The following is a 109,163-nucleotide window of genomic DNA, read 5'->3' on the forward strand; positions in this document are numbered from 1 at the left end:
CACTCAAAAAGTACTCAGAATGTCCTGTTCGGGATGAGGACGTTTTGACCATTTGAGGACGTCCTCAGGACGTTTGGTGTTGTCTGGGATCCTTGCAATATTATAATGACAGGCGAATACACAGTTCGTAGAAATAAATAAGCAATACGGAAATGTGTTGGACAAATTTAAAACAATATCTAAGAGTGGTGTTTCGTGGCCATACTTTCAAAAATTCCTTTAGGAAAGTCAAGGGCTGGTACCACGGGCGTGGCACCAGCGCGGTAGGAGAGCTACTCCCCTAGGCGGTAGGGAGGGGAAACTACTCCCCGGTATTTATAGCACCTCGCACACACAGCGGCATATTAAAGACTACGTACACCCCCCGTCAAAAGTATACGGCCCAAGTGGTTTGCTTGGGAAGCTTGTTGCATGCCTCGTTATGCATCCTCAGCGACCGTAACCTCTCAACAGAGGAATGGCATCGCATCCTCAATCCTGCTAAACTTTGGAGTGCTAGATATGCTAGGGAGCCCCGCTAAACAGCGTAGAAGCAAACCCCTTGGGCTGTATACTTTTGACGGGGGCTGTACAGAGGGCAAAACGCATGTCTAGAACACGCTCTGAGCGTGTTTCGGGCGCAACACGCGATAACTAGCGATAAGATTTCGTTAAAAATGGTCTGGATGTAAACATTTGCTGTTAAACTCATAGAATTTCATAATCATTTTTTGCTTTCTTGGTCTTAGCGGCTTTGAGAGCTCCGCAACACACAGTTTGGTTGTTCTAGGCATGCGTTTTGCCCTCTGTACCTGCGACGTAATGTGCATTGTAAATACAGTAATGTATACAAGTACGTATACACTTGTATTGCTGTTTGTGTTAGAATGCGGTTGCGCGCAAACGTGATACACCTGCCGAAAGCGCCATATGCCGTAAAATAAAAGCGGAAGGCCGCTGCCTTGCACACCGATTCTAATACAGCCGTTTCGTTTTAATCTTATCCTATTCGCATTCGTATGGACGCGCTGGCGCCATCTTGTGGCTTTCAGCTAGACCATTATACACGTATACAATGAATGAAAAACTGTTCAGAATTTCTAAAATATTTAAGACAGAGCTGTGCTGTTGCTTTTGTGGTGCAGCTTCCGCAAAAACGGAACGTTTTCGCTTACTTTCCACACCGTGTCCCGAATTCTTCTTAGAAGCAAACTCAATCGCGAACCGCATCCGTCCATGTCGAAGCGAGAGGCAAACAGCTGTGGTGATCGTTCTAGCGGTTGCAGCGCGCACCAGCGAGTCTGACAGCCATGGCGCTGCGAAGTGCCGCTCGTCGAAAATCTCCGGGCGCTGTGTCGTTGCCCGGGCTGGCCCGTCGTCGCGGCAGCGGTCCCGTCAGAGCTCACTGACCCCGCCGTCGGCACCATCAGCTGTGCGCCCGGCCCACTCGGGCGTGAACCGGACCAGCGATGCCATCCGCGCCCGTTGCGCCCGTGGGCGAAACCGACGGGACCGACGGGGTGACCGGTGCTTCGTCGTCGCTCGCCCTGCGCTGCCGTCGGCAGCTATGAAAGGCGCCGTGGACCCGCGGCGACCTCGCTGCTGCTGTACATACCGCGGACTGGAGTCGTGAGGAAACAAGAAAGAAAAAAAATTCTCCGGGGCGTTTATTTATCTCCACTGCCACGACGATGGTGTCCATCATAAAGAATCAAATTCTCAAGCACCTCTCCAAGTGAGTACAACGCAGCATGATCGCGCCTGTTGTTGTTCATTTCGACACCTCTCGTGTAGTACTTGCCCGTGTGCCGCGGGCGTGCTTCCGTGCGAAAGTGCGACTGATGTGTTTAGTCTCGCTCCGCTTGTCGCGGATGTGTGCCGCGCGTCACACAGAACTGGGTCCAAATCACGCCTGCGAGCGCTAAGCGCCTTTGGTGCCGTTGCTCGCGTGTTTCGTAACGGACCCGTTTGTTGCTGACGCTGCCGTATGTGTGGGAAACACAGCCCATGCCAAACATTAGCAGGTGCGCATGAATAGACAGGAAATTCGATGCTAATAACCCAGTCGCGATGGCCTTGCTTTGGCGACCGCTGTTCTGCGAACTGTTTTTCGAGCTACGTTTTGCGCCGTCGGGATGCGTACGAGACCTGCGGATTTGTGAACTGACGGTTTTGGCTTCACGCCCACACGGTGGCACGCAGCAGTATCCACCGCGACAGACTGTGTAGCCAGCGAGTCCGCAACGCTGTTGTCTATTGTTTCTCCCAAGCAACCATAACGTGTCCAGCTGCTACGCGTGTAGCGAAGTAGTCTGGGCCGCAAGACACATTGTTCCTTCAGAGATGAATCGACTCCGCTGTCGAGCGTCTCGTAGGCGATTTCGGCGCACGTTTTCAGCGCGCATCCCAGAGCGCGATCTTGCAGCCTCGTATTACGCATTCTGCCCAGCGGCAATTGAAGGGCACGTCATCCTATAAGCGCGGTGGACGTGCGTCAGAGAGTTTGCGGAAAATGGGTCATCGCTTAGACGGCAGCTTTTGAAAAAAAAGATAAAAATCAATAAGCGATCTGTGCTGCCCAATTGGCAAGAGTTCTGGTCTAGTCAAAATGCAAGTTTATTGACACTTCCCGCATGCATGATTGTTAGGTAGCTTAATTCCTGCCAGATATGTCATTTGGTGTCTTTCAGTAGTGCCCATGGGAAATGAAAACTTTGTGTACTAGATGCTCACTTAGCATTGGCAGGCAGTCTTCCACTACTTTCCACTATCTAATTTAGTGTCCTGTTGGTATTTCTGCCCGGCAATATTTGGCAAGCTCATTTCGGCTTTTAATAGAGGTCTAACTGTGCTGGTCAAAGTGCACATATGGAAGAGAACTTGTGTGAGCCCTTGGGTGTTTTTGTGTGACGTGGAACCTTTCTGTTTCTAGTCTCGAGTCCTCTGTTGGCTTTGCAAAAGAAATTAAAAATTTTGTATTATTGATGAGTTCACTGGAACATCAGAGTGCATATTGGGATGAGTTGCACAACACTTGTGCCATTTCTTAGATAATGCTTAACATTGCTTTAATGCATGCTTGTGATCTCGCAGACTAAGCTGGTGGGGTGTGCAAATGTTGGGCAAGACTATGACCGTCGTGCTCTCTAGGGGCAGTGAACATGAAACTGCATGAAGGATCTATGCATAGACTGCGTTCATAAACATAACAACAGTTCATTTTGCAATTAGTTCTTGTCTAATGTATATTGCACATGTCATCATTGACGAATTGGAAGGCTGCAGGTAGTCTGGGCTGTAAGATAAAGCCGCCATTCATTTACACTTGCAGGAATTATAACTGCCATGTTTATTCGCACGAAGGACAGAGTCAAGTGTCATATAAACTTGTCCTATATAATATCCTGCATGTAGATTGCATCTAGCAAATTTCTTTAAATTTTCTGCGAGCAAAGTGTGTTCATTATGCAGGTTTAATACAGTTGAACTGTAGAAGTACGGAGAGTTGAGCTAGTTGGTGCATGGCATCGTCCTTTGTGCGCTGTTCAGTCCTGCCTTTAATACAGTGGTCTCTTCACCATTTTATTGTTGGCAAATTTTGTACTTCGGCATGCGTCATCATTGGAAAAGTGTGTGTGTAAATTCAAGATGATGCTATTTTTATTTTTTAGTTGAAGATATCTTAATCAATGGTGGCTCCGGAGCCCTTCACTACAGTGTCCCTCATAGCCTGATTCGCTCTGGGACGTTAAACCCCCCATAAACCAAACTAAACCATCTGAAGAATTAATTTTCCTGTACGCTGGGGTCAAAAAGAATAGTCAAGCTAATGTCAGTCTAATATCTTTAATTACTCTAGAAGTGTTATAAAAATTCCAAGTACTGTAAAATACATTCAGGATTGACATGACAGGACTGTGAATGTCTAACTTAACTGGAACCCAGAATATCAGAGTAGGACATAAGTCTTTATTAGTAAACCAGCAATGAATTACACCAGAGCATCATACACCAGAAGAGGTTAACAAGGTGCCTGCACTGAATATTTGGAAGGAGAAATATTTTCAGAAAACCCACAAAGCACCTTCAATCGGCTTTTCAGTTGTTAGGACTTTTTAGCCCTTTCTTCAAGAGTTGCTGGTTTTCTGATGGGATAGCATGTGTCTGCCTGTTTGCTAAAGACTGCTCACAACCCTCATGCACTTGAAAAAGCTGCTATTGTGTTTAAAATGTACAGTGTGCCTGTTTCCATGTCACATGCGAGGTCACAAGTGGCTTGCATCGTGTCTTGTCGGGCAAAAATTGAATCTCTGCAGGCACAAACTAGTGCAGTCATGTTCTTGGCTTTTTAGATGGTTAGTCTCTTTGTTGTATTGACTTGCCTTACGCAGTACAGCACAGTGATGCCAACCAGTCAGCTGCTTAGTGCTGTTCAATGCAAGATGGTTTGTTTGCCCAACAAGACTTAGTGTGCACAAATTAATTGTTTGCACTGACCAGATTGTTTTCAGGTTGCATCTATGAGGAACTATACAAAGTTTCATGAATTGTTCAGATGACCAAATCAATTGGCTTGGCAGAGTTTCTCCTAGAAGAGGTGCACTGTATGTTAGCTCACATTATTGAAAGCTCATCGTAACAGAAATGTCCACTGTTCACAAGCATATACAAACAGTTAATAAGCCTTTAATGAGGCTAGTGTAAATGGCTATGAACTCTCCAGGAAATGCCTTAGCATTCCAAGAAGGTGCTCCAAGGAATCCCACACAGCCCTTGAAGTGACTCGTTCAGTCATGATGAAACCATTGCAGTATCGTCGCATATAAGGGATGGGTACTTGTGCAGCGTTTGCGAAAAATTGCAGTTACCTTTCAAGACAGATAAAATTGTTGATTTACTTGACGGGACACTGAGGACAGCTGCATTCAATTTTTGTTTGGGGCAAAGATCGATTCTGCTGCTCAATCTGGCTATCTTGATGCTTATCCGGCAGAAAATTATATTTTAAAATTTTCCTGCCCCTCAACTAACTCTCTTAGCGTCAAGGCCGGAAAGGACTCCGTGATTGCCGTTTGGTAGTGAATGACGGTGTAGCCTGTCCTCAGAGATCTCAGATCTGGGCAACAAATCTCTGAGGCCATTCACTTTCCGACCTTTTCTCACGCATGGAAGCTCTGTTTTCAGTGAATGGAGCCTGTCTCTCATTAGAACACAGTAACCTGTTGAAACAGGACAGCTTCACTTTGTCCTCTCCTTTGTCCATTGACTGCATAATAACCATCATGAGATTATTGTTGATGTGGCATTACCGGTGTTCATGCTAGCCAATGCACAAGAGTGAAATGGTTCACTTTAAGAGGTTCACAACACGACAGAAATGATGGGCGAGAATGAGAAACATGGGTGTTACTTTCTCTGTTCCACTGTTCGCATACCTCTAAATCATCATCTGCAGCAGCAGCAGCAGCCTGACTACGCCCACTGCAGGGCAAAGACATCTCCCATGTCTCTCCAATTAACCCTGTCCTCTGCCAGTTGCGGCCACCTTATCTCTGCCGACTTCTTAATCTCATCCGCCCACCTAACTTTCTGCCGCCCCATACTACGCTTCCCTTCCCTTGGAATCCACTCCGTTACTCTTAAGGGGGGAGCCTGGTCTTGAAAAGAAAATTTTATTATTCTGGTCATAGTTATGAAATTTTCAGGGCACGTGTATTTTTGTGCGCTGATTCTAGATATGGCATTTAATTTAATGTAAAGCAATTCCTTGACCACTTATGCAATTTTTATGCAAGTATTTTGCGAAGAGTTTTCAAGAACATTTGCTGCGGGAAACTCACCCAAATGTATGCCATTGGGTGCTCTTGGTACCAAGGTATGCAATAAGGGTACAATTATCACCCTCGCTATCATAGAACTTGAGTTATAGGGTGCTGAAGCTGCCACTTCAGAAACAGGAATACACACTTTTCTCCTCATGTCTGAAGCGATAACTTCAAAACCCTATAACTTAAGTTCTATGACAGGCAGGAAGACAATTTTACCTTTATTGCATTCCTGGGTGTCAAGAGAAGCAAATGGCATACATTTCAGCGAGTTTCCTGCAAGAAATTTTTTTCAATGTTCTTCACAAAATATGTGCATAAAAATTACATAAGTGCTCAAGGAATTGTTTTACATCAAATTAAATTATATAGTTAGGTTCGGCACACAAAAATCCATATTCCCTGAAGATTTCTTAACTGTGACTTCATTAATAAAGTTTTCTTTTTTTTCAAGACCAGGCTCCTTCCTTACGGACTGTATGCTTCACCAACCACCACTACTTCGGTGGAGTCTCCATTGACCAGGCTTTTTGTTGCATTGTGTGAATAGAAAGTGAGAGGAAGGCATACAGGCTGTTCAGGTTATGAGAGAATTTAGTGTAGCATAATGTCTTAAAAAGAGCAAGAAATGACACTGACCAGATGCCAATTTTATTTGCATGGGCATGTACGCTGTAAAAACGGAGCAACACACACTCTTGATGATTCTGCCTTGGAAAGCCCATCCAAAAAACTCACTTTTTCTGGGTGTGCAAGATGCATTGATCTGTCTGACTGCTGTCACCTGTTGAGATGAAAAGAACTGCGTCTAATTAAGTGCAGGTCTTATTGTTTGCATTGTGTGATAGGAAAGTCAGTTTTTTTGAGCAGGAAACAGCAACATTGCAGCATGGTTGCTCGAAAGCATTGCAAGTTTCTGATGGATGAAGTAATCGAAGCCTTTCTTGGAAGAAAACAATTCTGATACCAACGTGTATTGTCTTTGGGGTAGTGAGACATCCTCATACAATGTTGACATAGACGTCAGAGATTAGGCTGCGCCAGATAAGACCGTGTCTGCCTAGGTGCTAATGATGTGGCATTGAACCTTGCATGCACAGACATAAAAGTGCGTGTGCACTTTTGTGACATGAAGGCCAGTCGATGTGATATACAGCTGTGTCACAGACGGTCGTCGCGTAGCTGCCATCTGCCACTGTCATATTTCTTGTGGGCTTGGAGCATTTCGACTTGCAGGCGGTACTTTGGAACCGCACAGGAAAACGGCAGAGGCTTGGCAGCTCTGAGGGCAGCGTGCTGTGAATTATCACTGCTTTCAGTGGTCACTTGAGTGACATCGCAGATTCCATTACCTCCACGCGTATGCTGTTCTGAAGAGCAGTGCAAAACGGCACGGGGAATCATTATTTTGTGTTTTTGTTCAGAGAGGCTTCGTACTGACTAGCCCATCAGTACTTAGAGACCTTACATCACTAGCTAGTGAACATCAGATCCAGAGCTGGGAAACCGAAGCCCCTTAGGGGAAAACTCCTTTTATATAAACATCTGGAGTGTTTTTATAATTCACGGCATGCCTTGCAATTAAGAATAGCACCTTTACTACTTTAAATAAATAAAAAGATGGCTGAAATTTTATTTTATTTACTTCGCTATGCATAAGCAATATTCAGTGCTTGAAGACAATGTTTGAAGGAAGTTTTAAGGCTTATCCTGCCACCACCAAAGATTGAGCTCAGTTGTACATCTGATAAAAGGTGTTTTGGGCAACTGAACCTGTGTGCGACAAAGCATTGAAATCATCTTCCACTCTTAAGTTTGGTCTAGTAGGGTGGACATTGTTACTGTTTGCATGTTATCGTTGCTTGTTGGGAGACTGATGCAATATTCAAATCCCAATAACGTTTTGCCTATGTTTGCGGCCTTTCATGGCTTTGTAAGGTGATTTTTTTTTTTTTTTGCATTATGAGGAGCATGCGTTGCAGTCTCAGCAAGACATCTCCGCTGAGAAACTTAGTATGTCTCATTTAGCAATGTCTTGTGCTGAAGTTGGTGAAACTGTTGAGTATTTGTGAGGCATTCTGTTTATAGCTGCGCCTAGAAGGAAGAGGCACATTCCACCGGTTTCACCTGACTGTAACATTTGGCTGCCCCATATAGGCAACAGGCGAACGTAACTCCGGCGCCGACGGAGGCGCCTCTCGCGGCGAGCAGCGCAGCGGAGACAGGATACGCTCGCCGTCGCACGCATTGGCAGTCAGCTCCGTATGCCATCTGATCGCCGCGGCTGGGCTGCGTACTCTTTTTGCGAAGAATGCCGGGGTCAAATACGAATGATTCTCCTGCTGTTGTCAATCTGAAATAACAATGAGAGATGCGAGCCAGAAAAATACAAGCGATGAACAGACGTAGCTTACCTCGATCTCCACGCTCTTCGGCGGCGCGTTGATTATACCTGTTCTACACGGGTACTTTCGAATGACATCTGAGTCGAATGGCAGTCGAGACTTGGAATGGCATTCGAACTCGACGGACTCCCGCGGTGCTACACGGCACTTTCCAAACGCATTCGAAATTCTCAGCTCGTTTTCAGTGTACAACGACGACTACGGTCACGCTAGTCCGACAACGGCACTATCACGGTGAACAGCAGCATGTGATTATAGTGAACTATCTAGTTTATTATAATATTATTGTAGTGGCACAAGTTTTTTGGCTAAACGACACCGACGAGTTCGATCAGCGGACGGTCAGCTTTCATGCCCTCGGGAGTTCGGCGGCTGAGCGAAAACGCGCTGATGAGGTGACGGTGCGAATACTTGCGCGCTTATACGTTATGCGGATTGGAAATAAGCGAAACGAGCGCCTATATTTCACATGTGCACACATGGACACTCACTAGCGACAACCACTTGCCAAATTAATTTCAGTCGACGACGACTCCGTTCCCTTCAGCGACGACTGGCGAGCCCGCAGGGTTGGATCGGTGATTGTGAAGAACGAATTCACAAGTTTTAGCGAATGCAAATGGTCAACGAGTGTAGTTTTGACAAGAGTGACATGAAATCAACTATTGCTTACATCGCAGGACGCGCATACGGTGAACGGGAAGCGGCGGTGTGACTCGGGCTGCCGAGCAGTGCTTTACGGCCAGCAGCAGTCGTCGCCGTCGCTAGCTATTTCAGTTAACGCGAACGGTCACCAAACACGCTTCTGGATAAAGTAGTTTAAAATAAAGTACGGGGCATGTCGGAGGAAGCCGGGAAAATTAGCGAGAAGCGCCGGTCCTACGCGATGTCAACAACCCGGCTGTCAAGTGTTTCTCAGGCGAGCGATCGTGTCGGCGCTTCCCACAGATTGTCGCACTGCGTAAAGAGGCACGGGTACGACCGGTACAGAAGAGAGGAGATTATTTAATAGAACTAAAGCGCATATTTCGTTTTATGTCTTGCAAACCAGTACAAGCTGTTCATACGCAGCGATGTAAACAGCAGCATGAGTATACAGTCGTCCTCATCGTCGCACTCCTGGGGAAATTTCATGCACACGCGGTAAATGTTCGTTGGTGTACTATTATCTGCAAGCACTCACTTAGACGGAACATGAACTATTTGCTAAACAAACAGCAGAAAAAAGCGAGCAGCGGGTATCGAAATGAACAGCCACAGAGCCGAAAGCAGTCGCGCAGCTGTGGGCGGGGCGAAGCGACGGCGGCAGCGACGGCTATTGGTCGCTTCGGGCTGTGTTCGCGTTTCGAAGGCAAAAATCTGGAATGTCTCCGCGGAGCTCCGTCGACTTGAATGTCATCTGAACCGAATGCCGTTGAAAAACTTCGTGTAGCAGCGTTAGTTCGGCAGTCGAGTCGAATGACATTCGGTTGGAAGGCATTCGAAACGCCCGTGTAGCAGGGGTCTGCGCCATGCATTTCCCCCTTATTTCGGAGCCGCTTGAAAGCACGAGCTCTTTCACGTTGTGCACGTGACCGGCTTCAAGCAAAAGCTTGCCCTTTTTCAAGTTCGCTCCTCGGAAGAAGGAATTCAAATCGTCCAAATCGCGAAATGCCGCCGATATAACTATCGGCACGCTTTCCACCGCCATTCTACCAGCCTCGCGCAAGGCTGCCGTGCCGTCTGCTACGGCGGAGCAATCCTGCGATATGTTCCCCGCCTGCCCGCTAGATGGCGCTGGTTGTTCAGCGATCGTGGCGGCTCCTGACGACTGCCCGTTGCCTATTGGCAGCTTTCATTCTGCCGATACTTTTCTCCGTTATTTATGCATTTGTGCATGCATCCTTTTGAAAAAGTGCATACTAGAGGGAAGCTGGTGCAAAACTGATATCAGAATCAAAAGATGTACAGTGCAGACGGAAGTGAACCGGTCTAGTTATTGGTCAGCATAACATCAGCATGCACTGCACAGCGTGGTTTACTGATTTGTCAAAGAAAACATACACTCGCCAATGATGCAAAGAAAATAAAGAAGGAATTAACGTTTCGGCGCCCGTACGTGTGCCTTGATCACAATGAAGTGAAGGACAGGAAGGGAAGCTATATATGGGCGATTTTTCAAAGGGTGCACAGGTATAATATCTCTGGGAGATTTCCACGGGTCCGGTTGTTCGTGTGTGGCGTTGATTGAATGTACAGTGATTATATGAGAAGGCGTTTTGGTAATTATTTTATTATTTTGCCGAGTCCCAGTCGATGGTATGGCCGGTTTTCCGATGATGTTGTTCTAAAGCGTTTGAGTTAGTTTTTCCTTTGGCGACATCATTTTGGTGCTGCTTTAGCCTTGTCCTGAATTTTCCTGTTTCTCTGATAGAGGAAGCGTCACAATCACAACAGGGGATCTTGTAGATCATTCCTGGCTAGATATCGAGGTCAAGAGGGTCCTTGACTCGCAAGAGTCGTTGTCAAAGTTTGCATGACGGAACGTGGGCCGCTTGAATGTCATGATCTGAAAAGATCGACTGGGACGCAGCATCGACTTGGACGCAGCACGTGCGGTTGCAAAGGAAAAATCATTACCAAAACGCCTTCTCATAGAATCGTTGTGCATTCAGTCCACGCCACACACAATCAACCCGACCCGTGGCAATCTCCCAGAGATATACCTGCGCACCCTTCGAAAAATCACCCATATATAGCTCCCCTTCCCGTCCTTCGCTTCATTGTGATCAAGGCACCCGTACGGGTACCGAAACGTCAATCGCGTTTTTTATTTTCTTTGCATCATTGACAAGTGTATGTTTTCTTTGGCAAATCACTATGAATTTCCCTCACCAGACGGGATTCCGTCGAACCCTAGACTTCATAGTGTGGTTTAGTGAGTCAGCAACGTTGCACTATTTTTGTGACAGTCTGAAGTTGTAAATATTGATTATGAGGGTTGCTGCAGCAATTAGCTCGTTTTCAACTTCTGTCATAGCTGGTGATGCACTGGATCTTGGCTGGTCTCATTTACTGTTGCCCCTAGTTTCTTACTGTGCAGTTGGTATTTTGCATATGTTGCTTTCTCCTTCTCGTGTGCAATATGGTTCTTTTGCTTACGCACTACTACAACAGTGAAACCTGTCACAAGCCAGCTTGCAGAAACTGTTCAAAGCTGCCCAGCTCAGTTTTTGGTGGCTTCAACATGCCTAGCTCCCCATTTTGCTTTGGGTTCTCTGAAAGAAACTTCGTAGTAGGTGCTACCCACGAGCAGCAGCCTAAAACATTTGTTTCGCTAGATGTGTTGAAACTTTGAACATACTCGGCACCTCAGTTGATGTTGTGAGACCTGCAAGTGACATATCTGATTCGTACTTTTCTTTTTTTTTTTCCAGGTTCACCAAGAACCTGTCGCTCGACAAGATCCAGCTGAGCACACTGCGAGGCCACTGCGAGCTACGGCACTTGGAGCTGGATGAGCAGGTGCTGACGGAGCTCCTCGAGCTCCCCACCTGGCTCTGCCTGACTCGGGCTGTCTGCAACTATCTCACCCTCAAGGCAAGCTCGCTTCCCGTTTTTTTACGGGATGGCGTAAGGTTCCCGTTGTGCAGAAAATCTGGTGGCGGCTTGAGTGAAAACCTGAGATTGGTCAGAGGAGCAGTGGATTTGAAAAGTGGTTAAAACATTGTAAACCTGGGGATTAGAAGGCCGCAACATGGCTGAAATGTCATTAGGACATGTGAGTGTATAAAGTAAATGAATTGCACTGAAAAGAAAATTGGGGTGATTAGACAAGAGTCGCACTCCTGACCCTTGGGTTGCGAGTCAGACCCACTACCGCTAGGCCACGAAGGCACATTTGTTCCACTTGGTTAAAGTCATGTGGTCTTTCACATAATGATTGTGATCATGAAGCAAAGAAGAAACAGTGTCTGTGTCTGCTTGGACAAGAGGAACCACTGATGGGACCTCTTAACGCTGTTGCCCTTAAAGACTGAGCTTAAGTGTCCCCCAAATTTTTTTTCTGTCATCATGCCATGAGCTATGACGCCTGTGAAAATTGTTCTTAATATGCACCTATGGGCTTCTGCCATGCTTTCTGCATTTGATTTGGGACTAAACCTGGTTTTGGCTCGGCCTAATGCTCATTGCAGCAAATTATGAGCAGAAAATAACAAAGTTTCAGACTGAAGTAAAGCTGCCACAGAATAGCCACCAATCTTCCCTTTGTCATGTGTGTGTGCGTGCGTGTGTGTGGGGGGGGAGAAGGGGTCACAACTTTGAAATTACCTTCATTTAATACCGGCAGTTTCAAATGGAGGACCGTCCTTCCTCAGGGCGCGTGCGCGCGCACGCACACACACACACACACACTTGTAGTTGTATACACTTGAAGTTAATAGCAGGCCAGAGCCATGTTACCACCGGCCGACCTCTCCTCCTTTTGCTCTCATTACAATTTCTTTCTCTCTCTCACTTATAGTTGTGTGTACTTTGTTTATTTGCATCATCTTTATTTCATTGTTTTCGTTGTTGATGTTGAAATCTTACAGCTCCAGTGTGTATATACTGCTTGTGTATATATCGCCATTTCACCCATGCCTTGTGTTTTGTTCTGTGGCTGAAATCTCAGTGAAATTCAGATGCTTATTTTTTATGTTTATGCCTGTCTACAGTAATGTCCATCAGAGCCACCACAGTTGCTCAGTGGTTATGGCGCTCAGCTGCTGACACGAAAGATGCAGGTTCGATCCTGGCCACGGCGGTCGCATTTTGATGGAGGTGAAAATTCTAGAGGCCCGTGTACTCTGCGATGTCAGAGCATGATAAATAACCCCAGGTGGTTGAAATTATCCGGAGCCTTTCACTATGGCATCCCTCATGGCCTGAGTCGCTTTGGGATGTTAAACTCTCATAAAGCTAACCGTAAAGCATCACAGCAGTATCTAGGTATTTGAGTGAATGGGAGAAAATTGTGGAACAACATCCCTCCTGCCTGGGTCAAAGCTCTGGCCTGCAGTATGTACAGGTGGCAGAAAATATTTATGGAGGGAGTGTACTCAATAAAAAATTTATTACAGCTCTGCCTTGATGTCACCAGACAGAGCACGCACATCCTCTCACACTTGCAGGTGTGTCATGCAGTTGGCTTGCGTGGCTTTGCCCAAATAAACTATTTTCTACGCACCCTCATCCGGTGAACTTTTTCTGCTGACTTTACAAGCGCTGAAACAAACAAATAGAAGCGGTGAACACAATCAGGCTTGGTTCAGTGTTTTAGAGGAATTCCCCAGGGCGGAGTAGATTTGTAATAAAGGAATAATTACTCATTAGCATCCACCCAAACACAACCATCTTTCACAGAAACTTCGTAGCTGAAGAAAAAGTCATCGCGGGCCGGGGTTCGAACCCTGGACCACTGCCCCACCTTTGTAGCTGCAATGCTGCGCTTAGGTGGATTCTAATGAGTAATTGCTCTTTTATTATATATTGAGTCTGTTAGTGTCCAGTTCCCTGCAGAGTCATGTCCTTTGGTTTTGGTTCATGTGGGTTTAACGTCCCAAAGCGACTGAGGCTATGATAGACGCCGTAGTGGAGGGCTCCGGAAATTTCGACCACGGGGGGTTCTTCAACGTGCACTGACATCACACAGTACACGGGCCTCTAGCATTTTGGCTCCGTCGAAATGCGACCGCCGTGCCCGATATTGAACCTACATCTTTGGGGTCAGCAGCCGTGCACCGTAACCACTGAGCCACCGTGGCAGCTTTTCACCTTTTGAATGTTCCAGTGAACAAAGCTGAATGAGGTTCTAAAGCCTCAGATCTTTGGATATCCAGTCTCTGTATGATGGGTACAGATGTAATTTTCCTACAAAAAATGAAGGCTGAACTGTTGCAGGTCAATATAAAATCATAAGTTATACCATTCATGCATAAGCTTCTGTGTGATCTTGTTCAAGAAATGCTCTGGACAGGTATCACAAGCCTTCAGTTTTCTTTTTTTTTTTTTTCATTCAAACTCAGCTGTGCCTATGAAATTCCTCTCCCCTCAGGATGCTAGAATGTAAGCAACACTTGTAGACATGTAGATAGGACAGAGTAATTTCAATTCTATATGTAGGGATGAATACATGTGTGCATCTGCTCACACAGCAGCATAAACATGAATGTAAGGTGTTTGAAAAGGTAGAAATAGAGAGTTTTAGCTGAGCGGGTTTGTGCACTCGCTCCGCTCAGCGAGCTAGCGGAACGGCTCCACGGCCCCGCTCCTGCGCGAGCCAAGCGGAGTCCGGAGCGGCCCGACGAGCGGGCCTCGCGCAAAGCCTTCTGGGCTCGCGCTAGCCGAACCAAAACGTAAACATTCAACATGGCAGCCGCCAGCGCTACTTCTGTGATAGCAGGAAACGGGCCTTGCAGGATACTTTTTGGCATGGCAAACAGGTTGCAGGCAGTGAACTCGATCACAGTCGACGCTCGCACGCGTAGAGGATGAATGCACACGCTAGACAACGCTACAAATGCGTACACGTGCACGTTGCGAGGGGTGACTTGCGTGGTCTTTGCTTGGCTCTCACAGTGGCAGACATTTCAATTTTTTTTTTTTGTAATACGAAAGCTTCACTGCTAAAACCAAAGCACTGTTGTTACCAGAAAGCATACAGCAAACGTAGACAGCTATTATTTATTTCTTCCCGCATATATCAGAGAGGCTTAATTATAACCATTTTCTGGCAAGTCCAGTTACCACCACTAGGAGGCGCAACGAGTCGCCTCGCCTGAGCGGACGGGGAAGACACACCGCTAAAACTCTACTCTTGCGCGACGCTCCGCTGTGGCTCCGCTGGGAACTGCGAGCGGAGCGGGCAGTAAACCCGCTCTGCTAAAACTTTCTAATATTAAGGGGGAGTTGGGAGTTACAGCTTAGGAACTGTTGGGGGTTTATTGCCTGAACTGGAAAGAACTGCACTGCGAGAGTAACACGTCAGTCTGAAAAGGGAGGTCAATATCTTTGGTAGGTTTTCATGAAGCCGCAAGCGGTTGTTTTTATGTTGCTGTGTTTCGCAATGTGCTCTCCTAATGTTGCTCTGTTTCATAGTTTCGTAATGTGCACATCACTTTCTTTAGCCTCTGCACTTTGTGCATAATCATGCGACTTGTGTTTGGGAGCAAGGCCAGTTAAAAAAGGCCCTGGAAATAACTTTTGCCTGAGAAATGACTGCAGATCCGGATCATGAGAGGGAAATAACTAGAAGAATAACAATGGGGTGGAGCGCATATGGCAGGCTGTCTCAGATCATGAATGGAAGTTTCCAGTATCCCTCAAGAGAAAAGTCTACAACAGTTGTATCTTACTGTTGCTCACCTATGGGGCAGAAACGTGGAGGCTAACCAAGAGGGTTCAGCTTACGTTAAGGACAACGCAGCGAGCTATGGAAAGAGAAATGATAGGTTTAACATTAATACCCGTGCCACACGGACAGATTTAATGGCATTAAGTGCTTACTGCCTCAAGTTTTAATGGCATTCATGCGATGCCACACACATAAATTTAATGGCATTAGCCTTACTGCCATTCGTGACCTACTGAGTTTGCCACAACTCATTCGCCCGTGCAATGCGTACTCTCGTTTCCATTCCACACGCAGAAAAGCATGCAGCTTTGTTAGTAACAACTTCCTAACCAGTAGGAAATGGTTAATTCTTAACTTTCAGTCAAATGAGGCATCTATTACACCGCATTTTCGATGCGAAGAGCGCCATTTTAACCAGCCTTATTGACAGGTACTCTCGACTTGGGTGCTGACATGCGAGTTTATGGCTACTTTTTCAGCTTGCAAAGCAGGAACAGCCGTATTTTCTGGAAAATCATTTTATATTACATGTGAACAACATTCCCGATATATTGTGATCATTAGGAATGTTTATATTCAGATGAAACTTTTGACTGCCTTGGAAGCGTTATTGTCATTGCCACTTTCTATAATGGCATTAAATGTGGATGGGTAGCACCAACTCCGAAAATAATGGCATTAACAAACTTAAGGTCTTAAACATTTACTGCCATTTCTTGTGAGCATGTGGCACGGGTATAAGAGATCGGAAGCGGGCGGAGTGGGTGTGGGAACAAACGCGTGTTAATGACATCCTAGTCGAAATCAAGTGGAAGAAGTGGGCTCGGGCAGGGCATGTAATGCGAAGGCAGGATAACCGCTGGTCATTAAGGTAACAGAGTGGATTCCAAGAGAAGGCAAGCGTATCAGGGGACGGCAGAAAGTTAGGTGGGCAGATGAGATTAAGAAGTTTGTCGGGATACGGTGACCACAGCTGGCAAAGGACAGGGTTAATTGGAGAGACATGGGAGAGGCCTTTGCCCTGCAGTGGGCGTAGTCTGGCTGATGATGATGATAAGTTCTTGGGAATGGAGGTGCATGCAATTCTTTCTCTCGTTCGGTGTGTATTACACATGAAGGAGGAATCAAAGCAGTCAGGTTTTGAATCTGCCTGCATACCTTGAGAGCTTGATAAACTCTCTGTTCAGTGTGATATTATATATTGGTAACTTTCAATATAGGGCATAGTTTTCTTTATCCATCTTCATTATAAGCGATTTCATGAATATTACTGCAGAGCTCATAGCCATTTTGCTGTGACTGGGCTTCCATGGTATCACAGACAGGAAAACAACATAGCAGCTTCATGGAGTAGTTGCAAGCCTCACTTGTGCTATTGTTTGACCCGTATCTAGGCTGCACTCCTTTTTGAGATGATCGTCCTTGTAACAGGCATGTAATTTTAGACTTGTTTTGGATTATGGCATGTCAAAAAGTATGACATGAGCTCAACTTTGATCTTCTTTTACTTTAAGCACTCCCACAAGCGTTTTTCATATATCTAGACAAACACGCCTGCGAGCACAAGTTGGAGTCGAGTGCTGTAAATCTAAGCAAAAGGGCAAACAAAATTTTAAAAATATAAAGGGGTAATATAATAACTGTACAGACATGGGCAACATACAAGAACACAAAACAGGCACAGTTGTGCTGTTGTCTACATCTGCTGTGCTGTTATACAATCCCTTGAAGGTGAACTTGAAGAGACCATGAAAATTTGTCTTATCACATGTTCACCTTAAAGACATGTGAGCATACTCGGTGTGTAAAAATTTCTTACATTAAAAAAAAAATTAGGAAGATAACCTTCAGGAGAAAAAGGCAGTACAAAAAAGAATGGTCTAGCTTCTTTTTCTTTTTTACCACCTCATTTCTCTCTATTTTTTTTTAACAACTGCTATGCATTGATCTTATTTGTTTTCTTGCTTTTCCTCTGGCTCTCTGTTCTGCAAAGATGCCCAGCTGCCATGCAGTACAGGTTCTGAAATAACGATCGTCTCTTTTTTTTTTTTTTCTCTTGGTCTTCCCGCGGCACGAGCACAGGCATCACGCGTCTTTCTGTCCACTGCAGGAGACTCGCTCATTACACTGACATCTGGCCGAGTCAGATCTCTGTGCCGTGAAAACACACGTTGTGACACCGCGTTAGTTGAAAACTCAGTTCCCATCCAACTCTTTAAGCTTCGGTCAGGGAGCAGGCGCTCACCACACCAATGGTTTATTTTAGTCTGCCAAAGGCTCAGCGTGGCACTTGAGACGCGCACTGTGCTGTGGTTTCTCATGTCAGATCACTGTGCCTCGCTCAAGCAGGCGCGAGGGTTCCGTGCCTAGAAGGTGATGGCCATATAAGGGCAGTGGAAACGGTTCCAACCAGAGTTTTGGCTTGAAAATCGCAAGAAGAGCATTAGGCACTAGTGACATTAGAGAACATTAAACTAGTTGCTGTCACATTTTTTTCTTTAAGAATGTGGTTAAAAAGTTTTTGCTTGCCTTGACAGTGGTGCAGTGATGCTCTGTGAGTATCACTGCACACAGTCTCCTGGGTCTGGGGCTGCAGCAGAATTTCGTTTCGGCTGAAGGCACTGAGTTTTTAGGAAAGCAGACGTATTTCCTCACAGTGTTTGTCATCTCTGAGATTTGTCTTAACCAAGTTTTTCATAACGAGAGTTTACTGTATTAGTCATGCAGTTAGTTATGCCGACCACCCCAACTTACTATGGTAAAAGACACTAACCTGTTGCAACGTTAGAGCAGTAGTTGAGCTGACAAAAGTTTGGGAAGTGGGGACTCACCACAAATAAGAGAGGCCAGTAAGAACTGTTATCAAGGGAAGTAAATGAGAATTGCAGTATTTTGAGTCATGTGAAAATTGAGGTTTTATTATTGCAGTGAAAAGTTCATAGAAAAGAACTGGACAGAACTGCGCATTAGTTGTAATGGATTAACTCTGCAGGGGACAGGTTTGGCTCGAAGTTGTGGTCGTGGGAGCATGTCTGTTAGTGTTAGCTCTTGACAGAGCTGTTTCCTGTGCCTAGTTTTCATGGTGATCGTCTCTTAGTTAAAGTTGCACTGCTGCTGCTCATTGCCATTGGAAAACTGACACAAACATCGTAGTGTGTCAGTACTTCCCTCTTTCTTTTTGTTATGTGGCCATTGTGAAAGTTCATTATGCACTCCTCATTTCACTGTTGCTGTCTTTGTAGAGCCTGAAAGCAGAATTCAAGCTTACCTAGCTCTACAGAGTTATCATGCTGAGCATTAAAAAAAATTTATAAAGTGGCCACCTTATGCATTTTTTTCATGTAAATGGTGCTCTCTGTGAGAATGGGATTTAATGTGGGATAGTTCTATGACTGCAAGTGGTTCATACGATCGGTTTTCCACCTTGGATCGGTACTAGAGTTGACAGGCTTTCATGTCCAGGGCTATAAGTTATTTATTTATTTATTTACTTACCTTCAGGGCCCAAGGGAATTACAGAGGGGAGTAGGGGTGAAACAGAATAAAGTAAAACAAAATACAGCAAAAAGATAACACTTAACTAAATGGTCATTATACAATAAATGTCAATGACTGCGCTACAAGATAGCAAAATCAGCAGCAACACAACCAAGCAGTAGTTGTCAAAAACCAAAAGCATCGAAAAATGACAGCAAAAGTATGCTAAACATTGAGCAAAAAAAGGTTAGTAACAGCTGTACAAAAAGCAATGCCATCTGTAATTTCAGCAATGGCACGAGGAAGGCGATTTCAACTGATAGAAGTGCTTGGAATGAAGGAGTCATGGCAGTATTTGGTGCAACACGATGGAATTCCTACCTTGTGACGGTGATCAATGCGTAATGAAGTGTAGGACGGATGTGTTAGAAGTTGTTGAGGGAAAAACTGTGCGTACAGCATAGTTTGCCTTTTATCTGCTGGCGGCCGTACCAGTTTCCAGTTTTCTTTTAGTGTATACATGGTTTTTTTTATTGCATCTGAGCTTGTTGTTTTCTCCTGTGCATTGATTGCAGATTCACTGGACAAAGCTCAAGTATGTGCCGATCCACCTGGTGAGTATTTGTTTTATTCTGTGTCTTGTTAATGGGTTAGTGTGCTCTCTTGCGTAGTTAGCGGCGTTACATTATGTGAAGAATCATTTTGTTGCAAGAAAATTAAGCTTTTCTATGGCATTTCAAGGAGTCAGGTGGAATGGTAGCCATTGATGGGGGATGGTATTTAAAAGGCAGGTCATATGTGTGCAGCTTTATGAGCAGCTCTCCAGCCCTCTTTAGACACGCATCAATGGAAACAAACTCTTGCGATTGAATTTGATGAACAAGCATACTACCGTATTTACTCGCACAAGGATCACACTTTTTTTTTTTAAATTTGACACAAATTCAGGGGTGCAACCATTGCTTGGGGTAAATTTTCCACAAAAAATTTTTGAGCACCAAAAACGCAAACAAGTCGCAGGTCAGACTCCTTACAATAGCTATCACAAGTATAAGCTATCATGAATAAGAACGTGTCGGAACGCGTTTGCTGCGAGATGACAGCAGATCAACCAACAGGTGGCTGCCGCTGTAACAGTGCGGAACATCAAAACAAAAATGGCGGCTGGCAGAGCAAGATGATCATCTGCACGTGCCATCTGTCAGCACTTGCTGACAGATGGCAAGCACGATCATTGTCAGCCAGATTTGGCGCATGACAAATCACAGCAGCAAGTTCGGGGTACAATCATTACGACTTGGGGAATAAATAAAAATAGAATTTTGCCGACAAAATTCAGGAGTGTGATCATTAGGCAAGTGCAATCATTATGCGAGTAAATACGATAGTTCATTGTTTAGTCATTAATTTTTTTTTTTTTGCTGACAGATTTAGTATGATACCGAAAGGTTTGAATCTGCTGAACTATTTTTTTTTTTTTTTTTCGTTTTGTAACACCTTTTTCTTTGCTCTCTGCTCCCCCTTTGAAACATTGAGCCTTTTTAGATTTCTCTCAGTGTGTTATACATACTGTCTTAGCTGTTATGAGATTTATGAATGCTTTATGTTGTGCAGAATTTGGACAGAATGGGCATTTTAAAAGATAAATGAAAGGGGCCTCAACCCTGGTTGGAACATATGAGAAGATAATGGGATGCGAGGCAACTTTATTTTTTTTTTTTTTTTACCGTTGATTAGAGCACTGCATCATCAGGAAGTTGTGGGCTGGCTCCCCATGGGTGGCAGATTGTGTTTTATGTATTTATTTGAAATACCCTGAAGGCCCCGTAGGGCACTACATAGGGGGGGAGGGGAATGGGATAGCATTAATGGGGTCAAGCAGACCAACAGGGTAAGAGATATTTGTAGTTTCCAAGATAAGCCAGGATATAATGTAGGAGCTGAGCAAGTATAACATTAAAGAATGTAAGTAGACGAACAATGTTTCAGTTGGATATCAATACAACTACAATACAGTAACTCAAACAACCAAATGGGGTATTGAAGCAACAATTTTAAAATCGAGTACGCATACATAGCACATGACACCTTGTGCCATGAAAACTTGGAATAAAAAAAGTAAGAAACACGAATGCACAGAACTAAAAAATAGCAGTGCAGAATAAAAAATATCAAAATATTTTTTTTTTCGGTATAGTTTTGGTTGGAGCTGATAATAACCTGAGAATAGTCAACTGAAGCACGATATTACCTCTACGCCTGCCTCACTTTCAAGCATCAGCCTTATCTGCTGCAGGCTGTGTGAGCGTGGGTGCTGTGAATTGCGAGCATAACTGTCCACGTGCCGTGTGCTTGTTCCACCAGTGCCTGGACGAAGTGCTGGTGGAGGTGGAGACCTGTGAGCAGCTCAGGCCTCCCTCAGGCAGCAAGCCCAGCTACAGGTCAGTGGGGGGGGGGGGGGGGGGGGCCCTCTCTCCCTCTGTGGACAACACGCTTTCACCCTTTCTTTCCCCCAATGATCGCGACAACTGAGTCACAACGCTCGGCTATATCCTCTTTAGGCCTGAGCAGAGCCGTAGTTTGTCAGCCTTAAATTTAAGGACAGCCCCGCCGCGGTGGCTCAGTGGTTACGGCACTCGGCTGCTGACCCGAAAGACGCGGGTTCGGTTCCGGCCGCGGCGGCTGGAATTTCGATGAAGGCGAAATTCTAGAGGCCCGTGTGCTGTGCAGTGTTAGTGCACGTTAAAGAACCCCAGGTGGTCGAAATTTCCAGGGCCCTCCACTATGGCATCCCTCATAGCCTGAGTCGCTTTGGGACGTTAAACCCCGATAAACTAAACTAAACTATTAAATTTAAGGACATTTTTTCCTCTCAGAGGGATCCACTGAATGTAGGCAAAATGTTTTGCAGTTGCAAGTTCAGCAGTTATTCTCAGTTAATTTTCTGTTCTTCCTGAAAATGAGGCAGCAGCATCTTCTGGCAGATGCGTGCATAAATGGACGCACAGCAGATTACATGTCTAAGTCAGAATGGGTGTTAATTTCACAGTCAGGTGTGCGAGAACCTTTGCACTTTCTTGGCCACTACTGGAAGGACGCCAACTTAAACGAGGCAGCTACCATGGAAGTCTACTCAGTGGATCCCTTTTGCTGAGTATTTCTTCGGGGGGTAACTAGATGGGTGCTGTGCTATAAGTACTTTGTTTGTGAACTGCATTGGACTGCAGAAGTGGCGTCATTTTTCATAAATATGGAGGAAGGAGCTGTACATCAGTGGAGTGCCAACTAGGTCCAAGCAGGATACAGCTGATGGTCTTGGCGAATGGGTGTTGACGTAACCAGAAGTAGGTTGCTGGCATTAAAGGCACGCATCTTGGAGACTGTGTGAAGCTCGGCAGACTGTACACTACAACTTTTGTGTCATGCAGTCAACAGTGCTGTTTTATGTAAGCCTTCCTAGAGGGAGCTTATTGATCGATGAATGAATGAGCTACTGCCGCTTTTACTAATGCAAGATACATGGATCTCGAAACTCGAGGTTGCAAACATCCTAAAGAATTTTTATAGACTCTCTTCAACTCACCTCAAGCTTCTCAGTGCTACAGAGCTTAGTATGAATGATCAAATGCTTGAATTGTTTGAAATAAAGGTGCAGTCTAGGATGGACTCATGGTTTATAATTACGAAAGTAAGTCGCACATAGAAACGTTTTGGCATTCACAGGCATAACTTTTGTCTCTTTGATTGCTAATGTAGCGTACTGTCTTCAGTACTCTCTTTTACTGTGTTACTGCAGTTCCATGAAAGAAGGCCTGCTTGGGTTTGTTTGTGTAGTTCTCCTGGCTTAAAATGTTGCCGCTGAATTTCAGAATGTGCTTCAGCTACCCATAGTGCAAAGCTTCCAAGATTTGTTTATAGCTGGGGAGGTTTAAAGGCGGATTCACACTGGCGAGTCGCGTACGTCGCGCGAACAACTTCGGTCTGTTTTTAGTTGCGGTTTCCGAAGCACTAGGAAATCGGGGAGGGAGCGCAACAAATCGATTTAAACCTGTCGCGTGACCTCCGCGACTCGCCGGTGTGAATCCGCCTTAAGACTCGCCATGTGTCGAACGATTGCATTATGCCTCAGTACACTGCCTCAACCTGTGTCCTTGTTTGTGTGCAGTTCTGGGGGCAGGTATGGCTTCTCGGATCGAGTGGTTGACGGCATGAAAGTGGTAGTCAACTCGGTGGTGATCAACTTCCAGTCGGCAACATTTGTCGCCTCCTTTCAGGTGGGTTCTCTGCTGATCCGGCCTTCCGGGGTATTCTGCAGCGGACTCACGGATGCCGGTTGCTCTGGTTTCACTGAAGTTTGCAGTTATTTTAACTTAGTAATGCTTTTAAAACTAAATGGTAACTGTGTGGGCTTGAGTGAGACTGATGGATAGTTTATCCCTTCTTTCGAATCATCTGCTGCATGTTGTATAATGCATGTATTTATATATTATGTCACTTTCCCTTGAGTAGATAGAGATGGATATTTTGGTTCATTACGTATAAATTGGGAGTGCGTATTGTATCATTACTGTGTATGTCAATTGCTGTTTTTATTATTGGGGCTAGAACGCTGCCTTTAGACAGCAGGTTAGCACGTTTGGCTGGGTAGTGTACGTTGTAGTGAATGTCTCAGCTGAGGTGCGCATTCCTGTGCAATGCATAGTGCTCACAGGTTGGGCTGTCTTAATCAGCAGAAAAATTATTTTAGGACCTAGGCCCCAGAAAAAAAAAGGGCATGCTAAAGGATGTGTTCATTGGGGGGGGATTAGCTATTTATGTTTTACTCTATTGCCTTATGCAGTCCCCTCTTTTATCATTTTGTCATCATAACTGATATTCTGTTAACAGGGTTTTCAACAAGTGCTTTTATGCTGACTCTTTGAGCTGAACATAAATGTGGTGTGTCGTGTAAAGTTCTTCTCAGTCCTGTCAGTGTACCAAGGAGAGAGGAGGTTATGCAAGTTATGCATACCTGGATTATTTTTGTGACTTAAACATATTCGTACAAATTGCGGGTTCGTGCATAAGCTTTTTGTGTTTTTCTTTATTTGTTTGTGTTTTTTTTACCAGAACCTTGGTTATCATGGACAAAAAAGCGTTCAATACCTTGCAGAGTAAAATTGAATACTGCACTCAATAATTAGCTAAGATTAAGAATGGCTGATCTCGCATTTATCATTTCGTAATCAGCACATTTATCTTTTCCTTTACACACGGGAAGGAATGTTTGTTTGGAGATAATTTTTTTCTTTCTGAGCATTGATTTCAATATTGAATCCATTGTTCTTATTGTGACAACTAGGCTCTGCAGACATATTTTGTACCATAACAAGTGATGGCATGCAAGCTAACAGGTTACATATCATGTGAATGAGAGAGATGGAAAAAGTTCTGGAGGAGCTCCTAGGGTGTGACAGCACTCTTGATGCCATGTGCATGTGGTACAGTGAAGGTATACTGTCCATCCACCTCCAGCATGAAACAGTGCTGGGCTGTGCCAGTTTTACTAGTAGAGGGCTGAATTTTTATCTGCCTCGGTACTGCTAATCTTGCATATTCTACCTTGGCTGCCACTGTCTTTTGTATGTCACGAGTGCAGGGGTGTAATGGGTGGAACCGCTTTTTTGCAGAAGCATAGCTTGGTGTTGGTTGTACAGCGCCTGAGTGTTTTTGCATTGGCACATTTGGCACAAAGCTATGCCTGCAGCTAACACATCATGCTTTTACGTTTTATCAGCGTGAAGATGCTGAGATTTTTTTTTTTTTTTTTTTTTACACAGTGGAGTGGGAAATAACAAGAAGAATAAGAATGGGGTGGTGCGCATATGGCAGGTTCTCTCAGGTCATGAATGTCCGTTTACCAATATCCCTCAAGAGAAAAGTATGTAACAGCTGTATGTTACCGGTACTCGCCTATGCAGCAGAAACGTGGAGGCTAACAAAGAGGGTTCAGCTTAAGTTAAGGACAGCGCAGCGAGCTATGGAAAGGAAAATGATATGTGTAACGTTAAGAGATTGGAAGCGGGTGGGGTGGGTGAGAGAACAACGCGCGTTAATGATATTCTAGTTGAAATCAGGAGGAAGAAGTGGGCTTGGGCAGGGCATGTAGTGCGAAGGCAAGATAACCACTGGTCCTTAGGGGTAACGGAGTGGATTCCAAGAGAAGGCAAGCGTAGCAGGGGGCGGCAGAAAGTTAGGTGGGTGGATGAGATTGAGACGTTTGCGGGGATACGGTGGCCTCAACTGGCGCAGGACAGGGTTAACTGGAGAGACTTGTGAGAGGCCTTTGCCCTGCAGTGGGCGTAGTCAGGCTGATGATGATGATGACAGCCATGAGCTGTGCCTTTAGGTCAAGGGGCTGAATTCCTGACTGAGTCATGGTGGCACACTGCCCCTCCACAAGTCCTTCGTTCATGGCCGCAGCTGCTAGTGATACTGCTGCTTCGGCACTCTGTGGGCAGGCATACAGAGGAGAAAAAAATTTGGTATTACCACAAGCATGTGTGACAGATGACAAAATACAGTAGACTTCCTTTGAAACAAGCTTGAAGGGACCAGAGAACATGTTCCGTCTTATCAGAAGCTCATGTGAACAGAAGTGCTCCCCAGCAAATATGTTTACATGAGAACATTGGATTACATCACCGTGCATTGAAAAGATAATTGCAAAGGAAACATATATGGCAGTATGCATGAAATGAGCTTAAGTGCAATGGCATTAAACAAGGTCGCATTATGCTACTTGAAAATGGCATTGGTCTTGTTTTCTTTCTTTTTTTCCCCTGAATAAATTTTGGAGTCTCCGAGCCCTCGGAAGGTGCCCACTTGGGTAGCCATGCACCTGTGTCTTATCTTGCTCCTTCCACAGCGCATCTGTTATCAACTCTGCACCATGCACCTTTTCGTCTGCCTGCAGGCAGTGCCCATGCAGCGCTGATATCTGGCCATCTCTTCTCACCGCGATAGAACATGTTGCAACTTTGTGCCAGTCCTGCCAATTCTGCTACCAACTCTACCAAGTCCACGAGCAGCAGCTCTCCAAACCTGCGCACCTTTTAGTCCATGGGAGACAACACATGGCACATGACGCATGCATTATAACTGAGATCTGGCATCTGTGTGCCACGCGCAGTCAGGAACAAAGATGCCCTGCCTCTTCCGCAGCGGCAACAAAGCTTCTTCGCAAGAAAGCTCACCCCAACAAGACAGCTTTCACGTGTTTTTGCATGAAGGTGTGCGGAACCTACCTAGTGGGCATGCCCTTTCTTGTGTGGCAGTGTTTTATTTTTTTTTCCCTTTCTCGACAGTGCTGCATGGGCTCCCTGTGAGTGCCGTTGCATACGTCGCTGTGTTTTGCAGTTGCTGCAAAAGTTGATCTTAGTCGAAGCAGAAGCGAAACAATTCATCTCAAGCGGATTAATTTTACATTGAATGCTTTGAGGAACCAACCAAATGGTGCCACACTGTTCATCTTATTCGCGCATTCGTCTTAGCTGAGTTCGTCTTAACGGAAGTCCATTGTAATTTCACTTGAAAAAAAGGCAGCATTGATATAGGTGCACACACTGATAGCACATGGTGGCACCGAACATGAGCTTCATGCTTTGCTCTGGGAGCGATGTAAAACGAAGTAGCCAGCGTGCTTTCAAGTGTCCCTGTGGGTTTTTAATAGAAGAGATAAATGCGTTTTCCTCATTTAACCGCGCCGCCGCGGTGGCTTAGTGGTTATGGTGCTCGGCTGCTGACCCAAAAGACTCGCGTTCGATCCCGGCCGCGGCGGCTAGAATTTCTTTGGAGGAGAAATTCTAGAGGTCCGTGTACTGTGCGATGTCAGTGCACATCAAAGAACCCCAGGTGGTCGAAATTTCTGGAGCCCTCCACTACGGCATCTCTCATAGCCTTAGTCGCTTTGGGACGTTAAACCCCATAAACCAAACCAAACCATTTAACCGCAGCTGACATGGTGCGCTTGGTAGCATATGCGATCATGAGGTGGGGCCAGACCCCACCCTCTCCATTGCTGCCGTCCGGGGTGGCGTCCGTGTCGCTACGACGCCGGCGCCCTCCCTTGTTAGTAAAGGTAACTAACTGTGCTAGGGAGGGTGCATCAGCGGGGAAACCAACCAGAGGGGACCGGTAGGGGCAGGCCCCCACAGTGTAAGAAAAATATTTTAGTGTGGGAAAATGCCCAAGAAATTGTGTCGTAAAAGGCGGAGCTGGTGTTTGGGTTGGAACTGGTCTTTGTGTCCACCAGGTGTCACTAGGTGCTCAAAACAGCAGTGATGCACTCGTCTCGCACAACAGATTACAGAGCAATGGAAGAGGTACCATGTGCTTGTCCTGTACTGTGCAGCTGTCGCGGGTGGTGCTGGACAGCCGGACCCCCCGGTGGGACCCCGGTGACCTGCGCCTGTGCCGCATCAAGGGCCCCGACCAGCTGCTGCTCTTCCGGCAGCTGCAGTGGCAGATGCTGCGCCTGGAGGCCCACGCACGGGGGGGAACCACCCCCGGGGGTGCCCCACTACGCCTCATCACCAACGGCGCCCGCTGCCGCATCGTGCTCAAAAAGCGCCTCGCTGGTCAGTGGCCATTCGATCATGGTCATTTAACGTGATAGCGTTAAGGCATGTTAGGCATGTTAGAGGTGTATACGGGCATGTAGGGAGAACCTCGGCAAAGTATCACCTCAAGTTTCTTTCTTTCCCCTCGTAGGAGAGAGTTGGAAGTTTGTCTGGCCCCACATTTCGCTAATGACACACGTAAGAGCAGGGTGCAGAAAACTGGAAAGCAAGCTGTTTATTGGTTATGCATGGCTGTACCGACAACACAGAGGAATTCGCAGCAGCATAGCTGATTAAGCATTACTGCCATTGAGTCGTCACTGACTGCTGAAATGGATGGGAGTTAGTGCTAGTTCGTATTTACGTGTAGTATCTGGCAGTATCATTTAGAGACTTGTTTTCTGGGCCTTCGCACAATGAACCCAGCTGTCATTGGTCCTTTGAGCGTAGTGGATGTGTGCCACTGACACTTGGTCTTGTGAATTGTTGTGTGAACTGGGCCTGCTATGTATCGTGCAGTTTGGTGTGTGCACCCAATGAATTGAATTTTTGAGTGTCACTTCAATGACATTGCAAGGCAGTACAGGAAGCATTTTTAACCCTTTCACTGCCAGGTTTTTTTACTCACAGCTGCACACACCCTGCCGGGTTTTTTGCAGGTCAGTTTCCTGGAAATATTTAGTTAGTAACGCACTAAAATGCTCTGCAGGACATGTAGCGATGTTTATTCAGGATAATCTTATAGATATTAGTTGTACTGAATCAAATCTTCAGCACCAATCCGGCCCGTCAGATTTCCTCTTCTTACGCGGATTTTTCGGTGGCGGGGGGTATTCATTGCTGACATCACTCGACAAGGCACTTAGGTGGGCTCCTTCCTCGTTCTCATTATCAATGGACTCTGAATTCATAAGCAGTTCTGAATTTCTTTGTCCGTCAAAGCGCGGACGAGTGTGGCACACTGCCTCACACATGGCTGCTGTGCTGAAACCAAAACGAAGCTAGGTACTCGGATGTGGAAACATGCGTGCCATCTGTTCTGTAAAATTTACCCTACAAGATTTATGATTTTACGGGGCTTCTTCATAGATGGCGTACATGTAAGCATCGTTTTTTTTTTACACAAGTATTATCGGAAGCGGCAGGGGGTGAGTTAAAAAGCCAAAAGGAGTTAACTCGGGAGAGGCAAGGGGTGTGCATATGTGGTAGCCCGAGTTATCTCGGGAGTGGCAGGTTAAGGGTTAAACAGCCTGCAGTTGAAAAATTGGCAGAGGCTTAGCTTGGTTAAGCCCGGTAAGTTGCAAAAGCAATAGCCCTGGCTGCGCCTGGTTTTGGCTGGTCACGTAGAGCGAGTGCCTCCCCCACGGCAGCAGCGCATAGAGGATTCGCTGGCACGATCGCGACGAGCCGAGTTGGGGGGGCCGCTTTTCCACAGCTGGCATGACGTCACGTACAGCGAGCGCCCCTCGCGGCAGCACCATGCAGCTGCGGCATGGAGATTCGCTGGGACGATCGCGACGAGCCGAGTTGGGGGGGGGGGGGGGGGCTTTTCCACAGCTGGCGTGACATCACGTACAGAGAGCGCCGCGCAGCTGCGGCATGGAGATTCGCTGGGACGATCGCGACGAGCCGAGTTGGGGGGGGGCCACTTTTCCATAGCTGGCATGACGTCACACATAGGTCACGCTAAAGGTCAATGGTGGATTCTCCAGGACGACGGCCAAGAGCGGAAACCTCGAGCAGTATTGCTTTCGCAATAAAACTTTGGGGAGATCAAAATAGCTAATCAGTTCAACTCATTTTTGAATCTTTTGTAATTACTAGCGTTTTCTCTCAACATCTGCACACTCGAACCACCGACATTGCGGTTTGAACCCAGGCCCTCTATGTGCCAGGCAACCACACAATGTGTACACCACAAAGGGTCGTTGGTTCAAGCGTGTTAGAGGGGCACAAAGTGAACGCGTTCTGGTGTGTGCGACGGTAAAGTGTGTTGGGGATGTGTACTGATGTTGGACAACGATGACTTCAAAAAAAAGTCGCTGACGTCATCCAAGGGTCACGTGATAAGTGTCATGTCACAACAGTGACTTGCAAAAAAGTTGCCGATGTAATACAAGGGTCACGTGGTAGGTGTCATGTGACCATGATGACTTACAAAAAAAAAGTTGCTGGCATTCAAACGCAAATGCTTTCTCATTTCTCCAATGAAACTGCCTCTCATTATCTGCTTATGAACATATCACAAGTATTATGTGTTGGGTACATTGAGAGCCCTCCTACAGGAGATATGGGAGAGGCCTTTGTCCTGCAGTGGGCGGACTCAGGCTGATGACGACGATGACAATGAGAGCTGTAGAGGTTAGGGAGAAACTGGCCTAACAAGCTTTTGTGATCTATATGTTATGCTTATTAAAGCTTATGATATTATTTGTGGCTTATAAAAGAGTTTTACCAACGCTCACTTGGAGCAATTTGAGGCTGTGAAGGGAATTAAGGAAAGTGTTGACATACCTCTCGAAGGGGAATTCCAGCATTGAGGGCTAAAAGCATTTCACTCCTTGAATGTGGGCCAAGGAATGTGATTGTGTTCCTCTTTTCGTTGTGGATCCCTTCCCCCCAGACTGCAGCCTGGTGGCCAGTCGGCTGGTGCTGGTGCTGGACGAACTGCTGTGGGCCCTGACTGACGCCCAGCTGGTGGCTGCCCTGCACCTGGGCCACTCCCTGGCTGCCCTGGTGCGGAAGGCAGCCGCCCAGGGGCGCCGACACCGGGCGGCCAGCTCCACCCTGCCCACGCCCGACCACTTCTCAGCAGCCCCCCCCAATGCCTCCTCTCACCACCAGCGAGGGGGAGGAGGGGCCCCCAAGAGCCCCCTGGTGGAGTTCTTCCGGCAGCACGACGTGCTGGAGACCTCCTACCACCTGTTCTGCACACGCATCGACCTGCACCTGTGCGACGACATGGACCCCAAGGGTGAGAGCATCCGCTCCCGAGGGAGGGCACTTTTGGGCAGGGCATGTAATGCGAAGGCAAGATAACCGCCGGTCCTTAAGGGTAACGGAGTGGATTCCAAGAGAAGGCAAGCGGAGCAGGGGGCGGCAGAAAGTTAGCTGGGCGGATGAGATTAAGAAGTTTGCCAGTTGTGGCCACTGTATCCCCACAAAGGACAGGGTTAATTGGAGAGCCATGGGAGAGGCCTTTGCCCTGCAGTGGGTGTAGTCAGGCTGATGATGATGATGAATGTAATCACCCACTCATTCACACAGACGCATGCACACGTGCACCTACTCATGGACGGATGCACATGTGGATGTGGATACTCTAATCTCACTATGAAAAATGCCATTGCTCTTCAACAAAGTTTTTATAGTGCAGACTGAAATCTCGCTGTTAATTTTGTAGTCGTTGGCTACAGCACTGTGCGCAGTAAAAGTGATGAGAGAACATAGTAGCTGTGTCGAACTTGCCGCCTGTTTTTGACATAGTCGAGGGTTAGATAGTACCCTCATATGCGGAAGCGAAACTGTGATGAAAAATGCACACTTACCAAGCTAAGAAAAAAAAAAGAAAAATGATTGATTGTTTGCGGATCGAAAGGGCCCCTTGTTCGCAACCTTGTGCGGGTTCCTTGTTGATTGTCATCAGGGAACCCGCATAGACCCCAGAAGCTCAATTGTTTTTTGTTTTTTTTTAGACTTTCAGTTTAGCCAGCTATGGCAGTAATGGAATTACTTGTTTCAGTCATTTGTAGCTTATCAGTTACTTTTCTGGTCTAGTAATTCTCAGTGATGTAATAAATTACTTTAGGGCAGTAATTTGCATCCAAGTTATTAATTGCTTTCGAAATTAGTTTCATTAAAATGCACCACTGCTTTTTGATTTGACAAAAATTTGGTCTCTCACACGCCTGATAAGCAGGAACAATGCGCGTCAAGCCGGGGGCAGCATAACGGATCAGCTATTGGAGAGAGGATCGAGTAGGACTGTTATGTCTGATACCGCCGGTATCCTCTGTAGTTGAGTCGTTACCTGCAGACATTCAATGGATTTGCAGGGATGCACATGTTTAGAGCATCCCCCAAGCAGCAATATTTAAGGCACCGAAGGGTCACCGAAGCTACAGATTGCGCCTATCACACTTCAAAACTAGTCGGGGGCATGCAGAGGCACTCCCAAAATTGCGTCAGCTAAGGGCACACTGGAGCTTGGTCACGCTCATTGCCACAGAGCACAAAGAGACACGTATGCACAAGGGAACCACAGCTAACCCTTAAGCATTCGCATCACACTCTTATAACCATCCTGTAAGTTTTTTTAACCTCGCTTAAAACACGTGCACCTAACTTTCAGGGCCAGCGTTCAGCACGCTCACTTTATTTTGCCATGATCGGCCTGCACTGTCAACTATCACAGAATCATGGACTGCGCCGTGATAGCAAATGATGGCAAGTTTTGAATAAAATTTTGTTACATTGGCCCTTTGTGCAGCACCGGGACACATGTGTCCCACTTGCTTCAAGGGTTGGAAAATGGAAAGCTATGCGCCTACGTACCATATTTTTGCATATGGAATTATACCGAACTATTAAACAAGCCATTCAGTGTGTTTTTGTTTCATTTATATACCTCTTGCAAGCGCAGGTGTGCAGTACAATGAGACTTGTCTTGGTGGCAAAAACAAAAAAAAAATAATTTGAAAAGTTGTTTGTCTTTCGAGCTTTTTCTATCAGTCAGCTGCCTCATAATACTTCTTGAAGCAATTTTCAATGCTGATACAAGTAGTATAATACGTCCAAAAGTCTGAAGTAAGGGTACGTACCACATTTGAGGTGTCTTTTATGAAGTCATTGGCGCAACTGTATAACCACCCTTAACCACAAAACCAATAGTCAGAATGGCTTGAAAGTGATGTCATTCAATTCCAAGAGACATTTTGAGTGCAGTTCTACCGTTTGTCCACATGTGACACATGCGCACGGCTTGCACCCGATAAAGGGTACATTTTGAGTTAGGTATTAATGTCACTAGCTAACTTCTAGGCAAACTGCGTCATAACATTTGAGGTTTGTTTTGGGGGCTGCTGGGACTTCAGTACCAAATTGATTTCCCACCCAGAGCGTGGGTAGTCAATGAATGCTTTTTTTTTCTCTAGGAGTTTAGAAAAGTTCTTTAAGAGTGATGTAAGATGTTTATGTATGCTGTGAAAGCAACATGCTCTAGTTTTTTTGGATGCCAAGCTGCTGTTGTGGATGCTGTGCATCTTGAGGGTTGCTTTTTTCATTACTTCTGTCATCCTCATCTCTGCTGTTGCTTTCCTTATCAGAAGAATGTTCTGAAATGGAGCTTTCCTTGCTAAGCTCAGTGTCATCATTACTGTCAGAGAAAGATAGTGCCTGTTATTTTTTCGCTATAATTAAAACCTTTGTTTGCTCCCTGCAATGGCTATATTAATGTATGCCAGAAAACAGCTGTGGTGGGACTGCCACGCCGTTCGTGCCAAACTGCCAAATGGCAAATTAGGCTACATGCTGCAGCAAACTCGAATTTGTGCCTGTGCCTTGTCTGCACCGTAGGGCCTCTGTAAAACTCTCGAGGGAATGAAATCAAAACTAAAGCCGTACAGGTTCAGTTGTGGTATGCGTGTACTCCAGCATTGTTTTCACAAGCACCGCTTTCATTGCATCATTGCACTCAATTTTTTGTCTGTTGCAACCTATAAACCAACTCCTTCAAGCCACATGGGGCAAGAAAAGTGGATGACGGAAACAAAAACCTCAGAGCCAGCGCACCGCACCTCGAACAGCGCTGCCCACACACTGTCTCGTGGCTTGGTTTGGTCTTTTGCACCTTTGGGTGTGTGTGCTTACCTCACTGTAGCTACGGAACTGCACCAGCAACCATAACACTGTTCACGCCGCGTGCAAGAGTGCGGAACTTCTTATCGTATGGAAAATTTCGTGGAGAAGTGAACAAGGCCGGCACTGTTTTGAGAAAGCACACTTTGAATGCCATTGGATATAACTGCCACACTTTGGAACAGTTCAAAGCAGCATGAATCTTTGTGTGTGAAATTTTAACTGTCAAAATTGAGGCTTCAATCTATTAAACGTTGTTGATGTGCTGCAGCTAATTCCTGTTCGTTTACGGCAGTATTTATGGGCCGACTGCAGGGTTTGCAGTGCGGCGGGAGCAACATGCATGCTATTAGCGGGCCATGTGTTGTTGAGAACGCCATATTAGAGGTGGCATTCCAGGCCCAGCACTTGCCATGTGGTGCCGCGAGAGAGTGTTAAAAGGCTGGTTGCATTGTAACTCAGTCTGGCGCTCTTTTTACGTTCCGCGAGCTGTCTCATGGCATTGATTGTAAAACAGCAGAGAAACTTTTTCAGCTCACCTGACAAAAAACTAAGGGGAAACTATGCTCTGCCATCACCGTGGCAATGCCTTGTGTTCATTTCTTACACCTCTCAAGATTGTAGTGACCACATAGCTGTTTAGTTTCTATTCTTCTGAGTATTCCCTCTGTCTCTGTGCTCAGTGGCTGCATGTATGCACAGCCATTTGCTTTATTCTTTTGCTGTGTTGAGCTTCACACCTCATAACCGGTGTGGAGCCTTGTGGTGGTAGAGCCGGCAAGTGTCCGATGGCTTGTGTCTTGTGGGGCGTTCGTGCAGAGACCCGGTCTGGCTGGGGCCCACTGCAAGGGGGCGCTGCTCTCCAGGTCCTGTTGGAGAAGCTCCTCATCGACTACTACCCGTTCCACGGAGCTGGTGGGTCAGCCTGCTGTTTTACCTTACAATTTTTTTGGCAATTTGAAAACATTTCACTGGCTCATTGATTGATTCATCACTCGAGCGGTAAGATCTGACCTTGTTTTACTGTGGTTAGCTGTTAATTATTTGTGTCCCTTGATCTGCGCCGTTGCTCTAGTCGTCTGCAATGGGTTGTTCGTAAGCCATGTAACCCATTAGGTCATATGATTAATGGGCTGTGGTTCCCACATGTCCCACTAATAGGTCAATTGGCTCGTGGATAAATGGTTCACATTAGACCACTGAAATACCATTGTGAGCCTCTTATGCAACACGCCTCTTTAATATCTGTTGCTGAAACTAATATCGCATTACGGGAATGCACACCTCAATTTTTCTGTTTTGTGTTGCTCTCCCATTTGACTTTTTTTCCATTCCAAGCAGCTCAGCTTAAGCATTGTGCTACATGATTGCATAGCATGCATCAAGAAAGCAATTTCTCTGAACAGTAAAAAAAAAAAAAGAGAGAGAGATCAGGTAAGTATTCATGTTGATGTGTTCGCAGTTACTGCAGTTGGTGTGTTTTGAAATCCTAGTGAATCATTTGTGTGATCTGTAGCTCAACCAGGTCAGGCATGAGTTCAGTCACTCGCATTGTCACTGAATTCATAAAGTTTTCCTTGTTTTTCCGAGGTCATATCTGAAAACAACCTGATCAGTGCCTGACGGTTCCTTTGCGTTGAAAGTCCTTCCATGCAGGGCACTTGTGGTGGAATGAGTTGATGGCTTTCGGGAACACTTGGTTGTTTTTTATACACTCTGAGTAGAGACTACACAGGGCTGAGGAATTTCTGCCAAAAGGGAGGATTTACGTAATTAATTGGGTGGCCGTCATGAAAGTCTTGACAACACGACAAGATTCGATATTTTCCACACACGAAAACTCCTTATTGGATCCTCACGTAGCATCAGAACACAGCTGTATAAAGAGGCATTCACACTAGGTAAAGCAATGAAAACAATGTGTGACTGGTGCAAACATAGCCAGATTTTCACGTATGAAGTTTATTAGTATAGCTGTCACCTTTGCAGTAATTGAAACTATCTTTGACCGCTTGACTCACGCTTTGCCTAAATGTATCGGGGGCAGTACACTTTTGCACGACAAATTTAAAATGAGATGTGCCCCCTGAAATGCCCAGGAACCAATTAAGGGGGGACACTGGTCTTGAAAAAAAAAATTTTGATTAATGAAGTCCCAGTTACGAAATCTTCAGGAAATATGTATTTTTGTGTGCTGATTCTAAATATGTCATTTAATTTCATGTAAAACAATTTCTTGAGCACTTATGCACTTTTTATGCTAGTATTTTGTGGAGAGTTTTGAAGAAAATTTGCTGCGGGAAATTCGCTGAAATGTATGCCATTGGGTTCTCTTGACACCCAGGAATACAATAAGGGTGAAATTGTCTTCCTGCCTATCATAGAACTTAAGTTTTAGAGTTTTGAAGTTTTCGCTTCAGAAATGAGAAGGAAAGTGTGTGTTCCTGTGTGTGAAGTGGCAGCTTCAGTACCCTATTACTCAAGTTCTATGAGAGCCAGGATGATAATTTTACCCTTATTGTATTCCTTGGTGTCAAGAGAACCCAATGGCATACATTTCAGCGAGTTTCCTGCAACAAATTTTCTTCAAAACTCTCTGCAAAATACTTGCATGAAAAGTGCATAAGTGCTCAAGGAATTCTTTTACATGAAATTAAATGACATATCTAGAATCAGCGCACAAAAATACATGTGCCCTGAAAATTTCATAACTATGACTAAATTAATAAAATTTTCTTTTCAAAACCAGTGTCCCCCCTTAATCTCAGTGCATGCTAGATGGACTCTTGTTGTTTTCTGGCTGAAGCTGAAATGGACAGCTTTGCAAGAATGCGTATCACATAGAAAACACATCATGAAAGTGGTGCTCATGTGAGTCCTGTAATTTGTTTTCAGTGGGAACTTTGGGATGTAACGAACAAGACCCAGTTAATGCAGTTAATGGTCGCGTCCATCTCACGTGGGCTCAACTGTTTATCACATGCTGGCTGCTACAGTGGTGTTCCAAACTTCGCTGCTTGGGGCGCTTCTGTAGTGGCCTTCCTGAACACCATCATTTGTCTCTGCTCATTTCTTGTTCAAGAAGTCCCTTCACTGTTGCAGAGGAATGAAGCTCCAGTGTGATGTGCTACATCTAAGCTTCTCTGTCAGAGGTAGACATTTTTTAAACGGTCCACTGCTTGGTAGCAGTCCAGAGTGATGACGACACCTGTGACTGCGCCTGTTCCATTTAGAACTTCTTTTTTTCGGTTCCTTTACTACGATAGGAAGGTAGCACCTGGATTTACGTGACGTTAATTACGAAGATCTGCTTTTTTTGAAGAATTTTGAAAGTTTGTAGTATGTCTACTCGTGAGTAACAGCTGTGAAATTCACCCTCTATTTCAAGCTGCACTTTCACACCTAAGCGACCATGCTGCCATTGCTATCTCCCATTCAAGCTCATGTTTAGCTGTTTAATTATGTAATGAAGAAAGCAATGAGAGCACCAACTGTGCATCATTAATGGAGGTGCATATGCAGTTCAGAACAATCCTCTTAATTTTGCTCGATTGGTGCACTGCGGTGGTAACACTTCGGATACCTCATAAGTGTGCCTTTCCTTTTTTTTTCTTTAGCGAGCCCCCGCAACCATTGGCTCAAGTACAGCGAGCCCTCTTCCGGGCGCCAGGCCTGGGTGCAGCAGATGCTCTCCCACTGGGCGGAGAGTGGGCCCGCGTCTTCCTCTTCCACCCCGGGGAGCAACTCCCCCTCGTCGCGCGACTGGCGCACTCTCATGTCCAGCTGCCTACTGGTGCGCCTCGAGGAGTTCTCCATGCAGCAGGTGGGCTGGCCTCCGCTGGATGTGGAGTGCTCCGAAATTCCTCCCCACCAACAGGCACAGTAACGGCGGCAGACATCTCACTGGCGTTTCCCACCCCTCCTCTCTCCCCCCCTTGTTCTTCGTTCGTCCCCCGCCAGGTGTGCATGGCGGGGCGCAGCCAGCGTCGACCGTTCCTGGCGTCAGAGGGCGCCACCGTGCTGCTCCCCGGGGAGGCCCTGCACCTGGAGTTGACCCACTACTACGCCCGGTCCACGCCGGCCGCGTCGCCCGTCACGTCCAACGGCCACATTGTGGGCAGCCCCGGATCGGCCAAGGGCAGCATCGCGTCGTCCCTGGCCGGCGGCTCTGTGCCCGAACCGCACCTGTTTGCCTACCTGGGACCCACTGCCCTGAGGCTGGACCTGCCCACCGTGCTGTGGGCGCACGCTTTCCTGCACAGCGTCTACAAGTGCACGGTGGGTGATCGGGGGGGGGGGCCTCTCCTGTCGTCAAGTGAAGTGGTTTAACAGATCGGGAAAGCTGGAAGTTGAAGCTTTGCTTTCCGCCATCTCAGGATTGTGCGCGTTTTCTGGTTTGCCGAGGAAATGGCTAAGCAGATGGCAGTGCAGAGGGGAGTCGTCCGAGACCACATTCCGTTTCCCTCGTAAGTGTCAAAAAGGGCAGTGTATGAAGGCACCCTGTGTTACTGTTTGCACCATGGCCAGCTTTGCTGTATAAGCGTTGCGTGTGACACTGTTGTATTTGCGACTGTAGATAAATAGTAAAGCTTCATTTGCCCAGCTGAAAAGAAGCTTGAATTTGATTATACGCTGAAAGCTCATTAATTAGAACTGCACAGGGATGGCAACACAGTTCTAATTAACCGAAGTTCGAACTGTTGAATGTGAACAGCAAATGCTGTACACTATACAATTTGGAAGGGGGTGGGTAAGTTAGCTTACCTTATTTTATTGTTAACAGAAGTTCATGATCACCTTCTGCGTTTTTTTTCCAAAAGACAATTGCCGGCACCTTTTGTTCTAAGCTTGATCATAACCGCGTGCCTCCTTTTCGCATTCAAAACTGAGAAGAGGTGAGCAGCATTCATTGGCATTCCAACGTGCGCAGTGGAGAGCCGCAGCGGAGTTGTGAAGGGTATGCGACTGACTCTGAGCGTGGTCACAAGGCTGGAAAAATAAGCTGTGCCCAACTGTCCTGCAACTGTTTCCTATCAACCAAAACGGTCGCTCGGCCCCCCCACTGTCAAATTCACACTTATGAAAATGGGGTTACTGCGCTAGAAAATACAGACAACAGAAGCAGACAGGACTTGCACAGACTCACTACTGACTTTTATTGGACGGTCTGTGCACGTCCTACAGTTGTGAGTCTGCTCATGTCCTGTCCACTTCTGTGTCTGTTGTTTGTGTTTTATAGCGTAGTAACCCCATTTCCAAGATCAACATTCACTAAATAGCTCAGCTTGCTGTTCTGTCACACTTATGAGCCACACAGGTTGCTTGAGCGTTTTGGTCGAAAAGGGAAAGTCGCGATTTTCTTTGCGATTTTCTGGCCATTCCAATGGCCAAATCACTAACGTTAAAGCCAGTAAGCATGCATTTTGCCAGTGTCTTGTTTCAATAACAGTGTGTGGCGCTGACTTCACACATAGTTTCAGTTCTGTCTTGAAGCATTTTTGGTGGAGTAATTACTGCAGACAGGTGGCATTGTGAAATAACTACACTGTGGTGCACAGCATAAGCTTAATTTGGGCTGATTGCTGCAACAGGCCGCCTTGTGACGGGACGCAGAGGGTGCTGGAAAACCAAGACAAAGACATGCAGGAAACATCAGCAAAAGTTCCTATGATTTGTTTCATTTCGTGGTTTTGTAAGTGCTGAAGCCATTGCGATGCGCCCGATTTTCAGGCACTGGTCGCACCAAGCACTGCTCAACAAAAAATACGTAGCAGAAGCAAGCCACTGATGCCTTCAGGATCCACTGTGACAGAGAGCATATACACAATGAAAGAAATTTTTGACAGGGCAGTATGTTATACCGTATTTACTCGCATAATAGGCGCACTTTTTTTCCAGAAAATCCGGCTCAAAGTTCAGGGTGCGCCTATTACGCGGGGTAAAATTTCCGGAAATTTTTCGACTCGCAAAATTTAACATACCGCATAAACGCACTCGTGTACGGGCCGCAGCCCGTTTTGCCGAAGAAAATATTAAAAAAAAAAACGTAAGGGCCGCACCGAAACTTTCCACGACCCACGTGGGAATAGCCTTTGAAATGCACGCGTCGAGGCCTCCGTGATCAGCTCCGGCTGCGCGCAACGGGCGCTTGATCACGGAGGCCACACACGTGCAAAGGAGCTTCCAGACGCCGCCCACGGAGGGCGCCCAAGGCCAAGCTTATCATCATCATCAATGTTTTCTTCCGCCGTGAGCGTTCACTATCTATATCGCCATCAGCATCACCAGCTCCAGGTTTTTTTTTTTTTTTGTTGCTATCAAGTGCCGGGATCTGCGGTAGCGCGTCGTTCATCATGGTTTGTGGCTTTGCCGCTGAGCGTTGCTGTTTTAGCTCGACGGGCAAGCACCTTAATAGCGACACGGCTGGGAGTTTGCTCTGGAACACGGCAAGCGTGCGGCAGGTCGGAAACTCGACGTGGCCGAGAAGTGCGGCAGTTGCGTCTGTGGCGTGCCTAAATTTTCGTACGTGACTCCAGGCGCCGAGGTTTTCGCGAGCCTAAGTCGGGAACGTTTCCGGCTGGAGATGAAACTTTCCAAACAAACGTTTAAAGTGAGCATCCCTGAAAACTGAGTGCGGCTGTTCTACGCGATGTCGTTGTACGTGCTGTGGGTCCGCAGCAGCTGCGACGGCAGCAGCACTAGTGTGGACCAGTAGTCAGTTCAGCAAAAACTTTGTTAAAATAAAGATTGGGGGTGGGGGGTGGCGAGGCGTCGGCTTGCAATCGTGTAAATACAGTATTGATCACAGTGCCAAGTTCGGGGTGCGCCTATTATGCGCGGAAATAAAAAAATCTGACTTTTCGCGACCAAACTAGGGGTGCGCCTATTATGCAAGTAAATACGGTACAAATTTGCTAAAACAGTGAAATAAAGTTTGATTACAGCACAAAAGGAAGATTAGTAGCGTTTCAGTATTTGTGTTACACACACTCACACATTGTTGCAGTTTTCCCCCACCACAGCGAAATTTCCGCCTCATTGAAGTATTTTCGATTCCCTGTCAGTAAATTATAAAAGGCAGTGCAGTTATTTCCCACCTGACCAAACAATTTTTTGAGCAAAGTTCTGCTTCAACAAATGTTTTCAGAGTAAGCAGACAATTCTTTTTTTGCACATCGACATATGCCCGTACCTTGTTAGGTTTAACCAAAAACAGCTGCTGAAGGCAGTTTGCACATTCAGTAGTGCAGCTGACACTCCCTGCAGAATCAGAGTTAAAGGGTCAGTCTACTGAATTTTATCGACCATATTTTCTTTGCGGCAACCGATAGCTCTATACTCAAATTACCGTTTAGCCAGCTGTGGTGCCAAGGAGTGCGGTAGAACATTTTAAAATAAAGTTTATTGATGTGGGAACACATCTGTATGAGATGGTAGTCTCATCTGGCAACCATCTGGATTTCCGCCGCACGGCGACAAACATGGCGGCGCCCGTCGAAGCCGGACCTCTCGCTTCGGACTGAATTCTCGTTGTTGCTGCCTTTTTCAGTGCGTTCAATGGCCGTGAATGGAGCACCGGTCTTTTGCTTTGTCACACCTAGCCTATAAGAAAAAGTATAAGCGATAAATTCGGTTTGTTTTTTTATTTAGAGTGACAGTTTTCCCACTTCTAGGAGGAAAGTCAGTTTGTTTACAGTAATGGTTGCCGTCCTGAGAACCAGATGGCGCCACTATAGGCTGAGTTTATTTTTGCGTCTCTGCTAGCATACGCTGAACTATAAGTGGGAATGTGCCTGCGTTTTGCGTACGTGTAACTATACATATTCATGTGATTTACAGAAAAAGCGAGCGGTAGGCCTTCTACAGTTTACTAGAACAAAACGTGCGTTTCTCTGACATAGGGGCATACAAATGATACTTAGTCTATTCACTTATGCTTCTACAAAAAAAGACTACCACCTTCTTGAACAAAATGAACGTTTGGAGTCGCCACCATGCATTTTTACGCGACTTTTAACGCCGAAATAAAATATAAATTCCTGCCTAAACCGGGAGCAGTTCCCACGTTATTGATGTTATAGGGTGCCAACTACCAGAATATGCCATTATTTATACACTCATCTCGGTGAGTAGACTGAGCCTTTAAGGGGGGACACTGGTCTTGAAAAAAAAATTTTTATTAATGAAGTCACAGTTACGAAATCTTCAAGGAATATGTATTTGTGTGCACTGATTCTAGATATGTCATTTAATTTAATGTAAAACAATTCCTTGAGCTCTTATGCACTTTTTATGCAAGTATTTTGCGGAGAGTTTTGAAGAAAATTTGCTGCAGGAAACTCACTGAAATGTATGTCATTGGGTTCTCTTGACACCAAGGAATACAATAAGGGTAAAATTATCATCCTGGCTACCATAGAACTTGAGTTATAGGGTACTGAAGCTGCCACTTCAGAAACAGGAATACACACTTTCCTTCTCATTTCTGAAGCGACAACTTCAAAACCCTATAACTTAAGTTCTATGATAGGCAGGAAGACAATTTCACCCTTATTGTATTCCTTGGTGTCAAGAGAACCCAATGGCATACATTTAAGCGAGTTTCCCGCAGCAAATTTTCTTCAAAACTCTCCGCAAAATACTTGCATAAAAAGTGCATAAGTGTTCAAGGAATTGCTTTACATGAAATTAAATGACATATCTAGAATCAGTACACAAAAATACATGTGCCCTGACGATTTCGTAACTGTGACTTCATTAATAAAAATTTTTTTTTCAAGACCAGTGTCCCCCCTTAATGTGCAGACATGTGCGCATAAAGGCAGATGCAGCGGCCAACTGCCTATGAAACAGGGTATAGTCCATGCTGAAATGTTTCCAGGCAGCATGGTCTCAGTGCAAATTCGCACAGGACCAAAATATGGGCACTTTATAATGCATGCAGAAAAAAAATATTAGTTTTGGTAGCAAATGTACTGGGTACGTTTATTATGCGAGTGCGTTCATTGTCAGAGATTTCCGAAGTACCACAAGAATCGCGACATGGCGCTGATTTCAAAGCAGCTACCTAAGGTAACACATTTTTTTTTAAATAAACGTTGGTCACACTATCCAGCCCAGTCTGCTATCATCATCATCATTTATTATCCCTTAAAGGCCCCCAAGTGGGTTAGTGGGTTATTAAATAAAGAGGGGGGGGGGGGGATTGGGGATTAATAACATATGTATCTATGGTCAATAATAGGAAAACGAGAACAGGCACCATCAATGGCACCAATGTTCAGGCCTGATTTCACGACAGCAAAGCTTCCGCTTCAGTGAAATATTTCGCAGATTCCCTGAATGTTCAAGGTGATCATGAATGTATGCTGTACGAGTACATAGATGCCGTAGTTGTTCAATCACGGCATCCAAGTCTGTTAGGACGTCTTTAACACAAAACACAGCTCTGCCATATGTTCGTGAACCCTTTACTGTGCCAGATTTGGTGGGAAGGACATCCTGCACTATTTCTAAATTTTGTACTCTCCTCCATCTCAGGAGCAGTGACGCGGGTGTTGGCTTTGCGTTTTCATTATTTTTTCTTTCTCCCCTTTCTGCGACATAACAAATGCATCAGTCTGAGAGGGAATACAGTAAAAGCTCGTTAATTCGACACTGACGGGACCGCGAAAAATTGTCGAATTATCCGAATGTCGAATTATCGAATGAACAACAAAAAACAATGTTTGCCGCAACAGGACGTATACCTTTATTTGGCAAGGAAATCTGTAATCACCGTCCGCTTTTTCGAGCGAATTTGAGCGACTACGATAGCTCTAACAGCTGCCAGGTGCTCCGCGGCACACGCGCCGCGCCGTCAGGGATTTGTTGGGACAAGGCTTCTGCGGCTTCTTTCACCGTGCACTTAGGCATTTGGTGCAACTGCTCACAATCGTAAATCGTCGTCGTTGTCAGCGCCTGTCACTTCAATTATTTCATCCTCGGTCAGCTGACAGGACACGAAGGCGAGGCGGCGCGCAGGCCCTGTGCGCTACCATAGCCTCCTATGGCGCTACCCACCGGAAAGCAGCGCGGGGAGGAGGTGAAGGGAGCGCCGCTCCCCGCTTATCTGTTTTTCAACCAGCGTCTGCGGGGACAGCGTTGTTGCGGGACACGCGTCTTATCTTTCCTCTGATCTTTTAACTCTCCTCTTATCTGCACGGGGACTGTGGACGGGTGTCTTATCTTTTCTCTATCTTTTTCTCTGATCTTTTAACTCTCCTCTATCTGCACATGGCAGCGGTGGTGGCTGAGCCAGTAGGCAATCCCTTGCGATTTCCTTTCACCCTTCTCTCAGTCGCAACAAAACAGCAACAAGTAGCTCAGTAAACACGCTGACAAAGCGCGCATTTACCAAAAAAGGCGCCGTAAATAACCGTGATAGCGACTGCTGCCACACAACAAAGCACAAAAAAAAAAAAGACGCCAGCCGCTTCGGCCGCCGCTAACTCGCTTCCTCGGATGGATGGACGGATGGATGGATGATATGACCATAGGGATGGCCTATCAGCCGTACAGTAGCGCCGCTCATGGCAGTGTTTTTTTCTTTTTGCTCTCGGCACACCGGCTTGGCGGGCTGGCACACCGGCTTGGCGGGCTGCGGAGTGAAGTCGAATTAACCGACGCACGGCAGAATTTGTTCGAATTAACGAGAGTTTCGCCCCATAGACTCCTATGTATAATTGTAGGGACCTCGCGCGCGCGTCGAATTATCCGATTTGCCGAATTAACGGGGGTCGAATTAACGAGCTTTCACTGTATGTTGAATAAATGTGCACTTTCAAATCTCTGGCTACATGCTTTCCGTGCAAAGCCAGGAACTTCTCAGCACCCCTTCGTAGGTACTGTCCTCCGATTGTGCCTGCCTTTAATATCTGCTTTTCTTGTGTTCTCTTTTGTGTATGCAGGCACACCTGTCATGTGCTAATGGGGTGTCTCCTCTTGCCGTGCGTGTCGAGATGATCCTCCCAAAGGTGAGCCACACCAATCTTGCTTCTCTGTGATAACTGTGCTTACCTGACGTCCTGTTACATACCGTATATACTTGCGTAATCAACCCACTTGCATAATGAACCCCCCCATCTACTTTTCACCTCGAAAAATGAGATTTTTTTTTTTCTCGCGTAAAAGCTGCGTGCCGATCTTCAGGGCATTGGAGCATGCTCGGATTATCTCGGCGCGATTGGCCGGCACTGCTGACGATAACAAAGTCGACAGATCGCGACGTGATGCAGCCAGCTTCTTTTAATGCAAGATGCGCCGGCGGGGTAGCTCAGTATTCTGGAGCCCTTCACTACGGCTCTTCTTTCCTTCGCTCACAGCGCAGCTCGGGTGACCTCCTAGTGAGAGCGGCAATTGTCGCATCTTTCCTTTACCATAACTGCATGATTATTATTGTCTAATGCGAGAGAAACTCCGGAGACACGAGCGCAGGTGACACGGAAACGAAACTTGGCAACCGCGCGCTTTTGCCGATGATGATGATGATCTTAAAGGATCTGGTTGCTTAGCGCCATCCGTCAAACGCAAAACAAAACCTTGCTTATAGCGCCGTTTGTGCGCAGCGGCAGTAATACGAAGTAAAGACAACGCATTTGGACGTCAGCCACCCGCCATATTGCTGGAGCTGAGCGAGCTGCGAACAGCAATCGCCGTAATTCCGGGTGGCCTAACCTCAGTGCTGCAGCCACTTGATGTCTCCGTCAACAAACCATTTAAGGACAACGTGCGGCGGCTGTACGCTGAGTGGATGGCAGCGGGCAACCACGACCTGACACCAACTGGCAAGATACAAAGGCCAACCATCGACATGCTTTGCCTATGGATTTTGGAAGCGTAGAATTTAATTACCCCCGAGGTGATCGTCCGCAGCTTCAAGAAAACTGGAATCTCAAACTGCTTGGGCGGCACAGAAGACGACGCGTTGTGGGACAATGACGACGACAAAGTTGCGAGCGACGCGAGCGAAAGCCTCGACTCGGAAAGCGAGGCCGAGTGATAATGCGAGGCCGAGCCAAGCAGTGTATGAAATAAATTTTTTTTATTCACATCGCATCCGTGGTTTTTCTATAGAGGTAAGGCTGCGATCGCATTTTTTATCGATGCTGTGATATAAAATTTAATCGGCCGAAAAATTTCTAAAAAAAAATTTTCCCGCATAATGAACCCACCCCCAACTTGAAGTCAATTTTTCGGGAAAAAAGTGGGTTCATTACGCGAGTATGTACGGTACTTGCTGGTAGATTGAGCAGGAACTGCTTCCGTTTTTGGGAGGCCTGTGTAAATTATTCACTGGGCAAGCTGTCATTTAGTAGTGACGACACAAAGGGGAATAAAAAATTAAAATTCAGTGTTTAGCATTTCATTTTGAGCTATCAAAGCTGAGAATAAACTTTGCGGAGGTGGTAGAAGTGACTTGTGCAGTTGCTATTCGTCGTATTAGAGCTCGTGTCCTAATTTCTTAGTAGATTACTAGGTAGACCGGGGTGCCGACAGAAGCCATGCCTCGTCGTATTCCGTTCCTCGTGCAGGTATGAAAACGGGTAGCTCAAGACAGCATCATGCATATTCCTTTGATCATTGAGGTTTTATAAACTTCAGTAATTCATAATAAGGGAGTAATTACTCATTGGCATCCACCCAAGCGCAGCCATACGGCTACAAAGGAAAGCTGTACAGCTTTCTCAGAAACTTTGTAGTTAAAGAAAAATTCGTCCTGGTCCGGGGTTCGAACCCGGGACCACCGCTACACCGGAGCAGTCGCTCTACCAACTGAGCTAACCGGGACGGCAAGCTTTGTAGCCGTATGGCTGCGCTTGGGTGGATGCCAATGAGTAATTACTCCCTTATTACAAATTTACTCCACCTTGGGGGATTCCCCCAAAACATTTGACCAGTAATTCATTATCAGTTTTTCGAAATCCTGCTTAATTCATTGATTTTAGGTGTTCTTAAAATTTACCATGCAAATACTGCCGCGTAATTTTACTAGCCACTTTTCGGTTCACCTACGCTTCTACACGCTTGGTGAATCAATCAATTCTTTGGGCTTGCACCACGTACACTTGCTACTTTGGCACACCGTTTTCCCCTCATATCTAAAGCTTTCAGTGACCTGTGGATACACTGCTTTTAATGCTCATCTTTAACTCTGTCCCTAACGGCAGATGTAGAGGTGTGCCTAGTTAGATAAGCACTCAGCATGTTCAAAAATGCAGCACTTCGAGCTGCACACTCTTTATCAAACTTTTGAATTCCTGCTTATAATTATGCACTGGAATAAAAAAGGCCGCCACCATCTGGAAGACGAAGTAACGAGTGTTGTTTCTACAATACTATTGTAGATGGTGCTACAAGTCTCAATGCGAGATGTGCTATTTTCTAGTTGCTGCCCACAGATGGCGCTGTGATCTCAGGGTGGTAGCAGACCCCACGAAACGTGAAGAGTAAGAGCTAACGCTCTGAAAATTTTTAGATGTCAAGGTGCTTGGCAATGTGCAGGTGGCAGTGCCCCAGTTTGAGCGTGAGCGTCCCCTGTGGCCCGAGGAAGCCTCGGGCGAGAGCCGTGAGTTGCGGCTGGGCTGCTCGCGAGTGGTGGCCACCAACTGGCGTCCGGCCGACCGTGGCACCTGCCTGGAGGCCCTGGGCAGGGGCCCCCTCTTCTTCGAGACCACCAGCTTCCCCTGGCTGCCCAGTGGGGGGGCTGCGGGGGGCCACGACCCACCGCCCGTGCATGCGTGCTTCCTGCAGGAGCAGCGACCCAGGGGTGAGCGGCCTGTGTGTGCGCAAACTCTCAGTGCCTCTGTTGGGTTTCTATTCTTACCTTGAGTGGCAGTCACAGGTGCCCTCTCTCTCTGCCTGCATGCGGACTCTGTGCCTCAGTCAATTTCTTATTCTTACCTTGAGTGCAGCCTCAAAGCCCACTCTGTCTTGCATGCAGATGTGTTGTTGTGCCTGCCAGATTTTACGTTTGACAGCCTGAAGCACCCACCCTGTCAGCAGCCTGCATGTGGCCTTGCATTTCCTCACCTCAAGCGCCCACTCTTTCGGCCTGTATGTAAAATTGCCGGGCTTCAGTCAGGTCCTTGCACATACTTTGAGTAGTAGTAGCCCAGGGCACGCACTCTCTATGTCAACATGCGGATGCGCAGTGCCTCGATCAGGTCCTTATTCTTCCGTAAGTGGCAGCCTCAAGCACCCACACTGTCGGCCTCCATGCAGACGCACATTGCCTCGGTCTGGTTCTTATTCTTACCTTGAGTGGCAGCCCACCGTGCTCATTCTTTCTGTCTGCATGCTTACACACAGTACCTCAGTCAGGGTCTTGCAATTACCTCGAGTGGCAGCCTCAAGCACCCACACTGTCGGCCTCCATGCAGACGCGCATTGCCTCGGTCTGGTTCTTATTCTTACCTTGAGTGGCAGCCCACCGTGCTCATTCTTTGTCTGCATGCTTACACACAGTACCTCAGTCAGGGTCTTGCAATTACCTCGAGTGGCAGCCTCAAGCACCCACACTGTCGGCCTCCATGCAGACGCACATTGCCTCGGTCTGGTTCTTATTCTTACCTTGAGTGGCAGCCCACCGTGCTCATTCTTTCTGTCTGCATGCTTACACACAGTACCTCAGTCAGGGTCTTGCAATTACCTCGAGTGGCAGCCTCAAGCACCCACACTGTCGGCCTCCATGCAGACGCACATTGCCTCGGTCTGGTTCTTATTCTTACCTTGAGTGGCAGCCCACCGTGCTCATTCTTTCTGTCTGCATGCTTACACACAGTACCTCAGTCAGGGTCTTGCAATTACCTCGAGTGGCAGCCTCAAGCACCCACTCTGTGGGCCTGCATGCGGACTTGTAGTGCCTCAGTCGGGTTCTTGTTCTTACCTCGAGTGCTGGCCCAAGGCACCGTTCTTTTTTGCCTGTATGTGGACTCGTGTTGCCTGAGCCAGGTTTTTATTCTTCCCTTGAAAAAACTGTATGGCAGTGAATGAGCCTCATTTATATCGTGATATTTCTTTATCTGTCTCTTCCTCCCTGTTCTTTTTTTTTTTTTTTTCAGTTGAGTTATAGAGGCTACTTGTGTTTATTAAAGCAGTAACTGGAGTCAGCATGTCGAGCAGAAGTGCTCCAAAATAGTAAGGCCTTCCGCGGTCGCTTTCACAGGTGCTACGAGCAGCTTCTGATGACCACGCATTTTCGGCACAACCGCACGGAGAGGCGAGGGGAGCGTACATTTGCACCAGAACAGCATGAAGCCTAAAAAGAACAAATACCAGCGATGTGCCAATCAGTGTCTGAACCGTCGCCCAGCGTGCCTTGGCTCTCTGAAGTGCCGCTAGTAGCCGATATTAGTGCAGGCTGGTAGCGAAGCTCAGAAAACGAAACTATGTGGGGACAGGGGATTCTGATCAACACAGCCCCTCTCCGGACTGTGTCTGAGTTAACCAGTTGGAGGGGCCGAATCTTCATCTTGCGTGGCCCCACAAACCTGATGTATCTAACCTCGGCCGCCGCTTTTCATTTGCTGGGAGCATTGGAACAAGCCAAAAGGTTTTAATTAATCGAATTTAAGTGAATCTGTGATACGAATTAAGCACTTGGAAATGTATTGAAAATAAAGCCAGCCAACCAAAATTTTGGTTTGTTTGAGTTAACCAAAAGTTCGAATTATCAGAGTTTTTAATTATAGTGAGTCTACTGTAGAAAGTAGTGGTTACGGAAGATTACACAAGACTGCACAAATAGGAGGGCATTGTCTCTGGAAATTACTTGCTGGAAGGGCAGTACTATTGAGCAGGGAATTTCATGAATGAATAGTGAAAGGGTAAAGAAAAAGTTACTTAGACACTTTTGCTTAGTGTAAAGTCTTGTTTGTTTCACAACCAGGGCTCTTCTTTTTGAAACTGCATTGAGGCAACTCAAAGTAGAAATGTCGAGCAGTGCAAATATGATTGCAATCAGTTTTGTTCAATAAACGAGACCTGAAGAAATGGTGTTGAAATTAAGTGTGTTCCATGAAAGGTTTTACTGACGCAGGGTTGTTGTAGGATATAATTCTGATCTGTTGGTGGTACATGTTGGTGAAAGAACAAGCAGGGTAGTTTTTAGTGGCATGTGCAGATGTGCGGCACACTGCTTTCGTCTGATCTCCCCCTCCCACGACATTGCAGAGGAGGTGGAGGCCGAGTCGTCGCTCTGGTCAGTGCAGCTAGACCCCTGCTGGGCCGAGTTTGTGGAGCGCCCGGGGTCGAGGCCGCGCGCCTTCGTGGAGCCACTGCCCCTGACACTGTGGATAGGGGCGCCCACATCACCGGCACTGCACGTGCCCCTGTTGCTGCACGTGCCAGCACCTCTGCGGCTACAGCTGGGCCGGCGGGAGTGTGCCTTCCTGCTGCGACTGGCACGTTCGGCCACCGTTCTCCAGGAGCAGGCAGCGGTCGACAGACAGGTGCACTCACATATATACATATGTGTGTTTGGTGTTATGGGGTTTAACGTCCCGAAGCGGCTCAGGCTATGACGGACGCCATAGTGAAGGGCTCTGGAAATTTCGACCGCCTGGGGTGGTTCAACGTGCACTGACATCGCACAGTACACAAGCCTCTACACTTTTGCCTCAATCGAAATTCAACCATCGCAGCTAGGATCGAACCCGCATCTCTCGGGTCAGCAGCCGAGCACCATAACCACTGAGGCACCGCGGCGACATGTATATGTATACAGTCGAAGCCGGATATATCAAATTCGAAGGGGATCAGAAAATAGTTCGATATAGCGAAAATTCGATATACAGATATAGGCTAGAACTGCACTCCCGATCATAATAAATTGCAGCTTACCGTTTGGAACAGCCGCGAATCACATAGTATGGGCACGCAATGTGAAAGCGCTTTATTATTTCGTGGAAAAAAAATCACTAATTTTGGGCTGCTTTTTCCTCTGGGAAATGAAGTTCAAAACACTGGTCTCGATCTTCGGGACTGTCCAGGTGCGAGAGCCCAGTGCCTTCCATTTCGCCGCAACAGCTCCGAACCAGGCTGAATGCTGACGCCAGTTCAGTGGCTGCGCACGGACGCGTTTCTTCGACAACACAGTTGCCCTCATTGTCACTGGAATTGGCATCTTGAACGCCAGCTATTCCGGCCACAATGTCCTCATCAGCAAGGTCGGCTACCACTTGAACTTCGCTGTCAGCGTTAATAAAGTCCTGAACAGTCACTTTGGACGGAACGGCACCGGGAAAATTGGACAAGTCGCGAAACACGTCGTCCAAGCACTCATAGTCATCTAAATCTTCCGGACATTCATCTCCGGCCACTTCAAGGCCTACCTTCCCAAAACAGTTGGCTACTGAGGCCTGCTTCACGTCGCGCGTTGAAACACAGGCACACACAAGAAAAACACGTGAGGTGCAGATGGAGCGGTCCGAGCGAAGCCTATGCGAGCGGCGGTCAACGCGGCTGCGAAGGAACGACAGAGGGAAAAGAAAGAGCAGGGAGAAAGATCGGCGCTCTGGGCTTCGCTTTTTTTTTTTTCCCCCTGAGCTCTTTCTTCTTCCCAGGCCTACGAGCGACCGTTTTCTCTCTCTGCCTTTCCCCTGGAAGCGTGGCTTGGAAACGTCGCCGCGCGTCTCCATGCCGCGCGCTGAGCTCCAATGACCTTGACCAAGCACACGCCGGCGGTACAGGAGGAGAAGCGGGAAAGCTCGCGCCAGTGGGGCGAAAAACGGGAGGGGGAAGGGGGGAGGGGGGGGAAGCAGGCCCTGCGCCTGCTGACTGACTGCGGAAATGTTCTCCGCTGAGGCGGCTGAGGACCGGACGGGAATATCTTTGGGGAAAGCGCACCTTCTTGAGGCGTGACGCGGCGTGGCATTCGATATATCATATGTCCGGCGAAAATGGAATTCGATATACAACGCAACTGTCCTATACTTTTACATAGTATTTTCTAGGGGATAATCTGTGTGTTCGATATAGCCAATAATTCGAAATATGCGGGTTCGATATATCCGAGTTCGACTGTATATGCGTATACATATGTATATATGTATGCTTCACAAAAGTCTTCCCGGATCCAGAAATGTGTAATGCAGAAGAGGGACACACGAACGAAAACAGCAGTTTATTTATGACCTTTTGACTGGGGCCTGGCCTTCGTCAGGTAATGCGCAAAGCCATATATGTATACATATATATGTATATATGCATATACATATATACATATGTATATGTATATATACATATACATGTGACTAGCTCGTAATGCGATGGTAGCGGCTGGGTTTGTAGCATCTATGTAAACAGCTCGGACATGCAGCTCGGTGTGGGAAGTGTCCTAGTTTAAAGCCAAGTTGGAGGAACTGAACTTGCAGGACGAGACTGGTGAAGAGTGCGGCAAGAGACAGCTTAGAAAAAGCACCCTTTCTGTTTGCATCATTCATGTGCCTCTTGCTGCAGATTTCCTAGCTGGCAACTTGATATGCCAATCACAGTGTGGCTGTTGAACTGTTAAGGGAGAAAGAGATGGCCTAGATGTAAAATGTAAATTTCAGAAACCAGTGGTGGCTCTTCAGTAGCTCATGGCCCATGTGCACGTCTCACTTTGGGCCTCTTTCAGTGCCATCATTAACAAGGCGTGCTCGACAGTAGCAGCAAATTGGTGTGAATAGGCATATGCGAATAGTGGTTTCTTGGTTCGAAGTGAATTGTAATTTCTTTCTAGTAATCTCAAAGTGAATATTTCGAATACTTCTGGCACACAAAATAGGTTGAACGGCAGAATAGGCATTTTCGAAACCATGTGTTTTATGCAAAGCGTATTACTAGAGCTACACTACAACCCGTCGAGCGCGGCAGTGGAGCTACCATTGACCTTTAGCGTGACCACGTGACACCACGTGACAACATGACGTCACAGCAGAGGAGAGATGGGCTGCCGGCTCGCGCGGTCGGCCGCGGCGGTGGAGGCTCCACATCAGAGGCGCTGCAGCTGACCACGTGACGATACAGCAGCGGTATAAAGCTGAGCTTACCTCGCTCTCCGGGCACTTACGAGGCGGCCAGGTGTTGGGATGCCGCCTAGAAGCAGGGCTGATTTCAACGAGAAGCGAAAGCTTCAGCGTGCCACAGAGACCGATGAAGAGCGGGATGAACGTCTGGCTAAGCTGTGTGCTCAATATGCGGCTCGGCGACAACGTTCTACAACAACTGAAGAACAAAGCGAGGAACTTTACCAAGCCTAGCCATCAATATGCTTCGCATCTGACTAGGCTTACCCTTAGCTAAGCCTCGGCCATTTTTGAAACACACAAGGCCATTACATGAAAAAAGAGAGGAGCATTGAAGCTTTGTCAAGCTCATTGAAGCTGTGTTGAGTTTCTGCAAAAGTGGCCATCGCATATTGTGGGAGCCAACCTACGTGTGGTGCCATCACATCAGTGGAATGTGAGACCTGTGCATGGGGCTTCCAACTGCTGCCCTTCATTTTGATTGTGTCGTTGCGCAGCTGTTGCTTTTAAGTGCTGACCCCCATGACACCTGCTAGGCGTATACACCATGCGCCCAGCACCACTCACGTCAAGCGTCGGAAAGGGACACCCATCTCCTAGTGTCTCATGATAGCTCCCCTTTGTGCTCACGCCACTGCGCTTGTTTAGCGAATTTCACAGAGTGGAGCAGCTGCGGCAGCTGCAATCAGGTCAGACTCGTTACGTGGCAGTGAGGAGTGCTGCATGTCCTCCGATTTAGTTTGATTTAGCATAGCGCAATCTGCTTCCACAGGGAGCCAACTGCTTGTGTGCAGATCGCCCTGAGGACACCACAGGGCGCTGGCCAGCTGTTCGAACGCCTGCACCATCGAGGCCAGTCAGCTCGCAGACACTGGCGGCACGCGGAAACAGATCACGTTATGCTAAATTCCTCTATCAATGCATGCCACCGTGCTGGTAACAGCACGTGTGCAGCCACATACGCCTGGTCTGTTGCTGCGAGCATGAGCAGACCAGTCCCAGCATATGCACAGGAGCGTAGATAAGCGGTGCAGAGTCAGGGCTTTGGTTGTGTATGTGCCGCGGCGCCATTCTGGAGGTACGCTAAAGCAAAACCATACGCAGGAAGTTCCGGAACCATTTTTCGCTTGAGACGAATACTTCAAAATTCAAATACCGAACACTCGGATCGAGTCAAATATTTCATACTTTCTATTCAACCAAAGACTCGAAGTTATTGAATATTCGCATGTCTAGATCCAAAGCATGGGCTCAGTCAAGGGTGGCATCAGGGCACACCTTAAAGTTTATGCAGCAGCAAGGTGCAAGCTGTGATTGCTTTTGCAAAGTGTCATCCAGTAACTCAACATACTTTATAATTGCCTTGTGGTTGTGGAACACTCCGTTTGTTTTTACAGCGTGAGGTCTGCTGACACTAAGCACTGCAGTGAGAAGGTCGTTCAAGAAGAACAGTGCGAAAAAGACAAGGACTAAGAGAAGATGCACACAGACAAGCGCCTGTCTGTGTGTATCTTCCTTTAGTCCTTGTCTTTTTCGCACTGTTCTTCTTGAACATGGCATACCAACTCGCCCAAGCATCAGTCCTAACGAGAATGTCCTCCTCCGTGCAGGCCATCCTTGGCCCCAGTGGTCGAGCCCCGCCATCTGTGAGTGTGACCGCTCTGTGGCCCCGCGTTGAGGTCACCCTGCTGCTGCCCCCACCGTCCCCAGCTGTGGGTGGCTCGGCCAGCGACAACTCGGAGCGGCCCTCGTCTTCGACCACCACCAGCGAGGCTGACGAGGTGCCTCCGCATGCCACGGATGACTCACCAGACTCTCCACTGCAACATTCGCTGCCAGGAAACGCTGGCCTGCCACCATCCATGCCGCCCGGCCCTGGGGAGGCAACCAAGGGCCCCCCCTGGCGCAAGGGGCTGGCCACCATCGTGTCGGGAATCGATGCCGTTCTCGCCAAAGGTAAGGCTGTGCATTGACGCTCTCACTTGCCAAAGCTGTTAGGCAGTGTTCCTTGGTACAGGGTCTGCGGAACTCCCCGCTTGCAGACTTCTATCCACATTTGCATTGTCCTTAGCACAGAAGAAACTCGACAGTACCGTATTTTCTGGTGTATAAGACATACCCTTGTATAAGACGCACCCGCCGTATATGCAGGCTGTCATTGAAAAAGTTGGTATATAAGACGCACCTGTGTATAAGACGCACCCCAATTTACCCAGTTAGGCTAGTGAGGCTTGATTAAACATGCCTGCGCGACCATCGTGAAATGCACCGTACCTGTGAGAGGTTCTTAAGCAACGTTAAGTGATCAAAAAAAGGCAACACTTGCGCCATAGCCGCCCACATTTTAGTAAAAGAGAAAGGAAAACGAAAGAACTCTCCTTATGTTCATAACAACATTTTATTTTTACTTAAAACCTTCGGAGTCTTCATCTTCAGATGCGCCATCAAAAAGTTCGCCCATTGCTGGAGGCAACATGGCTGAAACATCCTCTTCGCACTACGTACACGGAGGAAAGTTGGAAAGGGTGACTAAAAAAGAACGCCAGCTTGTCTTGGCTTGTCTTTGACAATGGCGAGAAGCGCAATTGTCGCCATCTTTTGGCATTTCACATTACTTTTGCTTGGGGCCTCCGAAACAGCCATGCGTTTGTGATCCCGGAAGTCGTCATCCCCGCCGCTTCATGATAAAGTTCACCTAGAAAAGTTGCACACGGTATTTAAGTAGTAACCTTGTTACAACCGCTTTATTGGTAGTGATATTTTTTCGGTGAAAAAAGCTTGAACATGAACCTCAGTAATTTCTGAACTCGCAAAAAAAAACAAAAAATTTACGTATCAGACCCACCCTTGTATAGGACGCACCAGCAAGATTTTTGAAAAAAAAGTCGTGTCTTATACACCGGAAAATACGGTACATCCAGTTTGGCAATCCCAACAGCAAAAGTAACCAGGATCTGTTCTTTGTTGTTGTAATTTTTGTTTTCTGGTGCTACAACCCCTTGCACTGCTGCCGCGTGGAGAGGGTGCTGAAGCAGCTGATTGTCACTGTGCTTCTGCACTCCACACTGCAGGCCCCCAGTCTCGACCAACTTTTATGCCGACAGATCGTCTCTTGAAAACTAAACATGTCATGTGATGAGAATTTGACAAAATTACGCATGTACACACTACAAAATTGTGTTATCCAGGAATATAGTAACCAGAAGAATAACAGCGTCACTCTGTGGGACGTTCTTGTTGCTTTGGCGTACCTACCAACTCTCCCAATTAGGACACAGCTTTCTTTCTCCCTAAAATTCTCCTCAGCTCTGTCAGAATTATTTTCTCAAAAAAAAAAAAAAAAAAACTCTCTGCGTCCAATAGAGGTGAACCTAATCTCTAGCACGTGCTTGTTTTCTAGCCAAAGCCAACGCATTTGCAGCTCCTACAGCCATCAGCAAATTTCGCTTTAAAAACATGGGCTTTGGAAGTTAGCTATGGGAATGCCCCGTATTTTCGCAGTTCTGCATTGTTTCTCAGTAGTGAGCTCCTGCTACAAAATGCGAGGAGCTTCACCAGAGTAAATTTTCACCCGTTACAAACCCTGCCTCGCACTGCTCTTGCTCATGGCCACTCACCACTGCTTGTATTATTAGGAGTCTGTTTTTTTTTTTCTTGTTGGCCTGTGAGGGCTTCAAGGAGGAGGCACTTGACTTCTATTCGGAGTCAATTTATACATGGCAGTACTATGCAGTAACATTTTCAAAGGAGCGACATCCAAAAGTTCAGTTTTTTTTTTACATAAACAGAGTGTTTCCGACATTGACCCCACAGTGCAGGAGCCGCCATGTTGAATTTTATTTATTTATTTATTTATTTGCAGATACTGCAGACCATACATATACATGGCCCAGGCAGGAGGGGCATCCGCGGCAAAAACATGAGTACACATATAACAAGCATACAGCTGTTCAGAAACAAATTTCACACAAAAAATTCATAACGAGCGAAGTACAATTAACAGCGCAAGAATTGACGCTCCAGTTCTTCAACAAAGTCACTGGCTGCGAAAGTGTGCGAAGGCAGGGAATTCCATTCAGTGGTAGTCCTGGGAAAAAAACTATGCTTATAGGTATTGGTTCGTGCAAAAATTGGAGCCAAGGAGTGAGGGTGTGTGTGTCGAGTTTTCCTGGTGCAATGGGGCTTAACACAGTCTGGCATGTTTAACCTCAGCGTACCTGTAACTAAGACGCAGTTATTCAAAAAAGCGAGCCGACTAATTTTTCTACTTTGTTTTTTTGTCTTGGTTTAGGGCATTTCTATGAGCGTTTGTGGTGTATGTCTGGGTGGTTTGCCGTGTTCCTGAAAATCGTTGGGACACGTTGCAAGAAAGTGAAAGGCAGGTGGACAGACTTGACTTCAGGGGCATGGCGGCCTCCCGAAACCGGCAGCATCTTTAGATCAGATAGTGACCGATGCAAGGCATTGACCCGCGATTCCATTGACGCTACTTAAGATAAGTATTGTTGGAACCAGCAAGGTTACCACACATGCACTCTGCAGGCACCCATATGGAGCCCCATTCATTTGGGGTAGCTACCTTATAAACGCGTGTAAGGGCCGCACCCATGTGTGGGCCGCACCCGGTTTTCCCGAAGGAAATGTTTAAAAACAAATAAATTCGTGTAAGGGCCGCACCCCAACTTTCCATGACCTAGGTGGGAATATGCACAGGCCGTGGCATGCGCGATCAGCTCCGGCTGCGAGCAATGGAGCGCTTGATAACAGAGACCACGCACGGGCACAGGAGCTTCCAAGTGCCGTCCGTGGATGGCGCCCGAGGTTGCAGTCATCATCATCATCAACTTTTTCCTCTGCTGCGACCTCTCACTATCCACATCGGCATCAATATCGCCAGCTCCAGCCTTTTGGGGAGTGTAAGCGTGTTCACCACAGTAGTGGTGGTTGTGGCTTTCGCGTGCTGCCGCGGAGCATTGCATTTTTAGCACGATGGGCAAGCGCCTTAATAGCCACACGGCTGGGAGTTAGCTCTCGAACCAGCAAGCGTGCGGCAGGCAGGAAATTTGACCTGGCCAAGGAGTGCGTCCAAAGGATGCATTGAGAAACAGAAGCTGCAAAAAGCGCGCTTTCCGAGGCAAGCCGTGCGAGTTTCCTGAACTGGAAGAAGAGCTGCTCTGCTATGTGATGGAAATGTGGAACAACGGCTACGCATTGACAGCGGACATGCTGAGTGGCTTCTTTGGGATGAGCGTGCACCAGAGCACAGCACCATCTCAGAGTCGAAATACTCCACAAGTGATGATTGAACGCAGAATAAATGCCAAAAAATTTTTTTCGCACATTGTGTGTATGGGCTGCACCCCAAAAATTGGCCCTCGAATCCGGAAAAAAAAGTGCGGCCCCTACACGTGTTTTATACGGTAAATGTGCAGTTGTGTCGTGCAAGTTAGAGCAAGGACGGTGACACTTGCTGGCGGCTTCCGTTGTTATATGCACTGATCAGGATGGTAGTGAAGAACCCCCTCCGAAACAGTCATTTTTCAGAAGTGATCTGCTGTGTTGTGATGACAACCTTCGAATCTTGCAAACAAGTGATCTTTAGATGCTCGCTGCCATTTCTGTATTGTCTGACACAAGGCTCTGAAAAAAAAAAAAAGTCACTAGCGGCCACTCCAAAATGACACGAGGCTCTGAAAAAAAAAATAGTCACTAGAGGCCACTCCAAAACCTTTGTTGGTGAAGCGCTACCACTTTTATTAACACCTTAAGAAAACCTAGTGCGGAAAATTTCTGAACTGAGTAAAATCTTGTATGCCGAAATCACTTTTAAATAGACAGGTGCGACCTATATGCAATGAGGTGCCACTGTAACGTGTAAACTGGGCTCTGTTTCGCCCTTGCATTTGTTCAGGCGCCGCAGACGGTGAGCTGGAGTCCGTGGCCGACGACGACAGCGTCTCGCTGCGGAGTGACCTCTCCTCGGACTCGGACCAGCTGTTGCTCGCCACGGGAGCACTGGACGAGGTGCTGGGTCGGGGCAGTGGCACAACCGAGGTGGCCCAGGACGCTGCCGAGCTGCTGGCTCTCGACCACCACGGGAGCGGCACGCAGGCCACGACCGCCACGGGCAGTGCCGAGTGGCACCACCACGGCCACCATGGCACGAGCGGGCGCCCCTGCGTGTCCGTTCGCCTGCACGACCTGCAGCTGGTGGGCTGGGCCGGCCCCGATGGTGCCACACTGCTGCTGCAGAGCCAGCACCTGGCACTCGAGGAGCGGCACACGGCTGCGGCTGCCACAGCGGCAGGTGATCGCAGTTTTGTTCATCTTGTACAAGCCCCTACACTCTAAACACGAATTTGCCTATCTGGGCACCGTTTGGAAGGTGTTGAAGTAACGGACGTTAGCTGTTTAGTTTACTAGAATTGCTATGAATGAGATTAAAGGGAGGCACAGCAATGGAAATACGAATTTCGTCCCCTGACGTCATACTCGCGTAGTTCCACCTCTACCAGCATATTGGACCATGATGTCATCATTAGTACGCGGCAGGTGGTTGTTTCTACAATGCTATTGTAGGTGGCGCTAGAAGTCTCAACGCGAGATGTGCTGTTTTCTAGTTGCTGCCACAGATGGCGCTGTGATCTCAGGGTGGTAGCAGACCCCACGAAATCTTGAAACGTGATGACTAGGAGTTAATGCTCTTAAAAGGGAGTAAGCTGTCTTTCAGTGCACTCCCGTTTATAAAAGGGAGTGTGCTGACTTTCTTTTTTACTCTTTTTTTGTTTAGAGTGATATATAAAGGCTTGATTGAGGCTGATATATGGAGCCCAGTGCCGCTGCATCAAACCCTAGCCACAGTGGCCTCATTATGGTGGAGGCAAAATGCAAACGTCTCTCGTGTGCTGTGTGACTGTTAACGTATGTCAAAGAACCTCGCAGGTGTTCTGGATTATTCCAGAGACCTCCACTGTGGCTTGCCTCATAGCCCTTGCACAGCTTCGTGATGTAAAAAAACCCACATAAAAGAAGTCATAAAAGTGGATAACAATTTCGTAATAAACAGTCTCAAGGTAAGCTAGGGACCGAATTTTTCAGTATACTAGTCGTGCGTCAGAAAAACCACTGTGCAAACCAGGCACTTGATTATAAAAAGAGCCCTGTGTGACAGCTTGGCAGCGGAAAAAAGCACTTCCACGCAGGCTTACAAAGCACATTCATGGTAACATGATTGAGATAGCAAGCGCCACCAACTCAGCTTATCTCAAATGACGCCACGACCTGTTGGGCAAAAAAGGGGATAAAATTGGAGCAGCCGTAACTGCCTGCAGCAGTTTCAGTTCTTATTAATGGGAGGTGGGTCCTCCTTTGAAGTGACATTTCTCTAAGCTAACGGTTCGTGTTCCATTTACGCATCATTTTGTTTAGCTGATTGCATTTGCGAAAGTGCTGCTGGAAACAGTTAGCTAGGCGCTGGAAGTGGCAAGGGAATAGGTCTACTTAGGGCAGGTAGTGACCGCAGATCCGGACCACGAGAGTGAAATAACTAGAAGGGTAAGAATGGGGTAGAGCGCTCTTGGTAGGTTGTCTCAGATCGTGAATGGCAGTTTACCAATATCCCTCAAGGGAAAAGTATACAACAGCTGTATATTACCTACATTCACCTATGGGGCAGGAACATGGAGGCTAATGAAAAGGGTTAAACTTAAATTGAGAACAACGCAACGAGCTATGGAAAGGAAAGTAATAGGTGTAATGTTAAGAGATCGGAAGCGGGCAGAGTGGGTGAGGGAACAAACGCGGGTTAATTACATCCTAGTCGAAATCAAGAGGAAGAAATGGGTGGGCTTGGGCAGGGCATGTAATGCGAAGGCAAGATGGTTCGTAGCCGTTAAAGGGAGAGAACACTGAATTTTAAACTGCAAATTTTTTTCATTGCAACGGAAAGCTGACTGTCTAAGGTGCTTCACTCCACATTGTTTTTTTTTAAAATGCTGTGGGCGATTTTTACTGAGAATTTTTTTATTGGTGCATGCACCCGTTGTAATGTAGACCGATGCTGGAAACCGGGATCAGGGAAAGCAATGGCAATTACATGTCAGCTTCTGCCCACGTGTAATCCCCATCACTTTTACTGATCATCCAACATCGGTCTACATAAAAACTCCCCTTAATTTTTTTCTTATTGATTGGCTTTATGTGTTTACCGCATTTACTCGCATAATAGGCGCATTCGCATAATAGGCGCACCCCCAGTTCGGTCGCGAAAAATCGGATTTTTTTATTTCCGCGCATAATAGGCGCACCCCGAACTTGGCACTGTGATCAGTACTGTATGTACACGATTGCAAGCCGACGCCTCCCCACCCCCACAATCTTTATTTTAACAAAGTTCTTGCTTAACTTACTACTAGTCCTCACTAGTGTTGCTGCCGTCGCAGATGCTGCTGACCCACAGCACGCACGACGACATCGCGTGGAACAGCCGCACACAGTTTTCAGGGATGCTCACTTTAAACATCTGTTTGGAATGCTTCGTCAGCCGGAAACCTTCCCGACTTAGGACCCCGAAAACCGCGGCAATACGAGTCGCATACGAAAATTTAGGCACAGCGCAGTCGCAACTGCCGCACTTCTCGTCCACATCGAATTTCCGACCTACCGTATGCTTGCCGTGTTCGAGATTTAACTCCCAGCCGTGTAGCTATCAAGGTGCTTGTCTGTCGTGCTAAAGTAGCAACGCTCGGCGACAGCGCGAGAAAGCCACAACTACGATGAACTAACACAACAGAAACCGGCCCTTTGACATCCATAAATGAACTGGAGCTGGTGATGCTGATGTTGATATGGATAGCGAAAGCTCGCGGCGGACGAAAAAGTTGATGATGGTGATAAGCTTGACCTTGGGCGCTATCCGTGGGCGGCACCTAGAAGCTCCTGTGGGCGTGTGTGGCCTCCGCGACCAAGCGCGCGTTGCTCGCAGCCGGAGCCGATCGCGGAGGCCACGGCGCGTGCATTTCGAAGGCCATTCCCGCGTGGATCGTGGAAAGTTTGGGTGCGGCCCTTACACGGATATTTTTTTTAATTATTTCCTTCGGGAAAACAGGATGCGGCCCGTACACGGGTGCGTTTATGCGGTATGTTGAATTTTGCGAGTCGAAAAATTTCCAGAAATTTTACCCCGTGTAATAGGCACGCCCCTAACTTTGAGCCGGATTTTCTGGAAAAAAAGTGCGCCTATTATGCGAGTTATGCGAGTAAATACAGTATGCTTGGGCAGTTTAATCAGCTTCTCCTTTCAGAATTTCTGAGTGCACGTGTCTCGCACACACACAGGTGGTCCACCGTCTGGTGAAGGAGAGGAAGAGCGTTGCCTGCTGAGCTTGCGCTGGGAGAGCCCCGCCCCTGGAAGCACCACCTGTGGCGAGGGTGCCGGCAACTGTGGGCTGCGGGCCCTGGTGCGGGGACTGTGCGTGCAGCTGAGCGCCGAGGCATTGGCGGGGCTCGCCCAGCTGGCCCAGGTGGAGCCACCGCCACAGCGGGCGATACCCGTGCGGCTGCTGGTGCACGGGCTCAGCGTCACCCTCCTGGTGAGTGCACCACTGTAGGGGGCGCCACTGGTCATGGAGCACAGACACACTGTGTAACTGCGGAATTAGGCACCCACGGATACACTGCGTAACTGTGCCACCCTGCAGTTCTTAGCTACCTCTGCTTGATTTCTCTTCCTTTTTGTGTCAGAGTGTGGGCTTGGTTTGATGACGCTACTTCGGAAAAGTCAAGTCATGGCAAATGCTGTAGCACAGGGGTTCTCAAACTGCGGTCTACGGAGCCCTTGGGCCCCTTGGAGTGCTTTCTGACTTTCATCAACACCTATATCCATGCGTGCCCCAGCCCGCATTTTCATTTTGGAACTGACCGCACTGTAATTGCTCCTAACAAACTGTTGCACTCCACTGTCAGTCACTGTACCTGAACACGGGCCCATTTTTTTTTTTAGAAGGGGGGGGGGGGGGGGGGGGGGTCCATCTTTTTAGAAGGGGGGGGGGGTCCATCTGCGTACTCCTTTTTGGCGGAGGCGCAACAAGTTGGGCTCTTCAGCTTTTTCTGAAAACCATTGGGTGCCCCCAGAGGCTTGAAAGTTTGAGAACTGCTGCTGGCACACTTGGAAACAGGGACAAAAGCAAGAGGGAGACAACACATATACTAGCTTCCCACTGGATCTGTTCGTAGCACATGCCCCTTTGTACATTAGAATCCCGCTGCAGTAAAGTAAAACTGTCGTCCTAATTTGCCCTCCGTAGACGACAGTAGATTTTTTTCTCTTTTGGTGTAAAGACACTTCAATAAAAAAAAACGGTGTTAGTAAAGAGCATTTGCTCATGCCGGCATACTTTCCACGGAATGACAAAATCGCGGCATGCGGGCAGGCTGGAGTATTTCCAAGCAATGTACACGTATAGGCCAATCACAAGGACAACAGTCAGAGGCAAGCGGATATTGAAGGTGGTAGAACAGCGCTCTGTGAAAGGGCTTTACCACCGGCCTCGGTAGCTGTGAGGAGAAGCTAACTTGTAAAGCCCTTGAGACCATTGATGCAAATCACATGGTGTGCACGAGGAGAAAAAAAAAATATAATGCATCATTATGAATGTGGAAAGAAGGCGGCACAGGCCATTGAGAAAGGAAAGGAAGTAAAAGTGCAGCGAGGAGTACTGAAGGGAAGAAAAGGGGTGAACAGTTGCAGTGCTGGGCAGCACCAAGTAATGACGTGCAGTAGCAGAGGCATGGTGGCATGTGTGAGGTTTTGCCACACTCTGCTGTGTTGGGAGCATTTCTTAACTATTGCCTCCTATGTGACACTGAGGCCGCAGAAGACAGCATCGTGTTCACACAGTTTCGGTTTTCATATGGACTCAAATTTCCTCGCATTATGTTCATGGCCACATTTTATTTGTGCAAGTATGATGTTTCTACTAGACGGACATTAATCGTTAGCACTAAATGTCAATGAGAACATCTTTGACGAAAGTCTGCCTGGTTGAATTTTTCAAACAAAATTTGAGAAATACTGACACCAATCAGTAATTTATAAAAATAAACCTTATATAAAGCGAAATCGATGAAATCGGCGAAATCGATGGGATTCTGGCCGCCTAGAAAGTGTTTATCTCTCGAAAATTTGTCTGAAAGTTTGATGAAAAAATACTCTGCTGCGAATTTTTCTGTACCTATTTTGGTAAAGCATATAGATAACTATTTTTAGCTTTGCATTCTTGTAGGCATACAGCCGTGTTCTAATCTCTGCTGCTAGCAAGGAAATGGACAGAAATGCAATGCTTGTTTGCTTGATGAGATTTCGAAGCATGTTAAGGAATCCCAGGTGGTCGATATTAGTTCCGAGTGCTCTCTACTACAGCATACTGGACAAGGTCTCATGTTACTTTTTCTCGTAAACAAATTAGTGAACCCATTGACTTCCAGTTTTTTTTTTTAGAGTACTGCTGGGCCTTCTGTATTGCAATTTAATTTTCAGCCCACAGTGCAGATGCTCAGGGAGCGCTTATTTTGATCGAAATATACGTTTAGGAAAGAAACTTTGAAAAAGACAAACATGTTTTTCTACAGTCTGAAAGCAATATCCTCGAGTTTTGTTGATGCTACATTTCTCTTGTGGATGCTTTCCATGTTTAGGGTTGATTTTTGGTAGGTCTACACCTTTGCGTCATCCTCATCACTGCTGCTGTTTTCCTTATCAGAAGAATGAGCTGAAAAGTTGCTTTTAGTATTGGGCCATTCAATATGACCATTACTGTCAGAGAAATTGCCCAATAGTATTTTTTTGATACAAGGACTGCATTTGCCCCCTGCTGCAGGTAAGAGGCTGCATGCAAGAAAACAACCATCTAATGTATCAACAAATGCAAACAGATTACTTTAAAGTGGAACTAGTGCCACTGCCATCTATGACGAAAGTTTCCTACATCCAGTAAACAATATGCCATCCTGTAAACAGTATGCCATCCTGGGGCACTGCAAAAATGGTTAAGAGCCACCTACCATTGTTCTGACAGTTTCGATAATATGGCCCCGCTTCCTGCGGCCATCATTCTGATGGCTTTGAAAGGCAATTAATTGGCACTGACTTTATGTGTGTGCCTTGTGATTGCATCTTGTATTGAAGTAGACTCTCAGTGATACGAATCGCACTGGGTCGTGAAAAGTATCCTCCGAAATTCATGTCATCCAAATACAAACAAAATGAGAAACGCATTCGTGGCACTTGGTTTATGGGTGATGGGATTTATTTGCTGCCACACGCCACTGCTGGTGCTACGCACTGCATTATTGATGACCATAGCATTGGTGGTGTACGGGCGGTGCGCCATTGCCCACTGCTTGGATTACCGTATTTACTCGCGTAATAGGCGCACTCGCATAATAGGCGCACCCCTAGTTAGGGCGCAAAAAATCAGATTTTTTTATTTCCGCGCATAATAGGCGCACCCCGAACTTGGCACTGTGATCAATACTGTATTTACACGATTGCAAGCCGACGCCTCACCACCCCCCGCTTCCCAATCTTTATTTTAACAAAGTTTTTGCTGAACTGACTACTAGTCCCTACTAGTGCTGCTGCCGTCGCAGCTGCTACGGACCCACAGCACGTACAACGACATCGCGTAGAACAGCCGCACACAGTTTTCAGGGATGCTCACTTTAAACGTCTGTTTGGAAAGCTTCATTTCCAGCCGGAAACGTTCCCGACTTAGGCCCGCGAAAACTTCAGCGCTTGGAGTCGCGTACCAAAATTTAGGAACGCCGCATTCGCAACTGCCGCACTTCTCGGCCACGTCGTATTTTCCGACCTGCCGCACGCTTGCCGCGTTCGAGAGCAAACTCCCAGCCGTGTAGCTGTTAAGGTGCTTGCCGGTCGAGCTAAAACATCAACGCTCCGCGGCAAAGCCATAAACCACGATAACTATCGCGCTACTGCAAATCCCGGCACTTGACAGCAACAACAACAACAAAAAAAAAACGAGCTGGAGATGCTGATGGCGATTAGATAGCGAAAGCTCGCGGCGGAGGAAAACGATGATGATGATGAGCTTGGCCTTGGGCGTCCTCCGTGGGTGGCGTCTGGAAGCTCCTGTGCGCGTGTGTGGCCTCCGCGATCAAGCGCCCGTTGCGCGCAGCCGGAGCCGATCGCGGAGGCCTCGGCGCGTGCATTCCGAAAGTTTCGGTGCGGCCCTTACACGGACTTTTTTTTTTTTTTTTAACATTTTCTTCGCGAAAACGGGGTGCTGCCCGTACACGAGTGCGTTTACGCGGTGTGTTCAATTCTGCGAGTCGAAAAATTTTCCGGAAATTTTACCCCGCGTAATAGGCGCACCCCGAACTTTGAGCCGGATTTTCTGGAAAAAAAGTGCGCCTATTATGCGAGTAAATACGGTACTTACTGTGCAGCTGGCTGTCACACATCTACAATGTGAGGACAGTGCTTGGTGCTCGAGGATGCGGTCATGGCCCTCGCATTCCTATCATCCCTAGTGGCGTGGGAGAGGTTTGGAACACCCGAAATTCCACACGTACACAATACGCCTCGGCAAGGGTATTATCATATCATCGAGATTCGGCTAGCATTTGGTGTTCAGTTTGGATTCAGCTCTTGTCGCTACATGGCGCTGTCCCGACTGAACTGAAGTTTATCTTTCTGCACATGCTAACAATGCGACTTGCACTGTGGGTTCTCTCTAGAGCGTGTTATGATGGTGTGCATTTCCAGGATGACCCCACTTCGTCGGGCTCCGTCAGTGAAGAAAATGGCGGCCTCCTGCTCAAAGTGCCCCAATGCCTGGTGGACCGCACCCCTTCCGGAGCAGTGTACATCCTCCCCACTGGCTGTGGTGAGCACAGACTTCCCTGAACAGGAAGGCCTGCACTCTGGAAGTGTTCATTTCATTTAGTGCCAGTTGGTTGATGCGTCAAATGTGGAAGCGGCAGCTGCAGTCTGATAGCTAACCTATCTTTCCTGTTTCATCATCTCAGATAAAACTGCAGTTGCCATTTTTTGTTCAGAAGTGAATACTGTCACACGCTACCTATACTCCGTTTCATACATAGCAGGAAACGCTGCGGAGGTTGCTGAAGTAGTGCGTCTGCGAAACCATATTACTCCGCCATGTATCATTCGTTCTTCTCGAAACTCCGGTCATTGTTTGGACGAATACAAAGAGCGGTAAAAAACGATGTGGTAGCATTGAAAACCACGGTCAAAGCTGTGAGGCGCTCAGTGTTCGGGCTCTCTGGCTATAATTTTCGCGGAGAGTGAACTACTTTTTGGGCGCGGATTTGGTAGAAGTGATTTGCCCTACCAACCGCGTATCATACCGCCACGTGTACTTTTTGCTTCTCGAAATCTCGACGAGTCGCAGGACGAAAATGTTGCAAGAGGTAAAACGAAGTCCAGGAGGCGCCAGCCACGGCACTTAAGATTTGTCGCTGCGAAATATGTTTGTGTTCGCTTTGGTTCTATGGCGAACTGCTATTTGCGTGCGGACTTAGCCTGCGTACACAGGCACGCTAGCTTTGGCAGCATTGCCTGCTATGTATGAAATGGAGTATACAAGACTTGCTCTCACAAGACTCGTGCTATAAGAGCTGGCCATTTACTATATACTAAGGTGTTAGATAGCAGAGGTGGGCAGCGGTGTTTTGATTTAAGTGCATCTGCACCACTAATATGATGCAAGGCAGCTGCGGCAATGTTTGCTATTTTGTAGAGCAAGAGAATGTGCCCAGTTTATTCCACATCTGTTTGGAGATGTCCACTAAGAGAGAACTTCCAGATTATGGGCCCAGTAGCCATTGCAGGGCAAATTTCTGAACAAAATAAACTTGTATGGCAAAGCCTTGTTCCAAGTGGTAAAACCTTCTTGTCATCTGCGTCAGTAAAGTATTTTCCTAGTGTGCACAACAAATGATTTGATAGATGCCGTTAGCTGTTGCACTTGTGAGGCCAGGCGACTTTAAATTTCAGAAGCATGAATGTGACAAAAGCGGCGTTAAGTAGAAAAGCCACAGACTTCCCGCCTGATCAGGAAATGGTTAGACGGAAGCCAGGGATTTCCTCTGGGAAAGCTGCATCGGGCCCCGCTGTATCGACGAGGAAAGTTCCGGAAATATGCCCTGCTAATAGGGCTGCCCCTCCGAGAATCGTCCATCAATCTTCCCCTGGTTTTCACTGCAAAGTCCGACGGATGGGGTGCCCTGTGGTGCAGGGTCCTTGGTGGAAGCGGTGCAGCAGCTACTCTGGCGGAGTGAGGAGCTGCGGCCAGCGTCGGAGCTAGCACCTGCAACCCCCCAGCCGGACCTGAGTGGACTGGTGGAGGAGAATGAGCGGCTGCGGCAGCGACTGTCACATCTGCATGCCCTCCAGAGGGACAACCGCCTCCTCAGGGAGCAGGTACATCCTCTGTCTGGGGGCTGTGGCTGGGGGCTTGGGCAGGACGCAGCTGGCGTGCGGCTGAGAGAAACATGGCTACACTCCGGCTTCTTTGTGTAAACCGCACTTTTTATAAATTCCATGCCAAAAAACAGACCTAAACAAACATGTTGGCTGCAGTTTACGATGCACACCCGATGCACAATAAAACTGAACTGAACTGAACACCCGATTCCAGAATGGCAAATGTAGGTCGCATACTACGGAGCAAAAAAGAAGAAGAAAATAGCCTCCAACCAAAAGTTTGCACCTCCGGTTTTTCAGGCATGCTTGACTGTTCAGACTTCTTTGCATCACTGCCATTAACCCCATAATGCCAATGCATATTGGTGACTGAAATTTTAGATGCATCGCAAATGATCGCTCAGTCAGGCTAAACAAAGAAGAAGAGTGCATCCCTGCTTTTGCTTGACGTGGAAATAGGCCTATGCCAAATTGCTCCACTCGTGTGCGGTTTTTGTGGTTGAAACCATTAACAAGGTGACATGCACACTTGCACAGGACATTGATTCATCAGTAACAAAACCCGTCTCTATAGGGTGTCACGCGTGAATATGGAAAAGCACCAAACGTGAGAGCATTGATGCATGCTACGAACCGCCATCCAGTTGGAGATCTACTAGCTGTCATCGACACCATTGCAATAGTTGCCAGGCATCATGTCATGTGATGCTGTGTTTATATTCTCGCTCTGGTTGGCTCTTACAACGCCGTCAAAAAATGACGTCCTTTCCGCTCAGAAAAAACTGTGGCAGTGTTTCCAAGGAGTACTGTATCCATATTTCTAATGGCGCATTCCACTGGCAGAACAGGAGCACCCAAAAGCATCCCAAAAGTGCCCTCTCAAAAGTAGCTGCATTCCAGTGGACAATCAGGAGCAGGAGCAATAGATCGACCCAATGGCTGAGCAAGTTGGCGATGCCAAGAGCAGTCTAGAGCAGTTGGAGCTGCTCCTGCACGAAAGGCAGAGTGCGAAGGAAGTCGCGTGATGCAAACGCGTCATATCCTCTTTCTTTTGGTCATGTTTTCGTCATTTTGCCTCGAGTTGTGTGTGAGAGCAATGCCGGCTCAGGACCGAAGTTCGCGTGGTGATCAGCGCGAATTTGTTGCCGTTGAAAGCAGTGAAGACACGAATGACTTGGCATTGGATGGTCAGCCTCTGCCGTTAAGAACCAGATTAACACAGTGCAACGAAATGAGGACAAGAAATAAGAAACTTGAAACACAGGACGGGCACTGTGTGCTGTGTCCTGTGCCCGACCTGTCCTCATTTTGTTGCACTGTGTTAATCTGGTTCTTAGAAAGTATGAACCAACTAGCCCACACCAGAATCCTCTTATGCTGTTGAGAGAACGCGAAATGGCGGTGGCAAATCTAGCCTCATCGAATCGCGGAAGTACTTGAGTCGTTAGACAACAACAGTAGTGACACTTGCTGACAGTTGCAATGACGGCATTCCAACCTTGCCGCGAACGCATGTGGAAAGTGTGCAGCGTTGCACTCGCGTTGCCTTACACTTCAGCACGTATTGGACAAGATGGCAACAGCTAGTCAGTGAAGTTGGGAGAAAGGGGTTCGAAGAGAAAGGTTGGCTTTAATAATGCGAAAGTTACGATGCGTAACGTGTAAAGAGGTTATCTTTGTACCAATATACACGGTTTTGGCTGGTCGTGGCAGGGAATGTCAAACGCGTCTACTCCGACCGCCATATCGGCCGCACACTGCAAGTGCATTCACCGCACAGGATGCTGGGAAGGTAAAGGATCCGGTCTCGTGATACATCTTCGCCCTCGTGCCTGCTCTCGGGAGAGCATGCAATGTTTCAGTGGGAGAGCACTCAGATTTACTCTCGCTGTACTACTGCTCTGCTCCTCAGTGCTCGTTGCCTCTACTCCTACTCTGCCAATGGAATGCACCATAAGTTGCTATTTCCCTTTAGTGTCCCTTTAAAGTCATCTTCATCTGAACTGGAGGTATAAATTGTGTCCTGAGTGCTAGCAGAAAGCAGCACACTGGATGAAAGAAAAAAAACATTTCAAAGAAGCAGGCACTGCTATGAATTTAGTACGGGTGCGAGTTTGCTGCAGCGACTTCCGACTTTGCCTGCAGGTGGCGGAGCTGGAGAACAGCAGCGCAGGCGAGCGGCGGCAGCTGGAGGAGCAGCGCGCCGAGCTGAACCGGCTGGAGGGGGAGAAGCACTCGCTCCTGGCCACTCTGCAGCTGCTCCAGGAGGAGCTCAGCCACCTGGAGCGCACGTCCTCCTCAGGCTGTGACCCCTTCTGCGGGGCCAGCAACTCCTAGGCCTCCATCACTGCTCCTCCGCGGCAACGTTCTTCTGGAAGACACACAAGCTCCGCCCGATCCGCACAACAGTGGCAAACAATACTCCGCCACAATGCGTACTCCTGGAGCAAATGGCGCCCTGCCATGAATGACGTCAGTGCCATCTTAATTAATGATGGCTAATTGACTGCGGCACAAAGTCCTCTGCCGTGTTCTTGCTGGCTGTTGTCATCCGCGCAACAGCAAAGAAGGGCACGGCATGGGAAAGGCATCTCCCGAGTCACTGAAACCTACAACCACTCAAACTGGTTAGCACTTGTTAAGCATTAGCTTGCTCCTGGCACGCACTTCGATTGACTTCTTCATGATTTCTCAACATTGCCAGTCTGCGACAGCGGATGGTGTGTCGGAGAAGATGTCCAGTGCAAGATTCAGTATGCAGGCGGGAGGATATAGCATGACTGAGTGTGGCAGTGTCATTAGGAAATACTCAGGTGGTTCCTGCTTTCCTGGAGAAAATCAAGACTAGCGCCTACGAAGAATGAAATCGGCACATGCTTTCACCTCGTGATTGGAAAGGAACCGCTTTGGGCACCCGTTTGCCCTTCGGTGAGTTTGTTCTCTGTGGATGAAATTGGGCACCGCTGTTGAGTCCCTCCTTATAAGAAAAAGCGTCAGCCTGCAGTATGGGGACTCGACAGCACCCAGTCACAGTCATCATGTGTTTCAGTGCCTCAGCAAAGAGCAAGCATTCATTCTTGTCCGTTGGATTGTCCATGTGCTTCGGGACATTTTGTCCCGCTATCTCGGACACCTGCCTTTTTCTTTTCACAGAGATTTGGGGACACTGTTGCTGCTGCAGTGTGCAACCACTCAAAATCCTCATTATTTATCTCGTGAAGGCCCCCAGAAGTTTGCACCTGGAGGACTGTGGTCAAGTGACTTTAACCGGCATAGATCTCCTAGGTTCCTGAGCCTGCAGGAACTTCTCAGCTCCTTCGAGACTTGTCACCAGATGACTGTGATGATGCAGAACTAGAACGGCAGCCTGCAATGGAGAGCAAGGTTCCTGAAAAGCAATGCAACATGGACCGGATGTGTCTGTTAGTGTCTCTGCCTACTTTCTTTTCTCTCTCTCTCTCTCTTCAGCATTGTGACACCCAGGCCGGATACAAGTCATTTGTGCGAGTCGCTACGCAAAAGTGGTCACAGTGAGGGCAAGTCCTGTTGCCTGAACTGGGCATCCTTGTAGTGATAGAGGATGATGTGTCGATGTGATATACAGCCCGTGCAGGCTTCATGCTCTCAAAAGCCTGTAGTTTTAGAAATGTGGTTCTGAAAGAAGTGGTAGATAGCTATCTGAGCTCGCTTGTACTTTCGACAGTGGCCAGAGCAACATTCACTCCACTGTTACTGTGAAATACTGGAGCCAAAGTTAGTAGTCGCTTCTAAATGTGCCTCTGTGGATGGAAATGCTTGTGAGGAAACTCTAATGCATGCTCACTCGATGTGTCAAGAAAATGTTAGGATGAGAAAGTCAGTGTGGATGTAAATGGTGCGATATCGTACATATGTGTTCACACTGTAATGTCCTTGATGCATTAGATGGCTGTACGGTGATCAAAGCAGAGGCCGAAACCCATCAAGTGTTTCTTCAGCAGGTAGAAAAACTCAACCCAAAATTGTTGATTGCAATTAGTACGCCCATGCCTTCAAGGTAGCAGTGTATTTCATCATAGTGTTTGATGTTCGATGGCTGTAGTTGTGTATAGCATCGTTGGAAGCCTGCTAACTCAAAATAATTACTAAGAATGCTTTAGTGGGCATTTCAGTAAGTCTCCACAAAAGCACAACGCGGTCAGATAGCTGGAAATATTTATTCTATAGCACATGCTGGACTGTCAATATTCAAGCGAAATGTTGCCGAGCTTACCACTGTTTGTTTGCTACCAAAAAACAGTAGAGCACCCAAAATTTGAGTAACATGTCTAACCTCGTTTTGATCTCTTGGTATTTACCATGTACAATTTCTCTGCACTTGTTACAGGAGCCACTGATCACTTTAAGGCCATCACTGCTTGTTTGAAAATCTGTACGACATCGTTGTGCACTCGTAACGTTGCTCTGATTTCTAACATGTGCTGCTCATGTCATGTACATGAACGGTAAGGCCAGTTTCAGCTGTACCAAAGCAGACTACTCTGTGCGACCTTGAATGACCTTGGAGCATCTATCTAAAAGGAAAAAAAAAGTTTTCTGTAGCTTTTGAATGAAGTTCAGATTCGGTGCAGTCATTTCGGCCTATAAGCAGCATGGTGTTGTTGTGAGCCTGACAGTAGTGCAAGTAAGGTGGAACACCACCATGAAACTGGCATGAAGATAGAGGTTAAAAACATTAAAAAGCGCTTTTTATGTCACCTCTGATGCAAGAAGGGCCATTCGTAGTCTTACCTACTCCAACTTCACTCTTCGTGGAGGCTTACGAAAAGGTGTTTCGAGTGAGAGCCCTATCCTCTGTGTGACCTTGAATGACCTTGGAAGATCTATCTCAAAAAAAAAAAAGTTTCCTGTAGCTTTTGAATGAAGTTCAGATTCGGTGCAGTCATTTTGGCCCATAAGCAGCATGGCGTAGTTGTGAGGCAGACAGTAGTGCAAGTAAGGTGGAGCAGCATCATGAAACTAGCTTGAAGATAGAGGTTCAAAACTTTAAAAAGTGCTTTTTATGTCATCTTTGACACAAGAAGGGCCATTTGTAGTCTTACCAACTTCGCTCTTCGTGGATGCTTATGGAGAAGTGTTTCGAGTGAGAGCCCTGTTGTTTTGGTGAACATTTCACAGCCTCCTGCACTTTTTTTTTTTATAAGAAAAAGATGACGAAGAATTGTGTTTTGTTGGTTATTTCATGTCACCAATTTGCGAAAAAAACTGCCAGGCATGTGAGCGACAAATGTTTCTGCGGGTCAGGGCGGCGCCAAATCTCAATCCATGCTTTCTTGAGTACTGCATTTCAAGGCATGCATTGCATTTGTAGGCATGCATGTATATTGCTCAGAGCTGCCGCATAGAAATGATCAGATCTCTGCAAGTGATACAAGCTTTTATGCGTAGCATATTGCAATCACTCAGTTCAGCCCTTGGGCGCGGCCGGGCAGCCACCAAACCACGTGACGCGACGTCACGACAGCCGGAGGAAAAGCTGGGCCCCAACTCGCGCGGTCGCGCACGGCTGCAGCCACCACCTGACTCCCGCTCCTCCCGCTAGGGGCGCTGCGCCGGCGCGAGACGTCTTGCCGAGAAAATCGAGTGCCGCCAAGCAATACCTCGCCCTCAAAAAAAAAAAAAAGACCGCGCAATATGCAACGCATTCTTGGCTTAACCAAGCTAAGCCTGGGCATCTTTTTTATTGACATATTTTAAAGAAGGCACACCAGAAAGATTTCTACTATGATTTTGAATTACGTCACAGGTGAACTTGAATTACAGGGTTCATTCACGCGAGTTAGTATGTCACACACTGATTAGGGAAAATTTTGCCTTGTTCAGGCCAAATCCTTGTTGATATGCTTATTTCACCACTGTAGACAGCCTTCTCAAGAAGTTTCATTGTATTAGGCACCATTATTTATTTCACGTTGCTTTCCATCAGCCCACTAGCTATCCGTGTGAGTATCTCGGCAACTCAACTGATGTCTGCATTTTAAAGATCTTGTTCCCTTTTTTGTCACTAGGTGGCATTGTAATACTGGGTTTTTCACAGATGTCTTGTAGGTCTTTGAAGGTGAGCCAGAATCGGTGGTGTTTGCGTCAGGGGTATTGGCTGCCCTGGGGAATCTAAACAATCTCTGTACCCCTCTTGCCGTCATCACTGATTTCAAAAGAAATCAAAACTTCTCTTTCGTGTGATTCAATTGTAGCCAAGCTAGGAGCCTGAAGCACGAAGCTTATTCAGAGGACTCAAAGTGTGCTCACACTGTGGTCTCATTAATCACTGAAAACTTTGGCAATGGAATTCCGCTTTATAATATGGGCACGGTTTCTCAATGTTCATAGTTTTGGGGTGCGTCAACAGCTTCCAAAAGGTGGTGAGGAACCCCTGGCTTCTATACCTCCCTCCCTGACATGCATACCAGAGAGGGCCATGCATGTCAGTAGAGTTTAGAGTTGCGGTCGGGAGGGGGGGGGGGGGGGGGGGGGGGGGGGGGGTGTTGAAGCACACATGGATTTAGATGCTTGGGGAAACCTAAAAAGCATCCCAAGGAATCCAAGGGTTCTGGGGAATCCAAGTTGAGAGCCCCTGGTCTCGAGACCAAGGCTTTACTGGGAGTTAAAAAGTAAACAGCAAATAGTCTACTACATATTTGGCTTTTTGGTGAACTCTGAAGGAAAACTGTTCTGCCTCATAAAGAAAGAAAGTTGAACAGCCTTGAAGTGGTAAAGCAGTTTTCTCTTTTTGTTTGACTTGCAATTTAAAATCAAAATTATAGGCTAAACAACTGTTGTCAGCTTGTCTGTCACTGAAGCTCACGATAGGAGATGGTGTTCTTTTTACTTTTGCTCATGAGTGTACATCATGAGGAATGAGACGGGAAGCATTCAGTATGGCAAAGCTTTAAATGTTGACAGTGTGTTTCCAAAAGCAGTAGACACAAGGGTGTCACTTTTATGGTGAGGTGGTCACTCGGGAACCACAAACATCCAAGGGCTACAGAAACTCGATTTCAGCATTGTGAACAAGAAGGCTACACACTAACTGGTGTTTCTTCTGTGCATCTGCGCAGAGAAAATGAATTTGAAGGTGATGGCAGTATACAGCTCTGCCTATCGCTCAAGATCTGAGATATACCACTAGTGTAGGATACAAGTCAAGATTGCTCCGGCAAATGCCCCTCAAAGAAGGCCCTTCAGCCTGTGCTGTCGACCAGTTCTCCTGGCATCGCGATTGATCCCCTGATGTGAAATTGCAGGTGACTAACAAGTGCCTCAGTGCAATGGGATTAATCATGGTGTGATGACGATCGCTTTACGCCTGTTGACTGAAGGACCACCTTTGAAGGGCATTCGCCGCTGTGTTTTTGACTTGTATCCTATTGGTAATCCTCTTGTGTGGACTACATGCAAGGCCGACTACATACTACGGTCCTGTGAACGAGGACGGAAAAATACATATTCCAGTTCCTCACTTCTGTCTTGGCATGCAGCATGTCAGCTGTAGATCCACTGCCAAGCATTTTAAGACGCTTTCGAAGGGCCTCCGCGAATGTCGGAAAGCGTGCCCCGACGAACTTCTCTGTAAATTGTTTGCATTTCTTTTTCCTCTTCCCCTCTTTTTTTTTTGTTGCAGCTGTCAGCCAGGAGTGCTTTGGCAGCTTTCTTTTTTTTTTGTTTCCAGTGTGTTGTGTGACATGCAGTGACCTTTGACCTGTGGAATGTGCCCTCTGGTTTGTACCAGACAGGAAACATGGTGTTGCACGTGTTTGGCACCACCTGTACTGAGCCAGCATTTCTCAGTGTTTGGATTTGATCGGCGTGTTTTGTGTGTGTACATATGCAGGTCTTCTTGTGCAATGGCAAATTGTTGTTATTTAATTCTTCCCATTGGGGCGGGCAGCGCGAACTTAGTTGTAGGTCGTGTTTTCATTAGAGTGGCCTTAGCTCAAACCCAAATGGAGAATTAATAGAAGCGCTGCGTTGAAAGGTTGTACTTTTGCCAGCAATATATATGTATTATACATATGTACATGTGTGTATTATAGGTTGCAAGGGTCCCCTCTGGGCACCTCCTACCCTGCACTCTGACCGAACAAAAATAATACCACTATGCCTCTCTCGTTGTTGTCGAATACAGTGCGCCTTGGCGAAAACAACCCGTGCTTCAATATGTGAGCGTGCGTGCCGACACCGGAACATTCGCTGTTCCTTAACCGTGTGGCTATGATGACTGACTAGTTGTCAGTGTAAAACAAACGAGTGCCGATTTGCACTATTTGACGCTCCATCGATGATGAGCACTTTTCTTTTTTGTGGTTGCCAAGAAACTTTGGTGAGGAACCAACCAAAGCTTTGCTGAGCGAATGTATTTTTTGTGTTGTTTATTATTTTTTTAATTCAACCTTTTTGCCCCATATGCTGTGATCACTGCTGTAGGTAGCTTGCCAAGTTGTGGGCAGGAGAATTTTTAATGAGCACGTTATAAGCAGAGTGGCGGTTTTTTGCGCATAGTGGCTATTGCGCGTAAAGGTGGCCAACTAAATTCAGTCTTCCAGTGTGGAGGAGTGTTTCTGACTCGTCCACCGCTGGTTTTATAGATCAGAATCTTTAATTTCTGCATTCACTTTGATGTTCCAGAACGTACTGACCTGCCACTTCTGACACAGTACGACAGATGTCCTTGGCTTCTGTGGGACATAATGCCAAGTGGTCTAATTCTGAAGGCAGAGCAATATTACAGATACGAAATGCTTGAGTTTCGCTAAGGCTTCCTAGTTGACTAAGCCCTGGATGCTTTCTGAAAGGAAAGCTGTGGAGGAGTTGCAGAATTTACGTTCTACTTAAATATATACTAGCTCAATAAATCCTTCAGGCTGACGTACAGATGTCAGGCAAAAAAATTTGGTCCTAGTGATTGGACTTTTGTGTGAGGCATTTATAAGCTGATGCAATAAAAACTTGAAAACTTATGCAACATTCTGAGCGATAGCACTACCAGTATGGCTACACGTATGCACTGTGGCTTCTCTGCTGTCAGAAACAAGTGACAGAACTTTAGGTTGTGCGTGTCCATTGTACTGGTTCAATGCACATAACAGTAAGGTTGTGCCAATGCACTGCCCGAAAATTGCCATGCATGGCTGTGGTTATCTTATTAAAAACAGGGATACTTGGCCAATGTGTTATATTTTTACTCGTATCAAAAGTTGCTGGGTGTAAAATCGTTTGCGGGTGGGACAGACTACAACCCTTCAGTGAAACGTCACCACCAACCTGCAATACCTGTGCATTTGTGCCATGACTGACAGACACGTGGTACATCCCTACCCATTAGTGTAGGATGGCTTCTTGGCGCTTGAGGGGATTCAATGGAGTATGTTGGTGTAACCAATTTATGAAAGACAGCAGCATGAGCAAGGTTAAACAAGACTTCAATGTTTGCTTGTGGAGAATAAGTTGAAATACTCAGGTTTCACATCAACGCGATTCACTCCAGTGTAGTGTTGGCGAATGCACACATTGCTGCAATGAGCACGGCAGTACAGTGACTCACACCGGTTTATCGAATGGATGGTGGGCGACAGCCGTGCTGAAGTTTGGGCCCATCTATTGTCAGTGAGCGCAGCGCTGAACCTTCTCCTGTGAACTGGAAGCTTTTCATGCATGTGCATCATTTGGAGCACGAAAGCAAAAGTTGTTCAATAAATGCACTATTCAGAATGAGTAACTGGTTCATTGTTTTTTTTACAGCAGTAGCTGTCAGAACGATGCCTCAGAAAAAACTGTGGCGGGGCTCTTAACGGAGAAAAGTGAGTGGAAAGGGTAGCATTCGCGAAGATCTTCGCATTTCAAAGGAGGTTCTATAATGACACGAAAGGCACGGTACTCTGCCGGGTACTTCACATAAGGGTGCTAGCAGTTTTTAAAAAGCATGATTTTTTTTTAGCTACAGGAGTGTTTTCTTCTGCATAATACGGTGCCCAGGCGCAAGGTGAAGGAGACATTGTTCTGTCGCAGTACTCTTGACGATGACGCTGCAGCTGGTGTGACCAGATGTTTGTGTGCTCCCTGACTGCAGCCTGTTACGCCTGCTGCTGAGCTAACCCCTTAATATAGGCGCACTGAAGAGGAATCTGAACTCGTATTTTTGCCGCAGGAACTCGATCTACACTCTCCGAGCGCTCTTAGAAACTTCGAGTTATTGCCCTGTGCGGCCGATTTCCCTAATTTAAATCGAATTAACGTCCGGCTCCCGCCTTTTTTTCTTGAATTCCCCGCATACGGTGGGAGGAGTCGACCAACGCATGGAATGCCTTTCAGGCAGTCGCGTGGCGGGTTGTCTGCTTTCGCTTTTATTTTGTTTTTGTAGATTTCCTCGAATGACTAGATCTAGTCAGAGACTACATAGCTGAAAATTAGGCCCATGGGAATAAAAATACCTGTGCACTCTTTGCTTTCGCCGATCACTCCGCCTACACGTTCCGAGAGCTCTTAGAAACCTCGAATTATAGCCTTGTGCGGCCGATTTCCCTAATTTAAATCCGATTAAACGTCCGGCTCCCGCCTTTTTTTTTAAATTCCCCGCACACGGTGGGAGGAGTCAAGCAACCTTTCAACCGGTCCCGTGGTTATAGTGACCTATTCTAGTTCTCCCAAACGTACACCCCTAAAGGAAGCCGAGCGCCGGGCCGGGGGACGCTTGTACCCTTTTGACCGGTGGGTGCCCGGCGGTGGGTTGGTTTCGAACCACCCACCTCCCGCAGCCGAGACGGGCGCTCAAACCGTGGTTATAGTGAACTATTCTAGTTCACTATAACCACGGGACCGGTTGAAAGGTTGCTTGACTCCTCCCACCGTGTGCGGGGAATTTTAAAAAAAAGGCGGGAGCCGGACGTTTAATCGGATTTAAATTAGGGAAATCGGCCGCACAAGGCTATAATTCGAGGTTTCTAAGAGCTCTCGGAACGTGTAGGTCGAGTCCCAGCGGTAAAAATACGAGTTCAGATTCCTCTTCAGTGCACCTTTAATATTTGTTGAAGGTACGTTGTGCTGGGTACTACAGCAGAACCACCTGGACCTCCGCAGTGGCCTTATAGCGTGGATCCATCACTATGCCGTCCAACATACATCATGCCGCAGCGAACCACCAGCGCCGACCGTTCTCGTGGCACAGCCTCGCGACCCTGGCACCTTTTTGTGGCACCGATGACGTCGATGTCGAGTACTGGTTCGCCGTGTATGAGCGGGTCAGTAAGCACAACCGCTGGGACGCAACCCTCATGCTGGCTAACGGGATCTTCTGTCTGGCGGGCACGGCACGCCTCTGGTTCGAGACGCATGAGGAAGTCCTTACCTCTTGGGACACCAGTGAACAGAAGCACGAGGACTTGTTTGGCAAGCCTTGCTTCTCGTGCTTAGTCGTCCACCGATTTACACCTCTCCTACATCCAGGATGTCCTAACTCTGTGCTGTAAAGTGGACAGCGCCATGTCAGAGACCGAGAAGGCATGGGTGTCCGGTAAAGGAGGGGCAAGAGGGGCGGCAGAACCCCCCCCCCCAGACCACCATCGTAACTGGGACGTCAGTTTATATTTCGTGACGTTCATCTACAATTCCTCACGCCATACCACCGGATACTCCCCCTTCTACCTACTCTTTGGCAGTGACTCGTTGGTACCCTTTGACAGCATGCCTCATGACCCTACCAGTAGTTACGCTTGGGACGCCATTGCCAGCGCTGACGCCGCCCGCCAAATCGTTCGGGATCGTGTCGACGCTTCTCAGACCGGCAAAAAACGTCGGTACGACCTTCGTAATCGTGACGTCCACTACCCTCCCGACTCCCTCGTACTCGTCTGGCTTCCTGCGCGCCGTGTGGCCGTATGTGAGAAGTTGCTGCCTGGTTACGTGGGTCATTACGGCGTCTTGAGGCACCTAAGCAATGTGGCCTACGAAATCACACCCCTGCACCACGACTCTCTCACAGCCCCATCCGCACATCTCATGCACGCTGCCCGTCTTAAAGCAGTACAGACACCCAACTTTTGGGTGCGTGTTTTATTCTTTGTTATGATGCTTAAGGCATTGTTATATATGGGATTACCACATGATATGTCTCATACGATCGCTAAATATTTTATAATCGAATTTTGTTCTCGTGCCTTTTCAGTTTCATCAACCGACTGTGATGTCAGTGTGTGGTTATAGGTCACGTGAGGCATGAAAACACTGCAATTGCTGCTGCTAAATTTAGTGTCATTCCGGCTCTTGAGGAAGGCTAGCTTCAGCATTGTAGTGAATTAAAACAATGAAGCAGCGAATATATCGATGTTTTTCTATGCCTCACGTGATGTATGTATATAACCAGACTTCAACGTCGCAGATATCATTCAGCTGTTGAACTCGAAGCCGAAACAGCACGACAGAAAAAATTGGATTATAAATCATTTAGTGATCGCGTAGGCGAATACCAGGCGGTGATTCATGCATAGTAGCGTCTTCCGCATCATTGTGCAGAATAAAACATGCCACCAAAATTAGGTGTACATGCTCCTTTAAGCCCTCCATTCAAACCCACTGCCTTAGGATGCTCAGGGACTGTGCTTCCTTCAGCGGAACGGAGGGTGGTAGTGTTACGGTACACAGTCGCGAGGCGAAGAGGACGCTGTTCTGTTGCTGATGACGAGGACGCTGTAGCTAGTGCGGTGGTTTTGTGGTAGTGATGGGGTGACCTGGCTTTTGTGTGCTCCCTTACTGCGGCCTGTCGCCCTTCTGCTGGGCTAACCCCTGTAATAATATTGTCAGTGGTGTGTATCAGAATACAGCTAAGGCGCGTTAACGAGCTGGCTGGTTAGCAGCAAAACTGTCGTTAATTCAACCCGCACACTAATTCGTAAATCCAGATAATTCGAACTGTCAGCGTGGTCCCATGCCAGCATGAGTCCATGGCGTCGGACGCTCAAGGCCGATTCACGCCGGACCATCAGCCCGCGGACTAGGCGTCACGTGACGAACCAATTCCTGCCCTTCTAGTTCACCCCTGGCTAACAATGCCTGTAAACCAACATCGCTAATGAACGTGGGCATGCCTGTTATGCGTATCGCCACGTGCAAAGATGAAGTACAATGTAGCTAATATAAGCGGATTTGACATGGGCGCGCCCTTCCTCTTAGAGATACTGTATATAGATGTATCTCTACGCAGGCCAGGCGCGAGCCTCACAGAGCTTAACTGGAACGTAACGTGATCTCTGATCCGCGAGCGAGTGGTCCATCGGGTGAATCGACCATAATTCGGACCAGGGGCGCCGCGTCGAGGTACGAACGACAAGGCGAGCGATCGACCAAATAGTCCTCCTGAGGCCTGCATGGCTTGGTGCGTAGTTTTCCGCACACCTGGTGGGCGTTCAGGCGCGATGATGATCGGAGGGCCCTGTCGCTGAAATTAGTCCAGCCGCATAGTTTCGGTTTCGTTTTTTTTTTTAACTTCGCGCCAACCTGCGGCTGCTGTCGGTCAGGCAGCCTGGGGGAGCTGAGCGTCGTTTCGAACGCTGCTTGGCCCATCGCTGGTCTTTTAATGCGGCATAACATGAGCAGCCTCATCGCGGAAAAAACGAAAATGGAGGGGGGGGGGGGGGGTATAAACCTCGCTGATTGATCGAGACAGTGGTGACCTCACAGGGTCACACGTCACGGCCCAGTGCTGATTGGTCGACAGGATTTGTGATCTCATGAGACCACGTGACAGGGTCGAGTTGGCAGGTGACATGGCAGAGCTCTGGCTGGTCGACGGGGCATGCGTGACGTCATGAGACCACATGACATGGCCACGTTTGCAGATGCGCTTCGTAGTGGGCAGACATGTCTGTCAGCTCCGCGAATCTGGTCAGAATGGCATCAGAATCAACGTCGCGTCTGTCTATCGTAGGAGAAAATCCTCACAAGCGGAGAGTGCGACCACGAGAGTACGTATGTCATGAAGATGGAATATGGCTGCTGCATGGTCTCTGCAATGGCCGGGCTCAAGCGGCGGCAGCGCGCGTCGCCGCCTCTTCTACGTGAACGCCTCCGGCCCGGACTCCAGGGGATGGTACACGGCCGCGGTCGTCCACGAGGGCAAAACAGTAGACACCCTTTCAAGGCCCAGTCAGCAATTCACGCAGAAGAGGTTGCCATCGCCCTGGCAGCCTCCGACTCTTCCTCCAAATACATATCACCGACTCGCGAGAGGCTTGAGAGGAGCAAGGGTGGGCTACTCCCCTGGCTAATCGCATCTTCCAAAATTGTAGCCGAGACTCGGATCCCCCGCACCGATCTCACGTTTGTGCTCCAGGTCACCAAAGCCTCCATGGAAACGAGGCAGCCGACGCCGCCGCCCGCGCGCTCTCTCATCAAGCATTTCCCACGGGACCCGACGCCGACCAGGACTCCGATTTCAATCCGGTTTACACTTTTCAGGAGATATGCGATCATTACAAATCCACGCACCAAACTCTTCCCGCCCCGTACAAAGGGCTGGGGAAAGTCAACGAGCGGGTACACCTGCGCCTGCTCACCAACACGATGTTGTGCCCGGCAACTCAATTCGACGGGTGGTGCTCACACTGGGGGGTGTCTGACACCTTCCACATGGTGTGGGCCTGCCAACAGAACCCATCCCTACCCCCCATCCCAAACCCCACCCGAGAGGACTGGGAGGCGACCCTGTCCGGCTGCTGCACCCTCGAGGTCCAAAGGGCCTTAACGCAGCGCGCCCGGGCTGCGGCAAACGCCAATGGGGTGCCTGACTAGGCATCCCACCTAGTGGTTGTAAGGGCGTGACCCCTCAGGTCACGACCCCCAACACCTCTCCCTATGATTAAATAAATGTTTTCAACACCACCACCACCTCCTCCTTCAGTCCGCTCGTGGCTCGACGTACGAAGCGAGCAGCAATGGCGGAGGAGCAGAAGCAGGCCGAGCGGAGTTCAGACTTTAATGATGTAGCATTCTCAGCATGTAACGTAATAAAGTGGCCCCCTAAATTTTTGCTTTTTATTTTAAAAGGCGTCTCGCCATTCCGGCGCCGATGCCTTCTACGCGTCGGCGTCTCTGCCTCCGTAACACGTCGCACCGCCACGGGGGCCGCGGCGGTGGTGAAAAATTGAAATTTACCCTTCTGGAGCAGTTCCGCTTTGACATCCCCTGTGTGTGCACAGTAAAGACGGAACTGCAAGGCATCGCCTAGTGCTCAGCTTTCTTCACAATGGCAGCTGGCGACCATCGCCGACGCACAAAACAGAAAAAAAATCCAAAAACGCAGCAGCTTTATTTTTTTTTTGTAGGCTACAATTCTAGTTTCGCTTCAGGTTCGCAACCTAACTTTTGGTTTTGCTCGGTATATAGGGTTTAACCTCCCAAAGCGGCTCAGGCTATGACGGACGCCGCAGTGGTGAGCTCCGGATAATTTCGGCCACGCGGCGTTCTTTAACGTGCACTTACACCGCACAGTACACGGGCCTCCAGCATTTCGCCTCCATCGAAGTGTGACCGCCGTGGCCGGTATCGAACCCGCATCTTTCGGGTTAGCAGCCGAGCACCACTGAGCCACTGCGGTGGCTGTTCAATTTTCCTTTCCACAATGCTAGTTTCAGTGCTGTGCAACTTGCCATATTTCAGAGAAGAGGGGTAAGTCAAAACAAAAATATTTATTTATTTATTTATTTATTTATACGAAATACCCCTATGGGCCCTCAGTTCGAGGGTATATTACAAGGGGGGTGGGGGGTACAGGCATGTAATGAATAGTGAACAAATAAACGACAACCTCAAGAAACTACAACAAAACAGATAAAAACACATAAGTGTTTGCAAGAAAAATACAAAACACACAACTGAACTTCGAAGCGTAAAGGGAAAAAAATATGAAAAAAAAATATGAACAGAGCAGCAGACAGTAACGTTAATACAAGTTATACAATGTCTCACAAACAACGGCATGAAAATAAAACGAGAATCGTCAATAACAGAAATACAAGACACAAACCTAATGCTCTAGTAAGTTCACAATGTACCGAAAAAAATTTAAATATAGACAAATTTTAAGCATTTTGATGGAATTTTATGCCTTTTCGTACTGATTCGGTGCATTCTTTGCGCCAAGTTCCGTGTATGTAGCGTCATTATCTTATCACTTCCTCACCATCATTATCAGCCTGACTATACATGTGCACCCACTGCATGGCAATTGCCTCTCCTCCCAAACTGCACCGGTGATCGGCCCAGCATTGCAGATGGATGGTTTAACTCTGGTCATTCGTACGACCGGCGTTTGACAATACGTTTCCCGTACTGGGCCTAGAACATGGGCTGCTTGGGCTATGTCTCTTCAATTAACCCTATACTGTGACAGCTGCGGCCACCGTATCCCAGCAAACTTCTAGATCTCATCCTCCAACCTAACTTTCTGCCGCCCCCTGATACGCTTGCCTTCCCCTGGAATCAACTCCGCAGCGGTTATCTTGCCTTTCCATTGCGTGTTCTGCCCAAGTCCATTTCTTTTGACTTCGATCGACTAGGGTGTCGTTAATCCACGTTTGTTTCCTGAGCCGCTCTGCACTCTTCCTGCCTCTTAGCGTTACACCTATCAATTTTCTTTTCCATAGGTCGTTGCGTTGTCCTTAAAGGTGCACTGAAGAGGAATCTGAACTCATATTTTTTACCGCTGGGACTCCACCTACACGTTGCGAGCGTTCTTGGAAACTTCGAATTGTTTCCAGCTGTGCGGCATTAATCCGCTGTGCGGCCCTGTGCGGTGGCCCAGTGGTTTGAGCGCCCGTCTCGGCTGCGGGAGGTGGTCGGTTCGAAACCCACCGCCGGACACCCACCGGTAAAAATGGGTACAAGCCACCCCCGGCCTGGCGCCCGGCTTTCTTCAGGGGTGCACGTTTGGGAGAAGCTCCGTAAACCCCGCTGCGCCCTTCGCGGGCAAAGCCCAGTTTCGAACGCTATAAAGCCAGACAAGCGCAACGGCCTTTCTTCATGCGTGAGAACAAAAGCAGCCCTTCCTCAGAGAAGAACTTCCTCAGCGCCTGCGCACAGCTGCCTGCAGTTCTGTCCACAGAACGCAGGACTCTCGCCTTGACACACAGCAGGATCAACAGCTGTCAATAATAAAAAAAACCGCTGTGCGGGAATTTAAATCGGATTAACGTCGGGCTCCCGCTTCTCTTTTTTTTTTTTTTGAATTCCCCGCAAACGGTGGGAAAAGTCTACCAACCTTTCATCCCGTGGCGGCTTGCCGCTCTGCCATCGGCGGAGTGATACGTAGTGATTGACGAAAGCAAAAAGTCCACGTGTATTTTTTATTTCTGTGGACCTAATTTGCAGCCATGTAGTCTCTCACTAGACCTACTTATTCAAGGAAACCTAAAAAACTAAATAAAAGCGGAAGCAGTGACCATGGATACATCAAGGGCCCTGGACTTCGCATCTGGATAAAGACTTGCCTGTTCGTTGTTCACAAAGGGTATTCGGACTGAAGTGGTTAATAAATGCTAAGGAGGATCTTTAATTGGCGCAATAAAGCCCGAAAATATCAGCTTGAGAACTATAAAAAAGAAAAGAAAGGGTAGTATGTTGTCGTTTGCCCCGACATCTTTCCACCTCCTCACATTTAAATGGACCGCCTCATGATGGTCTTCCGCGCACACGTAATCGTCTGACATTTTTTTCTTTTTTTTGCCACGAAAAAAAATTGGCAGTGGGTTAGCTGTGGTTAAACGTGGATAAACAAGCGAAAAGGTTCAGTTGCGCTTGGTTTGACGTCATGGCTGTCGCAGTTCGCGCAAAATGCACTGAGAGCACCAAGATAACAGTGGAGGCGTTCAGCCGTCCACACACTGCCTGTACAGAGGCGGAGGAGGAGACGGTAATCGGCGCGGTTAAAATTGAGGGGGCACTTTGGCTCTCTAAAGTGCTGCAAGGAGAAAGCGTTTCCTGGCGCACAGCCGCCGCGGTGGCTCAGTGGTTATGGTGCTCGGCTCGATCCCGGCCGCGGCGGTTGAATTTCTTTGGAGGGGAAATTCTAGAGGCCCGTGTGCTGTTAAAGAATCCCAGGTGGGCGAAATTTCCGCAGCCCTCCGCTACGGCGTCTCTCATAGCCTTCGTCGTTTTGGGACGTTAAACCCCATAAACCGAGCCGCCGCGGTGGCTCGGTGGCTATGGTGCTCGGCTGCTGACCCAAAAGACGCGGGTTCGATCCCGGCCGCGGCGGCTGGAATTTCTTTGGAGGAGAAATTCTAGAGGCCCGTGTACTGTGCGATGTCAGTGCACGTTAAAGAACCCCAGGTGGTCGAAATTTCCGGAGCCCTCCACTACGGCGTCTCTCATAGCCTTAGTCGCTTTGGGACGTTAAACACCATAAACCAACCAACCAACCATAAACCGAAACCAAACCGTTTCCTGGAGCACAGTTTGTTTTTTATTTTTTCTGTTCATATTTTGTTTTATTTTATTTCTGTTTCCTTTCTTATTTTTTATTTTTCATCGTTTGCCAGGGCATCCTTTCCACCCCCCCCCCCCCCCCCATTTATATGGGCCGCCTCGTGATGCTCCTCCGCATACGTAACCGTCTAACATTTTTTTTTCTTTTTTTTGCCACGGAAATATCCGGCTGGTTAACCGTTCTCTGCCTTCCCATTTATGGTCGGTCGCCCAGAGCGGTTATGTGCTATTCGTTGCTTCGACTCGACAGCAACCGCAACAACATTGCCACTGGACCAAGCACGCAGTCTCGCGGCAGCAAGAAGTGAAGACGAAGATTCTTGTTCTGGCTCCACGAATCGTCCCCGCGAGTCTCCACTCGGACGTAGCTCTCAAGTGTGCACCAGAAACGTCAGCTCTACTGTGAACGGCGTATGACGCTAAGCATCGTACGGCACGTATCTACGCCGTTCAGAGGGTCCAGTGCCTCTCACCGTCATCGTTGGCTACCTCTTTGCCGCCTGCACTATATCCCGCTCACGGATCGCGTTCATTTCGCCCTCCTGCGGGAAACTGCGCAGGCACCGATGCGACCATGCCCGGGGGCTTGCCAAAAAGAACAGGAAGCACTTGGTCCACGATCAGCGGCCAAGAGGTCAGGATGGCGCCGTCTACCACCACTGCCAGGCAGGAAGCACAACCTCGCGCCTCAGACGAAGAGAGCTCAACGGCTTCAAGCACACTTCTCACACGGCCGAAGCACAATGCAATTCGCTCTCCGGTGCCGTCAGTGGTGGTACGTCCGCGGGTCGTACCTTCAGCCGCGACGTCACCGACGGCAGCCACGGACCAGACCACAGAGCGGCCGCACACAAGGGGGATACTTGTACGCCAGGAACGTGCGATGTCCACTTCGAGTACTGCAAGCAAGAATGACCCCTGCCCAGAGACTTCGGCGTCGCAAACATCGAGTCCCGACGCACTGCTCGGAGAGCGGGCGGTGCACAAAGTGTCCCTTACCTTGGCACCGTTGCACATTTCCAACTTGTTCCCGGGGGACGCAGACGACCAGCCGAGGGGCCGGCGGAGCCACGAAATTCCTCGCGGCGCTGCCAAAGAAGAGCTGGAGGCGCCTTCGTCGCAACTGGCGAGGAGGCAACGAGAGCTGAAGGCAAGGTAAGTAGCAGACGGCGCAGTCCGGTATGCGTAGCGCGGCCGCGGCGGATCCAGTTTGACGGTAGTTCGCATTTGGGAAATTGGTTTCAACCTTGGGATGGTATTTCGTCCCGTTGCAAGAGGTTTCTCTCAATGTTTCTATCCAAATCTTGTCTGCAAACACTGCGGATGCAAGGTTCTTTCAAAATGCAGGCAACCGTAGTTTTGTTATCGGACAAAATAAAGAAGTGGTTTTTGAGGAAATAAGATGGCGCAATGATTGTTTCGCATCACGGCGGACGCCCGAACCCCACAGTAAAGGGGGTTCCCGGCTTGCCGCTCTGCCCGATGGCAGAGCGGCAAGCCGCAACGGAACTGGCTGAAAGTTTAGTTTGTGGGAATCCTGGCTTTCTGCCGTCGCCTTTGCGCGGCTAGCCGGCCTCCCGCGTTGTTTCTCCTCTTTCCCTTGCTCCCGCCTCAGGCGGTGGAGAGGCGGCTGGGTGATTAATCACTGTCATTTAGCCACAGCTCCGCCCCGGCTCCCCAAGGGCCTTTGCCATTGGCGCCTTTTGGCGGGAATCCGGGACCCGCTTTGGGCGGCCGCGCACTGCGCGACCGTCCGAGCGGGGCCCAGAGAGAGAGATCCCTCCGAGACAGCGAAAGGTGCGTACGTTACTGTTTGTCCCTGCCGGCCTTTGCCGCTCGGACCAGTGCTTACTCGAGCTCGCCCGCACGTGTCCTCTGACCTGCAGCGGCTCGAGCCTGTCCAGCGGGGTCCAGCGACCTCAGACAGGCGTACCTTGCGTTGATTGCCCACTCTCTCTCGCAACCGGCCCAACGGTCGACACGAGAGAGAGATCACAGCACTGCCGCGGGGACATTCTCCTGCAGCGGCGTGCTAGCGGCGCATATTGCTCGAGTCGCTTCGTGCGCGCAGCGGAGCCTTGCTCCTCGCGCGCCCCCGGGACGGGGTGACGATTGAGTGTGTGTGTACTGCTGAAGGACGACGTGAATAAACGTCTCCTTTGTGAACTTGGAGGCCTATTTCTTTGCGGCGAATCGCTCTCCTCCCAGCGGAGGTTGAGTGCACCGCATCGGTGTCCCAGTGTGTGTGTGGTGACGGCTGATCGGGGCCCTTGGCTCGCGCGAAGCTCGAACCCGCGGTGGGTGGTGGCCTGTGTCCACGTAGAAACCCACAAGTTTACTCCTCCTCCCGTCTGCGGTGAGTTCAAAAGAAGGCGGGAGCCAGGACGTTTAATCCTATTTAAATTATGGAAATCGGCCGCACAGGACAATAATTCGCAGTTTCTAAGAATGTTCGGAACGTGTAGGAGTTCCAGTGGTAAAAAGACCCGTTCAGATTCCGCTTTAGTGCACCTTCAATGTGCACTGTCATCGCACAGTACACGGGCCTCTAGCATTTCGCCTCGATTGAAATGCTACAACCGCGGCCGGGATCGAACCCGCGTCTTTCGGGTCAGCAGCCGAGCGCCATAAGCACTTAGCCACCGTGGCCCCTCGGAAGGTACTGAAGGCGCCGAAAAATTCGCAGACACCTAATAACATTACATTACGTATTGGCAATACGATGGCAGTAAAAGCTTTCCGGAAGTGTCGTCACTTCCCTCAAGCCAGTGGGTGAATTTTGTGATCGACGATTCGTTTTGTCTCCATGAGGGTTCTAATTTCCATTAATAACCACAATACTATTATATTCATGCGGATCACCGCACCGTCCGCGCCACATTGTAAGCGAGCTGAAAAACTCCGTTTGGCTGCGTACACGGTGCTTCTTTTCACATGGCCAACGAATCACTCCTCCCTGATAATTCTGCAAGCGAGTATTATTAGTCAATGAGACGAGATAGCTCAAAGAAGAACACACGTTCGCGTACAGTGCGAACGATTCACTCAATATTTCCGTCGCCTCGACGGAGAGCTGTCACAGGGTGCTTCATATCTAGCACGACACGGCGGAAGTCACACCGCGGACCTCCATTTTCCCATCGCGGTGGCTCGGCGACATTCGGCTGCTAAGGCCAGTTACAGTCATGAGGCAGGATCACGGCCTCGAAGGTCTGGTTTCGATGGAGGCGAAATCTAAAACGGTTCTGTGCTGTGGTATGTTAGCAGACGTAAGAACCCAAATTGTCGAAGTTAAGCAAAAATCATCCTATGCTGCCTTCCTCATACCCCATGTCAACCGCCGGGACACCGTAGTACAACCCCACCATTCGTTGTCCAAGTCCAGGATATCTTGACACGCGCTTCAAGTTTGTGCGGCTGCAACCACTTGCTGCATGGCACTGGACATCAAAATTATCGCGGGGAATTATGAATGTTTTGTATCCCCCATTGATTTCCAATTTCTGTAAAAACTTGTCGGTAAGAGCGCTGGAAGCATTTTAAAAGTTCAGTTCTGCTTCGCGTCAGGAGAGTAAGCCACCAGTGTGAACATCTTTGCACGCCATTTAAAGGAAGGCTATTGTTTTCTTTCAATTACAAATGAAAATAGTTTCATTCAGTGACGGCGTGTTCGCAGTTGGTGTCCGATAAACGGCGCCAGTTGGTCATGTCCTGGAAAGCTGGGCCATCGATAGTTTTCAACTCCAGATGTACTTGCAGGCCCTCGCTTGATGAAGCTCGGACGCAACCGGAGGGCTGCGTTGCAGGCATTCTGAATTCTGGCAGCAAGATCTCCAGAAGGGCTACTCACCAGGGCTCGGCCTCATTAGCTCCAAGCGTCGGTGCGGACACGAAGACGCAGCATGAGTGGCAAATGCTGCTTGACCTGACAGAACCATTCCCCCTCTGCTCGCTGGAGCCGTACGAGCAGCCGTCAGCTGCAGGAGCCCTGAACCGCACGCACACAGACAACGTACACAGCGTCAGCGCCACAGTGAGTTCGCCGCGAGCACTGTGGCCTATCATATGCTCTGCTAGTGTTGTCACTTTGGCTTTTGGATTTTCACCTTAGTATCACTGATAGTGCGGATGAATACTGTTTGGTAGGTCAAGCTGCTAATAGCACTTTTTATAAGAAGCATATAAGTTCTGCTTTGTTTGTCGATTATTAAATTTAATGTCACATGGGTACACTATAGGTGCAGTTGGACAGATGCAATTGCTAAGACGAATTGGGCTCACCAGTTCGAAACTCAGCTGGTCCAATTGGGAGTCCATTTACAATTCCAATTGAAACCAGTTAAAAACTTAAATTGTTCGAATTATCTTTTTTTTTTTTACCAGACAACATTCGCGATGACTGCACAAACACGCCTCTTCACTGATACTGTTGTAGTGCAACATTGGAAAGCGACTTGGCACAGTTGATTCTACATCGAAATCGGTCAAAGCGACGCTATGGTGGCTACCATATTGACGCTATTTTCAGCAGCGAAATTTGTTTTAGCATTCCGCCTGCTGTTTTCTTCTCCAGTTCACGCAGCTTCTGTCAGCGATACGCTTTTTGTCCTGCGTGCAAGTAAATCTTCCGTTTCAATGTCTTTCTCGCTTCCGAAAGTGTGAAGTTATACCAGCTCACAACCTTTTTATTTTAACTAAGCAATACGCGAGTTATCTGGCCCCATACCTAGAAAACTCCAAGCCTCCCAGAAATGTCCCGATTGAGTCTAAATATCCACGTTCATAGACATAACTTTTTAGACGTCCAGCTTACAAGCCTCTCTTGAGAAAAAAGCTACGAACGTACTCGTAACGTTGCATCTACATCTTTCTTACATTAAGCTTAGATATTATTCATTGATATTTAAGGAAAGTGAGACCTCCCACACCAATTCATTTTTCGTTAATCACATTTTCAGGACACTTACACTAATCTTAGAGGACGACTTTTAAATCGGTTCGACCCCGCTGACCTATGCCTAGATTTTTAAATGCGCTTGCGCAACGTTCCGTACAGAAACAACTGTTGGCAGCAACATATTCAAACAAAATTTGTTAATTCCAGTTTTTTGTTGAACAAAGCTGAGATTTCTTCATTTGGGCCCAGATTAAGCACATTTCGCAGCACTTTCAGCCTAATGTATAGCCTTTGTCAAAAGTTTGGAGCCCAGGGGGTTCTCTTTTGAGTCACACTGTGTCGTTCTTAATGGATCTCTAGCGCTCCAAATTTCCTGGAGATGAGAAGATTTCTGGTACTGCCTCCTGCAATAGTTAGGACTTCCATGAATGCTCCTGGAGTCCCAATATAAAGCTTAGAAGTGAACCCCCTGGGCTCTAAACTTTTGACAAAGACTGTACCTAGCATGCATGGATGCATCGATTGGAGGTAGACGTCTGAATGGGAGGAATATGCACACAACTGACATTTGCCACCTGAGCTTATTTTAATTCTCTGGCACTGACTGCGGTTTTCATCTAACAGAGCACTCTAGATAAGCATACTCGACTCTATAGCATACAGAATGAATAGATAGTCGCAACATTAATTTAGATCACTTAACTAAGCAACAGTCTACCAATAGCCCTCATGCGGGCATCCTTCGTGGGTGACATACAAGCATAAATGAAGGTGATCTGTTGGAATCAAGTAGGTGAAGATGTGGGATGGCTATCTACCCCTGATAGATTTGCAAACATGTGCTAGGTTAATGCTCCGCTTAATTATTTAGGCGTTCTGTTAGAGAGCTATCGTGACAGTGAGACCTATTGGACATGGCAGGTGCAAGATACTCGTGAAAAAGCACACACATGAAAGGGGACCCACTTGTATATTTTTGCCAGGGCTACAGTGTGCAAACTCGTAGTCACAAGCAAGCTGTGGTACTTCATATAGGGGCCACACTGTTCAAGAATCATGGGGATTAAGCTACTTAGTATTTTCGCTGTTCTTGTGTGGGCATCATATTGGGTGAGGACCTGGCAGATGCATTTGTTTAGAAAGGTTATGGACGGAAGGCTTAGTCTGGGCATCTTTTTTGCGTCAACTCGTTAATCGATTTTTATTCTCTGGCGATGCAAGCGATCCTTTTCTGCCTACTATTTGCCTAGTGGGACTGGGGCGTGCATTACCAGACTGGGTTGTTAGAACATTTCCAGTAGATATTACAGGATATTTCAGAGATATTGTAGGAAGTGATATGTTTTATCAGCGCGCTTTTCCGAAAAATACCTAACTACTGTTAAAAGAAAAGCGTTAAACTGTGCAGTGGCGTCGCGAGGGGGGTGCGGTCCGCACCGGGTGCAGCTGGGCAGTGAGAGGGGGCAGGGGCAGAATGAATTATTTTGTGGAAACAGAAAAAGGTGCGGGATGGTGCCGCTGAGACGCAGAGTGGCAAGTCTGATCTCTACGCAGAACGAGTTATTCTGTTGTGATTTAAGCTCATAGTTTTTCAGCGCAACGGCACACGGCCAAAGAAAAGAAGCAGGAAGAGAAGAAGGGCGAACACCTCTTCCTGCTTCTTTTCTTTGGTCGTGTGCCGTTGCGCTGAAAAACTATGAGTGTAAATCAAGTATACCAACTAGCCCAAGAACTGACTCTACTGAAGTACATTCTGTTGTGACTCGTGAGGACTGTTGTAGAACGGATGCCTTAGCCAGAGACTCTACGCCATTGTCTTCACGTCGGCCCGGGAATGTGTTCGTGCGTCTACCCTGGAAACGCGAGCATTAACCGGATACTCATCGGAGGCCCCTGCGCGGAAGCGTGTTAGGCGACACCTGTCGGCGGATGCGGCCGCGCCGCCGCGTCGCCTGTTTTTTTTTTTTTTTTTTTTGTGTGTGTGTGTGCAGTTCGCTTTCCTTTCCCGAGCGAGGCCCGCTGGCAGTACCGCTCCGCCAGTATTCGCCGTCTTTCTGGTTCATATATCGCCTGTGCCTTTCTCGGTCCTCGGCCCAGCCACACTTTGAAAACGCGAAAAGGCGCAGAATGCCTGTAGCTGTCTGGAAGTATGACAAGTCATTTATCACTACGTGCTGACCACAAAAATAAAAAAGATAAAGAGGAGGGTGCCCTTAGCAACGTCGGGTGCTTTAGAACGGGGAATTAAAATATATCCAAGAGTATTCACACGTACATTATGTGGTTCTTACCTCTTTCCCTCTCTGAACAATACAAAGTATTTGGTAAAGCGAGAAATACAACTGAATACGTTAAAAAAAAAACGAACCTCAGTGGGGATGCCGGACCCACGTACCCCAGATCCAAAAGGCCGTTTCACGCTTAATATTTTCTGTTGGTATGGCATCAGTGCACGTGGTAACTTTGCAGTCTGGATGCGGAAGTCAACTTGCACCTTTTGGCGGTAAGGAGCGGCGAAAAGTGAAATGAGAATGCAAAGTAAAAGGCTTTTCACCTATGCATGTGGCATGCGAAAGGCTCTGCTTGGGCTCTAACTACAGCTCCATGAGATTAAGAGTATTTGATAGCGGGTTCAGGTGTAGAGTCATGCTGAAAAGGTTTCTCTGTGAACACTGAGGCCGCGCTTACTACCACCGCGCTATTCGTACCAACGAATGCAGCCCAGCGCCACAAGCCTGTTAGCCGCAGCATGACGGGAACATCCAGTTGCGACATTTCAGAGGCACTTCCATTTTTTGAACATTTCTGAGAAACAACCACCAGCGCTGAGAAGAGGACTGTTGAGTTGGTAAGGTGTTTCCAAGAGTTGGATCTTACGCGCTCGATTAAGGGCCTCGAAGGACTCCCAGAGCGGGGGCAGTTGGGTTCTTTTTCAAACTATGACTGAGCACACGTATGATGGTGTACTGCAGGCAGAGGTCACCCCTGAATATGCAAGGAGTAGCATGTTTGCAGATCCACCCGCGTAACAGTTGATGAAATCGCTATAGAAATACTCTGCTGGGCCAGTTTATTGCCAAGAAATTCGTCAGTGAATATTTTTGCTCAAACCGGCAGCAGAATTTGATTCATTTGTACAAGTACTATGCCCGCCTACTGTAGTTGTGGCTCGTCTTCATTTTCATCTTCTAAATTGTTGCTTCCGGTCTGCTCCTTCCAACCTCGCTTCGGCAATGCCGATAACTTATTCTGTTACATTTGCGACCACCTGGTTAACATGCAACGCACGCTTATTGGGATGTTCTTCATTTATATCCAAGTAAGCGTTGTTGTTATCCATGTTAGCTGCCTCGCGGACGGATCCGCTGCGCAAGCCCAGGAACGTAATGCTACACTAAAAACACACAAAAACAACTAAGTACGGGCACCGCCGTATGAGGGCCTGCAGTGGCGATGTTTGGCTGAACCATCTGGCCGTCTCGATATACGACACTCGGCAAGGCAACTCAAGGACTTTTGCACAGGCAGCCACAGGCGGCATGCGAGACGATTTCTATGCGGCCGTTCGCTCGACCGGATGGTGGTATTCGAAACTCTGGAATCGGGCCGTCGGATAGTTCTGGTTCGTCAGCCTGAGAAGGTATTTGAGAGGACCATAGGAGCGGCGCACATCGAGTCGTGCACATCGCAGGTCACATGTTTACCCACCGCCTTCTCATCGTCACGGAGATCTGCGAGCGCCTCATGGAAGACCGCGACCCGCGGTTACATCATAGTAGAGCGCAGTTTAGAACTTAGCCTGCGCTTGGTGCTTCTACCGCAGCGCAAGAGCTGAACGCAGGACTCCTCAGACTCCTCCATGAATTGACGAGATAAGGCTGAGAGTAGAACCTGAGGTGCGGTGCGCGAACTTCTCAAGATACCAGGCGAAAAAGAATATGAACAGAAGAACTGAGAGCCATAAATGCAAATATTAACGACCACAGCCGTAGCTGGCAGCGATTTACAGATCGTGCATGCGTTTCCCATTTCCTGTGTTTCTGAGGCATGATTCTAGAAGTACTGTACAGGAAGGAAAACGTTTTGAATTTATCATTTTATAGACGCGCTCAGTCACCATGCTGCGGGGAGGAGTGCGCAAACCAACAAAGGGCGAGTGAGGCTCAGCAGCGGAAAGCACGAGAGGCAAAATGGAAGGAAATCGGAAAAGAAGCTGCAGCCATGCTTCATCATGTGAAAAAGGGAGCGAGTGATACACCGGGCTCATCGAAAGACTGCCGAACGCTATCTAGCTGAAGATGAGTCTTCTGATAGCACCGTGCTCTCAGAAGATCAGGAGCAACTGCAGAGAACGGAAGAATCTCCAAGGGGGACGGCTGAGAGTGAATCGGGTGATGACGCTACTCATCGCATAAGTGACGTTCAGGAAGAAACTTCAGAAGTGCTTCGTGATGTCTCTTTCTGGCGCATACCACTAACAGATAGTTGTCGAATTGAAATCACAGAAACGAGCAGCGCTTCTTTTAAAAACCAAGAGGGGCCTTTTGGCTCAGTGTTGGGACAAGGGACGAAAGCCAAAGGAGGACTGCGCCAGCTTTCTAAGGATTGGTTTCACAAAGCAGTGCCTAATGGCCAGAAAATCTTGGGATCATGGATGGTATACTCACCTGTCAGCGAGAAGTTGGACTGTTTTTGCTACCGCCCATTCGCCAGTTATGGTACAGAAACGACGTCTAAATTTGAGAATTGGTTTAAGGCGTGCTGGAAGCATAGCCGTAAATTTGAAAATCATGAAAGTTCTTGGCAGGACCTGCGTTGTCTGGAAGAGTGGAAGACTTTACAGACAAGGTTAAGACTGCAGAAAACCACTGATGCTGAAAGCATCCCTTCTGTGGGAACTGAGCAAAGGAAGTGAAGGGATATCTTGCATCGACTGCTGGATATTGCACTGCTTTTTCAAAACAGAATCTGGCATTCCACGAGCACAAGGAAGATGAATTGGCGGTGAACAAAGGAAACTTCTTGGAAATAGTTGAAATTTTTTTCTGACTGTGATCCAGTGCTTAAATAGCACATTTTAACGATGAAAGAGATGAAAGCAAAATAAAAGTTCCGGTCGTCTCTTATCTTTCCCCAGTAACACAAAACGAATTCAGTGGCGTGCTCACAAGACATGTCAACTAGAAGCTTGTTTTGGAGAGCAAAACCGCGCTGTACTACGGGATCATATTTGACAGCACGCCAGACTTTTCCTTTACTTTACTTTTCTTTTACTTTTCTGTGTTACTTGCACCTGTGGTGTGCAGTACTCGACGAAGTCTATGCTGCGAAACTGTATATGCGGACAAAAGGAGTATCCCTTGACAAAGTGGCGGCAAAGTTGGAGGCCCTAAAGCTTTTCCTCAAAGAGGAACGCGGTCACCTAGTGCACGATGCTATTGAGCAGGCGCTCATCAAATCAAATGAATTCGGAATTGCAGTTGAAAGAGGCCCCAGTTTCAAAAATAGAGTCACGAATTATTTCCCTCTTTTTCGTCGATGTTTTTTTATCTGATGTTGACGTGGAGGGGTGCAGGACGTACTTCGCGACTTGGGAGTTCAGGCTGGTGTGCAGATCTTCTGACGGTGAGGCACTTGGAAGGCTTACCTCAAGAAGTTATTAATTACAATGTGTACACAACTAGTTTACGCATACCGAAAGATTTCGGCCTCTCCGCTTTAACTAAAAATCAAACCCCAAACTTCCACGATTCCGGACCACCACCGGCCACCGCACGGCCAACCTGTCCGGTCGCCGCTCAAGGAACTCGCGTCTCCAACTCCACGGCCCCGGGACAACCACCGACCGCACACGACCGATCTGTCCGGCTGCCTCACACCCAACCTCCGGCGCTCTCTTCGCGCGCACCCATCTCGTTGCATTCCCGCCAAAACTACGCAGCCAATAGACCCCAAGCAACCACAGATATCCGTCGGACGTACGAGCTAGATCCGAACGTCCTTTGCCGAGATCGGACGTCCATCGGACGTACGAACGCAATTCGATTTCGGATATCCGTATTCGTACATCAGCCGGACGTACGGACAGTGTCCACTTTTGTATATCCGCATGAGAGACGAGGTGTACGTCCGAATGATGTAAGGCTGAGTATTTTCCCAGGCCATGAGTATGGACGTTTTTTATTTCACAGAAAATTCGCGTCTTTCGTGTATGCATACTGTTTTATTTACATCAGTTGGAGGGTTTGACGCGAAGATGTTTGTAAATTGGTGCGATTCCACTCCTACCTGCAGTGCAAGAGCCGCCAACGAGCTAAATTTATCTAAGAGGAGAAGCAGGTGCTACAGAATTTTGCAAGAACTAATGACTAGTTTTATATTTATAAAACTTCTCCAAATTAGTGGAGTTGTGCGACATGTCCACCGTCTTGCTAGCTAAACTTGCCATTGAAACCATTCGTAAGTATCAAAACTCCCGTGCATTCTGCTATCACCATCATCATAGATGTCAGTTCGCGGTCAGTCCAATCCAATCCATCAGTACGGCTCCGTAGCGCTGCTAGCGCTGCGCTGTTGTTGATTTGCTGCGTAGTGCTGTCGCGCAGAGCTTTATAGCTCTGTTATTATAATGTGTGGCTTTGTTCGGTCTGTGGACGAAAGTAACTTAAGCAATTCGAAAGATACGGGAAGCGCCTGAAGCTCTTCTGCAACACCGGAATCCCGTACTGCGTCGACCTTGGTGTAAAGAAGGCTTAGTGCACATGTGATTGCCTACGAAGGTATGTATCCAGTACACTTCTTGGAACTTTGCTTCTAGGACAATGCAGCATGCTCATATAACATTCGTTCACAGGACAGTGGGAGCAGTAAGCGCGAGGAGATGGCTTCCCCAAGTGTGTGCTGTTCTCACACTTTCGGGAGCCTACATCACACAGCTGCGGCAGCCCTCAACTCGCGCGACTAATTCCCACTCCTCTTCAAAGTTGTGGGACGGAGTGTTTTCGCATCTTGTTAATTTTTAAGGCATCGCTATGTTCACTGTCCCTATATAAAGAGTGACAACGCGCGAAAGGCAGACCATAGGAAGCACGTGAGGTCGCAGTGGTTCGCAACGGAAGCTTTGCGGCTTTCTGTGCACTGTCGCGTACAGTGCTGCGCAGGTTAGTGCCCTAAGGCCCATGAAAATAAATAAAGAACAGATACATTGTCAAATATGGTGTGGAAAAGTGAGAGCTGTTATTGCCTTATACTTATTGAGGTGTTTGTTAAAGTGCATTGTCTGTTATACTTGCAGCATTAAACACTTCTATTAATTGGTTCCAATGTTTTTACTTTGGCTGCTGCATTGTGCCATTTGTTTCACATGACTGATGTTTGCCGCGTTCTTTTTTATTTCAGAAATCCTGTGGGTGGGAAGATTACGGATGTGTCCCAAGCTTGCCACATTTGAAGAGTCACATTTAAGTAATTTTCCGAATGTAACCCATTGCTCTGCTGATGTATCATCAACCACAATAAAATATGCGTGCTATGCATCAAATTGTTTTTGGTTTTATTGCATTGCGTGGAGTGAAAAAAGCACGCATGCACCATATATGCGAATATTCGAGAAAGATCCGCCAATGGACGTACTCAACTGGACGTCCGTCGGCGGGCGAACCGTATACCTTTGGCCACCTTTCGGACGGCCTACGGACGTCTACCGGCTCTTTGCGGATGTTCAGCGGACGTACAGAACATCCGAAATAGACCTCTGTCGGCCGTCCGAAGGATATCGGTGGTTGCTTGGGACTATTCTCCCGCCAAAACTTACTCTTTAGCCAACAGATGACTTTCCCGTCATCTTTCAGAAGTAAGATGTCACAACGCAAAAGTACACAATTTCGAACACACGCCTCTCTGTAAGCCGTCGTGGCTATACTAGAAGATACTACAACGAAAAGAGACAAACACAATTTATAATACAAGCGTCGGTGTTAGCCGCTCTAGCTAGCTAGCGGGAAGTATAAAAAAAAAAACCCACAGCACCGGTCCACCAGAGCCGTCTTGTCATCGTCTCGTGTTTCGGACCGACCGAAAAACGAACCATTCCTCACTCGCCTAGGCCGAGCCGAGGAACACGAAACTAGCGCGCGGCGCCGCTTTGAGAGTCTTTCCCCCTTTGTCGGCGCATTCCCCTGCTCCCCTTCGGCGGCACTCGTCACGCTTCACTACGACGTACGCTAGCTGCGTGGTGACAGAGGATGACAGGTGAACAAGCAAGAGATTCGGGACTTTCATCGCACGAAGAAGATAAGAGGGCGATGCTGGAGTGCACTGATAGATTTTGTGCCGAGTTCTGCATAAGACCAAAAGCGATCCTAGAGGTGGCAACTTTGTTTGAAGCTCTTGAAACGAAAAGCCTTCTTTTTTCAACTGAGGAAAAGCTCAGAGTTTCTATTCTGAAACTAACAGCATTTACGATGAGCTGCCTGACAGCGCACTTTTTATCGAAATTCCCAGGATGGGGAGACACCTCGAAGCAGCCGGAATTGGCCTCGAATGCGCCAACAGTTGGTCAGGGTTGTACTTCCTAACATTCATTACGGAGTGGGATTTTGTAGACTCCCTTCCCACCCTTTCATTAGGACTGCTACTATTTCTCACGATATGTGTGTCTGTGGCATCGTGTGAGAGGAGTTTTTTCATGCTGAAACTAATCAAAAGCTACTTGAGATCAACAATGGGTCAGCCCAGGCTTTCAGATCTTGCAATATTATCGATTGAAGGTGAACTGGCAAAGCACTGATTTTGATAAAGTCATCAGCAGCTTCGCAGTTCTCAAGGCCAGAAAAGGAAGAGGGCACCGGGTGCGGCTGACCCTAGCGGCGCATTTCTGTCATGCTGTTGTCCCAGAACCTTTGTATAGGGCCTTGTACCGTGGAGGCCCAAGCAGTAGCGTGTTGAAGTTAGTAAAGAAAATGCAGGTTCCACCAGCAACCAAAAACTTTTTTTTAAATTGTACTCCGAAACCTTTCCAGTTAGAATTTTTTTAGAGGGAGAGGGCTTATTTCTACCACGTGAGTCACATCTTATTTTCAAGCAACGAGAGACGATGACCATATGTTTTTTCATTTCATTGGGGTTTATTTTTTATGTTTTTTGTACAGGACAGTTTAGTTTAGTTTAGTTTATGGGGTTTAACGTCCCAAAACGACTAAGGCTATGAGAGACGCCGTAGTGGAGGGCTCCGGAAATTTCGACCACCTGGGGTTCTTTAACGTGCACTGACATCGCACAGTACACGGGCCTCGAATTTCTCCTCCAAAGAAATTCAACCGCCACGGCCGGGATCGAACCCGCGTCTTTTGGGACAGCAGCCGAGCACCATAGTCACTGAGCCACCGCGGCGGCCTGTACAGGACAATCAAGATAGAATTTCTATTAGGCACATTTGTGGTCCGTTACCTATCCATAGACAACGATTATGATGTCTTTTCACTTAATATGCTAACGACCCGCCGCGGTGGCTCAGTGGTAAGGCGCTCGTCTACCACCGGACAACTCCCTTAGCAGAGAGGACTCTGTCGCGTGAAGGCAGCTACAGACGGGCTCCTACCCGAACCTACACGTACTCAACAAAATGTATCGAACACAATACAATGACAAATGCCCTTGGTGCCAAGAACCCCCCACGCTGTACCACATAACGTGGGCATGCCAGAGAATAAGCGTGGTACCAGTGATAACAAACTCGAGTGCGGAACAATGGGAGGGAGTGCTCTCCAGCGATCGCCGGGTCGACCAAGAAGGTCTGATTCGGGGAGCAAAACTGGCAGCAGCATCCAGCGGAGCCCTGGACTAAGGGCAACCGACCTTTGGGCACGATGGACGAAGCCATCTCAAAACCGCCGAATACAACCGAATCTAGAGCTAATAAAGTTTTCACTCACTCACTCGTCTACCGAGCCGGAGTACCCGGGTTCGAACCCGACCGCGGCGGCCGCGTTTCGATGGAGGCGAAACGCAAGAGGCGCCCGTGTGCTGTGCGATGTCAGTGCACGTTAAAGATCCCCAGGTGGTCGAAATTATTCCGGAGACCTCCACTACGGCACCTCTTTCTCTCTTTCTTCTTTCACTCCCACCTTCCTCCCTTCCCTTACGGCGCGGTTCAGGTGTCCGCCGAGATATGTGAGGCAGTTGCTGCGCCATTTCCTTTCCTCAAAAAACCAATTTACAATTTTACAAAAATCGAAAATTGGTTTCGAGGAAAGGAAATGACGCAGTAACTGTCTCACACATCTCGGTAGACACCCGAACCGCGCCCTAAGGGAAGGGCTAAAGGAGGCAGTGAAAGAAGAAAGAGAGAAAGAGGTGCCGTAGTGGAGGTTTTGGTTGGTTGGTAACAACTTTATTCATAGTCCTGCAGAGCTTTCGCCGACGGGGCCTTAGGTCTCCCACGTGGGGACGTCGAGGCGCTGCCTCGCCGTCGCCTCGCGGGCCTGCTGGACGGCCCAGAGTTGGTCCCCGAGGCTGGGGCTGCGCAAGGCAGCGGCCAACCGCGGCGGGAGGGTTCCAGAATTAGCACCGTGAAGGTTTTTGTTACAGTCCCAGAGCATGTGAGTTAAAGTGGCTACATAGGCGTGGCAGACCTTGCATATATTTGTCGGGTATGTACCGGGGTAAAGCCTGTGGTATAGTTCCGGGTTGGGGTACGTGAGCGTCTGCAGTTGTCTGAGGGCCACCGCGTGCGCCCTGTCCAGCTTGTCGCTGGGCGGAGGGAAGGTTCGGCGGGCCAGGCAGAGGGCCTTGGTAATTCCGGAATAATTTCGACCACCTGGGGATCCACTGACATCGCACAGCACACGGGCGCCTTTTGCGTTTCGCCTTCATCGAAACGCGGTCGCCGCGGTCGGGTTCGAACCCACGGGCCTCCACAGTATTTGGCGCTCCCGAATGGAACGGCCGGATATTACTGTGATTCGAATGCACGGCCTGCAATGCCCGCATGTATTTTCGGGAGAAAGCATGCACTTGTTTGTTGAGGTACAAAAAGTTGCTGACCATGTTCCTGACGGGCTCTCAATGGCACTAAAATAAAAGAAGCCGGCCTTGCTGGCCAATTATGTTATCGCCATGTTATTCTTTTCATGTCAAATGAAAACAATGTTTATTCCTGCTAAATCGTACAAAAAAATTATTCTGGCAGTTCTAAGCACATTATGATTGTTAGTAGATCAGGCAGCATGTGAAACACCTTTCGAGGGGGACAAGAAGCATTATACAGTCTCATACAAATTATACAGTTCCAAAGAAAATAACTTAAAAAATAAGGATATAAACCCTTTTTTCGTGTTTTATCATGCTATAGGTGAAATTCCGGCAATAAATAAAGAAAATTGGAGAGATGCGTGCCGTGCTTTCATCGAAGTGCTCTTAAAATACGTTATGCGGTAAAATTGCATGACGGAGTATTATGTAGGATTCTATATTCGAACAGCACTTCATATTAACCTGAAATACAACGTTCCAGAGTATTCGCGCATGAAAAGTTCTCGGCAGGTCTGTGTGCTTTTGCACCCCGGATGTCGGGAATACCCAGCTGTATGAAATTGCGGTTATATTTCCTTTCATCACGCGGATTCAATCACATTTATTTCACACCCCACGTGTCTATTACTGACGCTGCTACTGTATCCACTGTGCTGGAAATCGATAAATATTTCGTAAAAGTCTAGCATGAATAGATATCTACACTATGTATATGCCTCGGAATGAACACAAATTTTAGAGTTGTAGGTACTTAGATTTTTGGTAAACGAGACTTAAATAGGTATCTGCAAGAGATATCAAATATCAAGTGTAATTTTATCATGGCCGTCCATGTAACGTTGTATGGTTTTCCATGGGTATTTTTCACGGTTCATGTGCGTAGTGCTGATCACTTAAGCCTCATCAACTCTCACGAATGCAAGTCTTATTTATGACGTGCGAACATCTGAACTAAGGTAATGGAATGCGTTTCCTTCCAGGCCACGACCCACGGGGACCGAAGAAGGCGGCGAGCCACGCTTACAACCGGAATCATGATCACCATCGCCTTGCTCTCCGTTGCCATGGTCGCTGTTCTGGTCCTTCGCGCTCGAAGGTCACGGCTCATCGGAGACCTTTGCTACTCCAGAGACTGCCGGCATCATGCTAGCGTACTCATGCAAGCAATCAACTCGAGCATTGACCCGTGCGAAGATTTCCACGGCTACGTGTGCTCGGGATGGTCGCTGGACTTCAGCTCCCGGCGTTACGCAGAGTCCACCATGGACCAGCTGAGGATCTCGTGGTACCGCAGGTTCAACACGAGCCTCTACGAAGGAACCCAGCTGCTACCCGTGGGCAAGAAAGCCCGCGCAATGTACGACTCCTGCATGGGCAGCGAATCGCAGTTCGGAAACACCGTGGAAGGGTTCCTCGACTTCCTCCTCCAAGAGCATGGGTTGCGCTGGCCCGGATCGCCGCTACAGAACGTCACATCTCTCGGGGTGCTCATCGGACTCGCCGTCAACTGGCAGGCTCCGTTCTGGTTCGCCCTCAGAGTGCACAGGCTGCGGAAGAAGTGGAGAATCATCATTTCGCCCGGTCCCTTTCTCACTGCGCTCTTGAGGCAGCACCTCGCCATTAGGAAAGCAGGCAAGTACGGACATTACTGGCGGGCCTTCTACACTGCGTTCTTCGGCGATACTCACACCACCACCGGGCAGTCTGAAATTGATAAAGTTGTCACTGTAGAGGCTAACATACTAACGCAGCTTTATGGCGCTCTGAAGCTGCAGCCGAAGTCAGCTGCTGTGTTTCCTCTTGGGGCCATTGAGAACTACACCGTACCCCTGTCTTCAAAGGAGTGGATCTACGAGCTAAACGCGAAGCTCGAGCTTGGTGTGGCGTTCAAGGGCAAAGATGAAGTAATTACAAGCGACGTCGGCTACTTGACAGCTGTTGGCGGCATCTTCGCTAAGTACAGCAACCAGGAGCTGCTCAAGCATCTGGCTTGGCATGTCGTCCAGCAGCACGCCACGGTTGCCAGCTATAACATGCTCCGAGCGTGGTTTGGTAGCAATGCACGGTTGGAGAGACGCCTACCCGAGTACTGCGCCAACAGTGTCGCTGTTTCCTACAAAGCGCTAGTGCTAGCGCTGCACATCACGTCCAAGCTGCAGCCCGCAGGACGCGATCTCGTCAACAGCGTCTTCAGTAACCTCAAAGAGACCCTCTTCGAGAATCTGAATGGCTCGGCCTGGCTCGACGAAAGCAGCAAGATACTGTTCGGCATCAAGCTTGCGCTCCTGGGGATCCGACTGTGGCCTCCACAAGATTACCTGCGGAACGACACGCTCCAGACCATCTACGCCGACTTTCCAGAGAAAGAGACGGCGTTCGGCGACCACTGGATGAAATCGCGGCGACTGCTGCGCGGGATGAATGCACTGCCCGACTACGACTACATACTGGCACTTCCCGATAGCAGCTCACCGGCTTATCTGAGCTACGACTACGCGTTGAACAGCGTGGGCATCTCAATAGGCGCACTGTCAGATCCCCTCTTTTACGCGGCCGGCACCAAGGCTATGTTGTACGGTGGGCTCGGATTTTCCATGGCGCTTCAGATTGTGAAGGCTGTAGACAAAGAAGGCCTCAAGTGGTTGCCGCACTTCAGCCAGACAACGCCTTCCATTCCGCAGTCGGCACTGAACGCTTTCGAGGCAAAGGACGGCTGCATGAAAGACCGTGGCTACGCGAGCGCGTTCCCCGAGATACCGGCGCTGGAGGTGGCCTACTCAGCCTACTTAAAATCTCTCCGGGCCGACTTTGGACCTCCGGTCATGATTGCCAGTAACCTGCCCGAAGACAAAGTTTTCTTCCTGACACTGTGCTACATGTCCTGTTCTCTGCCCAGTTCCGAACATCAGTCCTGGGCCGACTGCAACAAAGCCGTCCGTGGCTTTCACGCCTTCGCCGCGGCCTTCTCTTGCGCGGAGGGGTCGGGCATGTACCCGAAGAATACCTGCAGCGTCCTATTATGACTGCGAATTCTTTGAGCCTGAGGGCTCTACTCTCATTGTTCCTAGATACGTCAGTTTAATCCTTGTTGTGACATCCTTTCTTTTTAAATACGGGCAGTATGCATTACGTGCTAAATTGTTTTTCTCTCCCAGTCGACAGAGACAGTTTGTTTCTCTTTGCTCTATTCTTTTTTTCTTGTTAATTATTTAGCGTTTTCTTCACGCCGTGGGTACGACCACTTCGCATGATTCGTCGTTAAAAATAATGGTTGTGTTAGGTTACTTTTCTATCATAACTCGCCACCGGAAGAACAGCGAGAGGTCAGCGGTACCGTCTGAAGCCCTTCGAACTTTTATGGGCTTTAGTACCGCCTCCTGCGGTGGGCGCTTCCACAAGACGCGAGTTCCCTCGAGCGAAATGTGCGCGACTGAAATTATTGACAACTTGCAGAGTATCGAGCGCCCTCTATAATTTTCCAGCCGAAAACCGTCGTTTGCGGAAGCTGGTGGTGACCGGCAGAGCTTCAGATTCACGCAGACTAGGGGGCAGCCCTCCCTCACCTTTTCGAAGAAGGATGCAGTGGAGTACGACTGACTCATCTCCTCTCGCGCTGACCCCTTCAGTCAGCAAAGCAGGAAGTGAAAACGTGGTCTGTGAACAAAGGTTTTTGGTTGGAAGAAACCTTCCTGCAGCTTTCCTGCAATTCTGCAAGTTGTTCATTGATCTAAATAAAACAACCATGAATAAAAAAAATCAAACAACCCAGCCAAGAACATGAAAACATGGCAAGCAGTAAAGAAACACAAAAATGATGAACGTAAAACCATGGAATCTTGCAATAACGTTAATCACCACTACAGATAACCATCAAGCTCACCGTCGTGCTACAAAATGGATGGCGTGCATGCATGCTAAGCCTTTTAACAATATACGCTTCAATTACTTCACGCTGTTTTCTCTTTTCTCGTTTTTGCGAATTCTGTGTTCTGTATCTTTGGGTAGCATTCTTGTTAAGGCAGAAGCCTACGGCGCCAATAGCTAATTTCCCCCTACCGTGTCCGTCTGGAGGGGTTACGAACGGCGACAGTGCGTCGCGCGCCTCGGACGCTGTGCAAGCCGCGGGAAACGGGGAGTAAGCGAACAGCCCTGTCGGGGCCGCAGGGGGCCGACGACCTTGTCCCATTGAGAAGAGATGAGCTGTCAAGTGGGGGTGGGGGACAGTAAGGTCGGCGACTTTTGAAACCCCCGAAGCAGTGGACTTACTGGCGCCTCTAAAGAGTCGGACTCTGGCGAGCACTGGGCTCCGCCTACTTGTACCTACAGTGCCACTGCAGCGGGATTGGTTGAAATTGGGTGAGAGCGGATTTAATAAAGCTCCGCCAAATTATCGAAGGCATTAAAACCCGCTGCGAACAAAGAGCAGGACGAGCGCGCCGAGTCTCAGTCTCGGCCGCTTTTCTACAGCGCTTTTTTTAACAGCCTTTTTTTTAGCCGCCTTTTTCTACAAGTGCTTGTATTTTGCTCCAGTCTTCAATAAATCAGTTCTTTTTGCTTCTCAAGAAGTTTGGAGTTGCTGCCCCAACCGGCAACGTGTCGCCGGACGAGCTGGGACGTATGCTGGGCACCACGAAGACGTGGTGCCCAGCATACGATCAGACCAACCGGCCATTCCATTACGATTTTTTTAACTATTCTTTTCTCGCATGTTTCGCAGTGACCGGCAAGGTGCCTTCCTGACTTGTTTCGCACGCGCAATCTGAATTCCCTCCAACTCTCATTAAAGCAGCGTCCTGTCCGGCCAACGTACTGAAGATCGTCGCTGATTCGAGCATTGTAAACTAAGTTTGCCTTGCGTTCAGTAAACTGCGTCCCATGTTTATTCGTGCAATCTAATTGCTTTCGGTTTTTCATAGCATAGATTTTGTAGTGTTTCGGTGGTACCGAGAAAACATTTACGTTATATCTAATGAAAAGGCCTTCGATAAATTAAGTTCCCCATCAAAGACTGCTACTTAAACTTTCAAGATTGCGCGTTAACCCCTTTGTATTAGATTGGATTTCTAATTTCCTTACGAACCGAAAGCAATTTGTGTACGCTAACAACCGCTCCTCGTCTTTTTCTCCAGTCCTCTCCGGAGTCCCCCAAGGTACAGTACTCGGACCATTGCTGTTTCTAATTTATATTAATGACCTGCCTAGTAACATATCCTCTAACATCCGCCTTTTCGCAGACGACTGCGTACTTTATCGCCCCATCCACACCACCTCTGACTCTAGAATTTTACAGGATGACCTTGAACGGATTGAAACTTGGTGCGACAAATGGTTAATGTGCCTCACTAATAAAACGTCTTTGCTTTCTTTTCAGCGTCGGAAAAACTATCAGGCATCAAGTTACACCATTTGTGGCTCGGTAATCTCATCTGTCCACTCTTACAAATACCTTGGCGTCACCCTTTCAGATACACTAACCTGGTCAGAGCATATAATGAACATTACTAACGAAGCCAATCGCACTCTTGGTTGCCTCCGTCGAAACTTGCGCCTAGCCTCTGCATCCGTGAAAACACTTACTTATCTTAAATTCATCAGACCTAAAATAGAATACGCATGCTCAGTCTGGGATCCCCATCAAGCTAATCTTTCTAACACCCTCGAAGCTCTACAAAATCGAGCTGCTAGGTTTATTTTCTCAGACTACTCCTATCATTCCAGTGTCACTTCACTCAAATCACGGGCTAATCTTACTAACCTTGAAAAGCGACGCTGCATCTTCAGGCTGTGCCTTTTTCACAAGTTCTACCATACGCCACTGAATGTTTCAGCAATCTTACCAGTTCATCGACAGTCAAGCCGCACCAGCCATCCTAAAGCCGTCTATCCGCCCCCAGCACAGACCGCAGCCCATCTTCGTTTGTTCTTTGTTCAGACCGCTCGGGACTGGAACAAACTGCCTGTCGACGCTGTGCACCACTCCGACCCACATTCCTTCAAGACTACCATTGAACCACTCTTCACTTGAACATTATGCCCATCCCTCATGTAATACCCCACACCAAGGGGCATTTGAGGCAATAATAATAATAATAATAATAATAATAATAATAATAATAATAATAATAATAATAATAATAATAATAATAATAATAATAAATTAAGGGTTATACTTTTTTCGGTGTTTATTTCAGGACGCAACTTTCGGTATTTTTAGGTGAAATTATTTTCTACGTACGAAATTTCATTTTTTTCAGTGGAATATATTATGTCAAAATATATATCGTCGGTCAAAATATATGATCGGTCAAAATATATTGTGAGGTGCAAGCCACTCACCGCCTAGAACAGCCAAACTCATAAGTGGCCTGGCAACCCTGACTGTCTCCGCGCGTTCCCTCTCGGAGTGCCGAGTCGGGGAGAGAGCCTTCAGCCGCGAGCGGAGACGCTGCCGTCTGTATTTGAAGCCTTTTGTTTGTAACTGTTCCATAGAGAAAGATATTGGTAAAGAGCGGACACTCGGCGAAATCTGGCCCCAGGAAATGACGCGCAATCCTCCTCCTCCACTAGATAATCTTCCAACTACAGGATGGCGCCACCAGTCTCTAAACGCGCGCGCGCGCGCGGGCGGGTAGCCGGCGCGGCGGCTCAGACCCATCCGAGTGGCAGACAACGGAGCGTCGTGGGGGCTGT

General features: G+C 47.8%; 2 protein-coding genes across 3 annotated transcripts; both read left to right on the plus strand.

The window, feature by feature from the left end:
- Nucleotides 1-1,197: 1,197 nt before the first annotated feature.
- LOC149370016 (bridge-like lipid transfer protein family member 3A) lies at nt 1,198-73,214 on the plus strand. 2 transcript variants are annotated; one of them, XR_016285473.1, is made up of 20 exons: nt 1,198-1,714; nt 11,626-11,788; nt 19,637-19,675; nt 21,426-21,502; nt 23,227-23,335; nt 27,454-27,679; nt 30,285-30,635; nt 34,337-34,432; nt 37,135-37,340; nt 37,478-37,795; nt 44,467-44,532; nt 47,060-47,324; nt 49,730-50,007; nt 54,177-54,522; nt 58,478-58,873; nt 61,903-62,156; nt 66,353-66,473; nt 67,848-68,032; nt 70,181-70,963; nt 71,257-73,214. XR_016285473.1 is itself a non-coding variant. In XM_089559671.1 (19 exons), exons 1-19 carry the CDS (start codon nt 1,671-1,673, stop codon nt 70,370-70,372), a joined length of 3,732 nt encoding a protein of 1,243 aa, XP_089415797.1. In that variant the 5' UTR covers nt 1,198-1,670; the 3' UTR covers nt 70,373-73,214. The 2 variants fall into 2 exon arrangements, 1 of the variants encoding a protein (XP_089415797.1); XM_089559671.1 differs by having other exon boundaries at nt 70,181-73,214.
- Nucleotides 73,215-103,507: 30,293 nt separating this feature from the next.
- LOC149370017 (neprilysin-like) lies at nt 103,508-105,496 on the plus strand. Its single transcript, XM_089576808.1, has one exon. It carries the CDS (start codon nt 103,508-103,510, stop codon nt 105,494-105,496), a length of 1,989 nt encoding a protein of 662 aa, XP_089432934.1.
- Nucleotides 105,497-109,163: the final 3,667 nt, after the last annotated feature.

This window comes from Amblyomma mixtum, chromosome 1 (genome assembly GCF_055824585.1).
Source record: "Amblyomma mixtum isolate Tamu chromosome 1, ASM5582458v1, whole genome shotgun sequence".
Taxonomy (NCBI): Eukaryota; Metazoa; Arthropoda; class Arachnida; order Ixodida; family Ixodidae; genus Amblyomma; species Amblyomma mixtum.

Excerpts from the sequence above, each read along its gene's own strand:
- LOC149370016 (XM_089559671.1), top strand. The coding sequence starts at position 1,671 with ATGGTGTCCATCATAAAGAATCAAATTCTCAAGCACCTCTCCAA. Across the intron at positions 30,636-34,336 it reads CGACGACATGGACCCCAAGG|AGACCCGGTCTGGCTGGGGC; the intron begins GTGAGAGCATCC and ends GCGTTCGTGCAG. Across the intron at positions 62,157-66,352 it reads GGCTCAGCGTCACCCTCCTG|GATGACCCCACTTCGTCGGG; the intron begins GTGAGTGCACCA and ends GTGCATTTCCAG.
- LOC149370017 (XM_089576808.1), top strand. The coding sequence starts at position 103,508 with ATGATCACCATCGCCTTGCTCTCCGTTGCCATGGTCGCTGTTCTGGTC.